Source organism: Saccostrea echinata, unplaced genomic scaffold, assembly GCF_033153115.1.
Source record: "Saccostrea echinata isolate AGI-Se365-2 ecotype Australia unplaced genomic scaffold, CSIRO_AGI_Sech_v1 ptg000056l, whole genome shotgun sequence".
Taxonomy (NCBI): Eukaryota; Metazoa; Mollusca; class Bivalvia; order Ostreida; family Ostreidae; genus Saccostrea; species Saccostrea echinata.
In genome coordinates this window covers 21617521-21761699 of record NW_026889805.1, presented here as the reverse complement: position 1 = coordinate 21761699, position 144179 = coordinate 21617521, and the positions used below count along the sequence as shown (strand labels likewise).

The following is a 144179-nucleotide window of genomic DNA, read 5'->3' as shown; positions in this document are numbered from 1 at the left end:
TTTGGGGCATATAGTTTTAGGTCTGTCCGTCCGTTGTCTATCAGTCTGTTTGTCCTTAAAAACTTGCCCATAACTTTTGAATGGTTGGTGCTAAGGCATTCATATTTCACATGACTATTTCTTGTGACGAGACCTTTCTTTGGGAGTCAACAAATTTTATCTCTTGACCTTGACTTTGGAGTTTGACCTACTTTTGCAAAATTTTACCAAACTTTAACCTTGGCCATGACTTTCTAGGACTTTTATATTTTACTTGTGTATTCCATTTTTGATCTTTTGACCTTATCTTGAAGTTTGGCCTACTTTTGAAAACAATGACCTAAGCAATAATTTTTGAACAATTGGTGCTAAAACTTTCTTGTTTCACATGTGTATTCCTTGTGACAAGACCCTTCTTTGGGTACCAACATTTTTGAACTGTTGACCTTGGAGTTTGACCTACATTCGAAAATCTTTAACCTTGGCCTTGAGCTGCCATACGGGGGCTTCAGTGTTTCACAAACACATCTTGTTATTACTAAAATTACATACAACAATGACCAGGATTCGTGAAAAAAATTTCAGTAAATAACATTCTATAGAAAACATAGCTACTGTATGCTTGTGCTCCCTCAGTAATACGTCTGATGACCTTTTTTAGCTCACCTGAGCTGAAAGCTCAAGTGAGCTTTTCTGATCACATTTTGCCTGTAGTCCGTCTGTCTAGCTGTCTGGTCGTCTATAATCTTTTCACATTTTTGACTTATTCTACAGAACCACTGGGCCATTTTCAACCAAACTTGCCACAAAGCATACTTGGGTGAAGGAGGTTCAAGTTGGTTCAAATGAAGGGCCACGCCCTCATTCAAGGGGAGATAATGCAGAAATAGTGAAAAATTGGTGACATGTTTTAAAAATCGTCCTTTCAATAACCACCGGGCCAAAAAACTTGAAACTCATAGGAAACTTTCTTTACATAGTTTAGATTCAAATTTGTTCAAATGATGATGCAAGGGGGTAGGGTGGGGCTACAATGGGGGATTAAAGTTTTACAAAGGAATATATAGGGAAAACAATCTTTAAAAATCTTCTTCTCAAGAACAGCAAAGTCATGTATAGTCATATTGATATGGAAGCATCCTCAGGTAGTGTAGATTCAAGTTTGTTCAAATGATGACCCCTGGGGGTAGGGTGGGGCCACTATGGGGGATCAAATTTTTATAAAGAAATATATAGGAAAAAATCTGTAAAAGTCTTCCTCTCAAGAGCAGCAAAGCCATTTGTTATATTGATATGGAAGTATCCTCAGGTAATTTAAAATTCAAACCCTTCCCACCTGTAAACTTTTCAATACTGAATACTGAACTGATTTGTGCTTTTTCCTTGCTGATGTGCTCAGGTGAGCGAAGTGACCCATGTACCTCTTGTTTTAATTTTACTGTTATTATTTTACTTGTCAAGGAATTTTTGCTTGGTCGTGCCCCCCCCTAAAAATGTTTGCTTGTGCCCCCCCCCCCCCAACAAATGAAATTGGTTCCTATGGGCCTGTCCATATATTCCATAAAGAGGATACTCTTTATTTTCACGCATCTCCTCTTATAAATCCCTGAATGAAATTCAAGGGAATTTCACAGAATCTAATTCAAATACTGCCAAGAATTGCAATTTTCCAATATACTCATATGGGAGCAAGGATACCATTTTGCGAGCTCATGGTTCACAGTACCTTTAGTTTTCTTTGTTTTTGCCTAGAAACTGTTTCGACAGAATTGTTAGACAATATACTGAGTAAGAATACGTCAATAGCCGAATGTACCAAATAGCTTGTGTTTGCTCAAATTTGATTCGTACACTTTTCCTTGAAGCCCCATTGATAATTATACTTAGTGTTTGAGTTTGAGTGTATGTAGTCGTACAGAGAATGTTATGGTACAAAGTGCAGCAATGTTCCTGTTTATCCATATTTGTCAAAGCGACCGCGGAGCCATATCTTGATGACGTCAAAGGTCATGGAGATACAGTGGCCGCTATTACATTGCAAACGAAAGAAATCTACGCCACATCAATCTCTCCACTACTAATATCAGCTCTAAGGCTGCATTCAGATTCATGTTTTGTATAAAGTCCGTCCTATAATCTTTTTCAATTTCTAAGAAACCTTATTCCTTATCTTTTTTTTTTTTTCGCAGAATGCACTGTATTTTAGTTTTAGGGTTTGATAGTACTAATTATTCTGATGTCTTTAAGATTTCATTATACGATATAAGAGATTACACAGCATGAATTATAGACTTGTTGTAGAGAAACATCGAGTTCAAAACACTAAAAGATTATTACCACCTGTCTTGAAAACAAAATTTCACGGTTGCATTTTTTGAAGTAAGTTTGCAAAAAGTTAAATCTGCATCTCTATTTTTAGACCCCGTGGATGAATTGGAAGCCGCCGCTAGGAGGCGCAGGATCTCAGGAGATGTAAGGTAAGGACTAACTATCTTTCTAACGAGTCTTGGCAATGATGGATCTCTCTTCCATGTAAATGTGTTTGCGATCGGGAGGCCCAGGTTTTGTGACTGTTTCTTCGCCAAGCAATCAGCATTGGAAGTGAAAGTCACGGATCTTTCGGATTTGACTTTCAAAAACAAAGGTCCCGTATCGCGGTAGGCTTTGGCACGATAAGTACCCCTTCACCGCTACGGCTGTAAGCGCCATGCATAGGTCAAAATTCGTGGCACTCCGCATAAAGTTTGTGACGTCTCTACATGAGTATAAAATTCTCAAGTTTTTAGGGTTTTTTATTGGGGGGGGGGGTGTCAATTGTTGCTACTAGACATGTTTTGGGCTTTAAAACTACCTTTAATATCTGATGAACCAGAAATTTAATTTCCAATGGATTGATTTTTTCCTTACTTTTCAATCTAATGATTTAGAACATTATTTCTTTTCATATTTTCAGACGACAAGATGATATTCACTGGAAGGAGATCAGTGCCGCCATGGCCCTTACGTCACTGGCACGCGGAAGCAGATACCCATACCACTAAATATATTTTGCACACTTCGTTCGGGATCCTTCGAGTATACGGCCAGTTACCAACCACAGTGATCTCCCCTTGTTCGAAGTAGAGGAGTGTTTTTAAATATTAACATTTTTTCCTTTAACAATATTATCTCAATCTTCAGGGACAGAGTTTAATCTTTATACGTGTTCAGTGAAAGTTTTTGTAGAATGATCGGTCGGATATGTGTTTTAACTCTGTGATTCGGTCTTACGTCAAATGGCAAACGTTTGTGTTTCTATGTACAGATATTCCACATATTTTTTAATCATTGTTCATAGATATTTTCATTGCCATGGTTACAGTAGTTAGTTGTAAATGTTTACAAGATGATATATTTTAATCTTTTAATTGTTATATATTATATACATTTCACTTGTAACTAGTGTAGTGAGCAACAGTTTGAATGTCAAGAATGAGCGCTGATACAAAGAAAAATTTGAAAAAAGCGCAGCCATGGATGGAAAGGGACGTCTAATAATTCTATAAATATATTTCAACACAATAAGTGTTCTGTTTTTATTTGCATGTGCATCTAAGTTACCACCCTGCTCCTTATGTGCGCGATTTTGTACAAATTCCTGACCGAAAGTAAATGAAGAGTATTACTAATTCTGTACGTAATAATATTCATGAAATAAAAAGAGCAAGTTTTTAGAAAGTCTTAAATGAACATTTTCTAGCATTGTCGTAGTAGAAAAATCATATATACTTTCTGAGCAGGGGGATATCCTTACATGGAAACGAATTGGTAAATGACCTTTCGAGCTAAAGGTCAACTTGAAATTATCCTTTTTGTTAATATCGACCGCTACAGTTTAGTGACCCTCCAATCCGTACTACACACTGAATTGTAGGACTGTCTTCTGAACTTGAGTCTACCTTTTGTTTGCTTTGTTCCTTCTGAAACCCATTCCGGTAATTTTACCTGAAGGAGGCTCATTAAATGTTTTCAAAATCGGATTGTCTGGATAAATGATTATTTTTGTACAGTTTTCTAGTAAACAGATTTTTTGCTCATTAAACATCTGCGTTGTCTGTAGAGTCTCATCTCTTCCACGTCAAATCGCAAATGCTAATTGCACCGAAATGTCGCAGAGTAGCCATTTTAACGTAAACTGTCTTCGGGGTTGTAAGTAGTATGTGATGTAAACGATTTTAATATACTCCCACGTTTTAAATAAACATATTTGTCAAATCTAAGATGTGATATGCTTCGAGGCAGTTAATATGCTTATTTGGGGAAAAAAAGGGAAACGTGCGCAGATTGTGTAATTTGCCTTGACCCTTGCATTAAAGTATTAAATACCAGAAATACTATATCATTGATTTCGATGTATACATATGCATTTAATACGATAACAATGTCACAAAAATCGATAGCATTATGCAGACGGTTTGTTGAAAACAAAGAGTGCATTAAGGTAATGATCATAAATTAAAAATTCTCCAACAATTCTGAGCGACATTAGAGTTACATTTTTCATTTAACCATTGTTTGATTGTTAAAGAGGATCCGCCCTATGGACCAGATGTACGGAAAATGTGTAATTAGAGGCTGGAGACTGCATACGTGATGCTGGGTGGGGGTTGAAGTGACCTTTATTGTGAAAAATGGGAAATTTCCTACAGGGAAAATTATCATGGCAAAACCGAGTTTGATTATTCGCTGCCTACTATTAATACTATCTAGCATAACATTCTAATTTGCTTCAGCAGCTGTTCAAAGCATGTGTGTAAGAGAAGTATTCATAATCATTTCATCCTGGGTCATCAGAATGATTTTAAAAGAAGTTTGCAACGGCTTGAACGTTGACGTTAACATTCAACAAAATTCACGTACTCGGTAGTTGAACATAACCCGGAGAGAACAAACCCACTTCACAAAAGTTAATTTTTTCTTATTCCTATCATTGTCAGTCAAAATCGCAAAAGGGGGGGTCTATATATTCTTTACGTATTCACCACAGGCACTTGTTTCGAAAATAAATTTTTTGACCTATGGCATAATAATAACAGAAGTGTTATTATTATACCGTGTGGCAAAATAAAAATTCCGAAACAAGTGCCTGTGGTACTCACCCCTATTAGGACATAATTCTCCGTATCCATCAAATATGAAATACTCTGGCATTTATTTAAAGCATTTTAAAGTAGGAAAGGATTTATCGAAAGAAATTTAAAAATATATATATTCACGTAAGCAGTGATTAATCAAAGATTGCATAGAGGTCTACGAAAATAAGCTAATTTTAAACATAAAAATATAAAATATTAGAGGATACAAACAAATGCCAGAGTGAAAACATACATTTTATCATTAGGAATTAAAGGATTTATTAATTGAATATATATATTTAGATAACTGACTTTTTTATTGATTAAAAACATAAGGAGATAACTCTTCAAGTACAGGTTCAAGGTCATAAATTAGGAGACATTCAATTCTTACATACTGGTGGTTATAAATGGAAATTGTGTAAATACAGAAAGTATTAAAACAGAACATATCTGTTACATGTGTAAATGCCTTCAAATGTATTGATTCTAGGGCTATTATGGACAGAATTTCTTTAATCACTCAAGCAGTTTCTAGTTTATAGCCCCTTTTCAGTACTTTGCTGGTCTTGAATATTATCATATACATATTAACATTCCATTATATGGAACATAACATAACATGGAATGTTATTTATTTTCAGCGAATAATAACATATGCAGTTTATCGCACTATAAATATTTTTGTGTGCCCTAAATTATTAGATGGCATTTATGTTTCCAATTTCTAATGCAGTTATATTGATCTATACTATTGATCACCAAGTCCTTTTAAATCTATAAAAGGAAGGGTCTATTTAAGCATAAATAAACGTGTTCGGCTTTAGAATTGTAAATTTGATTATTTAGATAAAGATACGAGCATTTGTTATTTTAAACTAAAAAGAGAAACACCTATCAACTTAGTTATATTATATCTATGCAGTATCAACTACTTTACATCATGTAACTTTATTTAGATACCGGTACTATAGTTGTTTTATTGAAGTGGAAAATACAAATAAAAATGAATAAGTATAAAGCTGAATGATGTAGAGACATAAAATGAAATGAAGAAAAAATATATATTATATTTTTGTGTCATTTAACATTATTTTGTTGCCAAACGTGAGTAGTAGATTCAAACTTCATCACTTATATCTTCACTAGCGTAGATTTTATCCGAGCACTCCATGCCATTAAAGATTTCTGACAATCTAACGTCGCAACATCTACTGTGGAAGGGGAGGGGGTCATTGAAGAAAAAAATAAACAAGAAATAGAGAAACTATTGACTTAGTCCTACAATAGTATCACGGCTCCATGGAAAAAAATGTGATTCAATTGAGTGACGTGGATTGAAAATACCGGGTAATCAGTTCCTTTGGGAGCTAGTATGAAATATTTTTAGTAGGAATAACAGCTATGGGATTGTGTACTAATTTATGTGAAGTGGCCAGTGTTCGTGACTGTTAGGTTTCTATGTAGACGTGACCAAACCCACAGAGCGTGTGTTTTCAAAGACGGACGAAAATCTCGTACTTCCGCACGAATTCGTTTTGAACAGTAGAAAAAGTCTGAATCATTTGTTGTTGTTTTTTGTACATTGGAACAAGGAGCAATTACAAGAATATTTTCTTTGAATTCTTGGCTCATCCAATGTTTTGTAAACCTTTCTAAATACACCTAAATGTTATATCCATTTCTCATTAAATGAATTATTTAATACAGACGAATTAATAGGCAGCTTGAGACACAAAATATATTCATATTCATTGAGCTAATTTGCATACACACGTCTTGCATATGTTTCCTGTATAAAAAGGAATAATCAAACTTTGTATGATTTAATTCCTTCTTGCGTAATGACTCAGAACTGGTATAAAGGAAGCTCCACTATAGGCCCTGTTTTTCTTTGAACCATATCTAATCTCGATAACAGCCTGTTGATCGTTATCACTTTGATCAGAGAGTCACACTTCACCCCCAAAACACTGCTTTTTTCAGGTGCAAAGGCAAAGTCTGTACATGTATACTTTTTTAGCCTATTAGATAATAAGTTGTTCACGTCCTGGCTTGCAAGTCTCAACTGTTTTGAGGGAAACAAGAACATCCTATAAACATAATTCAGTAAGAGGGCGTTCTCTAGGAAAGTTCTTTCACCCTTCTGTGTGTTTGAAGCTGGCGTCCGTGTGTTTGAAGTATATGTAGTATTCTTTGCACTCAACAAGGATCGGTAACTATTATGTCATAAACTGTGTTCCTTTTGCCAAGAATAGGTAGTATAAACACAGGACCGTGAAAGTATTTTGAGAGTACTTTTAGAAAGTATATCAGTTCAAGGTCTTTTGTGTTCGAAGATATTTCTGTGTGTTTGTAAGATCGATGCTTTCTGAAAGAAATACATGTGCAGTTCTACTGGTAAATATTAAATGTGCCCGCTGGGAAAATCGCACAGCAAACTCTAACTGAGTTACTGCATTCAATTAATTGTAAAATAACTTTAAATATAGTCGTCTATTCTCTGAAAAAAGGTTACATGACCAGTTAGAGTACTCATACAGAGGATGTATAGGACACGATGTGAAATAATTAACGATACAAACGGAACATTATCAAGTATTATTGAACAATATTTCCGTTTCAGTATTCAAATATTTCCAGAAAGTGTTACACATTTAGATACATGTATATGTAGGAACCCCTTTAGTTTGTGATTGGATAAGATTTATCCAGCGAGTATCCCTGAACCTTTAGATAAAAGGAGAGAAAAAAACGAATCTCTCCTGGTACAGATCATAGTCAATAAAAAAATGTATTTTTCAGGATTACAATATAGAATGAAAGTACCTCTCTGACGAAATTAACAATATTTAGGTTCTCCGAGATTATTTTTGTAGGAAAAATAGAAGAAAATAGGAAATGGGTGTAATCAACAGGAGTCAGAATATTGCTAACTCAAGAAATAGTGTGCTTTATAACTGATTGTTCCACAGATTTGGACCAAAGCCCCGCAAACTAGATGTTGACAAGCGATGTTACATGTAACAATTGTCCTCTGCTAAGGCTTGTATTCCGTCTATGTTAGTTCCACCCACAAATCTGTCCTCTGATTGGCTGATATCAGAAGTGGATCTTATAACATGAAAATAAAATCTACTTTTGGAGGGGTTTTTAATATAACAAGAAGCCCAAGGGCCTTAACGGTCACCTGAGTATGATACAACACTTTAAAGAATCCACAGAAGTATAAAACAAAATTAATTGATAGATGCTATGTTGCCCAAGAATTTCAAAATCTGGTAAAAATACCCTTGCTTATTGTAACGTGCGAGACCCGAGTGATCTCCTTGGGATCGAACTTGGTCTTCCCAAGTCGTACAGGGATGATAAGAATGCAAAATACACAAATACATGTACAATGAACAATTGCCTAGTGTGTGAGGTATTCAATTTATACAGATATGTTTTTGTCACTTGCCTAGTGCTACAATTAAGTACACAAAGAGATATTTCTAATGCCTGTATATTTAATCGAGGTGATGCCTCTAGTCTACACAAACAACTTAGCTTTTTGCCACTTGGTAACACTTGGTACTAACACTTGCCTCTTGGCTATACAAAAAACTTGGCAATACTTGTTACCAGCACTCTCCACTTGGCTTAATATACAACATGGCTATTTGCCATTTGTCAGTAACTACAACATGTCCCCTAGTCACCCTGGCTTTCTGTTCACTTTGATAAAGTATAAAACAACTTTTTATAAACTTCTGATCTCCATGAATTTACCTGACAATAAGTCGCCAATTGTCCAACAGAGCACTACAGTACACACATAGTAAGTACAATTGACCCTTTTTGCCACAAGAATAATCTTTCTTTCAATCTTTTATACTGCTTTCCAGACAAGAATCCGACTCTGAGCATGCTTTGCTCGTTTAAACCAAACATTCATTTTTATTTGTTTCTGTATACATGTATATAACATTCTTTCTTGTATTTTCATTCCGTTAATTAAATTATATACAAGGACTTTTTGATTTAACACAATTTAGCAAAGGGGAGTAACTTTCATTTGCTTCACTTATTACAATTTTGTACCATGTTTGCCTCCTAGATACCCAGGAGCAGAGAAAAGGCACATTTGTATTTATATTAAAACATTTACATTTACATTATTGCATTTTGTCTGTTTGCTCAATACTCAGGGGCAGAGGAGAACATTTTCAAAGTTCTCATGCATTTTTGCTATATCATCAATAGAGCCCCACACAAACACTAGAACCTCTGATCTAGGGGCCATGGAATTCACAAATTTGAAAGACTTACCCTTCCTCAGCATATATTTAACTATGCATTTAGTTTTTTTGCTTAATATTCAATAGCAGAGGAGAATATTTTTAAAGAAATAATGCATTTACACTATATATTCAACAGAGCCCCGCCCTAGCACCAAAGCAACTGACCTGTGTCAAAATGTTTTCGAAAGTGCTATGATATTTGACCCCGTGACCTTGACCTTCAAGTTTGACTTAATTTTCAAACATTTTGTCAGTGTCGCTAACTTTTGAAGGAGAGAAGACAGGGTATTCATATTTAAAATACATTACCTGTGACAAGCATTTCCAAATGAACATATGATTTTTAACCCCATGACCTTGACCTTGAAGTTTGTCCTAATTTTCAAAAATGTTAACGTTGCTGATAACTTTTGATATATCATTTTCGTTTGACATGTGCATTACCTGTTTCAAGACCTTCTCGAATGTATACTCTGGATTTTGATATTTTTTCACATGTGCATTACTTGTGACAAGATTATGATATTTGACCTCATTGACCTTAAGATTTTGATCTTGAATTTTAATGTGCGTGCTTGTAAAGATAAATACTATTCCAATATAATTTTTTTTATCGCTGACAAGCTCAATTAAAGTAGAACATTATAACGGACCAATGCAATGCTTTTCCATTGAGAACAGGCATTATTCACTATTCTACTCATGTTTTTTCACTGATAAATATGTGCAAATAGGATCATATATTCAGAATATGCATATACATGTATAGCGCTTATTTATTTATTTTAAAAAAGATTATAAACCTGTGAAAAAGATAACGATAGAAAAGAAAATCTGAGTTCGAACATGCATAACAATCTATCAAGATCAAATTCTTCTTCCTTCGCTATAAACAAAGCATCCCTGAGTGTTATCAATACCGAACTCTAAGTGTACCCTATTATTGTCCCCAAGCTAAAAGTACAAATATGAATCATCATTAAGTTGCTAGCATGACATGCCAGGAAAAAAAAACATTAAAAAGTATTAACCCAAGCGCTCGAAGTAGTGTTGTTTACTCCTTCGTATAACCTTGAACTTGATTTAAAGGCAACATATGGTTTTCATTTACTAAAAAATTATCATATATTACCATATTAATGATGTATATATACAATGAGCAAAATTCAGGATATTCATCTTGTTTTTTTCTGCGAATACTGGTATATACCTGCAAATTATATTGATAATATACAAAATATAAATAAACAAATGAAACAAGTCAATATGTTTGCTGAAAAAATAATGAAAAAAGAGGATTTTACTCATATCCTTGATATAAAACATGCTACCTTACCCTTACAATCGCTAGCTAACATCACAGTGTGATGAAAATTATATAGTGTGACGATCTTTAAAAACCCTTGATAATTGTATTTTCAAACCGTTCAGAATATATGTGTTTTCCCACATGTACCTTAATTCATTCAAAAGATGTCAATAAATATTCTTAATTTCCAATGTTTGCAAAGTTTAAAAAATAACACACATGTAATAACCCAATTAGGTCAATGTCATAGTGTGTATAACTGAAAAGTCAACAAACAGAATTTATTTCCCTTGTACTAAAACAAAGGTTCCCCATTGCAAATATTTTTTTATATAGCAAAGCTTCCCCGGATAATTTGAAATATGGCAAAACTTCCCTCTACAGAAGAAATGTTATAAGTAGATGTTCCCTTCGGTAATAATTGACTGCGGCTTATGATTATTCTGTATTTTTAAAATTGTTTTATACGATCGAATTCTACTTAGTTATTTACGATTATTTAATGCCTTCTATTTGTTAACAAAATAAAACACTAGATCTTGTTTAATGTTACACAACAAAGAATAGTCCGAAATATCTGACGTTTTCCTGGCTTTTTTTACGATTTTGATATTTTACGTGCCAGGAAAACCGAAATATCTGACGTTTTCCAGGCTTTTTTCACGATTTTGATATTTTACGTGCCAGGAAAACGTCAGAACCGGCGCCATTACGAAAACTGGAAATTTTGCCGGCTCCAACCAGAGTTGATTTTCGATACTTGCGAACCGAATTATATTTCAAACTCACAATTTATCAATAGCACAATGCTTTTAGTACTCACCGATATCGATGAAACGAAAACAATCCACATTTGATACAGGACTTGCAAGATTTTAAAATGAACGAAATGAAAACAAATCTCTACAGTCAGATAAAATATTTTCATCGGATCATATACAAACGAACCATAAAAACGATGTTGGTTAGTACTAAAAGCATTGTACTATTGATATGTTGTGATTGATTGATTGATTGAATATTGTTTTACGTCCCATTCGAGAATTTTTCACTCATATAGAGACGTCACCATATACCGGTGAAGGGCTTCAAATTTTGACCTTTACTCGGCACTCAGGGCCATTGAGCAGTGAGGGATCTTTATCGTGCCAACGCCTGCCGTGACACGGGGCCTCGGTTTTTAGGGTCTCATCCGAAGGACCCGATATGTTGTGAGTTTGACATTTAATTCGGTTCGCAAGTATCAACCCGAGAATGCCGCCTCCGGTTGGAGGCGGCGAATTCCCAGTTTTCGTAATGGCACCGGTTCTGACGTTTTCCTGGCACGTAAAATATCAAATCGTTAAAAAAGCCAGGAAAACGTCAGACAAAGACTTGTAAGATCTGTAAGACTTATGCTTATTGACAACTAATATTAAGATTTTAGACTGTTAGAAATAGCAAATATAATGTATTGTGAACAATGGAAAAGGAAATAAAGTTTATATTATCAATTCGTGGAGGAAAGCAATCGTGGCTTCTTCAAATGTACACGTGTAACAGATATGGCTGGACCGGGAATCAAAGCCGGGACCTTCTATCACTAGTCAGGTGCGCTACTGAGGCCAAAATCCACGGATCAAACCATAACATTCCTCTTTCCTTGAATTGTCTTCGCCCTCGAAGACACAACCCAACTTCTTTTTGCAACTGGCATGGCTTTCAACTGCAAGTCCAGGAGTGGTCAACGGCACCAAATTATGAAACCAGAAGTCTCTGATGAGACTATAGCTCTACTGGTCTGTTTGTATAACAAAAGAAAAGTAGCACTTGGATTTGAAGCATTGCAACATGCAACAATAAATAGAATTATGTATCTTAATGTAGTCTACTTTTGTGACAAGTTATATTGAAATCAAATGAAAACTAGGAGTAGTAGCGTTTTGAAAGTATTTCACGGAAATTTCTATTTTTAGTAACCATGACAACACCATTCACCCAAATAAAAAAAAACAGAAATACATATTATGTATCATAGTGTATTCTAACTGTGTGCCAAATTAGATTGAAATCAGACCAAAATTGTAGGAGGAGTAACGTTTAATGGGAATTTCACAAAAATTTCTATTTTAAGTAACCATGGCAACACTGTTCATCGAATTCAAAAACCAATGCAATAAATTATGTATCTTAGTATAGTCTTCTTGTATGCCTAATTATATTAGAAGCAGACTAAAACTGTAGGAGGAGTAGCGTTTTAAAGGAATTTCACAGAAATTTCTATTTTTAGTAACCATGGCAACACCGTCAATCGAAATCAAAAACCGATGCACTAAATTATGTATCTTAGTGTAGTCTACTTGTGTGCCAAGTTATACTGAAATCGGACCAAAACTGTAGGAGGAGTAGCGTTTTAAAGGAATTTCACAGAAATTTCTATTTTTAGTAACCATGGCAACACCGTCAATCGAAATCAAAAACCGATGCACTAAATTATGTATCTTAGTGTAGTCTACTTGTGTGCCAAGTTATATTGAAATCGTACCAAAACTGTAGGAGGAGTAGCGTTTTAAAGGAATTTCACAGAAATTTCTATTTTTAGTAACCATGGCAACACCGTCAATCGAAATCAAAAACCGATGCACTAAATTATGTATCTTAGTGTAGTCTACTTGTGTGCCAAGTTATATTGAAATCGGACCAAAACTGTAGGGGGGAGTAGCGTTTTAAAAGAATTTCACAGAAATTTCTATTTTTAGTAACCATGGCAACACCGTCAATCGAAATCAAATACCGATGCACTAAATTATGTATCTTAGTGTAGTCTACTTGTGTGCCAAGTTATACTGAAATCGGACCAAAACTGTAGGAGGAGTAGCGTTTTAAAGGAATTTCACAGAAATTTCTATTTTTAGTAACCATGGCAACACTGTCCATCGAAATCAAAAACCGATGCACTAAATTGTGTATCTTAGTGTAGTCTACTTGTGTGCCAAGTTATATTGAAATCGTACCAAAACTGTAGGAGGAGTAGCGTTTTAAAGGAATTTCACAGAAATTTCTATTTTTAGTAACCATGGCAACACCGTCCATCGAAATCAAAAACCGATGCACTAAATTATGTATCTTAGTGTAGTCTACTTGTGTGCCAAGTTATATTGAAATCGGACCAAAACTGTAGGAGGAGTAGCGTTTTAAAGAAATTTCACAGAAATTTCTATTTTTAGTAACCATGGCAACACCGTCCATCGAAATCAAAAACCGATGCACTAAATTATGTATCTTAGTGTAGTCTACTTGTGTGCCAAGTTATATTGAAATCGGACCAAAACTGTAGGAGGAGTAGCGTTTTGAAAAATTGTTTACAGACAGACGGACAGACAGACAGACAGACGGACGGACGACGGACACCTTACTATCGCATAAGCTCTTCTGGTCTCTGACCAGTGCCAAGTTATATTGAAATCGGACCAAAACTGTAGGAGGAGTAGCGTTTTAAAGAAATTTCACAGAAATTTCTATTTTTAGTAACCATGGCAACACCGTCCATCGAAATCAAAAACCGATGCACTAAATTATGTATCTTAGTGTAGTCTACTTGTGTGCCAAGTTATATTGAAATCGGACCAAAACTGTAGGAGGAGTAGCGTTTTGAAAAATTGTTTACAGACAGACGGACAGACAGACAGACAGACAGACAGACAGACGGACGGACGACGGACACCTTACTATCGCATAAGCTCTTCTGGTCTCTGACCAGTAGAGCTAAAAACCAAAGGAGACAAGAGGCCCAAGGGCCTTAACGGTCACTTTAGTGTATATGATACAACAATTTAGAGGATCATAGAGTATAAAATGAACTGATAGATGAAGCTTTGTTGCCCAAAAGCAAGAGAAATAGGATGATCAGGATCAACGAAATAATAAGTCTAGTATTCAGTAACAACGCATAGATTAAGTTCTAACCTGTCTCGCCCCCATTTAACATTATTACCATGCAGACTATCGACAAATTATTAGTGCTTCTGTACTATTTTTATACCAAATACTGTACAGTAACCATCACATTGGCCACTCTTAGCTTTGATGACAATTTAAAAAGATAAGTTATTTTTGTCTCATTTTTTAGTTACCTCTTATTTACAAGTCTACCTGATCATTAAAACTATAAAAATACCTTTTGTATTATACAATAAAAATTCTTGCATAATTCTCTTTTTCTATTAACCTTTCAAATACATTATTTACAGTGATTAATTATTAAAATTGAATGGTAAAGGGCAATAACTTCTCTCAGAAGAATACAAATTAATAGAGCCCTGGCCAGGACCAGAGCACTTGACCAAATGGTCCAGATGTTCAAAAATCTAGTAAAAATACCCTTGTTTATTAAAACTTTTACTCAGTTTGCCTCTGACATGTCCAAAAGCACAAAAGATTTTCAAAGAAATAATGATTTTCTCTACAGATTCAACACAGCCCTACCCTAACACGAGAACCCATAACCAAGGGTCATAAAATTCACAAATTTGGAAGAGGTACCCTTATCATTATAACTATGTAGTTTGTTGAAGATTTTCAAAGAATTAACACATTTTCACTATATTTTCAATAGAGCCTCATCCTCCTTCGAAAAACATCAGAACTCCTGAACCTGGGACCACAAGTTTTAAAATTCTGTAAGAAGCAACCTTACTTTATCTAAATAATACCCAGAAGCAGAAATACTTTTTTCATTAGCATTTTCACTATATAATCAAGAGCTCCGCCCTAACACCAGGTCCCCTGACCAGGGGCAATGAATTTAACAATTTTGGAAGAAGCACCCTTGCTCATCATAACTATGTACTTAGTCTGTCTAATTCCAAGAAGCAGAGAAGAAGATTTTCAAAGAATTGATGCATTTTCACTTAATTATCAATAGAGCCCCATCCTAACACCAGAACCCCGACCCAGGGGCCTTGAAATTCACAATTTTGGAAGACATACCCTTGTTCATCATAACCATACTTTGTACTTGGTTTGTTTGTTTAATACCGAGGAGCAGAGAAGAAAATTTTCAAAGAAACAATGTACTTTCACTATATAATCTATATAGCCCCACCCTAGCACTAGAATCTCAGCCCTTGGGGCCATGAATTTTACAAATATTGTACATTGATTGATTGATTGATTGATTGATTGTATGTTGTTTTACGTCCCATTCGAGAATTTTTCACTCATATAGGGACGTCACCATATACCGGTGAAGGGCTTCAATTTTTGACCTTTACTCGGCACTCAGGGCCATTGAGCAGTGAGGTTATCGTGCCAACGCCTGCCGTGACACGGGGCCTCGGTTTTTAAGGTCTCATCCGAAGGACCCGTAACTTTCACTTCAAAGTGCCAAGCGCATGGCGAAGGAACAGTTGCTACCCATTTTTTATCGACTTCGGTCAGTCGCGGCCGAGATTCGAAATCACGACCTACCGAACACGGAAAGAGCGCTTTACCGACTGAGTTACCGTGACGATACAATTATTGCAGAATATTCAATTCTTATTACAATCATTACAACAGTTTAACTGCTTGATGTCCAGGACTAAAGAAGATTTTTAAAGATATCACTAATTTTGGATGTTTTAGACCCACCCTTAAGCCCCCCCCCCGGGGGAGGTGTGCAGAAACCATGAAGTTCATAAATTTATTCCTCTTTACCCATAGATACTATATGCCAAAATTAGTTGAAATTGGTTCAGCGGTTTCAGAGGAGACGCTGAAAATGTTCAAATGTTTGCACACGAAGACAGACAAAAAGGGATAGCAATAGGTCACCTGAGTGACTCAGGTGACCTCAAAATGTATGGCTGGACCGGGAATCGAACCCGAGACTCCTGCATCACTAGTCAGGTGCTCTACTCACTGAGCTACCGAAACCGATATCCACGACTCAAACCAAACTTAAATTAAACAAGACACCCAATGGCCTTAACGGTCACTTGAGTATAACTCCGTAAAGGATCCGTGGATTGAATATAAAATTAATTAAAATAAGCTGATAAATGAAGCTATGCTGCCCAGAATAGAAATAGGATGATCAGGGATCAGTAAAATAATTAAATTTAGTGCTTAGTAAAAAAAAATCTTGCCCCCATTTGTCACGAACAAAACAATAGTTTTTGAGCACTATTTAAAAAACCATCTCATTCCATCCCTCTCACATTGGCCTCTCTTAGTCTTTGAAGAATATTTAATGTACAAAGATAAGGTATATTGTCCCATTTTTATTTTTCTATCTTTTAAAAATCTACCTGACCATTAAAAATAATAAAAGTTTTTTTTTATATATAACAAAAATTCTTGTATAATTCTGTTATTCCATTGACATTTCAAAAACATTATATACAGTGATTAAATATCATAGGTGAATAGCAAAGGGAAATAACTCCTTTTAGTAGAAAACAAAATGATTAATTGACAAAGTCGTGCAGAAATAAAAAATCTGGTAAAAATACCCTTGATCCAGGGGCCATGAAATTCACAATTTAGGAAGAGACTCCCTTGCTCATCATAACCATGCACTTAGTATGTTTGCTAAATACCTGGGCAGAGAAAAAGATTTTTAAAGAAATAATGCATTTCTAATATATATTCAACAGAGCCCCACCCTAATACCAAAGCCCCTGACCCAGGGATAACGGATTTCAAACTTTTTGAAAAGGCGTCCTTGCTTATCATAACCATGCAAGTAGTTTATCTTCTAAATGTCCAGGTCCAGAGAAGAAGATTTTCAAAGAAATAATGCATTTTCAAAATATATTTAACACCCATCCCCTGAACCCCTGACCCTGGGGCAATAAATTTCAGAAGTATCGAAGAGGCATTCTTGTTCATCATAACCATGCATTTAGTTTACAAGTATCTGCTAAGCGCCCAGGAGCAAATTTTCAAAGTCACTGTATTCTCAATAGAGCCCTGCCCTAACACCAGAACCCTTTACCCGGGGGCCATGAAATTCAAAATTTTGGAAGAGGCACCCTTCTGCATCATAACTTTGCAATCAATAGCAGACTCAATAGCAGAGAAGAAGATTTTCAAAGAAATAATGCACTTTCACGCTGGATTTTAGAAGATGCACACTTGATTGTCATAACTGTGCACTAAGTTTATATGCTAGATATTCAGGAGCAGAGAAGATTTTCAAAGAATTAATGCATTTTCACTATATACTAAGTAATCAATAGAATCCCGTCCTAACCCTGACCCAGAGGCCATGAAATTCACAATTTTGAAAGAGACGCTTGAAAGAGACGCCCTAGCTTATCATAACCTTAGTTTATCTGCTAAATACCCAGGAGCAGAGAAAAAGATTTTCAAAGAATTAATCCATTTTCACTATATAATCAATAGATCGAGCCCCGCCCTAGCACAACAAGAGTCCTAAGGACCTTAACGGTTAGATTTACATACATGTACAATAAAAATTCTTGCATAATTCTCTTATTCTATTAACCTTTCAAATACATTATTAACAGTAATTAATTATCAAAGGTGAATAACAGAGAGGAATAACTTCTCTAAGTAGAATACAAATTGATAGATCCCTGACCAACACCAGAACACAAGACCAAATGGTCCAAGATTTCAAAAATGTGGTAAAAATACCATTGCTTATTAAAACTTTTACTCTTTTTTGCCTCCGACATACCCAGGAGCAGAGAAGATTTTCAAAGAAATAATAAATTTGTGCCATAGATTATATATATATATATATATATATATATATATATATATATATATATATATATATATATATATATATATATATATATATATATATATATATATCAATTCATTCGGGGGATAATAGTTTTTTTGCTATAGGGAAAATTTGCTCAACACCAGGTCAGACTGCAACAAATATGACCTAGCAAGCAACACAATCTGGTTACTCTCTCTCTCTTTCTCTCTCTCTCTCTCTTTCTCTTAGGCGCCGTCTTCTTATTTATTGCCATTTAGATGATTTCATCTATTCGAATAGGTGATATCACTCATTCAAATTGAATATGTGATATCACCTATTCGAGTAGGTGATATCATCTATTCGAATAGTTGATTCCGCTTTTTGTCTTGGTGATATCATCTTTTCAAAATAAATAGATGATGTCACCTACTAGTATTCGAATAGGTGATATAATCTATTCGATTCGAATATTCGACCTATTTGAATGTGTAATATCATTTATTTGAATAGGTGATATCATCTATTTGAATGCTGGTGATATCACCTTTTCCTTTTAAATTGGTTATATTACTTATTCGAATGTGTGATATCACTTATTCGTATTTCTTACAACAAATGGTCCCTTCTTCAAGACAATCTAGCTTCAATGCAAAGGATGAAAATTTAAACGGCTTTCAAAGAACAGTTTTACTTTCTTAGCATTGCTTCAAAAATGATGGTACTGACTTCGTTTCTTCTAAACAAACTTTTCAGAAAGATTATAAAAGATTCTCTTGACTTGTTGAACTGAATTTGAGCCACATCTTCTAGTATTTCGGCATTGCATTGATCTAATGAACTTTTTGGCACAAATGTCGGGGAGGGGTCTGTTCTGACAGTACACAAAAAAGGTTCATAGAACGAGCCATTTTTACTTATATATATATGAAAAAGGATTTTGATTGACCTTAAGAAAATTCGGGCTGCTCTTTCCCCCTGTGTTTTAATCCGAGACAATATAAACCACCATATGTTATCGATCCCTGTGAAGTTATATTTATGTTTCATAGTTATGTTCTCATTATTATTATTTATATACAAAGAGACTGAAATGTTTGTAACTTCCTGTATAGAGTATGTTACTATTTAAAGATTCTAAAACGACTTGATGTTTCTAAAAATTAAAATAATCTTCTGTAAATCAACAATAGTGCTGACCTAACAATGGCTAACAATGACTAATGCAGTGCATGACTTGATGTTTCTGAAAAAAAGTAAAGTACTTCAACGCTTAAAATTAATAATTGTGGTGATCTGTAATAATTGGTAAGACGTAACGATGCTTGACTTAAGATCTACTTTATATTAAAGCATATTAGATATGTTTTTCATAAATCGATACAAAACATAATAAAACAAGTGTAGCCTTTTAAATTAGGCAATATCCATAAATTACTCTATTCGAATCACAGGTACTTGAGGTATGGACCCCCCTCTCTTTTTTTAATCTGAGTTCGAGTCCCCTTTTTCCTATTTTTGTATTTTAATATGCACTATATGTTATATAATGTAACCCTTTTGTCTCTATAAGCTGTTTTTAAATATATCGTTATCGACTGATACATAATCAGTCGACAATCAGAAACAAAAGGGTTACATTATCGATAACATACAGTGCATATTAGAATACAAAAATAGGAAAGAGGTGACTTGATCTCAGACTTTAAAAAATGGAAAAAAGGGGGTGGGTTCATATCCCAAGTGCCTGTGATCCGTATAAAGGAAACGCAATTGCATTAACCTTAATTTGATCTCTAGTCTCTATGTGCAAAACCATAAAAAAAAAGACAAGAGAGAAAACTTGTGGCATATTCCTATTATTTTCAAATGTTTTGTCAATCTCTGTAAAAAGAAATAATACAACAAATGTAGCCCTTTCATTTGGTCAATCTAAAGATATATCGACCTCACAGAAAAGCATATTGACCTCGCACTTCGTGCTCGGTCGATGTGCTTTTCTGTGAAGTCGATATATAAAGAAGTTACTTACAAAGGACATGGGTATTAACCCGACATGACTTTTATTTTCACGTCATCTATAACAAAAATCAAATGAAAGGCTCTTCAAGGCTTTTAGGGTAAAGTATTGTAACGTATGAAAACCTGCTGGTTCAGTCACATTAGAAATTTAACCTTTTTCTTTATATAATCATTTATCAATGATGACAACACAGTACTTGGAACAGTACCTCTGCCTATTAATAATGGTTAAATGTAAAAAAAAAATGGAATGTATATCAGTAAATATAGATACGCTTTATACTGAAAGATAATCTTTTTGTCTGCAAGAAATTATCATCAAGTAAAAATATGTGTATAAATTGGAAACCATGCAGCGAATATTGCTCAATATTGACGATCATAAACCTGTTTCCTTGATGATTAGCTTATTTCTTCTGTTCGAGTCAAATGGTGCACTCAATATGACGGGGTGTCTTCGAGTACGCTGTATACATTATGTTTCCCGCAGATGGCGCCAGTATTTTACTGGTTTTCAGGTGAACCTGATACACTGATACATATGTCATGTGATCATCAATAAATCATCAGTTGTTATAAATATTCTAACAATGAACACAAAATCTGACGCCATTTATGTCATTTTTCTAAAGTACATCATATTGTGGCCTTCGCCCGGCACAGCGTAGCTTTATCAAAGCGTAATAAATGCCTTTATATGTTCCCCTTTTATGTTGAAAGCTTTCTGCTTTAAGTGGCTCAAAGCAGCTGTTTTCTTCTTTTTTTGATATGATTCGCATTATACTCCCTACTCGGCGCATACGGAGGAACGAACGACAACTCTGCTGGCGAAGTACGAAGAGTAATCATTTTTACGTTTTTAGGACAACTGAATCACTCAGGTGACCTATTGCGATCCGTTTTTGTCCTTCGGCGTGCGACTTGCGTTAACATTTGAACATTTTCAACTTCTCCTCTTTAACATCTAAACCAAATTCAACCAATTTTGGCATATAGCATCAATGGGTAAAGGGGAACAAAAATTGTGAATTTCATGATCCCTGCTGCCTTCCTCCGGCCTGAGAGGTGGGGCTAAAACCACCAAAATTAATGCAATCTTTAAAAATCTTATTTGCTCCTGGACATAAAGCAGTCTGACTGTTGGCATGATCCTTATAAGCATTGAACACTCTACCAAAATTGTGAAATTCATGGCCCCAGGGTCATGGGTTCTGCTGCTAGGGCGGGGCTATATAGATCATATAGTGAAAATGCATTAATTCTTTGAAAAGCGTCTTCTCTGCTCCTGGATATTAAACAAACTAACTCAATACACACTTAAAATGAACAAGGGTGCCTCTTCCAAAATTGTAAATGCCATGCCCCTGGGTCAGGGACTCTGGTGTTAGGGCGGGGCTTTACTGATTATATAGGCCTAGTGAAAATGCATTAATTCTTTAAGAATATTCTTCTCTGCTCCTGGATATTATTTAAACAAACTAAGTGCATGGTTATGATAAGAAAAGATTATGAAATTCATGTCCCCAGGGTCAGGGGTTCTGGTGAAAAGGGGGGCTCTCTTGATTATATAGTGAAAAGGCACAATTTCTTTGAAATTATTCTTTTCTGCTCCTGGTTATAAAATAAAAGAAACTAAATATATAGTTATAATGAGCAAGAGTGCTTCTTCCAGAATTTTAAGTTTCATGTTTCATGACCCCTGAGTCAGATGTTCGGGTGTTTGTTTGGTTTTTTTTTTTCTTTTGGCCCTATGGTTAATCTTGATGATTTTGAGAGTTAATCCAGGAGGTTTTGAGGGATTTGTTCAATGATTTTAAAAAGAAAACGAGAGGCTCATGGGCCACAATGCTCACCTGAGTTACATGGCCTGCTGTTCTTTATCAGCAGATTCTTTTTCAATATATTCCTATGTAAAACTTTGGTCCCCAGTTCTGGTGGTAGCATTTGATTTCCCTAGTGTTTCATCATGGAACTTTGCTAGTTTTATCCAGATTGTGATATAAACAAATAAAGCCTTCTTCTGTATGATAAAACACCTATTTACTGACTATTCGGACAATAGCAAGTTTATTGTCCCCCTCGACAGCAACTTTTTCCCTCCGCTGCGCCTTGAAAAATAGGAGGGTGAGGCTCTATTGATAATATAGTGAAAATGCATTAATTTTATTAAATAATTCTGTCTGCTCCTTAGTGTTGAGCCGATAAACAAAGTGCCTACTTTTGATGAAAGGGTGCTTCTTACAAAATTCTTAAAACTTGTGGTATTAGGGTCAGGGGTTCTGATGTTTCTTTGGAAGGGGGGCTCCATTGATGATATAGTGAAAATGTGTTAATTCTTTGAAAATCTTCAACTAAGTGCATAGTTATGATGATGAGGGTACCTTTTCCACATCTGTGAATTCCATGACCCTGGGTCATGGGTTCTGGTGTTAGTTAGGGTTGTGTTGAATCTGTAGTGAAAATTCATTATTTCTTTGAAAATCTTATTTGCTCCTGGGCATATCGGAGGCAAACAGAATAAAAGTTTTAATAAGCAAGGGTATTTTTACCAGAGTTTTGAACATCTGGACCATTTGGTCAATTGTTCTGGTCCTGACCAGGGCTCTATTAATTTGTATTCTACTGAGAGGAGTTATTTCCCTTTGCCATTCACTTTGACAATTAATTACTGAAAATAATGTGTCTGAAAGGTTAATAGAATAAGAGAATTATGCAAGATTTTTTATTGCATAACACAAAAGGTACTTCCATTGTTTCAATGATCAGGTATACTTGTAAATATTATATATATAAAAATGAATTATTTATAAAAATAAAAATTAAAAAATAGTTTGTTAATAGACTGCATGGTGATAGTGATGAATGTTGGGCAGATTAGAACTGTTACTGAATGCTAGACTAATTATTTCGTTGATCCTGATCATCCTATTGCTCCTGCTTTTGGGCAACAAAGTTTCATCTATCAGTTTATTTTATACTCTAATGATCCTCTAAATTGTTATACTCATGTGAGCGTTAAGGCCCTTGGGCCTCTTGTTTATCATTAGTTGTAAAAACAGATCGTTCTAGAGTGAAATTCACATTTGTTTACCGAAAAGCTATTTTTTTCAGTATTAATACACTGTTATCAAACTCTTCAAATAATTCAAGATTTTTTTTTTTCGCAACCCAGGGCGTAACGTATTACCGCAACATATTTTGTTCTCAGACTAATATGACAGTATTCCCTTCCTACAAAACTACAGTTGTCCTAATGGGGCTGATACAATTAAAAACGGTACGTTTTCGAATTCGGCATAATACCGCATTAATGAATACATGTACATAAAAAAACGTCTGCCCATTTATCGTGTCAACCATACTTTGCAACTATACAACAAGAAATATGCCCATTGGACATGAATGCTCCGCCCAGGGTTGATAAGTAATGCAACATGACAATTTTTACAGTGTATGAAGTTCAATGAAAATATCTTGAATATTTTCTTTAAAATTAAATTTTATACACAATAAATAGTAAAGTCAAAGGTCATTGGGAAGGTCAAGGTAAAAAAAAATGGACACAATTTATAAATTCTCCCCAAATAACTATTGGTACATAACCTTACATAAAAATATCTTGAATAGCTTCTTTGAAATTGAGATAATCAATAATTGAGGTCAAAAGAAAAGTCAAGGTCAAAAATTGTTCGTGGAGTTGAATAGTTCTAACCATTATGTATCACCATGTAAAGTTTGATTAAAACGTCTTGAATATTTTATCTGAAATTTAACACAAATTTGAAATCAAAGTCAAAGGAAATGTCAAGGTCAAAAATGTTAATGAAGTTGAAAAACTATTCCTATTTAGGTTGTAACATCTTTTTACCGTTCTTTTCTTTTTTAAATGCTTGTCAAGGAATTCGCCCTTCTACTCACACCCCACAACAACAGATTTCAATTCCTACGGACCTGGATTACGTCTAATTGAGAGTCAATCAAATGTAAATGTTGGTCATATGCAGCATGCAAAGTATCCACAGGTGCAAATATATGATGATCCGGAAACAAGCCTAATGGATTATGCTCAATTTAACCGGAGTCATCCAAGCCCAAAATATAGTAGTATTCAGAAGCAGCAACATTTCTGGGATATGTATCTCACAAAGTTCCAATATATGCACGACCTGTGAAAGTTGGGTTTAAGTAATGTTGAACTTAGATTTGTGGTTGTCTTCTTGAAATACTTAAAGTCAAATGAAGCATGCGTTTCACTTAGTATCCTTGAAGCACTATAGCTGCAAGTTTTGCTATGACATTCTTGCATATTACCAGAGGCGCTAAAGTAGCATAGAACAACAAAAACATATATGATATAACCGGAGTTACTAATGAAGCATATAACTCCAAAAACATGATATAACCGGGGCACTATAAATGTAGCTCAGAACAACAACAAAAAAGTTATATAACCGGAGGCATTAAGGTAGCATACAACAACAAAAACATGATATAACCGAGGGCACTAACGTAGCATACAACAACAAAAACATGATATAACTGGAGGTATTAACGTAGCATATAACAACAAAAACATGATACAACCGGAGGTACTAATGTAGCATAAAACAACAAACACATGATATAACCGGAGAACAACAAAAACATGATATAACCCAAGGCACTAACGTAGCATAAAACAACAAAAACATGATATAACCCAAGGCACTAACGTAGCATAAAACAACAAAAACATGATATAACCCAAGGCACTAACGTAGCATAAAACAACAAAAACATGATATAACCCAAGGCACTAACGTAGCATAAAACAACAAAAACATGATATAACCCAAAGCACTAACGTAGCATAAAACAACAAAAACATGATATAACCCAAGGCACTAACGTAGCATAAAACAACAAAAACATGATATAACCCAAAGCACTAACGTAGCATAGAACAACAAAAACATGATATAACCCAAAGCACTGACGTAGCATAGAACAACAAAATCATCATATAACTGGAGGCAGTAGTTGCATAGAAAGATGCAGCATCTGGGGCATGTATCACATGCATGCACGAAGTTGCTATAGAAAAAATTCCTGTAACTAGAGAACAGAAAGACTTGCATGTAATTCAGTACAACCTTATTTTGAACAACTTCATTGTGGAGGATAATTAGATCTTATCTAAGATGTGATATTAAATCCGGACAATACTTACTCTTTTATCATAAAATTATTGCACCTTGAAGTTACTGAACCGAGGGAACACAACACTGATGTAATCAAATACATAAACTATCGGATAACGTTTAAAAATTCTGTAATGAGATATAAAATCATTTTGATGATATCAAATTTTATAGCTATTTTCCCTGATCAAAATGAAATCCTGTGCTGAAGCTGTATAATTTATTGTCAATGAAGTTGCCAACAGTGAACTTCTCGGTCAATTAGAAGCATAGCGTCGCAAGCCACGGGTTTTGTGTCCATTCTATTTCCACAAACTGGTTTGTGGAAATATAATGGACATAAATTCCGGGGCTTGCGACGACGGTAAAAGCTATATTGTCTGTTTTGTTACAACTGTTGTACACATATTTTAGTTTTGCCCCTTTGAGCAAGTTATTGTTGCAGTATTATTCTTCTTGGAAACAAAAATTACGTTTGTACCGTAAAACTCGATGATAGCGAAGTCCTGGGGACTTGTGAAATTGCTTTGCTATATCCTGGCCCCAGGATCATGAAACAGACTTAGACTTAAGTCAAATTTTCAGTCGCTTGTAAAATATTTCTTAATTATTGAATTAATCTCTAAATTTGCAGAAAACAACACTTTTGTGAAGCAATGTTGAAAAATATTTTAATTTTGGTCTGCTTGACTTCTACATTATTTTAGCATAAAATAAAGATTTTGACTTAAGCTTAAGATGTTTCATGATCCCGGAGCCAGGTCTTACTAAGCGAGTTTTATTGAGGCCCATGCAAGGGTTTTCAGAGTGACATGAGTTGCATGAGTATCCCTCTCTCTCTCTCTCTCTCTCTGATATATATGTATATGTAAAGTCATCTTTATCAATACACAAACCCTATTAATTGTTGGGTTTTTTTTTAAAATTGCTTCCTACGGGCCTGTATATAATCATGATCTGAAATATAATTACAATTTGTACATAAAAACATAATTACAGTAAACAATTAACTTTTCAGCACTACTGGTTGACATGTCAACAGTCTGTTGACTGTATGGGAACGAAGCTTAGTGGGAAACGTGAGAAAATTAGATAACTTTAATCCCCTTCCCCCTTTGTGTGTGTGTGCGTGTTTTGTTTTTTTTGGGGGGGATGCAAAGTTTTATTTGTCGTTGTTATCGTAGACAAGAAGGGATGATTCAATTTCCTCAAACACGCCCCTTTAAAGACAAGGATATCCAAACCATACATCGCTGTCTAATGTGGCCCCAAGTACCGCGTTGTCTAAAATAACCAAAGACTGTTCGTCAATTATTTTTACATGAAACCACTGAATGTTTCTACTAAAATGATTATCGGCATGTAAGTTGGATATGAAACGATATGCTTCCAATAATGATTTGAAGTTAATTTCATTACTTGCAAGCATCAAAGTTGTCTATTACATTATGACTTCTCCTCAGAGCCAGCTAGTTATCCGGAAGATAAATTACCATTGCCGAAGAACTTCAACAAAGGAGGAAATTTCCGAAACAGAAATGCATTTCTCTTGTAGTAAGCAATCGATGCGATCACTGTTAATTACAATATTGGTGTGAGGACATACATTTTCCACCAAAGGCAAACTGATTACACTTCGGAACATCGAAAATTGGCCAAATTCAGGGAGTAATAAACATGAGATAAATTGAGTTTATGCAATGTATTAGTCTTGGCATACTACGAGTCGTCAGCAAATTGTAGTTGTTTTTTAAGGAGGGCTTGAAACAGAGTGACAAAGCATCTTAGATTATTGGTTTTGTCGTCTTTTTGTGCTGACTCAAATATAAAGAAGGCTATTATATTACAAACATGTTTAGGAGAATTGCCTTTTAAACTCCCTTTCAAACAATGAGCCTCTTGAATAAATTCAATGATCATATTTCAAGGCTTTAAACCCCTATAAAATTTACAAGCTCTTTTACAATTTCACATAATATGCATTCAAACAAATTTGCAACCACTTAAAGCCATATTCACAATTGATAACTACTCTACTAAACAAACTAGTCTACACATGGACCATGGTCTCTGATGAGACTGTAGCTCTATTATTCTTATAAAAGTAGAAGAGAAACGTTGCACCCGAAAATGAAACATTTTACTTTAGTTTTACATTTTCTAATTTTTAGCTCTACTGGTCAGAGACCAGAAGAGCTTATGCGATAGTAAGGTGTCCGTCGTCCGTCCGTCTGTCTGTCTGTCTGTCTGTCTGTCTGTCCGTCTGTCTGTAAACAATTTTTCAAAACGCTACTCCTCCTACAGTTTTGGTCCGATTTCAATATAACTTGGCACACAAGTAGACTACACTAAGATACATAATTTAGTGCATCGGTTTTTGATTTCGATGGACGGTGTTGCCATGGTTACTAAAAATAGAAATTTCTGTGAAATTCCTTTAAAACGCTACTCCTCCTACAGTTTTGGTCCGATTTCAATATAACTTGGCACACAAGTAGACTACACTAAGATACATAATTTAGTGCATCGGTTTTTGATTTCGATGGACGGTGTTGCCATGGTTACTAAAAATAGAAATTTCTGTGAAATTCCTTTAAAACGCTACTCCTCCTACAGTTTTGGTCCGATTTCAATATAACTTGGCACACAAGTAGACTACACTAAGATACATAATTCAGTGCATCGGTTTTTGATTTCGATGAACGGTGTTGCCATGGTTACTAAAAATAGAAATTTCTGTGAAATTCCTTTAAAACGCTACTCCTCCTACAGTTTTGGTCCGATTTCAATATAACTTGGCACACAAGTAGACTATACTAAGATACATAATTTAGTGCATCGGTTTTTGATTTCGATGGACGGTGTTGCCATGGTTACTAAAAATAGAAATTTCTGTGAAATTTCTTTAAAACGCTACTCCTCCTACAGTTTTGGTCCGATTTAAATATATAACTTGGCACACAAGTAGACTACACTAAGATACATAATTTAGTGCATCGGTTTTTGATTTCGATGGATGGTGTTGCCATGGTTACTAAAAATAGAAATTTCTGTGAAATTCCTTTAAAACACTACTCCTGCTACAGTTTTAGTCTGCTTCTAATATAATTAGGCATACAAGAAGACTATACTAAGATACATAATTTATTGCATTGGTTTTTGAATGCGATGAACAGTGTTGCCATGGTTACTTAAAATAGAAATTTCTGTGAAATTCCTTTAAAATGTTACTCCTCCTACAATTTTGGTCTGATTTCAATCTAATTTGGCACACAGTTAGAATACACTATGATACATAATATGTATTTCTGTTTTTTTTTATTTGGGTGAGTGGTGTTGTCATGGTTACCGGTACTAAAAATAGAAATTTCCATGAAATACTTTCAAAACGCTACTACTCCTAGTTTTCATTTGATTTCAATATAACTTGTCACAAAAGTAGACTACATTAAGATACATAATTCTATTTATTGTTGCATGTTGCAATGTTTCAAATCCAAGTGCTACTTTTCTTTTGTTATACAAACAGACCAGTAGAGCTACAGTCTCATCAGAGACTTCTGGTTTTCAAATTGTAAAATATTGATGAATTCATAGGTGTAGCATTTTAAAAAGGATTTTAACATTTCTATTTAGTAATCATGGCATTTCATCGAAATCAAAATCTATCAAAAGAATTATAAACCGTGACGTACTCTTTTTTGTATTAATTTCTATTGGACCAAAACTATCGGAGGGGTAGCGCCTTGAAAAGTTTTTACAGAAATTCCTTTTTCTTGTTACCATGAAAACACCGAAATCAAAATTTGAAATCAAACACTGATGACAGAATCAAGCATCTTTATGCAGTCTTCTTGTCTATTTTGATAGAAAGAAAACCAGTCGACGGACACTTTACCATTGCATAAGCTCTTCTGGTCTCCAACCAAGCTAGAAAGCTAGCTTCGTATGAACATTGAAAATTATTTATGGTTTATGTAATAATTTCACTCCAATATACAATTTGGTAAAATCGAAATGAAATAATTTGCTGTTCCACCACCTTAAAGAATTGCTTTATTTACTTTATGTTATTAATATTTTATGAAAAAAACGAAAGAAAACTCTTCTGAGGACACGATTGCGAAAAATGAAATGGGGGGAAAAGTGATTACCCGGGGACAACAATTATTCATAAAATGTTTCACAAAGTTTCCTTTGTGTTCAATCACAGAGTCGTCAACGAAGCATGGCAAAAAAAATCACAACAAAGTCTGAAATGAAAAACGTGGCAAGATTTTCAGGACAACAACTTTATAGAAGTATAAAACAAACCAATAAGAAATTTTTGTAAACAAGTGATTATAACTATCGTTTATATCCCTCTTCGCTCCAAACTGAATTTGTGCCCGTTAAATTATTGACCTACATGTCAAAACCACAGAAGGGGGTAGCTGCAGAGCTGTAGCTCTCTGGTTGAGAAAATTCGACAGATAAACCAGAGAGCTACAGATCCAAGCGTTGTAAAAACCTTCGATTTACGCCGCCGTTTTTTTGGTCGCTCGCTTCGGGTTTTATTTCTTGTATTTTATGCTTTCCCCCGCTTTAAGAATAGTATCCGATAATTAACCATATATTTTACTCCTATTCCTGATACTTTATTTACCTTTCAACGGTTCCAAACGGCCGTATGCAGAGTATGGAGTTTCAGTTGAAAAAATGCATTCCGACATCCATGATTCATTGATGTCGTCCTGAAATAACACGCCCGAGTTTTATTTATCTTATTTCTTTTTTACGTACATATTGTCTTCTTTATAGACAATATTCCTGATATTTGAACCTCCTGTATTTTAAATATTTTCTATTTACATTTCTGGACAAGTGCATGTATGTTCTTCGAGAGGTCTTTTTTCGCACGACATGGACGTCGGAATATTTTAATCCGACATTCCACAACCATTAATGGCTGTTTGGGACCGTTGAAAGGTAAAAAAAAATATTAAGAATAGGAGTAAAAATATATGTTTAATTATCGGATACCATTCTCAAAGCGGGGGAAGGCATAAAATACCAGAAATACTCGTAATACCCGAAGCGAGCGACAAAAAAGCGGCGGCGTAAATCCAAGGTTTTTACAACGCTTGGATCTGTAGCTCTCTGGTTTATCTGTCCGAATTTTTTCAACCAGAGAGCTACAGTTCTGCAGCTAAGAAGGGGGACGCTTGTTCCCACTCCACTTGTAAAAGAGTATATTTGTGTCCCATTGGTCGGAATAGTAAATGTGAGACATTTCTATGAAATGACCTTTTCATCCTCGCAAGCCAGGGGTCCTGAGTCAACACGTTGCCGTTGGACCCCTGGCATATTTCACTCAATATTTGTGGGCTTGCTTCTCTCATTGAGAAGCACCAATCAAATTAAAGCTTTCATAAAAAGTTAGATAACGATTCAGTTGACACCTCAAATGCACGTGTTACAAGTTGTTTATCAGAGAATGGCTTAATGTGATTGGTTGAGAGATAAGAAAAACAATCAAGATTTGTAATTTTTCCGAAAGACATCGCTATAGTCAGCCCACAAATATTGAATGAAATATGCCAGGGGTCCAACGGCAACGTGTTGACTTAGGACCCCTGGCTTGCGAGGATGTGGCCTTTTCTGCTTGTCGAAGTTCTGGAAGATACAATTTCATGCCCCCCCCCCTCACACACACACACACACCCTCACACGCACACACTCACTCACATTGTGGTCAAATTAATGATGAAATAACTAGTAATTTGTACCGGGATTGTCGAGTGACTTGGGGGGGGGGAGGGGGGGGGGGTCGACAAAAACAAGGGAGATACATCAACTCCTCAACCTTCATGATAGTTTCAGTTTCGGTTTTATTTTTATTTCTTAAATCAACAGGTTTTAATTTTATCACATCGACTTCAAAATGTAGCAAAGTTGGTCATTTACATAAGTGCTGTAAGTGTGATGATCGGAAGGCAGTGATATCTGTCAAACACAGGATGACTGCTGTCCTTTTACCCTCTGACCAGAAAGCAGGGATACAAGTTATTTAAAATGCTATAGATATTCCCGGAAGTGCATCAAATATATTGCAACCCTTTGAGGAAAGAGCCTTACAATTCAACACAATTAAATTAAGACAAAAGCAGTAAGCATTGGAGTGTTCCTTTTTTCTAGTTTCTTTTATTATGTTGCATTATCTTCTCGAAGGCTCATTATAAGCATTGACAATCTTTAATTTGACTTATACTTAGTATATTGTACATATTTTTGGAGTTATGGCAAGTTTTTTTTTAATTGATGAGAGAATTTCACGTTTTTACTCAATTAGTTTGCAATAAGAACCTATAAAGCATTTTAATTACCTTTCCTATAAAGATTTTGACGACATTCATTAAATATATTACTTCCTCCCACGTGTCTGGGTATAAAACTTCTAATTCTGGCGTCACAACAGTATACGTAAAACAAAGTAATTACACTTCGCCATTTCAGCATCAACTTTCGGTTGCAGGATTCATCTTTGAAGTTTAAATAAATCCTTATTTAATTTCAGTGTTTTAATGCTGTTGATCTTTTATTCTTTAACCTGTTTAATGCGAGGGTTGATCAAATGAAATATTCAAACTAACCAAGAATAGACGCATTTGGGAGTTCATATGTACATTTAGAACTTTTAAAAGAAAGCAACGATGAAAGAAAAAAAATAGTTGGAGTAGGGTAAAAAAAAAATCAAAAACACATTTTGAGCAGAGACATAAAAGAAAACTTTGAAAACGATGAAATTCAAAATTCAATTACAACAAAGTATGAACGTTCTCACTTTTAAACTAGAAAAATCCCGTCCTTCTAGCTACCCCCTTAAAAATGAATTTATGTATACAAGCGCCCAATCAACCGACTGCATTTTTGTAGTTCCCAATTAAAGGCGTCTCTAAATAGGTTGAATCTTCATGCATGGAAAACTTTTTTGTTAACTTTTTGTCGCAATTTCCCTGGAATTTGACTTGTAAAAAAAGTATGCATTCCGGATCTTGCTTCAAAAAGTCGATGGACTACAAAGGGAAGACAATCGAACAAAAGTTCCTCAAACTTTCAGAAATAATGGAATATTGTTGGCTTATAAATGCGAGTAAAGACAAATACGTACTTAAAGACACGCCACGCCTTTGATACATGTTATACCGAAATTCGGTTAGCGGATGTTTATAACGATGCACGTTTTGATAGTTGCACATAAGTAGGTTGAGTAAATTTTATAGATTGAAAATATATTTTTGTGAACTTTATTTTAATCTTTTCATCTTTTAGTAAAGTATAATTACATTTTGCTGTAGCTTTCTTTTTAGCCCGAGGTTAACAGTTTATATCATCTCTTACCAGCATGAAATCAAAATGACAGCAGTGAAATTATTGAAAGCAGCAGATTCCCGATTAGACTAAACTTTATCAGAAGGAAGGTGGATATCGAAACTGTGATTGCGTAACTGAACGACTTTTATTCTGGTCCTTAATAATCTTTTTTTCTGGACATTCCACGGTTTCTACAGTCAGTGTGGTTGGAAATATGTCTCAAAAAAATGCTGTTCAAACATTGCATGCATGATTCATAAACCTAATGGCGTCTTTCTTTCTTATATTAATCAGTAACGTGACAATTAGCAGGGAATTCTGAAATAGATTAAGTATGAACAAATTCAGTATTGCACTGCATTACACAGTGGTTCAGAAAACAATGAATATTCATGATAAAACAGTTTCGGCTTTTCACCATGGAATACAATGATCAACCTTTTTTCTAATCTTAAATTGGTCAATTTGAAAAACAACCATTGAAAAGTTAAACAACTGATGACAGGCGGTTCAAAATGGTCCGTGATTCATCTCTGATATATATGCCTTATAGAATGACAAGAAAATCATACGGATTGTACAAAATTGATTTATTGTCCAAATACAAACACCCAGAATGTGCAGAGTGATCGTTTTAAAGAGACGTAGAGGAATGTGCTTGCATTTCTACTTAATATGACGTAAAAGGGGACTTATAATGGCTCCATTTAACAAAAAACAATTCCGTCGCAAATTTTGTGCCTTGTCGGATAAAAATCCAAAGACTCATTTGTTTAATTTCAATACATGTAACTATTACATTTTACTGTAGCTCAAAGGATATACATATGTCGGAAATTATCAAACTTCAACCTTAAACATTCTCTTCCACGAATATCTGCCTCTTAAACAAATCACATTCTTTGATTAATATCAAACTTATTTCTTACATAAAAGTATAAATACTGTCTAACTGAACTTAAGTCTTGCATCAAGAAATACAAGAAATTTTATTAATTCTTATCCGGTACAATTTGCGGGTTCTACTCCATATTTAGCCCAGATAAGAATTTTGACCTTGTTGCATACAGGTGTCTTTATGGTATAATAGAATGATGTGTGATGAATCGCTTTGTAATTATCAAAAATATTTATTTCGGGATAATCTTAAGTCTATAGTCATTACTATAATTATTTTCCTACAGAGTATTTTACCATTATTTTTTAACAGTACGAATTATATTTATTTTTAAAATGCACAAAACTATTTAAAATCATAACCTTTAATGTTTATTTTTCACCTTTTTGTAGTTCAAAAGGTTTTTTTCCCCTTTCAGACAGCTCGAAAGATAATCAGGTACAGAATACTTACACGTATTATCAAGTTCCTAAAATGTATTTCATTGTCCAGGTTGAACAGTTGATGATGCACTAACATTAATATAATTTCTGAGTTAATGACTGCATGTTCTATCATAAAAGTCGAATAACACGTGATTCTGAATTTGAGAGAAATAAAATGCTTACACGGAAAAGTCTCTGACTTTTTAACTAACATGGTATGCAAGTTTGATTATCTTTAATTTTTATCCTTGTGGCATGTTGTCACCTTAATATTTTATCACATGTCATTAGAAATGACGTTATTAAGAATGATACCTCACACATCATCTCATTATTCTCAAACTTAACTCCAAGAGTTAATGGTAAAAAGAGATTATCTGTATGTGACAAAGATCCGATTTTATCGTCATCAGTGACAAAATGGCGGATGCCCACCATCATTAACAAAAATACTGGTGACAAACGTGATCGAAAATGGCCGGTTATTGACCCTGTTGTATACCGGTTATTGAACCTGTTGTGTTATACAATATCACAACGATCGTTATTATTCCGGTAATGCTCGCAGGGGCAAACAGAAAAAAAAAAGCTGAAGATTTTTAATTTTTGTTATGGCCTCTGACAAGCTCACCATGAAATTTATTTCTGCCAATCAATTGTGCATAACGGGCAAGCGGAGTCTAATTATTATATGTAAATTCGCAGCTATTAATTTCGTCTAATGTAAAACAATGTTACATATTGTGATCAAAGCAGAATTCCATTTGTTAATCAATTTAAGCAAATGAATGTCGATTCCAAATTATTGAATTACAACCAGTCTGGAACTGCTGTAAAATTAAAAACAAATATTTGTGCACTGATGTATAAGCGTAGTGTGGACTTTGGTTTGGGTAGGAATGAGTTTTTAAAAATGATTATTGACTGTATAATCATTGAAAAACCACAACAAAAACTGTCAAAATAAGTGCAATGAACTTTGTGTCTGTCATACTGACGTAAATAAGCAACATCAAAAGGTTTATTATCAAGCACATCATAATGTATGAACATTGGTACTGAGTAAGGAGGATTTCACGTTTTTCTTTCAGCATACATTAAAGGTTTTAGCTTCAAAGCTTTTTGAACTATCCGTTTCACGAAAAATACATGCATGACCATGACTAAAAACTTGACTGTGCATCATGTTTACAAATGAACTCGTGAATGTCTGAAACATATAAATGGCGCCTATTACTTTTTCATGTGCATGGCTATGGTTGAAAGTAGATCGAGTTTTGCTTTTTGTTAATAGGTGTAATGATTAGTTGTCATATGGTCAAGGTCATTAAGGGTTCGAGGTTGTGCACCAGGTGCTTGAGGACAGGGACCCCCGACCCTGCTCTCTACCCCCATCATAAGCCCCCGGACCTTTTCGACTTTTTTCTCATAAACTATCTTTGAGTGAAATATTTGTGATATAATCTATACCATCAATTCGAAAAATTGCCTGAAACAAACATTTTATAACCGGTGGTTGTGCATGGTTATAAATACATATACTAGAAGATGTGAATGATTTAGTGGTGTTCCTGTGTGGTTAATTTGGAGATTCGGTGGTCGATATGCGGCTCCAAAAACATATTTCAGTTCAAGCAAAGTTTTCTTTTTTATGAGTGTTAAACAGTGTTATCTAGTCTAAATATCACTACAGATATTTTTATCCCAAAGATAAACGGAATCCAACAAATTTGAAACTTTTTGAAAGTTTTTGAAGGAAAATTGTCTTCTAAGAATGCCATATTTAACCGCCTCCAAGAATGAATGTCTCAGCAATTATTTCAGTCCTGTTGCGCTTGGTTTCGTGGGAGGCCCGAATTGTTTGAAGAGTCAGCGACCTTGGGGAAAATGAAATGGTTGTTTATCAGGCTTACAATACATTACGAATCACTTAACTTTATTTTTATAAAAGTGCACTTCAACACACAGATAAACACTGTTGATGGATACACAACATGCTTTGATAACATATTTTTATACGCCCGTGGTGGTGATGCAATGTCGGAAAACCAAAAGGGTAAAGGGGTTTATACATTGGTATGAATAAAGACTTACTGACGCGCTTATTTTGTTGTGGTTTTGAGTGAAAAACAATAAGCCCAGTGCTTTTGATTTGCTGAAGGATGATCAACCTGTATATTAAGTACATTCCCCTGACGTTTTTTTTTATTAATAATTATTATTTTTGACACTGTCACGTAACAGATGATAAACAACTTTTAAAATGTTACATCAAAGCAAGAACAGCTACATGTACATCGTATATGGTTATTTCTTTTTTTTTTAAAGTTCTACGTGAATTAATATGACTACAATGTAAACAAACAAAACTTGACTTGACAAGGCAACTCGTTAGGTTTAGCCATCTCTAATACATGTGTTTTACTTATAAATGATCTTACACCCCCACCCCATCCCCCAAGTAAAAATTATTAGGGGCGGCATTCCTTATACAATGACCGTGAAGTAATACTAGCTGCTGGGTGCAAATGCCCTGTAATAATTCAGGCAGAGCAATGTCGAAAGGAACCAAACTGGGATATACTGGTAAAGTGGCATAAAAAACATCAAAGATGCCTTTGAAGTAATTAGGGTCCTTCTCCCATGATCTACAAAGGATGAGGAAGAATGTATAATAGTAATGGCTCTACTTAATATGAGGGGAAATAAACCCTTGACAGTTTCATTCGAGATATTCAAATGTGCTTCTCAGGTTTACAACAAGCCTCATGGAAATTATGCATTCGTGATAAGTATCTGATAAAAATAAATCATGAACTTAGGTTTAAGTCGGTGTAGCTATAGAAATGTTTTGGAATCGACATTAAACAATACATTGATTCAGAAGACCCTTTGCATATTTCAAAGGGAAAAAAGATTGTGTTAAAGATATGGCATAATTATATGAATCCTTCGATATCATAGATGTGTTGCAGATCCAGTAATCATCACAAGTCATGGCACAAAGTATTTTATTGCTTTTATTTATAACTGCATAAACTGCATGAAATGCTGAAAACAGAGAGATAATTAACCTTTTTATGACAATGGCTCTCAAAAACAATTCTTCGTTAAACGGTAAAATACGCACAGGTAATCAAACTTTGATGTTTACTGCTTTTACCTTCTTATCAACTATTGCACCTTATCTCCATGGCCACACAGAAATGCACTTATTGTGGAAGTGCAAAGCATTTTGTGTCAAAATGAAATATATGGTGATATAACGAGGTGAACTACCATAAATAAATTGTGATAAAGTGCATTTTTGTAGTCTCTCTGTTTCCAGGGTCCTTTTCCCTACCATAAATGCAAATGTTGGTTATATATTGCGCAGTACATGCATTATGTTCTCTAGCATCTGTCACTAATTAGACCTGAAGTGTATCCGTAGAAGGCCAGTCGTTACAACGCTCACCTGAGTCTCCTTTCTTTTTTGACAAATTAATATGAGCCCCTGGCTTTAACTTTTAAGTTAATGATTTTAACAGTTCTAATCTACAGCATTGTATTGAATATCAGGTTTCTCTGTAGCCTTGCTAGAGATCACTCATTACTGAGAGTTGAAACTCTAGCATCCGTGGTGAACAGAGTACAGATAAAATTGATGAAATACTTAAGTGGATGACTTAATATTATAGGAACTTCGACCCACTGGTGGATCGCGATATGTGGTGCTATATCGCGCGCATGAAGATGTCCATTGAATTTCTTTGACTGGGATATTATTCCATACCACTATAGTCACTGGAACGAAAGAATATTTTTGTATATATCAATTATAATTTATAAGAATGCAAGAAAACGTATACTAATGATGGGGCAAAATTAGAACACCTGGTAATAATAACTAATAACGTATAAAACAGGAAATTGTATAACAATGGAAACAAACCTATGAGGGGCCTTTTTGGTATTTACTACCATTAAGTGATTTCACTAATTCAAATAGGTGTAATTACCTATTCAAATTTTGATATCACCTATTCGAATTGCTAATATCACCTACTAGTCTTCAGCTTTTGAAAAGGTGATATCACCTCTTCAAATAGGTGATATTACTTATTTGATTAGAATTGGTGATATCACTTATTCGAATAAGTGTTATCACCCATTCGAATAGGTGATATCACCTATTTGATTTGAAATGGTGATATCACTTATTCGAATAGGTGATATCACCCATTCAACTTATGCATGAAATAACAACTGCTCTTAAGACTAAACATTTAATGCATACTTTTAATCTATATAGGAAGTAAAATTTCGTCTTCTTTGAACATAAATAATAATAACAGAGAGAAAGTATAACAGAGAGAAAGAAATATAGCAGAAATGACTGCAAGTAAATCTAGTTTTTCATATGTTAAATCGGGTTGCTCTATGGACCTTTTTGTGTACATATAACATACAAACAGTGCCCCCCCCCCCCTTTTGTACCAAAAAAAAAAAAAACAAACAAGAGATCTTACAGCGAACCCTTTATTTAATCAATCAATATCGATATAGAAGAGGGTGTGGCTCAAATGAAGTTCAACGAGTCCAAAAAATATTTTATAATCTTTTTAGAAAGTTTTTATGCCCCATATCGAAGATTTGGGGTATATAGTTTGTGATCTGTCCGTCCGTCTGTCTGCCTGTTTGTCCGCAAAAACTTAAAACATTGCTCATAACATTTGTTTGGTTGGAGCTATAACTTTCATATTTCACATGTGTAATCCTGGTGACAAGATCTTCCTTTGAATATCAACAACTTTGACCCTTTGAGCTTGACGTTTGACCTACTTTTGAAAAACTTTAACCTTTGCCATATCTTTTGAACGGTTGGAGCTAGGGCTTTCATATTTCACGTGTATATTGTTTTTGTGAGAAGGCCTTTCCTCGGGCATCATTAATTTTGATCATTTGACCCTGACCTTGATGTTTGTTTGTTTGTTGTTTAACGTCGCTCTCGAGAATTTTTCATATGGAGACGCCATCACTTGCCGCGGTGGAGAGCTGCAATTTTTTTTTTACCTATACTCGGCACTTAGGGCCATTGAGCAGTGAGTAATCTTTTTCGTGCAACTGCAACACGAGACTTCGGTTTATACGGTCTCGTCGAGGACCGGTCTCCACGTCCCACATTGGGATTCGAACCCGCGACGTAAGGATCAACTCCTTACTCCGCGACTTTAGAGCATACGCTCTAACAACTGCGCCAGGCGGGTGATAGGCCTTGATATTTGACTTACTTTTGAAAAACTTTAACCTTTCCTATATCTTTTCAATGGTTGCTGCTAGGACTTTCATATTTTACAGGTATATTCCTCGAGACAAGTCCTTACTTTGAGTACCAAATATTTGATTTGCATTTGAGAAAGTTTAACCTTCGCTATAAGTTGCCATACGGGGGCATCAGTGTTTCACAAACACATCTTGTTTTTTTTAAACCATCTGAATGCTCAGGCCTACAGGGGTAGGGCAAGCTACACTACTGAAGTTGCCATACAGGGGCATCAGTGTTTCACAAACACATCTTGTTTTGAAGAGTAAAGAAATCAATATCATGATCAATGTTAAGGAAATAAAATTTTTCTTTGAAAGCCTTTTAAATTCCCATCCTTTATTTTGCATTGAAGCTAAATTGTCTTGAAAAGGGAACCATTCATTATTTTATGTTTGTAACAAATGCAAAATGAATAGATGGTACCACTCATTCGAATAAGTTATATCGCCAATTGTAAATGAATAGATGATATCCCTAATTTGAATAGGTCATATCATATATTCAAACAGGTGATGTCATCTATTCACTTTGATTAGGTGATATCGCCGATTCGAATAGGTGATATAAGACTTTCACTTTAAACAGGTGATATCACCTATTCGAATATGTGATGTCATCTATTTATTTCGAATAGGTAATATCACCTACCTGTATTTATTTCGAATAAGTGATATCACCAATTCGAAAAGGTAATACCACTTATTCGAATAAGTTAAATCACCTATTCGAATAGGTGATATCACCTATTCGAAATAAGAAAGTGATATCATCTATTCGAAAGGGTGATATCACTAAATGGCAATAAATATTAAAACGGTGCCGCGAAGAAACCTTTTATCAATCATTCAATACTGTCCGAATAATTGTTTACGGTAAAGTCTATAGCCTTGTAGCCCTTGGACACCTATAAGTAAACTTGCCGCAAGTGCCCTGATCTTTGTCTACGTTTTCTTCTGGATTAAAAACTACTTTTGCCTCATTCCGGGCCCAGTGGCTGTTATTTGAATTTTTAAACATGTTTGAATCTAAATTACATGAAGTTTCTTGCGTATTTAATGTAACTATTTATAGTCTTAGCCCAGATAATACATTTCAAAAAACTTGAATTTGCGCTACACGAGAATGCTTGCATATTCATTCAATTGAGGTCCTCTTGTTCTTATGACGATATTTTAGTATTAAAAGTCTGTATACAGACTGTAGTTTGTCATCGTCGGATACCCACGGGTGTTCTCGTCTTTTAAGATGGTATAGTTTGTATACAGACTGTACACCAAAGGGGGAGGGGCACAATATGGGTAAACAAGAATATAGTACATGGAAATGTTTGCAATTTTTCATTGATTGTGGTCCTGTTATCCTTGAAGAGAAGATTTATAAAAGATTTACCTATGTGACACTTTTAACGCCTACTGTTGACCAACCCTATAGCCATGGAGCCGATATTTTACAACTTTAATCTTTATTATATATAGAGATGGGTGCATTTTAATTTATAACTAATTATGGACAGATGTTTCCCAAAAGAATACTTTGGAGAATTAAGAGATTTTAAACTTTGAACCCTATACATGTATATTGCAACCCCCTCCTAGCCCAAAAGGGGGATGTCTTGTGAATACATTTATTCACTACAATGGGATGTTTGCATATTAATTTGACTAATTGTCATTCTGTGTTTTTTTAATTGGTTCTTTACCTCTAATGAGTAGGTACGGGGCCATGATTTGAATAATTTACTATAATTTTTTTTAATAACATGTTTTACATGTTGTTATTCTTTTTCGTACGTAATGTTCTATGATTGGTGATCAATCCTACATGAAATAAATCATCAATTATGCTTTCGAATAATTTAGGAAAATCCTTAATAGAATCATTAATATAAAACTGGGTTATATGAGGACGAGAACAAAGCAATTCTTCATCTGTACAAACCCTATAGGGATAGGAAAACCCTATTACTTCAGTGGCTGAAGCACTTTGTAGGGGTGATGCAGTGCATGTTGACGTACTATACAAATAATGGTGTCTACAATCCAACAGGAAGCAGTTGCTAATGGTGCATCTGTCGTAACGAAGCTTTATAGGATAGGGAATTTGACCGCTAATAATTAATACTAAATCGATAGAGGAAAATGACGTTTAAATCAATTCAAGGTCGTGTAGGTCAAAGTATCAGAAAATAAGAAAATGCAACAGCTATTGTACGAAATGATACTAAGATTTATTCAGACTTTTTCCTGGTACATAACTTGTAAAGACTGTTAATGTGTGTCACGTGGATCCTCAAGTTCGCCTGTACAACATCTGCATTAAATAGGGTTGATGTCATTGTGAAATGATTTACGTATATACTGAGTACAGATATATATATATATATATATATATATATATATATATATATATATATATATATATATATATATATATATATATATATATATATATATATCTAATCTATCTATCTATCTATCTATATATATATATATATATATATATATATATATATATATATATATATATATATATATATATATATATATATATATATATATATATATATATATATATATATATATATATATATATATACTTAGTATATATCAACTTTATCAGGCATATGTTTTTCCTTTTCTTTCTTAATTAGCAGTTCTGCATTAGGCTTCAGGTTGTAAGAGAACAAAAAGAGGACCTGACCCATTAAGCTCACATGAGTAAAAATGCACAAGAGCAGTAGTATACGTTTAAAATGATATGAAAGTCATTCAAAAACTACGAAGACAATATCGCTTTTGTCATATTATTGTTAAAAAAAATTCAAGAATAACACATTTTTTGTATGTAAAAACATTTACATGTATTTTGTCGATGAGTGAAGTTCATTACATTTGATCATATGGAACTCATGTTACTTTTAAATCACCTCAGAGGATTCCTAACACATTGTAACCTCAAAAATAAAATAATGTCATGCGCCATGACTGTAAATTAACTTTCTTTCCTATAGCAATGTACAAGTATATACTGGAAAATTATTGCCCGCTTCTTCCCGGTTCCTATGCTAATGCAAAACTGTATTAGACTAAGATAAAATAATTATCAAATATGTCAAAGTTTTTGACATATGATAAAAATATGACATTCCAATGATTATTTCAAAATAATTAAATTTTGGTTGTAACGTGTCATTTGAATGGATAAAAAAATTAGTTTATATCGTATAACCTGTGTTACCTACGTCACAATAACTTACGTCAAAAACGTATCTATTCGCTCGACGTTACACTTAAAATATGTACAATTTCAAAAGTCATTTTTTTAAAGGAGAAATTGTCTTATTCTTTACGCTTAGTTACGGAAAATTAAATTATAAGGAATTAATTTAATAGCACCCAAGTTATACTGGTATAACCTGGGTTGGAACAGTTTACGCTTTTTTTATAAACCGCTTCGCAAACAAATCTATTCAAAGACAAACATTAGTGCAGGAATTTAATTATAATGAGTAAAACCGAACGGGCCATTTCTTGTGCTTAACACTGTGATATACGTGAGCCAATGACAGAGATGAGCCGATGGTAGAAAGTGACATTTTGCTTGTATTTTCCCAATAAAATAACAGTTATCATGCACGGATCTAGAAGAGGGGTCAGAACACCCCCTCCCCGGTGATTTTCATTTAAAGTTTTTAAATTTCTATGCAAAGTAACGAAAAAATGTACTTGGACCCCACACCCCCTGGAAACATTGACCCCTCGCAAATTGGTAAAGAACTACGCACGCTAACTCTCGATTCCCGCCTACATTTAAAACCCATTTAATTCAATACTAATGGCAATTTGGCCGTAAAATATTTGTTGAATGCAAAGAAGAGTTCAATGGTAATTGACTGATAATTTTAATACCAGTGTTAAATAGTTAATTACCCCTAATTTCAGCTCTTTAAATAAGGGGGTAGACGATATTTCCCATTAAATCGGGCTTTAAAGCATCACCACATTTTAAAATATTCTTGGATATGAATAAATGTTCCTTAAATCTTTTCTTATGTTTTACGCATATAAAATTAAGCATATATTATCAATAAAATACAATGTTTTAATTGTAAACCCCTTTGAAATTGGTGAAAAAATAAGCATTTTTGTAGTTGTTAGTCTGTAGACATATCCCCCCCCCCCCGTGAAACACAAAAAGCTTTGGTATGAATTTGTGAAATGACAGTCCATATTACCTGTAAAAAGGAATTTTTGTTTCACGGGGGGGGGGGGGGGGGAAATGTTTTAAAAATATTTTTCCGTTGATTTCTATAGTGAAAAACACAAGTTTTACCAAAATTATAGAGTTATCTCTTTTTGTTTTCCCCAAGAAGTAATGTTTTATGAAAATTCATATAAATATCTATATAATTATGAAAAATCATTCAAATGTGTTAACTTTTGAAAATTGACTTGGAGGTAGGCGAGAGAACAATACTATCGTTCGCAGTTCTTATCTGAAGAAAATTGACTTCGGAAAGAGACTGTCCTATACCCATTCCCCTCCCCACTCCGACATTTTTTTTTAGTTGGTGTGGACCTACCCTGGAAAAAAAATTCCTGGATTCGCGCCTACCTACATGTAGCTAGTTTTGCTTAACGAAGCAAAGGTCAATATAATGCGTTTCAATTTTACTTACGAATTATATTAACAATGCTCAATTTGAACGTTTAAATGTTATTATATGACTTTAGACATTGTAGAGTGTAATGTTCATCTTTAGTATGAATAACTAAAATTAGACGTGCTCCTTGACCCCATTTTCACATTTTACATTTTAAATGATTTAAAGCTTTAAAACTGCTACAACTATTACATACATGTATAATAATATATGATTATTTTCAGATTTTAAAATTCATATCATTTATTGTTTAAATTGTTGATTATATATGTTTACCAACTGGTAATTTGACGTTAAGTTAAAAAGTGATGACAGAAGTTATATGTATTTCTTGCATGCAGGCGTGGGAGTTTTTTTTTGAGTATAGTATATTTTGCTAAAGTAAGTTTTCATTTAGATGCTGTATAACCCCCCCCCCCCCTTGTTTTTGTTGCAGTGAGGTCGAGAACTACATGGCAAATTGCAGGATTGAGGCAGTAAAGGTCAGACGATACGTTTCTCAAATATCTGTTTTTGCATACCTTTGTAATATACTAAAAATATTTTTAATTATCATTATAATTTGATATCTAACCTATTTTCAAAATGTCTGAAAAATATATAGACAAAAAATAGTGATATCAGGAGTTCAAGTGATTTCTAATATAGGATTATGTAGGAAATACCATCTTCAGGATGCACAAATGCCTGGTAAGATACCCCATTTTTTGTGAGGGAACTTCTTTAAGTAGCAATATTTCAATCACAAAATATTGGAAAATGTTACATATTTTTGAGGAACGTGTTGTCTGACTTTAAGGGTTTATTTATTTTTTTCCATTTATTTATTATTATTATAATAATTATTATTATTATTATCATTATTATTGTCAGATTATTTTGGGAAGTTGGTCTCCAGGGGCCCGTTTCTCAAAAAAGGCTTACGACCAGGCGTAAGCTTAGTCCGGACTAAATCAGAGACTAAACTCGAAAATCGGACTAAGTTCCGTTTCACAAAAAGGCGAGATTTAGGTCGAGACTAAACCTTAGCCTAAATCAACGCCTGCTCATGAGTAGGCGTAAGTTCTTGTTATGTTCATAACTTTAAAAAGTGGTAAGTGTTTTGCTGAAAAAGAATTTTAAATTTTAGCTTAAATCTACGCCTACTCATGAGTAGGCGTAAGTTCTCAGTCTGTACACAAATTGAAAAAGTGGCAAGTGTTTTGTTCATAAAGAATTAGAAGCATAATTATTTCATATGTATACGATAATACCTATTCATATACAAAATATGATCTGCGAAAAATCGTGAAATATACAATTAAGTAGTTAAATAGCTTCCATTGTGGCAATGAGCCAACTACCTCACTAGAATTTTCAGCACCACCGCTTCCCAGAACTAATAATACATTGCAGAAAATATTTAATTTATTTTTAAAACTAATTGTACACAAAAAAAAACCCCACACAGACAACAGACAGCTTCTGTTAACAATATACTTCCCAGAATTGACGGATCCAAAAGACGCCGAATTCAATTAAAGTTTTAAATTAAAAAAAAAATGAATATGAATTTATCTTCGAATCTGTTAGAAGTTTGAAAAAAACATTTTTATTTACACTATTAAATACTTTTGAAATATGTAGTACCATATACCTGCTGAAGTCTTCAATAATGAAACCAGTAAAATTACGAAATTTCTGTTCAGAACAAGTATGATTTTTACATTCTAAAACCCCCAAATTCGTTTTCCGTCTGTGTGTGTGTGGGGGGGGGGGGGATTCGGCCCCCCTTTCACCCCCCACCAGGGCTCTGCCTAGGACATAAGGCAGCCCCCGTCCGCAATCGTTTTGCCTCACTAGAATTTCAAGTCAAGCTACGCCCCTGAATAGAAAGGTAGTGAGAAAAAAAAACAGTGATGATGCAAATTTTTTTTTCGTAAAAGATGGAATGATTGAACTAGTACGAAAGCCTTTAAGGATCAATCTACATGTATGAAGAAAAATTTTTAAGAGGCGTTATAACGTCTTTTCAAAAGGCGTTATTACGTCTGTCTAAAAGGCGTTATTACGCCTTTCTAAAAGACGTTATTATGCCTTTTGAAGAGCCATTATTATGCCTTTGACAGGCCGGTGCTTTTGAAAGGGAGGAGGGCAACCTCCCAAAAAAATTGACTTGCAAACAAAAAACAAGAAACACCCACCCACCCACCCCCGAAAAAAAAACTACTAAACTCGAGGGGGGTCTTTTTATAACTTTTCGGTAATTTTTTTTTTTTTTTAAATGCAATGATTTGCCAGAGTTTGACATACTGCAACAAAATGTTCAGGGACCAAGCAGCCAATAAATGAACTTTTATATTTAAACTAAAGCAATACTATTCTCCCAAAAAGTGGGGTTGGAAACCCCCCCCCCCCACACACACACACACACACTTGCACACGTACTACCTGCCTGTCTGAAAAGGCCTTATATCCAAAAATGGAAATGCGTTATTTTATATTAATAAATACTTGAAAGATTGAATCAAAACCATCTTTATTTATGCAATATTTAAAAGTAAATGCCTTTTGAAAAGGTATAATAACGCCTTTTTTGTGGTATTACGCCTTTTTTCGCGTTATTACGCCTTTTCAAAAGGCGTTATAACGCCTTTTAATTGTTTTTCTCTCCATAGATTGGTCCCAGTAGGCTTTCGTAAACTAGAGATATGTAACTAAGAAATTTAAATTGTAAAACTGGTTGAAAAATTAAGAAGTGCCAGATTTAAATTAAAAAAAAAAGAAAAAAAATAGGCACGCGTAGTATGGGGGAGGGGGCTTCAACCCTCCCGCTTTTTCCGGTAATATTGTTAATTGTAATAAATGAAGTTGTAATTTAGGTTGACCTGCACTTTAAGTACATTTTTTTCTTGCACTGTCGAAGTTTGCTGAATATTTCAGATACTTCTTTTTGGTTACTCAATTACCTCCCCCCCCCCTTCCCCAATCCTCGCACACCCACCCTTTAAAAACTATGCTGGGTCCCTGATAATTTTGTTTTGTTTTGAAATGGATAAATTTTTTTTTAATAAAACTCCTTAAACAATAAACGTTTTATATTTTCGATAATGAGAAATATTCGGTAATTATCCTATCAACTAAGTTAATGCAGTTTTTACGTTAATTTCCCCTTTAATTATATATAAATATTAAAGAACAGAAAATTGTGAATTTGTAAAATGTTTTAGTAATTGTCCATAATACTGTTTTTCTATTTCAAAGGAGTAACTGTCCTGTCGTAAGATGTGCGTGTGGGTTTTTAATAGTAGTGAATTATTTATAAAGTATATTGTTTTTTTGTCAGAAAACATGCCTTCTTGCTTTAAAAAATGAAACCGTTTAATACGCTTGCCGACCTGTTTTCGAGAAATTATTTTTTTTAAAGAACCTTTTATACAATTAACGCTAAAGAGTTCTAATTCTATGGTATTTTTATGGAAGTGATCTGCCCTTACATCTAAATTGAAATAAATCAAAATGTAAAGTATATTACTCCAATTGGCACCAATTCAAGCCTTCTTAACATTTATTAGGCCTGGATAAACTAATTAAACATTATTTGCCTGTTATTTTTCATTTTCAGTAAGCAGCATTGATTTTGTTCACCAATACTCCATTGTCTTTTAACATTTTCCCGGAGGGGGGGGGGGTGTTAAATGGCTGGACCTTACGTTGAAAATGAAATAGATAAATTTAGCATCTTCACCTTTGTAGAATATAACTACCTCAATGTCCAAAAAGTATTTGTCATTAGTGCATAGAGTGTCCTTAAAAGGTTGTGTTCATAAGTATAAGTGATTCATAGTAGAACCGAGGAAAGTTCTATGAATTCATAAGAAAATGTTTATGCATTCATAAAACGTATACTCCTACATGCAAGATAACATTGAAGAAAAGACAAGAATAGACATTTAAACTTGCTTTGTTATAGAGAAAGTGATGATCCAAAGATTAATTGAACATCATAATAAGAGTATATCTCAAATTAATTGTCATCAAAATAGTTGTCTGAATAAAACGCCCCTTGATTATATTACATTGCTTTAGTGAGGCGAACTCTATCTCTCATTTATCATACATGTACACGATGTATTTATTTTTAACATAATTTTGACAATTATTTACATTTCACATTTCAAATCGTTTTCAATTTTTGTTAACTTTGGGTCTGACTTATTGACCAATTTACCTATTCAGAAATCAACAGGTACTAGTATATTAAACCACAGTGTGATTAACCTGAAGTTTATCGATGATTACATTGTGTTAGTCACAGACTTATGCCCTGTTCACACGGAGAGTTTAATTCGCAGTAAATTAATGCGAAGTAAAATGATGCGAATTAAACTAATGCGAATTAAATTGCGTTCACACGACAGCTAATGCGAAGTAAACTAATGCGAATTAAATTTTATTTCTACTATAAGGCTATTATGACGTCATTTGCAAATCACGTCACATTATGCAGAGCATATATACATTTGACATAATTCTATATAGTGTCTGTACAGTTTTTAGTGATTAACATAGTTTTCCTTTGTTTTCCACTCAAAAATAGCACAAATACCTATATTTGACCACCGACATGTGGCATTTGACTAAATTCTACCCTTACGCATGCGTCAAAATTTAATTCGAATTAGCTTCGCTTAGCGTTCACACGGAGCTAATGCGAAGTAATTTAATTCGCAGTAAACTAATTCGAATTAAATTAATTCGCATTAAATTCTCCGTGTGAACGCGGATCAAATTTAATTCGCAGTAACTTACGTTTAATTCGAATTAAACTCTCCGTGTGAACAGGGCATTAGAGGGGGAAAAGATGTTTGGAAATTGTTCCCAGTATTTAAAAGTATATTAATTTTATTATGCATGATGTAATTGGCTCCAACGTTTTCCATTTGGGGATGAGGAAGAACTTCATTTTCATTTTTTTATAGCTATGACGTTCCTCATGTTTCAGTGGTGAACTAAGAGGGGGCAACAGGGGTTGCAGTCCACATTTCATCCCCTTTAGATTTTGGCAAAGAAGATACATGTATATAATAGACAAATATCGAGTTGTATATACCTGTTGATGGAATTCTGAAATGTATCCGAACTTGTTCAGCATTAATTAAGTTACTCAAACATTTCCAATGTAACCCAAGTACACGTGTACATGCATGGAAAGAGAAAAAACAATTATTTCACTCTCAACACTTTCTTCAAAGTGGTATATGTTGGGTCTCTTCAACAAAGGAATATAAAAATTTGCTAAAATCGATCTGAAATATACATGAGTATGTTGAAGGGCTAATTTTGATAAAGGTAATTCTTTTGATTAAACGTTGTACAACAATTATCGTACTTAATACCCCTCCCCATTTTTAAGCGGATATTAAATTTATTGAGATACATAATTATGAGGCGCCGTTTTGGTATTTACTGCCAAAAAGTGATATCACCTATTCGAATAGGTGATATCACTTATTCAGTCGGTGATATCACATATTTGAATAAGTGATATCACCTATTCAGCTTCTTAATAGGTGATATCCCCTATTCAAATAGGTGATATCACGTATTCAAATTAAATAGGTGATATCTCCAATTCAAATAGGTGATATCACTCATTCGAATAGGTGATATCACCGAATCATTTTGAATAGGTTATATCACTTATTCGAATAGGTGATATCACCTATTCAAATTATTTATGAAATAGCAACTGCTCCCAAGACTATAGTCTTGAATCTCATTAATTTTCACTTTCGTTTTTATAACTTAGCGTTCTTGGAGACAATGGATTACAGCTTTACTTTTGATTTTAAGCACCCTCGTAGAACATGTAGTTTGTTTGCTCACAAATTATATTTATTACACTTATGTATCATGTATACTATAGGAAAAATCGTGAAAAACGCATAACTGTTCCATACAGAAATTGTCCCACTTTACATTATAAATAGAGAGAGCCGTATGCCACTCTGTTGTACTCCCGCTGGGTATAATTTATAAAATTTATATAACTTTACAGGGATCGATAACATAAGATATTTAAAATGTCTCGGACTAAAATACAGGGGAAAAGGCAGCCCGAATTTGCTTGGTTCCAATGGAAATCTAGATAGTCTTGAGGAAGGGAGCATTCATTATTTATTGTTGTAAGAAATGCAAATAGGTGATATCACCTATTCGAATTACTGATATCACTAATTCAAATTGAATAGGTGATATTACTATTCGATTAGATGTTATCACCTATTCAATTCCAAAATGTGATATCACCAATTGGAATAGGTGATATCACCTATTCGAATAATTGATATCACCTTATCGAATAGGTGATATCATCTATTCAATTCGAATGAGTGACATCACTTATTCGAATAGGTGATATCACTTATTCGAATAGGTGATATCACTTATTCGAATAGGTGATATCACCTATTCGAATAGGTGATATCACTAAATGGCAATAAATACCAAAACGGCGCCTTAATACATGTAAGATATTGAATATTTTACATAATAGAGCCATTATGTTAATTATTGAACATGAACTCGTATAGAATTAATAGTGTTAATATATTTCCTTCGATATTCCAAATTATGTTAAATGTACATGCACTTTTCATTGCAATGATCTAATTGCAAAATCTATATTTTAAAAGTTGAGTGCGAGTGCGTTTTGGGGGGAAAAAATCTGTCTTGCAAATTTAGAAAGCCCTGGCCCCAGGATCACGAAACAAACTTAGACTTAAGTCAAATTTCCAATCGCCTGTAAAATGCTTCACAATTGTCAACTTAATCTCTAAATTTGCAGATAACAACACTTTTGCAAAGCAAAATTGAAAAATATTTTAATTTTGGTCTGTTTTACTTCTTTAACATTTTAGAACAACATGAAGATTTTGACTTAAGCCTAAGATGTTTTATGATCCCGGGGCCTGGACTAACATGTACGCCACTGTCTGAATGTAATATTGCTTTATTTTTATGAATTAGAGTTGTAAAATCTGTATGCCAGTCAACTTTTTTTTCATGATTGTAAACTTCCTTTCACATCCTTGTTGTGATTTGTTAATTTCTGGATGTAAATGTAAACATACGTTATGTTATAAAAAAATCCCCCTCACTCCCCGTTTCAACAAATTCTGGATAAGCGACTGTTACTAGTATAGTATTGTAATAAGATGTTAATTTAAGACTAACAGTAGCAGGAGGGAGGTAAGCGATACAATGTTTTAGCGTAGCAAATGTTTAACGGTAGTGTCTTTCCACAAATTTAATTTTAAAATTTTTGTTATTATGACTGCTTTAATCATAACAACAAAATTTATTTCTAAATAAAAATTTGTGGAAGCATCCCCCCCCCCATTTTTGCCAGCTGAATGTTACTTTAGTTTTTTTAAAATTTATTTTTATTTATTTATTTATTTATTTTTTTTTTAGGATTTGTAATAACCCCACCCTATCCGTATATAAATTTGATATTTAGTTGATCAGTACTAACATTTAGATCCCTATCCCCTCGCGAAATTCCGGAGGAAGACGTGATTAGGTAAATACTATTTATGATTTTACGTCTTAATGTATCTTTTAAATTTTTTTCTTCATATTATTTCATGTGGTGTTTCATTATTCTTTTTCTTTGTAAATCAAAGAAATAAACGAAGCTCTGTGCTGTTTTCTGTTTGCCTTATTCGTACTGCATAGCAAAATCTGGTGTACATGTATCTCTCTCTCTCTCTCTCTCTCTCTCTCTCTGTGTGTTTGTGGGTGTGGGTGGGTGGGTGTGTACTTCTCTAACCCCCTTCTCTCTCTCTCTCTCTCTCTCTCTCTCTCTCTCTCTCTCTCTCTCTGTTTTCGCTTAGATCAAGACGCTCTGCTGTCTCCGTAAACTCCGGCGAGCAGAGAATTCTGCCGAGACAGCCGAGTGTCAATCAATGTGTTTAATTATTTATAGCTACATGTATCTATTTTTCATAGATATTCACCATGCAGGTATTTAAAATTTGTAAATAAAAAATATATCTACTATTATACTACATGTATAAACATTACAAGGCAAGTGCTATATTGTGCATGATTTTTTTGCGGTTATTTATTTATTTATTTATTTATTTATTTATTTATTTATTTATTTATTTATTTATTTATTTATTTATTTATTTATTTATTTATTTATTTATTTATCTATCTATTTTGATTGCTATTGTGGTTTTGTTATTGTCATATACCATAGTAATAACGTATTGAACAATGCACACTAAAACCACTGTAAAATGTTCGAGTAAGTAAGAAGTGTAAGTAGCAAAATAATTTTCCCGGATATATGAATTCTGCTCTATTTCACTTTTGTATTATGTCTTCCTTTGAAAACGAGGTTGACCCCGGGGTTACAAATATGGTTTCTTCAGTACGTGGAAAAGTCTGAAGATTTGACTATTAGTGAATATCTTTATATATATCTTCAAAAATTACCATAGTTATTATACCATATTGGCTATTTTTCAACGCTCTTGCTTAGATAAAGACATAGGTTTCTTAGCACCACTACTTGTGAAATAATTCACCGTTTTCTATATTGTACAGATTTTATGAAGAAGTTGACGAGGAGGGAATCACTTTGCATGGTTTGTTTATGAACAGCATATATCAATATTGTATTCTCACTTGTAAAAGTAAGACATGCGAGTAATATTAGCTATAAGGAAAGAAATAAGACTATAGTGAAATAAATGTCAGACGGTGAAACCATTTAGCTAAAGGGCCTTGCTCCTGGTCATAGGTACTTGTGATTTGGTTTATATATATGTATACCTGTTGAATATGCAAATAAAAGTAAAGGAATGCAGACTTCGTAATGGTGTCTGCTCTACTTGCTTGTTTACGTGGCTCATTCTTTGAAAATAAATCTACACCTACCCCATTTCATGCACTGGGCGTCTTGGAACATTTATTACTTATTGTAAAAACCCTCACATCTAGCAAATAATTCCTATTCTACTACGGTTATTTCAAAGAGCAAAGAAATGCTGCGGCCATTATTCTGCAAGAAATCAGAAACGTCTTCAACTAATTTTCTCTTATTTTGTCTGCTTATGTTAGGAAAAGGACTGAGGCCTCTGTTGATTGTGACGCAAATTAGTGGGAAAAAAGTTTACTTGAGATTTTGATACTTTTTCTAATTGGTGAAATGCAAATGAATTAGAAGTCCAATTGTGACGTAATAAGCACTTATGTTGCTATCAACATCGACTTCTCCGCTTCGCTATATAGGAGTTTAAAGATTTGTCGTAACAGAATGGAAATAATTTCCTTGTCGTCGGAATTGTTGGAGCATATACCCCTCAGTCTCAAGATTTTGTTGGCAAAAAAAAAACGAGCCTGAAGGGCAAGGTTTTTATTTGCAACAAAATCTCTTGACTATCAGGGTATATTCTCCAACAATTCCTCCGATGCAGGAATTATTTCTTAAATATATATTTTTAATCACTTTTTCAAACTTGGCTTTAACAGCCTGGAACCCAATTCAAAGTGACAAATTCTGGCTATTCACAGACTTGTCGAAATCCGTCGGTCCTGTCGGCAAGGCCGGTAAAAATTTGTCTAGACCGACAACTTTTAAGAAAACGTCGGTCCAGATGACTGAAAAAATCGAGCGTGATGCAAATTTAATAAAGGTCGGGATCAGGATGCGCAGCTGAAGGTCACAAACACTGAAGAAATGGCTGCGTACGCGGGGTGTAGACGATAGCCAATTAAATTTGTTATAGCAAAGTCATAAAACATGTCATTTATGTCTTTTATTAAAGACTTTCTATCATAAGGAAGGAAACTTGTAAGATTGAAGGCTGTTGAAAATAATCTAGGGCATTTTGGAGCTGTTATTCATATGACTTTCACAGCTTCCAAATAAGGTACAGGTATCTGGTCTGAGAAAACTTTGACTGGTCCGACAGAACATTTGACTTTGTCAGACCAAATGTCTGACAATGATTTAAAAATTTCGACAAGTCTGTATTCAGACAGCTCTAAATTCTAGAGGCATTTCAGGAAATTAAAAAATACAGTTGAACTTCAGTATCTCGAACATCTCGAATTCCACGGATATGTTGAAGTGATTTTGAAGTCCCAAGTGCTTATTTCTTAAGTATTTAACCCTGGATATTTTGAATCCTCTGATATCTTGAAGCATTTTTTCGGTCCCAACAAGTTTGAGATAACGAGGTTTGACTGTGGTTCAGAGATAATTCAAGTGATATTTGTTTGCATTCAGAACTGTGATTTCATAGATCTGCATAAATAAGAACTATCAGGTTTATTTTTGCTACATTGTCAACACACAGAATGAATTCCATTATTTATCGGGTCTGTTGGACAAAGTAATTTTACTAATACAGCCTTTATTTAGCTTTGATAATGTACACCTTAAAAGACCTCTATTGACTTTAAGGCCAAAAGCTGAAAGGTCAAGGTCGATCTTTTTTTCTTCTCTGCAATTTTTCTAATATATTAGAATATATTTTACATAGGAATACATAGGAAAAATCTTTTTCTCAAGAACAGAAAAGCCATGATAGCCATATTGATATGGAGGCATCCTCAGGTAGTGTAGAATCAAATTCATTTAAATGAGGGTCCCTGGGGGTAGAGTGGGGCCACGATGGGGGATCAAATTTTTACAAATGAATATATAGGAGAAAATCTTCTGCTCAAGAACAGCAAAGTCATTTGTTATATTGATATGGAAGCATCATCAGGTAGTTTAAAATTCAAGTGCCCCCCCCCCCTAAACTTTTCAATACTGAACTGATTTTTGCTTTTTTTCCTAGCCAGTGTGCTCAAGTGAGCGATGTGGCCCACTTGCCTCATGTTTTGTTAAGCAGGGGACACAAAATCCCTGAATTAATAGCTTGCTTCTCAAACAATGGTTACTCAAGAGATTTCAAACTTTTATGATGGTTTTTGGAGAATTTCAACAGAAGTGAAAGAACCTGAGGCTTTGTTTTTAATAAACTGACAAGAGAATGGTGTACATGTTTTAAATATTGTTATGAATCATACCTGTCCATTTCATTGATGTCAAATATTTTGGAAATAATAAAAGATATATATTTTTAATCTTGCCATTTAATGTTAGCAGTCTTATCTCTCAAATATATTGGGTGCGTTCACAATTTTTCCATTGGTACAAATATTGATTTTGCCATTGGCTGTCTTTGGCACCAATGTTAAACAATGGTACAATTGGTTGCCTTAAAACTGTGAACGGCATATTGGTAAACCAATGACAATACAGCCAAAGGCTATACCAACGGTTGCCTAAGGTGACAAATGGTACCACTTTGTTACTAATGGTAACCAATGGTAATCAATGGTTACCGGCGGCAAATGTTTAGTTTTCACCATTTTTTTTTAGAAATAACAAATTCAATAAGAAGTCTGTTTGTTGCACTGCCTAAACAAAGTGAAATTATTCTTATGGACATAACTTTATATGAACACGTCTTCATGTGATATTTTTTTGCCAAAAAGAGCGTTCCTTTGTACCAAATGTGCAATACTTTGTAAAGTTAAGAGTATTCTCCTTTAAATAGCTGTTAAATTCATCTGAAGTGGTATTATTTATGAGGAAACTTCACTTGCGCTACCAGGAACGGTCCCGGTAGCCATCTTGGTGGTGACTCTAATAAACGAAAAATTTGCGTTGGTAATTCTGCTGCGAATGTGGTTGGCCTGCAGAATAGGTAACCAATAAAAGTTACTAATGGTAAACATTGGTACCAATGTTTTGCCAATGGTAAATTGCACCACCAATATCAACCAAAGGAAGAATTGTGAATGCACCTGTTGCTAGCAATAGAATGTGCCTCTTCAGAAATTGTGAAATTCATGGCCCCTAGATCAGGAGTATGGTGTTAGGGTTGGGCTCTATTGATGTTATAGTGAAAATAAATTAATTCTTTAAAAATCTTCTTTGTATTCAGCAGAAAAACTAAGAGAATGGTTTTGATGGCATGTTGACAAGGATGAACCCATTAATGCATTAGCATGCAAGTTTACTTTGGAATCATCATTGTTTGTGGGGGATCAATGTTTGTAGATTTCATGGGTCACTCTTACCCACAAATTTAGATCCCCATGAACAATAACTTTATCATTGTATAAGTTAATTTAATTTTATATATAAACAAATTATCCATGAAATTGTGTCCCTATGAACAAGTAAAATTTTTGGTACCCATGAATGTTGATTCCCATGGATTAAAGTGATTCTGCGACAGTTTTTAATTTTTTTTATACAAGACATTTATTGAGAATATTCTCTGGCCCTAAACTTAATGTATGAATTTACTGACAATAAAACCAGTGTCACACTGACAGTGTCTGAATTTACTGACAATAAAACAAGTGTCACACTGACAATGTTTGAATTACTGATAATAAAACAAGTGTCACACTGACAATGTCTGAATTTACTGATAATAAAACAAGTGTAACACTGACAATGTCTGAATTTACTGATAATAAAACAAGTGTCGCACTGACAATGTCTGAATTTACTGATAATAAAACAAGTGTCGCACTGACAATGTCTGAATTTACTGACAATAAAAAACAAGTGTTTGTCACACTGACAATGTCTGAATTTACTGACAATAAAAAAACAAGTGTTTGTCACACTGACAATGTCTGAATTTACTGACAATAAAACAAGTGTCACACTGACAATGTCTGAATTTACTGATAATAAAACAAGTGTCGCACTGACAATGTCTGAATTTACTGACAATAAAAAACAAGTGTTTGTCACACTGACAATATCTGAATTTACTAACAATAAAACAAGTGTCACACTGACAATGTCTGAATTTACTGATAATAAAACAAGTGTCGCACTGACAATGTCTGAATTTACTGACAATAAAAAAACAAGTGTTTGTCACACTGACAATGTCTGAATTTACTGACAATAAAACAAGTGTCACACTGACAATGTCTGAATTTACTGATAATAAAACAAGTGTCGCACTGACAATGTCTGAATTTACTGACAATAAAAAACAAGTGTTTGTCACACTGACAATATCTGAATTAACTGACAATAAAACAAGTGTCACACTGACAATGTCTGAATTTACTGATAATAAAACAAGTATCACACTGACAATATCTGAATTTACTGATAATAAGTGTCACACTGACAATGTCTGAGTTTACTGACAAAAAAACTTGTGTTTGTCACACTGACAGTGTCTGAATTTACTGACAATAAAACTAGTGTTTGTCACAGGCAATCTCTGACTATGTAAATATGCTTTTGAAAAGAAGATTTGAATAATTTAGATCTATCTAAATAATAAGAAAGTAAATTATTGCAAAAACTGTACCAATTGTAATTTTTTTTAATGTTAATTAAAATCTTCTAAACATTACCTTATCAACTATAACTACAGTTTTCTGGATCCATTTGTTAGATAGGGATTGTATCATGCCTAGTGTTCTTATGTAAATTACATGTGCATTTGTCATGACTTTCATATACAAAGTAATTACATGAAAAATAATATGTTTGGTACTGAAGCTGATATAAGAACCTATGTTTTTCATATATTTGCATGCTTAAAAGTTTCATTTGAAACAAAGTACATTATATGTCAATGCTTCTTGAATATACATTATGCTTTTCACAATATGCATATAAATTTCTAAATGTTTTTGTTCATAAAGAAGCCACCAAAGACCTGTTTAAATAAACTTCAAATAAATCATTTATTCATTTTCAGAGCACTATTTCTATTTCAATCCAAGTACTGTCTGCAAAATTGTTATGCCTCCTCTTAATTAATTTCAGTTCACATCAAATGATAAATTTACCAGTTTAAATTTATGTTAATCTGTAAATTAACATGAATAATGGATTTATTCTTTAAAAAATCAATTTCTTTCTGTTCTTTCAAAATGAAACACATGTCTTATAAATATTTAGATGTTTTTGTGGAATGTACAATTGTTATGGTGAAAATGCAAACAAATTCTATATCTTTGATAAACTTCTAAGAGTTGTACTGTGTTTGCTTGCTTAAATTGATATAATGATTGGGTAAATAGACTGTAGTTAAACAATGCATTGAGGGTGAATTGATCCAACACCTTTATGGAGTATTGGATCTCTTCATCCATACCTTTGGTTGTCTTGAAGGAGTCGCACAAGAAAGATGGCCTACAGGTGAACATTAATTTGTTGCTCCTATCTTGTTCAATCATTGTTGATTAAACAACACTTGTTAGGGTAGTTAGATATGTAACCAGTCAAGAGTGACAGTAGTAAAATGTATACATGTATACCTGGATGAAACTTGCTGGTATTTAAGTTTTAAAACAGTGATTATGAAATGGACAGATGTGAAAAGAGTATCCAACTAGACAGAAAGTATGCTATGATTTAATTGTTAAGTTTCTTTATATCAAAACAACAAATTTCTTAACTTTAATAACAGTATTCAATGTACTTTTTGTTACAGTGAGGTAAACATCAGATGAGATGAGGAGAAACACAGTGACACTGCTGAAATATCTAATTGTGGGATGTGTCATAGTTTTAGGGGGACCTCTTATTTTGAGGAAGCTATTTGGTTCTGATTCACCTCCAGATCTCTATGTAGATGCTCGTAATGTAATGCCAAAAGCTCCGGAAAATGGAAAGGTAAGGAAAGAAAGAGTTGTATATTTGTGAATATTATGAATATGTATTTTTCCTTTTGCTTGATTTTTAATTTCTTAAAGTGAAATTATGAATATACCTATAAAATTCATAAATTTTGAATTTTAGAAACCTCATGCAGATGAACCACTACAAAAAATTGATTGGCATGACTATAAGAAAATTGCAGAAGAAGAGCAGAGACAAGGTATACATACAGAAAATTGATTTCCTGAAAATGTTGGTGTTATTTGTATGCATACATTGGAGCAATATGTGTTCTAAATTTGTACATTTTGTATACTTGCTATTTGGAATGATTGTAACTTGATTTTGAAAATTCCTTCCGATTCTAATTTAATTTTGTGACATATTAAGTTTTTTGTAATGTTTTTTAATGAAATGACATGTACATATAAGAAGTGTGCTGTTTGAATCATGAAATTTTCTGAAGTGAACATTAAAAAGCAGAGAGAAAAAAATGACATAAAGTATCATATGTTAAAGGGGCTTAGACAGAGATTAAAGTTAATATTTTCTTAAAATTTTAATATATTATGACTTATATGTTGCTAAAGAATTTCACACCGAAATCTTATAAAAGCTTGTTCAGAAACTTCTTTTATCTGGAAATTATTAAAACTACGAATTATGGGACGCATTTGATTGACACACGCATACTTAGCACTTCCACCAAGTAGCTGCAGAACTGAAGCTGTCTGGTTGAGAAAACCAGAGAGCTACAGATCCAATTGTAAATTGTCCATTGTAAAAACTTTCGATTTACGTTGACGCTAGTTCAAGATTTTTCTTTCCTACCTGTAGTGATTTATATTTTGTTTTACAAGGACCTGGTGAACAGGGACAGGCAGTGATTCTCTCCCCTGAAGATGAGAAAAAGAAAGGAGATCTGTACAAAGTGAATGGTTTTAATGCTTATGCTAGTGATAAAATTTCCCTCCACAGGTCTCTGAAGGACATTCGTCATCCAGAGTAAGTGAAATCAACAGAAGTTTGAGAGCCGTTTAGATATTTTTATTTTACTGTATAGTCATTAAACTGCATCTGATGACGAAGCATTTCCTTATGTCTATTGTTGTGCATATTAAAGTCAATAGGATAATTAGTAAATTCTAAAGGTTTGGGAATGATTAAATCTATCAGATGAAAAGTAATCCAGATAATATTTTGTGTCTTTTAAAAGCTGACCAAATGTTCCTCTGTTAGGTCTGATTCTTGTCTTTTGACCTCAAGTCTCTGCTTTCCGAATCACAAAACAAATCTGATATTACTGATATACACAATAGATCTGATATTACTGATATACACAATAGATCTGATATTACTGAGTTACACAATAGATCTGATATTACTGATATACACAATAGATCTGATATTACTGATATACACAATAGATCTGATATTACTGATATACACAATAGATCTGATATTACTGATATACACAATAGATCTGATATTACTGATATACACAATAGATCTGATATTACTGATATACACAATAGATCTGATATTACTGATATACACAATAGATCTGATATTACTGAGATACACAATAGATCTGATATTACTGATATACACAATAGATCTGATATTACTGATATACACAATAGATCTGATATTACTGAGTTACACAATAGATCTGATATTACTGATATACACAATAGATCTGATATTACTGATATACACAATAGATCTGATATTACTGAGATACACAATAGATCTGATATTACTGATATACACAATAAATCTGATATTACTGATATACACAATAGATCTGATATTACTGAGTTACACAATAGATCTGATATTACTGATATACACAATAGATCTGATATTACTGATATACACAATAGATCTGATATTACTGAGTTACACAATAGATCTGATATTATTGAGATATACAATAGATCTGATATTACTGATATACACAATAAATCTGATATTACTGATATACACAATAGATCTGATATTACTGATATACACAATAAATCTGATATTTAGTTCTTGGTGGGGATGTCATACCTAGTAGAGCAGCTGCGATCTATTGAGACTAAGCCTCTCTGTTATTACTGATATACACAATAAATTTGATTCTACTGAGATATGCTTTGTATTTGATTGGCTGACTTGTTTTTTTTTTATAGTTGTAAAAAGAAAAAGTACTTGAACCATTTGATGAACGCTAGTGTCATTGTTCCATTTCACAACGAGCACTGGAGCACACTTCTGAGAACAGCGTGGAGTGTACTTAATCGCTCACCCAAGCACCTCATCCACGAAGTCATTCTGGTGGATGATTACAGCACAAAAGGTCAGTAAACAAAGACCCTTGAGAATCCTCTAAAAGATTGCAAAAAGAAATATATCATTACATGTATTTCAAGAAACAGTTATCTATTTTGCAATAGTTTATTTGCATCATGCAAACAGGCGCAGTTATGGTGGAAATAGGTTGATGATGAGGTAATTAAGATATGTCATATGAAAAGACTATTAATTTCTCCATTTTAACGCATTGGTCCATTGGTTACACAAACATTGGTCCATTGGTTTTCAAAGTCTTTTCCAATTAACTATACACTCTTTCTCTGTCTCTGACCAGTATGTCGTAGTTTATGCACATTTCCATGTGTTCATTTGGAAAGAGGTCCTTTTACTCCTCACAAGTTATACCTTTTGTATTAAGTAAGTTATTCTACACTGTATTAATACACATACATTTGTATTAAGTAAGTAATTCTATACTTTGTATTAATACACATACATATATTATTCTTTCTGTAATTTCAAGTATTTAAATGTATTCTAAAGAACACATTTATTTTGTAAGAGTTTTTTTTATTTTTCTTGATGCACAACAAATTTGGGGAGATTTTTTTTCTTTAAGCATAGATGATACAAACAATTTTTTTCTTTGGAGGAGACTTAATATCATGTCACAGTTTTAGAAAAGTGGATAATTCTTTGATTTTTTTCTCCTTAGACTTGGAAAATGAAATGTCTACCATATTCCCCACAAAAGTACACAATTAGAGTAATCATGATAAAATTGTTTAATCTTCATTCATTTACCCTCTTTTTTTCTTCAGAAATGTTTCTAAAGTAGCAGGGAGTGAGCTGATATTACATTTACTCAATAACCTGTTGTATTTTCTTGCATAAAAGAAATGACACTTGGAAAATATTAGTTGATACTTCAATAAAATTACAAATATGGACAAATCACACTCAGTAAAGGTTTACAGATGAAAATAAATTTCAGAATATATATGTTAGCATGGTGCTAAAAGTGTACCCGGTAATATAAACTTTAAAAAAATATACCAAGCTGAGTGAATTTTATGAGGAAAAGCAAAATGGTAAAAATCAATCTACATCACATAGGCTGATTTTTACCATTTTGCTTTTCCTCATAAAATTCAGTTGGCTTGGTATATTTTTTAAAGTTTATATTACACTTTTAAAAAAAAATTTGAAAAACAGAAACTTTGTTAAAGCTTTTTTTGTTTATCTGCAGAGCACTGTAAGCAGCCTCTTGATGACTATGTGAAAGAACACTTTACCAATGTCAAGGTGGTGAGGGCCAAGAAGAGGGAGGGGTTAATCAGGACTAGACTTCTGGGGGCCAAGGCAGCCACAGGACAAGTTCTCATATTCCTCGACTCCCATTGTGAGGCCAACATCAACTGGTTACCTCCCTTACTGGGTAATATATATATATATATATATATATATATATATATATATATATATATATATATATATATATATATATATATGGGATGTCAAAATAATTATTTTCCTTAGTTGATTATTCTATTGCATTATTCAAACGATAGTCGAATAATCGGAATATTTTATGAAGATAAAATTTTATTTCTCAAACTTCACTGGTACATGACATATTTATACCTTAAAAACCCTTTTAGTTTTGATGTTTTAATAATTATCAAAGTATTAAATCTTAATATAACAAAAGTATTTGGTACATGGTATAAGATCAAGTCCAATTAATAATTTTACAATCAAAGCCCAGTTTATTGGTGGGTAATTTATTACAAAAACAATACAGGCAGTTACTGACAATTAATTCTTGCAGTAGTGAAGTACTTATAAAATTTGTTTTTATACAAGATAAATGAAAGACCAGTTGTATGTTTATATTCACTTACTTTGTGTACATGTTTGGAACAGAGCCAATAGCAGAAGACTACAAAACAGTTGTCTGCCCTTTTATTGATGTCATTGATTTTGAGAACTTTGCATATCGAGCCCAGGATGAAGGGGCTAGAGGAGCGTTCGATTGGGAATTTTTCTACAAGCGTTTACCATTACTGGAGGAAGACTTAAAACATCCTGCTGAACCATTCAAGTAAATGTAATCTGTTGAACTGTAATACAACGTAAACTACAAAGACTCAAAAAAATTTGTGTTGATTTATTTAGGAAGACACATTTACATCAATTTTGGATTTTCTGAATTGAAATATTCATGTTTTTGTTAGCTCACCTGAGCTGAAAGCTCAAGTGAGCTTTTCTGATCACCCGTTGTCCGTCGTCCGTCCGTCTGTCCGTCCGTCTGTAAACTTTTCACATTTTCAACTTCTTCTCAAGAACCACTGGGCCAATTTTAACCAAACTTGGTACAAAGTATTCTTGGGTGAAGGGGAGTGTAAATTGTTAAAATAAAGGGCCAAGTCCCCTTCAAAGGGGAGATAATCAAGAAAAGACAAAAATAGGGTGAGGTCATTAAAAAATCTTCTTCTCAAGAACCACTGGGCCAGAAAAGCTGAAACTTATGTGGAAGCATCCTGGGATAGTGTAGATTCTAAATTGTAAAAATCATGACCCCCGGGGGTAGGGCGGGGCCACAATAGGGAATCCAAGTTTTACATTGAAATATATAAGAAAAATCTTTAAAAATCTTCTTCTCAAGAACCACTGGGCCAGAAAAGCTGAAACTTATATGGAAGCATCCTGGGGTAGTGTAGATTCTAAATTGTAAAAATTATGACCCCCGGGGGTAGGGCGGGGCCACAATAGGGAATCCAGGTTTTACATTGAAATATATAGGAAAAATTTTTAAAAATCTTCTTCTCAAGAACCACTGGGCCAGAAAAGCTGAAACTTTTATGGAAGCATCCTGGGGTAGTGTAGATTCTAAATTGTTCAAATCATGACCCCCGGTGGTAGGGCGGGGCCACAATAGGGAATCCAAGTTTTACATTGAAATACATAAGAAAAATCTTTAAAAATCTTCTTCTCAAGAACCACTGGGCCAGAAAAGCTGAAACTTTTATGAAAGCATCCTGGGGTAGTGTAGATTCTAAATTGTTCAAATCATGACCCCCGGGGGTAGGGCGGAGCCACAATAGGGAATTGGAGTTTTACATTGAAATATATAGGAAATTTTTTTAAAAAATCTTGTTCTCAAGAACCACTGAGCCAGAAAAGCTGAAACTTATATGGAAGCATCCTGGGGTAGTGTAGATTCTATATTGTTTAAATCATGACCCCCGGGGGCAGGGCAGGGCCACAATAGGGAATCCAAGTTTTACATTGAAATACATAAGAAAAATCTTTAAAAATCTTCTTCTCAAGAACCACTGGGCCAGAAAAGCTGAAACTTTTATGAAAGCATCCTGGGGTAGTGTAGATTCTAAATTGTTCAAATCATGACCCCCGGGGGTAGGGCGGAGCCACAATAGGTATATTAAAATGGGGAGAATCTGGTAAAGAACAGCATGGCCAAAGTTACTCAGGTGAGCGATGTGGCCCATGGGCCTCTTGTTTAATCTCTGTCTTGTTTCAATTTACACATATATTTAAGTTTGATAAAAGGTGATAATGTGACATGGTATAAATTGATTGATTTCTTGAAGAAAAAGTAATTACACAAGATATGTGATCTTTTGATTTCAGGAGCCCAGTGATGGCTGGGGGTCTGTTTGCAATCAGTGCCAAGTGGTTCTGGGAGATGGGAGGATATGACCCAGGGCTAGACATATGGGGAGGTGAACAATATGAACTCTCTTTTAAGGTATCACAGATGACTCAAAGACTTGAGATTACTATATTGATTCATTTATAAAGCTTGAACTTCAGCATCTCTAAAAGAAATATTTCGAATCGCTGAGATATGTTGAAGTGAGTTCAGTGGTCAAACTACAGTTTGAGGTCAAGCTATATTTTGAACACTTTGATATCTTAAAGTTTTTGTCAGTCTTGCTGAGTAAGAGATATCAAGATTTAATTGTATATGGTGGTGTTATTTTCTAGATGTTGAGGTTTACATTCATTCATTTTAAAATATGTTTCCTACTTAATAATAATCAACAATGAATTTATAGATATGGCAGTGTGGGGGTATGATGGTGGATGCCCCTTGTTCGAGAATTGGACATATTTATAGGAAGTTTGCCCCATTTCCTAACCCAGGGGTAGGAGACTTTGTTGGCAGGGTAAGCTTCTTTTTTTTTTATAAATCAAATTAAAGTCTTTACTGTTTTAACAGATATAATATTGAGCGTGTTAAATCATTTAGTATATCATCCAGTGAATACTTGTACTTAAATCTGCCAAAAATATTCAAATTAAAATAACAGAAAAATAAATCCAGTTTTTTTGTTTAAGAATATTTCTTCTGCTAAACCAGACATGTTTATGATTTTTACATAGAACTATAAAAGGGTAGCTGAAGTGTGGATGGATGAATATGCTGAGTATCTATACAAGAGGAGACCACATTATAGGAATATTGACGCTGGAGACATGACCCCCCAGAAGGAAATCAGGGAGAAACTTCACTGTAAACCATTCAAGTGGTTCATGGAGGAGGTGGCTTTTGATCTGCCCAAGTTTTATCCCCCTGTGGAACCCCCTCCATTTGCTAGTGGGGAGGTAAGTAGAAATATTCTTTGAAATACCTATATTGTAACTTAGCAACATTATGCCATACAAGTCCTGTGTGAAGACTTCTCTGTAGTCTAGTTGTTTTAAAAAAGTTGCTTTGAAAGTCTTATTGCATTCGTAAATGTCTCTCAGATGGATGAAATTAGAGAATGATTTGTATGAACATTATTATTTAAATAATGCACTGTCAGTGTGTGTAGATACATATGTCATTTTGATTTAACAGATTCGCAGTAAAGCAGCAGATCTGTGTTTGGACACGAGATACAAGGGAGCCAATGAGAGATTTGATCTTCAGCCGTGTGTTAAAGATGGCAAAGGTGGTGGGGAACAGGTTAGTGTCTATGAAACAAAATGTTTTATTGTTAAATATTAACCTTTTAAATGAATATAGCTGTTAAGCATCTAAAAACCTTTTTTTTTAATTTTCCCTGTTTTAATTAACTAACAATATTACAACAATATTGTCTACTCTACATGGTTAACATTTCAGTTACTGTAAATCACATATTACTGTGTATGCAAGTCTTATTAGTATTTTATAGGCACGTGCTTTTTTGAGACGCATTGCTATCAGCGATGTAGCTTCATCGCTGACGACCCCCACTTTTTCTTTCAATTACTGCGGCAAAGAAGGACTCCACAATATTGATTCTAAATACGCTATTGAAAATAGTGCAAATGTATACTGACAAGTTGGTGATATTCATTGTGTATTTTTAAATATTAACGTAAAATCTCACATTTATATGTTGTTTATACTTTGAAAGCAACAAAGATAAAAAAGAAAAGAACAAACAAAAACCGAGAAAGAGAGAAAACAACAACAAACAAACATGCGCTACGCGGAGTAAGATCTATTTGCATCACAACAGCTCGTACTATAAATCATTATGCCTTGTAAAGCGACATTGCTTGTAAGAATATCTGAGAAAAATGTACAATAATTTTATTTGATAAAGCATCACTAACAATAGGAATGAGATGGTTGTTTTTTATAGAAATAGAATGAATATTATTTTTTCACTCGATGAAACAAATAGTAAGATGTCCAACTGAATAAATTTTTGCAACAAGCGCCACCTTTTGGGAAAATAATTCCGCGGGTGACACGAAACGGTGAAATGATTGGATTTTGGTGAAATGTCGATTGAATATCAAGAAATGACTGATAAAGAACTGCAGTGACTGTGGATTTCAATTTATAGGATTACTAATACCTTATAAACTTAGACCTTTTGTGTTCAATCCTTACCTCTAAAGTTTTATAGCTAATTTTATTGAAAATATCGGAAATCGGCCAAAATTTAAGGGGTTTCTTAGTATACTGTATACCACGCCCGATTTTTTTTCTTTTTTCAGTCCCGTATTATTTATATGAACATTTCATGAATCACTATGGTTTACGTATTCATGGTATTATGCCATTTGATTGAGAAAACTAGTCTAAGACAAGTATTGATATTAAAAAAGTGCACATAAGGAGAGAAACTGAAAAAACTCAGATATAAATTGTATAGAATTACTCAATAATCAATCATTTCTAAATTCTCATTCATTATTTCATCTTCCTACTGTGATAATAATTAAAGAATAAAAATTTTAAAAAATAAGAATTTAATTGATATCTGCAGTGTGATCTGCAGGAATAAGGCGTATGAAACATTTATAGTTTAAATGTCCACGATTTGGTTGGCTGACCACAGCTGGACACACTTTACAAAGTTACGCACATGGGAAAATGTTACATTTAGTTTAATACTTTGTCGAATTTAATATATCAGTCCGCTTATCTTAATAATTGCTACATGTAAAACTTAGTAATGTTTCACATAAGTAATAAACACCTATAGGGTATCGTTAAATGCAATTACATGTACATATTAAAGTATCAGTAGGTTGGAAAAATTGATTTCGCTTTCGGTGTAACAGAACCAGAATTTATCTATTTGAAAATAAATCAGTACATAAAATTAAACTGACAAAAGAATTGATTATTTGTACTAAAAAATATTAACGCTCCATGTGAGGATCGAACCAAAAATATTTCTTTTTCATTGCACTGGACGGGTTACGCATACTACTGAGCTATCACCGCTCCACACACTTTATGGTTTTTAAAGCGACAATGAAGCACCGCATTTACACATTGAAATTTTTTTGGAAAAAGTTCATTTTTTATTGTCTCTGGGTCTTCTCTCCATTTTCTCTCAAATGTTTGTTTGTTTCTTTGAATTAAAATGCACAGAAATAATGTTTCAAAATCATGGAGAGATGACCCAGAGATAGCAAATTTTTAGAAAAATGTGTTTGAAAATGTAACATTTTGTACCAAATGACTCATCTAGCCAATTTTCAAGTTCTTCTTTAGCAAATCAAAATACAATATCAGGAAAATATTTCCATTTCCTATTTCAAAGGAACCCGATACAGCAAAAGAATGCTAAAATTTCATGTGACAGATCAACGAAATTTTCACTTTTCAAGTGCGCCCAGATTCCTGCCGAATGCCAATCAAAAGCGCCCTCGTTCTTAATTTAGATATCAAAGAATTTTATTTGATATATCAGACTATCTTTAAACAGAGACATAGCTTTAAAGAAATGTTTGTTTGCCCTCTTCCGACCGACTGGTTAAAAATGCCATGACTCAAAACTTTTTTTAACCTCAAAGAAACAATATTTTTATTTTCATTCCTGATTTTTTTCATTCCCTGGTATGTATAATGAATTTTTCTGAGAAAAAAAAATTGATTTTTCTACCTTCAATGCAATGTGCCTCTCAGGCCTTCAGGCCTTTGATTATCCCCTTGCAATGAAGTTGGAGGGGATATAGAATTGAGTGCTTGTGAGTGTGGGGATGAATGAGTGTGGGTGTATCAGAAGTCGATTTACATCAGGATTTATGTTATCTTATCTGAGGGAATGCTCCACTTTGAAGTGCCCTTGTTTATGTTTTTTTGTTTTTGTTTTTGGAGTATCACTGCAAAACATTAGTAATGAAGAATAATTCCCAAATACTTCACCCATTCCCTCAGATTTGGCATTTCTGCAATTATTTGTTTAAGGTCAACTGAGACACTCAGGTGACCTATTGCTATCTGTTTTCGTCTGTCGTTGTGTGTAGTTTGTTGTTCATCAGTAGTAAACTTTTAAACATTTTCAGCTTCTCTTGAACCACTGGGGTGTGAGGGGTTGGGCTAAAGCCATCAAAATTAGTGCTGTCTTTGAAAATCTTATTATTTAATCCTGGACATCAAGCAGTCAAATTGGTGGCATGATTGCAATGAGCATTTAACCCTCTACCAAAATCGTGAAATTCTTGGCCCCAGGGTCAAATGTTCTGGAGTAAGGGCAGGCTCTAATGATCATATAGTGAAAATGTATAAATTCTTTAAAAATCTTCTCTTCCCCTGTATATTTAGAAGATAAACTAGGTGCATGGTCATGATGAGAAGGGTTCCTCTCCCAAATTTGTGACCTTTGGGTCGGGGGTTGGGGGGGACTCTATTGATTATATAGTGAAAATGCATAATTTTTTTGAGAATCTTTTTCTCTTCTCCTTGGTATTAAGCAAACAAAATAAGTGCATAGTTTTGATGAACAAGGGTGCTTCTTCCAAAACTGTGAATTTCATGGCCCCTGGATTGGGGTTCTGGTGTTAGGATGTGGCACTTTTGATTACAGTATATAGTGAAAATGCATTGTTTATTTGAAAATCTACTACCCTGCTCCTGGATATTTAGCACATAAACTAAGTACATAGTTATGAAGAACAAAGGTGCCTTTTCAAAAATTCTGAAATTTGTTGCCCCAGGGTCAGGGGTTCTTTGGGGAGGGCTCTATTGATTATATAGTGAAAATGCATTATTTCTTTGAAAATCTTCTTCTCTGCTCCAGAATATTTAGCAGATAAACTAGGTGCTTGGTTATGACGAGAAATTGTGCCTTTTCAGATATTGTGAAATTTGTCAACTAGTCAAGCCAGTACTAATGAATTAATTTTTTTTTCAGCAATTTGAGTTTACGTGGCACAAAGACATTCGTCCTGGCAAAAGAACAGTGTGTTTTGATGTGTCTCAATCTATAAGAAAAGCACCTGTTATCTTATTTAGTTGCCATGGCATGGGTGGCAACCAAAGGTTTAAATATAATATTGTAAGTACATGTACATGTGGTCTTTTTAGGTGGCATTTATAAATGTCAGAACTTTCTTGATCAGAATTAGCCAGACATTCCCCTTCTTTGTTTTCTATTACCATATGTATACTTCTTGCAGTTTTCTTTTTCTCTTAAAACTTTAATAGGCTATTAAATTCTGACATAATACACAGATAAAGGGAATTTGATTTTATTGCAATAAATAGACAGTCCATAAAGTCACTAATAAAAAAAATAAGTGTGAAAATGGAGTGAGGTCATTCGGGAAAAAAAAATCTTGCAAACACTTCTCGATTTAGTATAGAATTACGGTAAGTGTCCATAAAATCATGAATTCAAGATCTAAGATGCTGCAATAAGAAATCAACAAAACTCATGCAATCTTTGAATATCTTTTTTACTCCTGATTATCTAGAGTAAAAGCAGTTTCATAAGAGTTAAATTATTTAGAAAATTTCAAAAAAGTAGCCTGATGCAGATAAGCATAGTAGTCCATGGGTCTTTTCTATCTCTGATTTTTTTTTAAATGATCCAGAAGGTTGTAGGTTTTGAAGCCAAAAGAAGAACAAATCTAATGTACAGTGTATAAAGTATTTCATTTAGATATTCTTGACTTTTCCTGTTTATGATGCAATTTTTAAAAATATATTATTATCATATAGGAACTTTCTGTTTTAAATATTTTATATACATGTATATAGAAATTTATGGGGTTTTTTTTCCTTTCTTTTTTTCAGGATACACAACAAATTTTCCATGTGATAAGTAATCAGTGTTTAGATTGTGATACAGGCAGCCATGAAATATTTATGAATCCATGTGATAAAAATTCAGACACTCAGAAATGGAAGGTAGAACATATACATGAAGATGAAGTCAGAAAAGAATGGAAGGCCAAGTAGTCATAGTGTTCTAATTAAGTTCTGTTAATTATTTGTTGTCTTACGGTTGGGTCTGGAGACCAATTTATACGCAAGATCTGCCAGCAAAATACATGTACTTAAATATGAGAGGATTTATGTCTTAGAATTATGGATGTTATATATATTTTATGACGTGCTTATATGTTTTAAGCTTCAGTGATATCCATGACATCAAATCATACCTATGCAAGCTATACAATTTTCTTCATTTATTCCTATGTTTGTACAAATGATGTTGTACATGTAATTGTTATGTTTTCTTATTATTTATTTCCTTGTTCATTATAAATGGCATATGATATAGGAGGGTAAAGGTCAGAAGACTTATTTATTGACTGATATAAAGAGCATGCAGATCTCTCATAGACTTCTGCTTGCAGTATTTATAGACTTACCTCCAACTTAGATATTTGTAAACTAGTTTATTTGAATTTTTTTTTTCAATGTGAAAATGATTTTCAGATACGTATACCATAAAACCTACTTTAAAATTTAAAGGAAAAAAAAACTTTTCTCCTATATTTAATTTAGTACATGTATTCTTTAAATTATGCAGGTACATTAAGTTATCCATATGAATCAGTATTATATTTGTGAACACAATTTTTTAAAACATTCAATTTGCACCTTTCATTATGTTATGTTGGTACATGTACTATATCTATTTTGTGTGTACCTTTTGTTACAGTGTAATGCAATCCTGTCTGTTTAATGCACTTAAATGTGCATAGTGTGTGAGCATTCCATTTTGTTAAGGAAGAAGTTAATTGTTATTTTTTTCTCTTTAAATATGATTTATAACATTCTTTAATTTGTTTTATGCTTTAAGATATAATGGGTGCTAACTTTATGCCATGCTGGGATTTTCCTCTGTCTGTTTTAGGAGGAAACCTTTTCAAATTAAAAAAAAAATGTTGGTAAGAAGAAAAGGATTGAGTTAACAAAATCTGGATTTTCTTCCCCCACTTAGATAAAAGTAAAATGCTGGATAGAGAAAATTCAGTTATATTTACATGTATTTTACTTACCAGGTGCTTAGAAGTGTGTTTTCACCCGTCTTGTGTAGTTTTGCTGCTTTTTAAATTTAGAATACTGATCACATTATTGATCAACCATCAGATAATTTTAAACAAAATTCTCTTTTTGTTACACTTTGGATTTTTCAAATCATGGGAAGAAAAAGATTGTTGTCTTTTAGACTTATTTCAGAACCATAGAACATACAAGAAATGTATACATTTAGAGGGGGTGTATTTTGAGGCCTTTTTCATCGTTCAGTGTTCTAAAAAAAATTTGATACAAACAAAAAAATTCATACTACATTTTTTATATATTAAAAACAAATTGGATTCTCTCAATAGTCAGTCTGACTTATTTTTTTTCAAGAGATGCAATGCAAGCAACTGAAGTTGAAAGTACACTGTGTTTCATAAAAAAGTATTTCTTTTTGTTACAGCTCACCTGAACTGCAGTCAAGAACTGCTACTTTTGTTTGTATAACATTTTTCACACAGTTACTTTTGGTAGCAAAAGATTTTTTTAATCATAATGAAATAAGAAATCAGTACTATAAATGGATATGTTGGAGGCAGGTCCTTGTTTGCTTTTACACCTTTCATCCCTCTTTCAACAGTTCTTGCCTTCAAATGTCAATCAATATGCTATAATAGATTAAATGTTTTATTAATTAATTTTTTTGTTTTGTATTTCTATTTATGTACATTTTGTGACTCTAGTATAGTGATTTTTTTTTTATGTCAAAAGCATCCTGGCACTAAACATTTAAATTAGCATGTAAAGTTTTTCCCATTCTCACTTCATATTGGTTTAGTGTTATAATTAATTTTGTGAAAGAACCTTCAGATTACCATTATCCTCCGGAGAATAATAATCTACAACTTCAAACTTGTGATATTGGTTTTTTATGCATCCTTGCATCCTGTCAGCTTTTTGTTCATCCTGTTTTGTTTCAAGGCTTTAACATTTAATTGAGAATTTATAGGAGATTTGTTTGTTTTCGATGTCCTGGCCCTGAACCAGGGTCCTTGGAACAAGGTCAAGGTCACTGGCTCCTAGAGCATATATTCTTTTACAAGTTGATTTTTAATTTGTTATGGAAACACAGTAGATGAATGGTGTTGTTAACCAGAAAGTATGTCAGGGTCTTGAGCCAAAGCCATTTGGACAAGGTCACAGGATTAACAAGGTCAAGTTTTGTTCAAACCATAGATGCAAAATCTTGACTTAAAGGTTACTTATAAATGCAGTATATTTCATTGTATTACATGGTTCCAATGTCTTGATATGTCCAGCAAGGAGTATTAGTAGTACAGTTCTAATGTTTATTATACCCCACGCAACAAGTTGCGGGGGTATAATTTTTTTTACCTGTCCATCAGTCAGTCAGTCAGTCCTGTTTTTTTGTCAGCGCAACTCCTCATAAGCCGCTGCACAGAATTTGTTCAAACTTTGCAGATATTTAGGACATAATGTAAAGATGTGCATATTACAAGGAAATTCTGATTCCTTTATTATTTCTGGGAATTTAGGCACTTTTCAACTTAGATTTTTGGCCATATCTTGAATATAGAGACGAACAGTTTGTCAGCACAACTCCTCTTAAACCGCTGCACAGAATTTGGTCAAACTTTGCAGATATTTAGTACACAGTGTGTAGATGTGCATATTACAAGGAAATTCCAATTCCTTTATTTTTTCTGGGAATTTAGGCACTTTTCAACTTAGATTTTTGGCCATACCTTGAATATAGAGATGTACTGTTTGTCAGCGCAACTCCTCTTAAACCGCTGCACAGAATTTGGTCAAACTTTGCAGATATTTAGTACACAGTGTGTAGATGTGCATATTACCAGGAAATTCCGATTCCCTTATTTTTGCCCTAAGAGTTTTGCCTATTATTGAAGAAACTTTCCAGCTAGGTAATAAGGAAATCCACTGGAATCAGCTTTTGAAATGAAATTTTATGTGAAATATTTTATGACGTTAAAAGACCCCTATTGATTTTGAGATCAAAATATTAATGATTTAGCAAACACACACACAAAATCTTGGATAGTTCTCACCCCCCCCCCCCCAAATTGGTGCTTTGCCTTAAATAATTTCATAAGTACAGTATATAAACAAATTCATATGACTACATCATAATTTTGTTTCCATCATTTATATAAATGTGTAAATTGTTCATGTGTTGGACATGGACGTACACTCATTAACAACTCGAAATCACTGAGGAATTTAATTAACAGTTTGTCAGCATAACTCCTGCACTGAATTTCCTGAAGCTTTGTAGTTATTTCAGACATAATTAATGTATAGATTTGTATATTACCAAGAAATTTTGATACCATTATTTATAGTTATCTAGAAACTTCAGCCCAATTAAATGTGTAACATACAAAGGTTTGAATGTCCTTATATGCAAGAAGTTTAGATGTGATGATTTTTAGCAAGTAATGCCCCTTTTTGAATTATTCTGTGTATTTAAAATGCACTGTGCCATTCATTACGTGTTGCATTGTCCAGTTTTGGGGGTAAGCGTGGGGTATGTGAGCTTGCTCACTTTTCTTTCATTTGTTCAGATGTAGTTCTTCCTAAATGTCACATTGTTGGTTTTGTAATCTGTGTTAAATACTGGTACATTCCATGCCTAATTTTCTTAGTCATTGTCTAGTATGAAGGAAATCTTACACAGTGGGATATAGAAATTTTCTATGTCTAGAGGATTTTAAAGTCATTTCATACTATTGGTACATTAAGGGGCATGCAAATGGATATTCTTCATGTTTTTGTTCACTGGATGCAATTTTTTTTTATTATTATTTTTCTGTTTCAATGATTAATTTTTGAAGATGTGTGCCATGAAACCTTAATTTTATAGCGTTCACCCTTGCTAAAGGTTTACATGCACTTTTCTGATTTAAGAGTGACCAGTACTCACTTGACCGTATGTCTGTTTGTTTTGAGTGTCCCGTGTCATCTTTAAACTTTTTACACTTGCATTATAATCTCCAGAACTACTGAATCAAATAAAATAGGCACAAGCATTAATTATGTTAAAGTGAGGACCATTTGTTCTCTTTAAAAAAATAGGGTGAGGGTTGTTAAAGTTCTTTTCTAAGGGAAGATGAATAAGAAAATAGGGGAGGGCCATTAAAGATCTTGTCTCTAAAAGAGTATGTAAATAAGAAAAAAAAGACAAATGAAGGTAAAATTTTTATCAAAAAGTGTTCAATTGAAGTTTAAAGTTCACAGGAATGTGGATGTCCTGCTATATCCCCAAGTAGTGCAGATTTGATTGTTTGGGTCTGGATTCCTTGTGTTATAGTGTGTCCACAAAAAGGGTCTCAGTTTTACATTGGATTCATAAACATTGGATTCTGAATAATTTTTTCTATAGATTTAGCAAATCTATAATTTCTCAAATGTGTGCAAGTATCTCAATGTAGTGCAGTTTCAGTGTTTGTCAAGTCATGACCCCCAAGGTATGAGTTGACTGCTGAAGATTGTTCAAAGTTTTTAATATAAAAATTTAAATAAATTTCTTCATTTCCTGTCCAGTCAAATAATATCTCCATGTTGTGGAGATATGAGTTGTTGAAGTCTTTAACCTTGTGGACAGGGTACGTTTTACATGAATAAAGAAAATTGTAGGAATATTCTCTTAAAAAAAAATATCTTCCTGAACAGCAAGGTTGGAATAAGTGTAGAAATATTCCTAAATAGAATAATAAGTCGTGCACCCCCCTTCCCCTCCCTGGACCACAATAGGGTTCAGATACCCCTACAAGTAAGAGCCTCGGTTAACGTCCCTATGCTCCTTATATACCTTGGTTACGTGGCGCCAAGTCAAAAGTATCTCGCCGTGAACCTCTAGCATGCTGGAGTAGGGTTCAGAGTGCTAAATAAAAATATAGAGGGACAATTTTTTAAAATATTGTTCTAACATTATCAATGTAAAAATGTCCATATGCAAGCAGACTCATACACCAGGTTTCATCTTGTATATGACCCTTGGGGTCAGAGGAGGTGGGGAAATAACATTCCAGGTTTTATTTGGGGATATAACTTTAAAGTTTTCAATAAATTAGTTACAATCTAGTTACTAGTTCTAGTTACAATCAATAAATATATGTTCTTTAACTTGGTTTGAGGTCACAGGAGGGTCTCTCCACATATTCATTTGTCACATAGAGAGAGGAAGAGTAATATGACAGAGGTGAGCCTTCCGTCTCTTCTCATTTAACTATAGTCATCTATAGTTATTTAACTATTATTTAACTATAGTCATTGTGTTGAAGTATTATATCTTGTTATACGTCACAACATGCCCAAGTAGTTGTTATTATTGTAGATACTTTTTTGAGTAGCATGATTTGTTGGAGATGGTTACATGTAGTTCTTATGTGTACTGATAGCTTAGTATATATGAGAAAAAAGCAGCTGTAATGTATGTGCATGCTTGTAGATATATTGTTTTAAATATTTTTGAGCTATTTGCTACATTTTAAAAATATATATATATTTTCCAAACAGAGAATGCATATCATTAATGGTAATGTTTATTTATGATGAGAGATATATGTATAAATGTATATAACTATGAAAAAATAAGATTATTATCATATTTTATATGACTTGATGATGCTTTGTTATTATATGCACAGTGTGAATACTATAGTGGGGTGTCTATTTTTGCAAGGGTTATTGTAGAATTAAATAATGTGTACTCATTTTATGGGAAAATATTTCACATTGTCATTGGTAATTCATGATCAATGCTAAAATATATATTCCCATATATATGATATTCAGGTCTTTTCCTGAAATATGCTAATTAGTCAGTTGAAATATGCTAATTAGTCTGTGACCTACAGAAGTGCTGAATTTGAGATACACTACATGTTCAGTCATAGATAATAATATCGGTATAATTTTGTAATTCAGTTTGGAAGGAGAATTTTTTTTTTTAAATTGCACAAGCAAAATAGTACAATTGTATATGCTCTCTATGGTTATTATGAAAACGCATTTATAATGCTATAGAACACACAGGTATGATTAAGATAGGGGAAATACAGGTTAGGAAGGCAAATTTTACATGTTATAATTATGGGTTACTACTGAGTGAATTTTTACTTATTGGAGGAGAATTGACATCAATAAAAATATTACATCAATTATGCCTTGTGTATTTATAGTTTTAGTGAAGTCTTGGAAACATTTACTATAAACTGGGATATTTTCTCATTATTAACATTTCTTGATATATCAAGACTGGTTAAAGATTTTTGTCATCAATGGCAAATGAATCTATCTTGTAAATATTTTAATTTTCTTCCAAATGAAATGACATTTCATGATAAAAAGCTAGGTTCACTTAATGTTCATTGTGGCCTGGTCAGTGAACCTATCTAATATAAATTGTCAAACATTAAACTAGAGAGTTCATGCTTTTTTTCATATTGAAGAAGTTTCTGATGAGAGTTCATATATCAGAAAATGGGTTGTAAATTGTGATGTTTTTGAATTCTTAGAAAAGTGGAGCTTTTCAGTCCATAAAAGTACAAATGATGTAAAGATGAACAAAGCTTTGTAGTTTATTAAGTGTTTATGTCCCAAACCATAATTATAGTGTAGAAAATAAGCAAAATAGGATATAAAATCAATTTATTCCTTAAATTATGTGTGTATGATGAAGATCAATAACAGCTTTTATCAGATAAATTATCATGAATATAATTAACATCTTGAGAATTATAAATGATTTTTCTATATAGGGCAACATAATAGCCTAAGTTAACCCAGTTCTTTATTATTGTCTGGAAATGAGACAAGTCTGTTTAATTGCTGTATTCTGGATTAAATCAATAACATGGGTGAGTAAAGCTTGGAGTTGTTTCCCTTTTTTAACATATATAAACTTCTCACTCTGATCTTGTAGATAACACTTGCTCTGAGTACGAGTCTGAAGTTTTCGTTGTTGTTGGGGGGGGGGGGGGGGACGGAAAAACATATTCTACCCTCTACTAAAATTAATGTTGCCAAGCAGTTATAGGTATATGTCTTCAGTAGAGAGTGCCCTGGTGGAACCACTGATCAAAGCCTGGAGTGTATCACCTCCATATTCTCTCACATTTTACTTCAGTAGTGTAGCTTGCCCTACCCCTGTAGGCCTGAGTATTCAGATGTTTTTTTTTTTAAAAACAAGATGTATTTGTGAAACACTGATGCCCCTGTATGGCTACTTATAGGGAAGGTTTAACTTTATCAAATGCAAATCAAATATGTTGGTACCCAAAGTAAGGTCTCGTTCCGAGGATTATACCTCTGAAACATGAAAGCCTTGCAGCAACCATTGAAAAGATATGGAAAAGGTTAAAATTTTCCAAAAGTAAGGCAAACATCAAGGTCAAATGGTCAAAATTAATGGTGCCTAAGGAAAGGCTTTCTCACAAGAAATACACATGTGAAATATGAAAGCCTTAGCACCAACCATTCAAAAGATATGGCCAAGGTTTAAGTTTTTCAAAAGTAGGTCAAACTCCAAGGTCAAAGGGTTGGAATCCAAAGTAAGGTTTTGTCACAAGGATTAAAATGTGAGGTATAAAAGCCCTAGCACCACCTGTTCAAAAGTTATGGCCAAGGTTAAAGTTTTTCAAGTAGATCAAACTCCTAGGTCAAGGGTCAAAAGGTCAAAGTTGGTATCCAAAGGAAGTTCTTGTCACAAGGATTACACATGTGAAGTATAAAAGCCCTCACACCAACTGTTCAAAAGTTATGGCCAAGGTTAAAGTTTTTCAAAAGTAGGTCAAACTCTGAGGTCAAGGTCAAAGGGTCAAATTTGTTGGTATCAAAAAGAAAGGTCTTGTCACAAGGATTACACCTTAAATATGAAAGCCCTAGCACCAACTGTTCAAAAGTTATGGCCAAGGTTAAAGTTGGGTAAAATTTTGTAAAACTGAGTCAAACATGTAGTGTATCTCAAACTCCAAGGTCAAGGTCAAATATGATGGTACCCAAAGAAAGTTCTTGTCACAAGGAATACACATGTGAAGTATGAAAGCCATAGCTCCAACCAATCAAGAGTTATGACGGACAGGGCAAAAACTATATACCCCCGAATCTTCGATACGGGGAAATAAAAAAAAAAACCGGTTTGTTAACTTTTTTCCAGAAATAAACTGTCTCTGGTCTTCTCGGAAATAACTGCAAGGGCATACACCCCCCTCCCTGTCGTTCCCGAAGATTTGAACAGTCTATAAAATTGCATAATTTACGAAGAAAAATAACTTTTTTCCGTACCGGGATTTTTAAATCTTACCATGAAATCTTTGGTATTACGTAGCGTATAAAAATATCCGGTACCTAAGTCAAGAAGAAGCACATGTTGGAAATATGGATAGAGTAAGATTATCTTATAAGAAAAATGAAAAAGTTGTGTTGGGTAAGTTTTTCTTCTTGATAACTTTTACATAAGACTCTTCAATGTACCTAACATTTATCAGAGACGTAAATAACGCTATTATTTATGTCTCTACATAGTTGACCAAAAAAAAACAAAAAAAAAAAACGAAAAAAACACATTTTCTATACTCTCGTGTATCTTGTTTAAGGATGGAGGACTAATCTCAGCGAGATCCGTAGAGAATAAAAATTTTGGTCTGGTATTTCTACGTAGAAATACCAGACCAAAATTTTTATTCTCTACGGATCTCGCTGAGATTAATGGAGGACATGTTCTGTATGAATTGATAAACAAATCCTGTAAGAATTTTCATAACTTGATAACTTTGACAGTGAAAATAAGTTAAGTTAACCTGGTGTATGATCAATGAAAATGTGCATAGTGCAAGTCAGTAAAATGATTCTGAAAACTGGAATATAAGATATGTATTAGTAACACATTTCATAAAGTCTGTTTTGTGTTAAGTACATAATTCCTTGTGATGTACTTTTTTTTTCTTTTTTCCATATCTCTTTTAAATGTATACTGAATGAGTGTCTTGAGTGTCTTGAATTCTTAGAGTACAAGTTTTTCAGTCAGATTTGCTGTGCATAGGCATTATCCCTTGTTATCCTATGTATTCAAGCCACCTTTTTTCACTATACAGTAGCTGTATTTTATTTTGATTTGGTAGTTATGTGGTTCTGTAACTTTTCAATGTTTTCTGACCCAGTTTTAGACAATTTTGGAAATGTTATATAAGTGATGATTGGTGCCGACAATGGATTGTCGGTTGTTTGGAGCTCTTTCATGCTACTAACTCATTACTTAACAAATGTCACTGGTATCCATGCTTTGTTGATATTTTTACTGCCATGATTGAATGTAGGCCAGTCCGGCTGATAGCAGACAATTAATGGACAATTTTATGGGGTTTTACTAGAATCAGAAAAATACAAACAATACAAAAGATCTGTAAACTTAATAATAAACAGGAAGATGAGTCCACTTTTTGGATAATTACTTTTTTTAATCTTGTAATTCCAAGAAAATAATTCAAATACAAGGTAGGACTAATATCAGTAATATTCCCATTCATTATACACTGTATTTAATGAGGAAAGAAAAAACTCAAGAAAAATCTTATTTTCCAATTTATTTAGAGAAAGAAACTAAATTATAAATGTGATAATTAATTAAATGAAGGCTGTGTAAAAATCTGAACTTGGATTAAATATGTTTTTGGATATTTATTTCATTAAAGAAAAAAATCTTATTATAATCACTTGTTAATTGATAATGTGCAGCCAATTAGTACTGATAATTGATTATGATTTTTGTCTGATTGCCCATTACTTTGTTAAATATTTTACATTTACATGAATATCATAAATAATGTGGTATTGTACATCTTCCCTGTATAACTGTTGTGGAAATTACTCATATTTTATAATGTACTTTTAATTTGATCATACTGATATAATTGTAAATGCCCCCTGATCAAGGACCCTTGATTGGTGAATAAACAACATCAAGTTTGAGATAAAAAGGTTTGATTGTACCTCGTATGCACTTTATAGTGTTCCAGAATGATTAAAACGTATGATAAATGTACTAATTTATCGAAATGGCCATTGTTTTTCAGCACATTTCACAAATGGCAAAATAGCTGATACATGTGCAAAGAAGATACACTTTGGATACTTTCAAGGAGATCAAGATGACAGAAAATATAAGGACAAGAAGATGTTGGTAAGTGTATGTTTCCAATAAGTTTTGTTTATGTATCTTAAAAAACTGATTAAATATAAATAAGTATGTATTATAAACTGATGGTATATTTTATTCCGTCACATATTAAGTATGTATAAAAAATAGTATTTTGTGACTTATCCTCGAAAGGCTATAGAATAGTAACACAAGAACTTTCTGTCTATCATGATATAGGACTCATCATCATATATAGATTTTGTAATTATTCAGTGGTCTTATTATGTCACTCAGAAATGATTAAGCTTCTGGCTCGAGTAAACAAGTATACTGAATGTGATTCTAAATATTCTCCTGTCTGATAATAACATATGTACACACCAAATGTAATCATGATTATGCCACATGTACACACTAAATGTATTCATGATTATGCCACATGTATACACTAAATGTAATCATAATTATTCCACATGTACACACTAAATGTAATCATGATTATGACATGTACACACTAAATGTAATCATGATTATGACACATGTACACACTAAATGTAATCATGATTATGACACATGTACACACTAAATGTAATCATGATTATGACATGTACACACTAAATATAATCATGATTGTGACACATGTACACACTAAATGTAATCATGATTATGCCACATGTATACACTAAATGTTATCATGATTGTGACACATGTACACACTAAAAGTAATCATGATTATGCCACATGTACACACTAAATGTAATCATGATTATGACACATACACTATAAATGTAATCATGATTATGCCACATGTACACACTAAATGTAATCTTAATTATTCCACATGTACACACTAAATGTAATCATGATTATGCCACATGTATACACTAAATGTAATCTTAATTATTCCACATGTACACACTAAATGTAATCATGATTATGACATGTACACACTAAATGTAATCATGATTATGACACATGTACACACTAAATGTAATCATGATTATGACACATGTACACACTAAATGTAATCATGATTATGACATGTACACACTAAATGTTATCATGATTGTGACACATGTACACACTAAATGTAATCATGATTGTGACACATGTACACACTAAATGTAATCATGATTATGCCACATGTATACACTAAATGTAACCATGATTATGACATGTACACACTAAAAGTAATCATGATTATGCCACATGTACACACTAAATGTAATCATGATTATGACACATACACTATAAATGTAATCATGATTATGCCACATGTACACACTAAATGTAATCTTAATTATTCCACATGTACACACTAAATGTAATCATGATTATGCCACATGTATACACTAAATGTAATCTTAATTATTCCACATGTACACACTAAATGTAATCATGATTATGACATGTACACACTAAATGTAATCATGATTATGACACATGTACACACTAAATGTAATTATGATTATGACACATGTACACACTAAATGTAATCATGATTATGACATGTACACACTAAATGTTATCATGATTGTGACACATGTACACACTAAATGTAATCATGATTGTGACACATGTACACACTAAATGTAATCATGATTATGCCACATGTACACACTAAATGTAACCATGATTATGACATGTACACACTAAATGTAATCATGATTATGCCACATGTACACACTAAATGTAATCATGATTATGACACATACACTATAAATGTAATCATGATTATGCCACATGTACACACTAAATGTAATCATGATTATGCCACATGTACACACTAAATGTAATCATGATTATGACACATGTTTACACTAAATGTTATCATGATTATGACATGTACACGCTTAATATAACTAGGAACACCTTGTGAATGGTACATATATGTACCTCCTGTTTTGCAAAGGACAGGTTTCTAGGCTAAGCTCTATATCCCATTGCTCTTTTTTTTAATTTAATGTAAACTGGTCACAGAATTTCATGGTAATATATTGGCTTATCTTACAGAGACTCTAACCAAGTCTTCTTAACCTTTTTTTAGCTCACCTGAGCCGAAGGCTCATGTGAGCTTTTCTGATCAAAATTTGTCCGTTGTCCGTCGTCGTCGTTGTCGGCGTTGTCGTTGTTGTCGTTGTAAACTTTTCACAATTTCATCTTCTTCTCCAGAACTCCTGGGCCAATTTCAACCAAACTTGGCACAGAGTATCCTTGGGTGAAGGGGGTTCAAGTTTTTTCAAATGAAGGGCCATGCCTTCTTCCAAGGGGAGATAATCATGAATTCATGAAAAATTAATGGCATCATTTAAAAATCTTCTTCTCAAGAACCACTGTGCTTGAAAATATGAAACTTACATGGAAGCATCCTCAGGTAGTGTAGATTCAAGTTTGTTCAAATCATGACTCCCGGGGGTAGGGTGGGGCCACAATGGGCGATCAAAGTTTTACATAGGAATATATAGGAAAATTCTTTAAAAATCTTCTTCTCAAGAACAGCAAAGCCATGATTGGTCATATTTATATGGAATCATCCTCAGGTAGTGTAGATTCAAGTTTGTTCAAATCATGACCCCCGGGGGTAGGGTGGAGCCACAATGGGCAATCAAAGTTTTACATAGGAATATATAGGAAAATTCTTTAAAAATCTTCTTCTCAAGAACAGCAAAGCCATGATTGGTCATATTTATATGGAATCATCCTCAGGTAGTGTAGATTCAAGTTTGTTCAAATCATGACCCCCGGGGGTAGGGTGGGGCCACAATGGGCGATCAAAGTTTTACATAGGAATATATAGGAAAATTCTTTAAAAATCTTCTTCTCAAGAACAGCAAAGCCATGAATGGTTATATTTATATGGAAGCATCCTCAGGTAGTGTAGATTCAAGTTTGTTCCAATCATGACCCCCGGGGGTAGGGTGGAGCCACAATGGGCGATCCAAATTTTAAATAAGAATACATAGGAAAACTCTGTAAAAATCTTTTTCACAAGAACAACAAAGCCATGATTGGTCATATTTACATGGAAGCATCCTCAAGTAGTGCAGGTTCAAGTTTGTTCCAATCATGACCTCCGGGGGTAAGGTGGAGCCACAATGGGTGATCAAAGTTTTACATAAAATACATAGGAAAAATTTGTAAAAATCTTTTTCTTAAGAACAGCAAAGCCATGATCGGTTTTTTTTAATGAGTGCATCCTCAGGAAGTGTAGATTCAAGTTTGTTTAAATCATGACCCCCCAGGGGTAGGGTGGGGCCACAATGGGCGATCAAAGTTTTACATAGGAATACATAGGAAAAAGCAAGCCTTTTAAAATCTTCTTCTGAAGAACAGCAAAGCAATAATTAGTCATATTTAAATGCAAACATCCTCAGGTAATGTAGATTCAAATTTTGTTCAAATCATGACCCCCCCCCCCCCCCCCCCCAGGAGAATAGAGGGGCCATAACAGGGGATCATAGTTATACAAAGGAATACAAATGATATATCAATAAAAATTGTCTTCCTAAGAACAGCATAGCCATTATTTGTCATATTAATTCAAAAGCATCCCTTTGAGGTATAGATTCAAGTTCAAATTAAACCCCCCCCCCCCTCGAACCACTTTTATATCAAAACTTTTCAAGACTCAACTGATTTCTGCTTTTTCCTAGCCAGAGTGCTCAGGTGAGCGATGTGGCCCCTGGGCCTCTTGTTTAACAAATGGATTACTTCAATGCACAGGTTGCAGAGACCAGTGAAATGTCATATGTAGGACAGAATTATGGTCCTCTAGCCAGTACAGTACAGAGAAACTGCAAGTGGGTGTCAATGAAGCTTTATTTTTGTAAATGTTAAGAATTTATCATATAATCATTATAACAGGATGTCTAATATTAATCTAATGTAAGAATAAATTGTGCTAAATGCTAGGGGGAAAGTCTTTGTCATTCCATTGAAAGTGATTTTACTTGGTATTTATACCCCCCGCTTGAAAAGCAAGGGGTGTATAGGGATGGTGATGTCAGTCCATCTGTCTGTTCGTCTGTGCTCACAGTACCTCTTGTTTTTGTTGCTGTTCATTTTTGTTTCAAAAATAAAATATCAATACTTTGAACTGTTAGGTATAATGTTGGTGTGTTATTAGATATTATGTTGGTGTGTTATTAAGTATAATGTTGGTGTGTTATTAGATATTATGTTGGTGTGTTATTAAATATTATTTTGAGGTGTTATTAGGTATTATGTTGGTGTGTTATTAGGTATTATGTTGATGTGTTATTAGGTATTATGTTGATGTGTTATTAGGTATTATATTGGTGTGTTATTAAGTATTATGTTGTTGTGTTATTAGGTATTATTTTGGTGTGTTATTAGGTATTATGTTGATGTGTTATTAGATATTATGTTGATGTGTTATTAGGTATTATGTTGATGTCTTATTAGGTATTATGTTGATGTGTTATTAAGTATAATGTTGGTGTGTTATTAGATTTTATGTTGGTATGTTATTAGATATTATGTTGATGTGTTATTAGGTATTATGTTGGTGTGTTATTAGGTATTATGTTGGTGTGTTATTAGATATTATGTTGGTGTGTTATTAGGTATTATGTTGATGTGTTATTAGATATTATGTTGATGTGTTATTAGGTATTATGTTGATGTGTTATTAGGTATTATGTTGGTGTGTTATTAAGTATTATGTTGGTGTGTTATTAGATATTATGTTGGTGTGTTATTAGATATTATGTTGATGTGTTATTAAATATTATGTTGTTGTGTTATTAAGTATTATGTTGATGTGTTATTAGGTATTATGTTGATGTGTTATTAGATATTATGTTGATGTGTTATTAGGTATTATGTTGTTGTGTTATTAAGTATTATGTTGTTGTGTTATTAAGTATTATGTTGGTGTGTTATTAAGTATTATGTTGGTGTGTTATTAAGTATTATATTGGTGTGTTATTAGGTATTATGTTGGTATGTTATTAGGTATTATTTTGGTGTGTTATTAGGTATTATGTTGGTGTGTTATTAGGTATTATATTGATGTGTTATTAGGTATTATGTTGATGTGTTATTTATATAATAGTATTGTACTTTGCATGCACTATGCCTAAATAGTAGTCAGGGTTTGACACATGGTGCACGAGCCGGAGGCGAGTGCACTATGTGTCAAACCCTGACTACTATTTAGGCATAGTGCATGCAAAGTACAACACTATTGTTATTAGTATGCTGACTGTTGTATAAAAACGACAATATTTTCTCCCTTTCCAATGTTTCATCACCTCTTACATTCATGTTAGTACACCCCTATTATGCCGTCACGTTGTGCTACATGTACGTCATAATCTTTTGTCTTTAATATTTTGAATGTTCCATGTACAGATAGTTGAGAAATTTAGTTGTGTGAAGGGTAAAAAATTGCAAGATACTATTTTATAAAAATTATTTTGTTTATTTTTTTTTCTTTTAGTGTAAAATCTTTGAAACTAAGTTTATATATATTATAATTCAGTGTTATAGATAACGGCGTCTGTAGCGTAATCGGTAGCGAGTCGGACTGATAATCTTGGGGTCGTGAGTTCGATCCCTGGTGTGGGCGCTGTCGGATTTTCTTCAGAAAAAGAAGCCGTGCTCTATTTCGGCATAGTATGCTTACTCTATATAAATCCTTAGACCACTATGCGAAAATAGTTGGGTATTGACTATGTAGAGACAAACTGACAGGAAGCATAATAATAGGTATTATATTGATGTGTTATTAGGTATTATGTTGGTGTGTTATTAGGTATTATATTGAAGTGTTATTAGGTATTATGTTGGTGTGTTTTTAGGTATTATATTGATGTGTTATTAGGTATTATGTTGGTGTCTTAGACAAAACAACAGGGAAGATGAGGATATGTGATGCAGAAATCTTTCAAATGCACCCCAAACCTTCAGGTAGGCCAAAAATGATTGTGTCTTTTGTGTAGTTTTACAGTAAAGAGGTGAATAGAAAATGTAAGTATTTGGAAATTCTGTATTTCTTGATTTGAAAATGCATGGGGGCATAATTGTTAGCTTGTCTTTTTCAGATATTGATGATGATGAAGAGAAACTTGTATTACCCTCGTCAGTTTCAGAAAAGAGTTTTAAAGAACAGGTACATGTAGATAACCTGAAAATACATCATGTTTTCTGGTCTTTTTAAATTGGGCATTACTTGTTGAGAGGATGTCATGAACAATGGCTATTAGAAAAACAGAAACAAAACTTCCAGTTTCCTTATACTTCTATATAAAACTATAATGCTTCCTAGATCTTTTGAGATGAACAAACAAAATTAAATCAATGTAATGTACCAAATTTGATGCAAAATTATAGAACTGAAAATTTATTTTGTTGTAGTTAACTCTCTTATGATGACAGATTTTTATATGAATTCATGCCATTGTAGAATGACATGCTTACAAGTGCCTTTGGAAGCAAAAAGAAGCAGAGAGCATTGGAATCAAGGCTGAAAAACCAGATCAAGGGGAAAGCGCTAGATAAAGCCCTAAGCTCCGTCATTAGTCAGGCCTCTACGTTAAAACCAGTACAAGTGGAAGGTATCAGATATAACTACTTCTATTAATCAGTAATACTTCTGCTTAAACATCTGAAAGGGTTTATACAGGCTATATGTATATTTTTTCATCTTGCATGTGATAGCCATTAGAGGTAAATTCTGCAACTTAACATATTATGCAACATAACATACTTTGCGATTTCTCAGCATTAGTACTCTTAAATTAGCTGATGATTCTGTAAGTATGCTAATTTGAGGAAAGAAAAATCCCAGAACTGATCCAAAACTTTGTACAGTAAAACTTGTCTAATGTTGTGCATTTCAAAATCTTGCCTATTATGATGTAAACTTTAAGATTCCCTTTTAGTAAATTCAGTTGATTTAAATGTTGTCTAATCTGTGATGTTGTCTTGTCTGGCCAATTTCTACGGAACCAGAGATGGACTGATTAGAGAAATTTTACTGTAGTTGTTTACCAACATAGGAGTCTTAGTTGTACATACCAAGATCCATTATTGGTGAGAGTGAACTTTCATACAGTAGAACTTTTCATAAAGAAATTCATATCTCTCCACAGACAATGACACAAATCCAGACTACGCCATTATCCCTCCGATGAACAAGGAGGCAGCCACACCTAGAGAGGTCTATAACATGGACGACAGTAAGTCCTAGTCTGACAACATTCTTTAAAGGACATTGTGTTTATTTTTTACTTGATTCATTTCCATGTAAATACATTTAAAAGTTTTTTAAAGTTTAAAAATATACATTTGGATCATTTAATTTTTAGATGAGGTGATGAAAATTAATGGGTAAGGCAACTGTAAATCTTTCTTATAGGCTTGTAAACAAGTTGTACTTGGAAACATTATGTTTTACTTGTAGTTGTCCATCCTAATGATAAACAGTCAACAGAAGAGGCATCCAGGGTTTTCTTTGATGCCACAATAGATGATATCCAGCAGTGGAGAAAAGAAAATAAGTAAGGCTGGGTTTGATTGATCAGTCAGTGAGAACAAGCAAGGCTGGGTTTGATTGATCAGTCAATGAGAACAAGTAAGCTGGGTTTGATTGATCAGTCAGTGAGAACAAGTAAGGCTGGGTTTGATTGATCAGTCAGTGAGAACAAGTAAAGCTGGGTTTGATTGATCAGTCAGTGAGAATAAGTAAGACTGACTTTTATTGATCAATCAGTGAGAATAAATAAGGCAGGGTTTGATTGATCAGTCAGTGAGAATAAGTAAGACTGGATTTGATTGATCAGTCAGTGAGAACAAGTAATACTGGATTTAATTGATCAGTCAGTGGGAATAAGTAAGACCGACTTTTATTGATCAATCAGTGAGAACAAGTAAGGCTGGGTTTGATTGATCAGTCAGTGAGAATAAGTAAGGCTGGGTTTGATTGATCAGTCAGTGAGAACAAGCAAGGCTGGGTTTAATTGATCAGTCAGTGAGAACAAGTAAGCCAGGGTTTGATTGATCAGTCAGTGGGAATAAGTAAGACCGACTTTTATTGATCAATCAGTGAGAATAAGTAAGGCAGGGTTTGATTGATCAGTCAGTGAGAACAAGTAAGGTTAGGTTTGATTGATCAGTCAGTGAGAACAAGTAAGGCTGGGTTTAATTGATCAGTCAGTGAGAACAAGTAAGCCAGGGTTTGATTGATCAGTCAGTGAGAACAAGTAAGGCTGGGTTTGATTGATCAGTCAGTGAGAATAAGTAAGACTGGGTTTGATTGATAAGTCAGTGAGAACAAGTAAGGCAGGGTTTGATTGATCAGTCAGTGAGAACAAGTAAGGCTGGGTTTGATTGATCAGTCAGTAAGAACAAATAAGGCTGGGTTTGATTGATAAGTCAGTGAGAACAAGTAAGGCTGGGTTTGATTGATCAGTCAGTGAGAACAAGTAAGGCTGGGTTTGATTGATCAGTCGGTGAGGTTCTTCACATTCAGTAGAAATATTCTACTTCTGAATCGGTAAATAAGTAGTCTACAGCCATTTATTTGATTGTATTATTGAGTGAGGTATTTGTCAGCAATTTTGTGTTAATAGTTTATAATAACAATGTTTTAAGGTTAACTTAATGAAATCAGTTGGAGACTTGGAGAGGGCTTGTATAGGCGATGCCTGCTGCACAATCCATTTTGTTTTATTACATAATAAAATATGTTCAAATCAAATCGAAATTTCCAAAAGGAGTTTTGAATACTTATTGAAATCTAACAATTCTTGACATGTTGTAGGTATCCACAACAAATACTATCCCTGTTAAGTAGAATGTCAAAGTCCGAGGAGCGCCGAACAGAGCAGGCAATATATATCACATACTTGTACTACCTTATACACCTTCACAACCTTAAACACAAGCAGCTTAGAGAGAAAGGTGAGAAAAATTTATATTATAATGTCTGAAATTAGTTTGCTCTTAGGTTTCATTAATAAAGTACAGTGAAACTGTCAACAAAAATCTTTTACAACCACATATCATCAAAATATTGGCTATCAAAGAGGCCTTTTCCAAAAAAAAGGAAAGTACTAATGAAATTATCCTTTTGATCCTTTTACTTCAGAATCAGTAGAAGTCATGTTTTATTAATAGCCAGTATTGGAGTAACTCTGAAAATCATTTCATGCCACATAATTTATGATTTTTTTTCACCTTGACCTTTCATCTTTTAGCCTCAAAATCAATAAGTGTCTCTCTGAAGTAAGACAGAGTCATCACCTAAAAGCTTGAAGAAAACAAAGTTATCATATGGAAACTATTTTATGCAGTATATGAATTTCTTATCTTGCCATTTGACCTTTTGACATCAAAATGAATAGGGATCTTCTTCATGTCATTTGTATTCATGACATAAAATTTCCTTGCAAAAACTAAAGAAGTTGTAGAGATTATCATCTGGAAAGCAACATGTTACAGACAGAGAGAATGATAGTTAGACGGATGGATGGACAGACCCAAATTAATATCCCCCACTTATAGAAAAATGGGGGACAAAAATATGTTTGCTTTGAATTTCAACTGAAAATGCCTTGTTCTGATGCTGTATTGTAGACCCCCTTCCTAAAGAGTGGCCAGAACCCGTCAGGTTTCACATACTGAAGAAATTTACACAGGGGGTCGGTGCCAGACAAAGGTATCATAATTTGACAGTTGAGCTGGTGTTCTACCTAATTAAATGAATAACCAATGTCAAATATATCTGCAGTCTTGCTCATTTCAATTCTTCTGATTTAAACATTCAGGTATCTGATAATAAGAAACATTTTTTTCTTGGCACATGATTTTTTAAAAAAATTCAAAATTAATACAGAAAAAAACATTGAAATACATTTTAAGTGTATTTGTTTGCTTTATATTCTTTATAAAAATGTTTTGTCTCCTTTTAGAGTCTTCACTGCCAGACTGAAGGATAAACTGGTATCCTCTATATTGGTTCTCTGCCTGTACCTGGAAGAATTTTCCATGGATCTAACAAGCCTTCAGAAAGACCTAAACAAAACACATGAAAAGTAGGAGCTATTATTTTGATCGTATTGCTTCATTCGCATTACTTCCTCATTTACATCAGTATGTGAACTTAATTGGTAGTTTTAAAACAAGAATAACAAAGCATATTTTTGGTAAAGAATGGAAAATCCTGACATACATTTTTGCAGCGAAGCGATTTATAAAAAAGTGTAAACTGTTCCAACTCACTTTATACCGTATAAATTGGGTATATATTAATTTCATTACTTATGATTTAATTTTCATTCATTTAGTGTAAGAAAAAAGATGATTGCCCTTAGAAAATGACTTCAAATTGTACAAAATTTAAATGTAACGTCAGACGCATTGATACATTTTTGACGCAAGTCATTGTGATGTAGGGAACCCAATTTATACGATATAAAGTAAATTTTTTATCCAATCAAATACTGCATCAAAACCAGAATTAAATTATTATAAAATCAAAGCAAATCAACTCTTAAAAATACATGTATATATACATGTATTTATATCAAGAAATTGCATTCAAAAAATTAATCAATTTTAGTTTTTATATTTAGAAAAGGGAAGTCATTAATACTGACATACATAACTTTTACAGACTGACGAGGCACTGCCAGGTTCTTGGATGCACCACAAAATCTAAGAAACTTGACACAGATGACGGGGGCCTTATTGAACGCTGGGCAACCCTCTCCCTCCCCCTCAATCTGCCTCCACAAAAAGGGGGAAAACGAAAATCTTCTAGATAAGCAACAAAATACAGAATTATAGCCGATTGTATTTATGATACTGTGAAAAAGAACTGGTGAAAAAGGGATTGTATTTAAATATTCCAATGTTTGATCCTTGATCATCATTCCGACATCATTTGTGAAAATGGACTGTTCCTCCTTCTTGTCAACCAGACTGACTTTGTCGTGTAAGGAGGTTGATACACGTTAATTAATTTTATTAATGAACATCATAGTATATCCAAGTTCTGAGGATCATGAAATAAAATGAAACCAAATACTGATGATTCAAATCGTAAATATGCTCAAGGCAGACCTGCTTAACTCATAAGATTGCAATCCGTAGTTTTCTACCAATTTGTCCATAAGATTCAACTTTTATGCAGAAAGGTTTCTACTTTCAATCTGGAAAGTAGAAGTGAATTCACATAAAATGATTTTACAGTGTGACAAACTGGCCAACTACACAAGTACTGGTGCAAAATTATTTCCATAACTACCATGTCAATTTCGGACTTGACATTTATGCCTGTCTATTGTACAGCTACCTGTGATAAAGATGCTTGAGAATTCTGCTATGATTTTCTATCACTCAAACATTTGTACTGCTTCATTTTTCTTATCCAAAATTTTAAAACGAAAAAATGGTTGAAATTCCAAAATCAGGGGCCCGTTTTACAAAAGAACCTACAACTAAGACCAAAATTAAATCATGCTGACTACTTTCTCTTTTACATTGATTTAAAAAGGAATTTAATCTTTTTAAACAGAATTTAACAAGATATTTAAATGCTGAAAGGGGCCCCTGGAGAATTAGTGTAATATTAGAGGGTAATTAGAGGTTCAAAAATTGTAAACATTACAGGTAAATAGGGGGAGTAGGCAGATCTGCTGAGGCTAACAATCAATGAGATACCTACATTCAATTTAATGACATAAAATATCTTCATCTTGTCCATACAAATGTTGTTATTTTGTAACAATTTACAGTGGAATCCTCATTGTTTGTAGCGGACCACAATATTCTTGGATTTTTCAGGGTCATACATAACCACAAATTTACATCCCCATGGACTTTCTGTGCCAGTCACCTCTCGTGTTGTTTACTGATTCACTGAAAGGGGTACTAAATTTAATTGCAGTATTGCCAAATCGGTAACATCATTGGATACCCACGGATGATCTCAACTTTTATTCAACATGATGCCTAAGAGAAGAGATCACCCGTGGGTATTCGATGATGAATCAGTAAGGATGTAAATTTATTGGTTTCTTTTAAATGTGTGAATAACACTGGAAGGATTTTTTTCTGGAAGCATCGATTTATCTGCCAGGTTGCTGTCCAAATTATGCTACTTGGTCTTGCCAACCACAAAAATACTGACGGTGGGCACATGACGTCCGTTATTAAATGACAGAACATCATTCTAGTCCAAGGCAAAACAACAGTTAATCCAAATGTTAAAACAAGGAGAAATTTAATAGATTTTTTTTTAATTTAAAAGTCAACCATTAAAATGACAGACTTGTAAACTTTAAAACTAATAAAATATATGTTTACTATATAACAACAGGTACAGTCTTGTTTTAAGTTCAAACTGTAAGCTGGTAACTAAGTAATAAATGTTGATTACAAAATAAAACAACTTTGCATGATTTAAAACAATGAACACTGCAAGATATAAGTTTCCTGAAAAACACAAAATAAACAATCCAAACACACATAAACAATACAAATTCTATGTATAAATGTGCCTTATATATAACATATGTACACAATAAAACCCCAAGAACTCAACTCCAACAGAATTTTCTTTAATGAAAGACAATGGATGTCATGTTGTGACTAGTTCAGTAACAAAATAAAGGGGGACTGACTAAATAGAGGCAAACACCCAAAAATCTCAATACTTCACAATCACATCATGGCACAAATTGTTTATATTTTTGTACTTGTTAACCTAAATTATGACTAAATGTAAATAAAAGTGCATTTATAAATTTGTGTGGAAATATTAAAATATATTAGAGACAAGAATAATTATTACCAGGTCAACAAAATAACAATAAAAACAAGATTTTACTAAGGAGAACACTGCAAAGTGCAGCGCTTGTCAGACGAGATCTATCATACTAGTGAAAGACTTGTACTCAACGACTGCACATGGTCATATCTAAAATATGGGAGGTAGACCAAATGTGACTCACCAAAACTTAAAAATACAGAGAAAAGGAGAATTGTGCTCATTCATTGTTAAATTAAAGCATAGTAAAATACATGTATACAGCAGCTAGATATAGAGGGTCTTGAAACCTTCTGTATCTAATTTTTAAAAAAAAAAACCTAGGCTAATTGTGTCTATTAAAAAAAACCTAGGCTAATTGTGTCTAATAAAAAAAACCTAGGCTAATTGTGTCTAATTAAAAAAAAATAGGCTAAACAATATACATAGTCAGTATGACTAGTCTACTAGCTGGCTTAAATTCAACCCTCCATCAGGTTAATGTAAATGCACAAAACTAACTGTTTGCTGAGCTTAGAAGAAAAAACAATTTAAAAGTGGGCAAGATGGTGGACCATGAACACTAAAAAACCAAACTCTATAATTTAACAAAAATTTTTACATTATACTTGTTTGTAAGAAATATTGATACAGATATGCATTCTTAGGTACTTAACATTGTGATAAACAATTTATAGCAATAACAGTTTCCTCCTAGTCACAGTTACATGTAAAAGAGAAGTAAAAGGGGGAGACAACTCCTGCTCTCAAACCACTTTATACCAGTCCAGATGATTCGACTCGCATTGATGGGAATGGACTATATTTGTTAGAGTGCAGTAACAAACAGACTTGATGAAATGGCATGAAGGAGATGGATACACCTGAACACTTTTCCTTAATGCCCGTCGATAGCTTTGAGAAATTTCTGATGTATTAGACGAGGAATTACTTTATGTCTGAAACAAAATCATTTTGAAGTTAAAAATGTGAACTTGTTCCGATATACATATTATTTCATTTCCTCAAACAGTTCTTTCAAAGGAAAATATATCAATTATAAACTTAAAAGCAATAAAAAAACTTAAAAAAACAATTAATTTTAGGTAAAAATGATCTAGATCGGATACTGCTTTTCCACGCAAACTGCCCAAGTTAGCAATAAATTCATATTTGCAATTTTAAGTCACCATTTAAAAAGCAGTTGTAATTAAAGTAATTTGTTCATGACAGCAAAAACAAAGACCTGTATTTTTGTAGCCATACCTGAGTGGGATGATGTAGTGACCTGTATTTCTGTAGCCTTACCCGAGTGGGATGATATTTTGACCTGTATTTCTGTAGCCTCACATGAGTGGGATGATATTTTGATCTGTTTATCTGTAGCCTTACCTGAGTGGGATGATATATTGACCTGTATTTCTGTAGCCTTACATGAGTGGGATGATGTATTGACCTGTATTTCTGTAGTCTTACCTGAGTGGGGTGATGTATTGACCTACATTTCTGTAGCCTTACATGAGTGAGGTGATGTATTGACCTGCATTTCTGTAGCCTTACATGAGGGGGGTGATGTATTGACCTGTATTTCTGTAGCCTTACCTGAGTGGGATTATATTTGACCTATATTTCTGTAGCCTTACCTGAGTGGGGTGATATATTGACCTGTATTTCTGTAGTCTTACCTGAGTGGGATGATATTTTGACCCGTTTTTCTGTAGCCTTACCTGAGTGGGGTGATGTATTGATCTGTATTTCTGTAGCTCAATCTGAGTGGGATGATATTTTAACCTGTTTTTCTGTTTTTTTCTGTTTTATTGACCTGTATTTCTGTAGCCTTACATGAGTTGGGTGATGTATTGACCTGTATTTCTGTAGTCTTACCTGAGTGAGATGATATTCTGACCCATATTTCTGTAGTTTTACCTGAGTGGAATGATGTATTGACCTGTATTTCTGAAGTCTTACCTGAGTGGGATGATGTATTGACCTGTATTTCTGAAGTCTTACCTGAGTGGGATGATGTATTGACCTGTATTTCTGAAGTCTTACCTGAGTGGGATGAGAGTAAAAATGAGAACTGGGAAGAACATTTTGAGATAAGGATAGGGAGTGAACCCAAATGCACACAGCACCACCAGCTGTAGAAGTTGTAGAACGGTGAAGAGATGAATCTTCCTCTGGGGGACACGTCTTATGTAGTGATTTGGGGGATAAGCACTCTGTAATAACACATATAGTGAGAATACAACGTAATGTAATAACAAATGTAGTGGCTGGGGTGGACACTTTATAATCAGAGATAGATAAGTGGTTATTCTTGATTATCTCACATATTTTTTCCTTCTCTTTTGATTATCTCCCCTTTGAAGAAGACATGACCCTTTATTTTACCAAAATTGTATCCCTTTCACCCAAGGATGTTTTATAGTAAATTTGGTTGAAATTGGTCCAGTGGTTAGCTAAAAGTGCTCATATCAATTTCCTAAATATAACCTTGAACTTGCCAAAATGACCTTGGTTAAAAAAGAGAGATATGCTCTGCTATTAAGTAATCTTTGAGTGAAATATGAACATACAGCCTACTTTTGATACACTGAATTTCTGGAGACAGTAGAAAAATGTTCAATACATCAGAAGAAAAAAGCTGTGATGAATAAAGGACACACACTGCACTACACAAACCTGTTCAAGTGTGTTATAAAATAAACATTTGTTTTTTATAAGCACATGTATTTATTATTTTTTTTCTCTCTACTTTATATAAAATAGGATTTTTTTTTGTTTACAACCATTATTAAAACAATACATTATCAGTTCAACTGACCAAAAAATTGCTTCAATACAAGAGATAATTCATTACAAGCAACCAAGATTTTAAATAAAAAAAATAGTAAGAATCTGGTTGGGGATTTCCCTTACTTTGAGTTCAATACTAGCAATGAATCAAAAGTAAGTTCAATACAAGTGGTGTAAGCTGTATGATGTTTCTCAATTAGAAAGTTATGAAATTGACATGAGCCAGTGACCTTGAACTTGTCAGAATGACCTTGGTCAAGATTATCCTCAGCTGCAAGTAATCTTTGTTTGAAACATCAACTTCCAACACTCATCCACAAGAGAGTTATGAATTGGACACAAATTTTATACTTTTTCTGCCAGTGACCTTGAACTTCCCAGAATGACCTTGGTTCAAGGTGTTGACACACCTTTGGGTCATGAAAATTCTTTGTACCAAGAATGAGCTTCCAGTGTTTTTCTATTATAAAGTGAAGTGTTCTAAATAGATAGACAGATGAAGTGATTCCTATATACCCTATAATACAGGAAGTGTAGGGGGGGGGGGGGTGATAAACCAATTGAACTAATTGAAATACCTGTTCAGTTATAAGCAGCATGATTCGTTCAAACAACTGGTTACCATACAATGCTGTGACACCAACATACAGAAATAGACCATACAGCACAGGGGTAGGAATATAAGCTAGGAAGTTCAGGATAAATAGGGATAGCCCAATTAGGATATGGGAAAAGATTGCTGTAAGTCGAGTCTCGCGTACTCTCACAATTCTGAAAATAATGAAAATTAATTGATAAAACACAGAAAAACAAATCTTTCTTATTGTGATTGTAAAAACACATGAATCATAAACTTTTTATTTGTTAAGCACTGCTGAAATATTGTTTGAAATCTTACATTTGGTATATGTGACCTTGGTCCACTCTCTCCTCCACATCAGCTAGAGCCCTGACATGGAGAGGGGAGTGAGGCAGTGCTGCATGGACCAGTGGAAAGGCCAGCATGCTCAGAAAGGCATTGATTACACCACAAACAAGGAGATCCCAATGGTAAGATGTACCCTTTTTTAACCTAAAAAACCAAAATCAGAGTGTCGTTAACTGTATTGATATCTTCTTCACATTTTTTTAATACAAATGACTGTATGTTACTGTTCACCTTATCCAATTTCAATATGGCAGGTTGTTGCCTGATATAACCCAAATTTTACACTTACTTGTATTGTGGAGCATTGACAAGTGCTGCAGGCACATACTTACTTGATTTGTGGAGCATTGACAAGTGCTGTAGACGCACACTTACCGTACTTGATTTGAGGAGCATTGACAAGTGCTGTAGACACATACTTACTTGTTTTGTGGAGCATTGACAAGTGCTGTAGACACATACTTACTTGTTTTGTGGAGCATTGACAAGCGCTGCGGAGATGTTTTGATCCATGAAGAACAGGAGTGACAAGCAGAAGCCCAGTCCCATGGCACCAAACACTGCCCCAACTGACAGCTTATAAATGGGAACCAGTTTAAAAACATCCAGTGATAATTCACCCGGAATAAAACTACTGTCCACTGAAAAATAAGTAGTTAAAAGTACTCAGCTAGAGCTTTGGAAAGGAATGAAAAATGTGAACATTCCTCATTATATGTGAAAGTAATAAGTTATATCCCCTGTACATATATGAGATGAACAAAGAAGAATTTACTGTATACAGGGTTATTTTCACCCCGTGTTATTTTTGCCATTTTACACTTGCAAACAATTTTGCCCCATTTTAAATTCGCCCAGTCACGCTTCTGTTTAAGAATTTATATTGTTTTCTCTGAATTAGGCCCGTTTTAAATTCGCCCACCTGTGACTAGGTGAAAGGGGTGAAAATAAAATGGGGGCAAAAATTTCCCCTTATACAGTAATGAAATGTGACCAGACCAAACTAGGGCATGAAAAACTCTTAGACAGGTGCTTTACTGTCATAGCAACAGTATCTGCCAAAGCAAACAAATCTGCCTGACTATAAAATCCCTTCCCTTTTAAAACATGCCTTTGCCTCCTGAAAAACCAACTGCAAACCAGGCTCAAGCCTGTCATTGATAGGAAGGTAGTAAATGCTACAGACCATATCAGGATTCAAACCCTGGCACCCTGAACTCTAAGTCAGGTGCCCTACCAACTAGGTTATCTGTCAAAGGTGTGTAAATCTGTATAACTGCCTGAAAATGTTACTCACATGTTACATCCCTGAACACATAGGATCCAAAGAAGCTCATAATGATAACTGCCACTGGGAGGGAATAGTCAGCTAACAATTCCCTCTTCCCAGCATTCAAATAAGGACTGAAATCAAACAATGTTCTTAATGGAAATAAAGATCTTCAAATTGTTATCATACATGACACTCAACAGTGTACCCTTAAAAATTCATCTGCTCCTGAAATTGCCACATGCAAATTTTCTATATGTCTGTTATGTTATTTGAAACTTTTTCACAGACCATTTCAATAAACATACATCAAGCATAGTAGAAATAGTTAAAAAAAAATTCCTTGTAGCTCTGCATTTCAGCAAAAAGACAGATATGAATGCATAAAGTTTTAAATGACTTTACTCTTGAAATAATTTGGCAATTTTTTTTTATCCTTCATACACATTTATGATATGATGGAAGTTATATAAATGCCAAAATGTGGTAAAAATTTAAGATGCTACAAGAACATTTGTATATCAATTATTCTCATTCCTTCCAATGTTGATTACACTGTGAGCTATTAACCTGGTATTTTCGCTCAAAGATGTAAAATCACTTACGTCATAGTAAAGTTATATAAGGTGACACCGAGCCAGAGTGTCCCCAGCAATAACAGTAAGTATAGCAAGCTGACGTCTCGTTCACAGACATCTCGAGAAGCTGTACTGTTCACCACAGATGTGATCATGTTCGTTACATTCGATGCTACTGAATAATTCACTGTGGAACTCTCTGAGGAGGTGACCAAGGAGCAAGCTGGAATGTTGTAATGGGCTCCAAAGTCTACAGGAAAAGGAGGGTTGTGAATATATATGTGATGTGTATGTACAGTTGATCTTCATTATCTTTAACTTCCATATCTTTAATACCATAGATATGTCTAAGTGAATGTAAACTCGAAACTGCTTTTTGGTTATGTTTTTTAACCTCTATATCTCAAATCATCTGATATCTGAAGTAATGAGTTATCAGATATATAAGTTTTCTGGGTTCCATCGAGTTCGAGATGATGAGGTTTGACTGTATATGAACATATGAACATAAGGTCCAAAAATAAAGTAACACCCCCCCCCCCCCCCACCCTTGCTCCTTCCTAAAAATATCAATTAAAAAAAATTGGCTAAAGCCTGTTTTCATGTGAAAAGCCAAATGGTGAATTAACAAATATTTATACACATATCATAAAGTAAACTTCACTACATCCAAGCACTTAAGACAGTATATAACATTTCCTTTCAAATCCTAAATAATTGCATTTTTTCATTTTGAGTTTTACCATATAACATGTATCTGAGTGCATGTTTGTACAAGTTTGTTTAATTTGGTTTTACTGTTGAATCAAACCTGATGACAGCTGACAGCAACTGAGATTATCAAATATGTAAAAAACAGTCAAACCTCATTATCTCTAACTCAATGGGACCAAGAAAATCCCAGGATTCAAGAAAATGAGGTTAAAATACATGGAGGAATTAGTTGAGTTATCCAATTCACTTCTACATATCCATGGTATTTGAGATATCGGTGATCAAGATACAGAAGTTCAACTGCATATATATTGCCAGCAGAAAATATCTTTTCATGATAAAGATAAACCGCAATAACAAGATTCTCTCTATCATTATCAGGCAGATGTGTTCTAAAATCTCTCAACACTGCATCACTTTCAAATTTAAACCCTAATTCAAGGATAAGGTGAAAGAAATATTTCAATCAAAAATAAAAAATATTTTAAATGTGCTTACTGCTCACAGCATCCTTGAAAGCATCAACACAGAATGCAATAGATATAAAAACAGCAAAGATCTCTTCTGATGATCTGGAACACAAAAATCAACAAATCAAGATATCCTTTCAATAATTCTTCTCCATGCCTTTTGAAAAGAAACATGATCAAGATAAGTTCTATTTATTTTCTTTTTATCAGTTTGTGAGCAGATGAAAGATGTCCTCTGTTCATCATTAATGTACAAATATTTACAGTAAAACTATCAAAGAATCAATTATGTTTTATTTCAATCACTCTAATAAGGCTATCATTAAAAATTTTGTTGTTTGATGTACTCTAACCCACAAAGTAGGTAAGTAGGTAGGTTTTTTTTTTTTTTAAATCATCTAACACATTGATAAACATTATAAATATTACAGACTAAGCAATTTATTGTTGTTTTCATAATACATCGGACACTACTGGTAGACAGATTTAATATTTATTGCCTTAAAAAACTTTCAATTTAAAAAGCGTCTGAGAGAAAAGATAAACCTTAACTTTGAAAATTATATGTTTTCCTAGAAACAAAAAATAAAAAGAATTTTAAATACTGAAAAAAAGGATCAGTAGGAGCATTTTGATGGGTCAGTCGTCGACATCAAACAAATCACTTTTTATTGTTGGCCCATATGCATTCAGATAGAAGAGAAACCTTTCATTATTAAGTTATGCACTAGATCTTAATTTGATTTACAACAGAGCCTGTTTTCATGAATTGAACTAGTTAAGGGGATCCTTCAAGATGTTGGAGTATTAAAATGTTTATTTACACATACATTTTGCTTGATGTACTTCCCCAATTTTTGTCTCAAATTTTTTTTTAATTACTGTTGGAGATGTCTGCACTCAATATCAGATACCTGGCAACTAATTAGATGGTACATCCATTCAAAAAAGTAAGGTACAGCTGCAACAAACTTATATGCAGCACAGTTTAATAAGCAAATCATTGTCATGTCCACACTGTAGTCATTTTGAAGGTTAACTTAACTTTACCAGATGATGTCATAGTGGTAGAATAATAAATTTATATACTAAACAAAGTCTTACAGTGGCATATAATCAATATACATTCATGGTTGTTTTGAGTGAATTAATTGTTATTTGTCATCTTTAGTGAGATTTCCTCCTTTTATCATCAGACTGTTTTGTCATGTAATATACCGTGTCTTATTTCAGGCATTATCATTGATATCAGCCAGATCACTATTTAAAAGGCAGAATGTTTGTCTTTCCCTATAATTTAAGCAAGCAAGCTAGTAATTGTTATCCTTCGATTCAAAATCAGGGTCTAAAATTTTCAAGAAAAAATCTACAAGATAACAATGATTATTGCTAATTAATTATATCTGGTGAACTGACCTGGTCGACCATTTCATCAGTACGCTGAGATCAAACGCTGAATATAGGAAGAGGAACAGACTATTCCACAGGCCCACACAAGCATACATAGCGGGGAAGTCGATATCAAAGTCCTCACAAATGCTGAATATAACTGAAAACAAACTCAAGACTGTTTAAACCCAAACATTGTATTCTTAAAAAAAAATAGGCGGGTTGGGGGGGGGGGGTTAACTATGATAAAGAACAAGTGAAAAAGTCACCTGAGTATCACAAGTTTCTCAGGCTAATATGACAACTTTGGCTCCACCTGTAACTGGTGAAAACAAGAGGACCATGGACCATAAAGCTCACTCGATTAACTATGGCTCTTCTGTTCTTTATCGGCAGATTTTTTCCATATATATTCCCATGTAAAGATAATATATTGTGGCCCCGCCCTAAACCCAGCCTCACCCTACCTGTAGGTGTCATGATTGAACAAACTAGAATCTTAAGATGCTTCTATACATATATGAATAATCATGACTTTGCTGTTCTGAAATAGAAGACTTTAAAAGATTTTTCCTATGTATTCCACTGAAAAACTCTGATTGCCCATAATGGCCCCACCCTACCCCAGGAGGTCATGATTTGGAAAAAACTTGAATCTACATTCAATGAGGATGCTTTCATATAAATATAGCTAATCATGACCTTTCTGATCTTAAAAGAAGAATTTTAAAGATTTTTCCTAAATATTCCTTTGTAAAACTTTGATTACCCTAAGTGGCCCCATCTTACCCCCAGGGATCATGATTTGAAGAATCTTGAGTCTACACTACCCCACAAAGCTTTCACAAAAGTTTTATCTTTTCTCGCACAGTAGTTCTTAAGAAGATTTTAAAAATTAAAACACCCAATTTTCCCTATTTCTTAATTATCTCCCCTTGGAAGAGGGTACGACCTTTCATTTGAACAAACTTAAATCCTCTTTACCTATAGATACTTTGTGCCAAGTTTGATTGAAATTGGCCCATTGGTTCTGGAGAAGATGAAGATGTGAAAAGTTTACAATGACAACAGCGATTTACAGAAAGTGTTACCCAGACTGGGACTCAAACTCAGAACCTATTTTCTTTAAATGAGACTGTTGATCTTCTTGTTTCATCAACTTGTTTGTCTCCCACTAACCATGTGAGTGCTCTACCAATGAACTACCAGATAGATGTACCCGATTACCCATGTAATTCCTGTTGCACTTTTCTTCCCTTTTCTTGAGATTTTCCACCTACAACCTTACTTCTGTTCTTTTTCAATGCAAACCTAGACAGTCTTTTGACATTTGGTTCTAATATTGATATTGGGGTCTTCAGTTCAATGTGGACTTGTGTATAATATTCTCACTTTAATTCAACACTTCATGTCTTGCATGACCATTTTCAATCTTGTATTTTGTTGAGGAGAGGGGGTTACAGATCTAGACTTACTTTTAGTGTACAAGGCTAGTGGTGCCGTTGTCAATAATACAATATGGGGAGTTCCACCAAAGAACGCAAACACCAAGCCTCCAAACATCTGTGAATACAGAACTTTCTCAACACCTGTCAAAAAAGAAGAATTATTGCTTTTTTCAAATTCAGCTTGAGTTTTGACTTTCTTTGACAAGAACTATAATAATAAAATATGAACATTTGTGTGGACTCTTTGAACTCCTTCTCGAGGACTGCATCTGTTCCTTACTTATAAACAAGATGTATTTATTAATTAATACAATCATCAGGTGCTTTCTTAATCCTTCAGGGAGCTTATAATGTGTAACACAGTGTCAGTCACAGCTGCAGCAAAGAAGTGTTCATATTTAATAAACAAACTTGAAGTATTAATCCACAGATGAATACTGTAACTAAAGACAATATTCGATGAATCCACTCAGATATTTATATATAGCTGTTTTGACAAACAGTGTAGAGATGATTGACAAAGAGGTGACATCTCTACATTTGCTGAGCTGACCGCTTTATATACTGAAACGCAAAAGATACGCAACATCACATTTTAGGGGGAAATATTACATATAGGATATAATTTTGTATCTAAAAAGTAAGGAATTCTTCAATTTTGTAAATATCGGTAATTTAACGGTTGAATGATTTTCATACCATTACCGGAAGTTAAGTTTAAGTCTGCTTAACAAATATCAGAAATTGCATGTTTAACAAAATATTTGGCAATAATATGGGCTTTTAAGGTATTGTATCTGCTTATCATAAGTAAATCAGCAAAGTTCCGAAAAATAAATTCCCCTATCTTTTCTGTAAGCGATGCCAAGGCTTCCTGAAAATGACTTAAGTAGGCATTTCCATTGCTCTAGCTGGAAAATCTCAAAATAAAGGTGATGGAGAGTTGCAGATGCAAATATGACTTACATCAGGCCTCAACAGTCTCTTGCGTTATCATTAGCATGAATGACAGTCTTTGGACCGGAAGTCCAAGGGTTACTACACTGCGCTTGGCTAGAGAAAATTCGACCTCATCATCTGAAAAACAGGCTTTTAAAAATGGTAAAGAATATTTCTTTCGCTTAGATCTCGAGATTGATGAACCTACTACATCGTTGAAATCAAGCTGCAATTGTTGTGCATGACAGACTTGCACGCTGTAATTGAATGGCTGGGATGGGGGGTGTTTTAACAGTCATATGTTACTTTCTAAAAGTTAAAAGATAATCATTTAACATTTTTATCAAATCTTTGATTTTTCAAATCAAGTTTTACCTAAGTGTATTCATTTTTGAAAATCATTAGATAAAAAATTCAAATATTTGTAGATTACTGCTTGTTGCTTTTCTTTTGCGTTTCAGTATATTTATACAGGGCTGCATTCTCAAAGTGACTCAAACATTATAGAGAGGTGACTGACATAGGGTTGACATCCCTACACTAACTGAGCTATATATAAATGGCTGCTTTCACAAACATTAATTAGAAAGGTGACTGACAAAGAGGTGAAACCTCTATGATAACTGAGTCATCTATACTATTGTGAAATCTTTTTAATTCGTGGAAGTCACTGTTCACAAGCAAAAACAAAATTTTTATATCTATGAAATTTTGTGGATCTTGTGTATACACAGTGATACAGAAGAGCCTCGTTCATCCAGTTGCCAATAATCTGGACACTTCAACTTCTGGGCGAAAATTGGGGGGAACAATTTATATTTTTAGATACCGAGTATGCTTCAGTAATCTGGATCCTTCATTAATCTGGACAATAAGCTAGGGAACAATGGTGTCCAGATTAATTCAATTCAATTCAATTCACTTTATTTACCGGTACAATTACCATGTCGGCATACAGTCATGAATATGAGGCTCAACTGTATACAGAAGATTCAATGAACCAATAGGTGGGCAAAGTTGTCATTTGTGGGGATGTAAATTTGTGGGTAAGGGTGAGCCACAAATATTGGTCCCCCAATAACAACAATGATTCAACATTTTTTATTTATATAGGGCTGTATTTAGAAATAGTACAGTGATCACTGACAAAGAGGTGAAGACTGTATACTGAGCTGATCTTTATTATAATTTATACAGGGCTGCATTCTGTAAAGTTATGGCTGACAGAGTGGTTAACTTATAGAGCTGACCCTAAAATTACATACTTATATATAGGGCTGCATTCTCAAATAGAAAGAGGTGACTGACAAAGAGGCGAGGTTCCTATACTTATAAAGCTGATCCTTATCACCATATACTTGTATACAACTTTTTTCAGAATATTTTAAAGGAATCTGCCTTTGACCTGCTAATAAATTGGTAAGATTTTTAGCTATAAACAGTCACTAATTTCAGGTCAATAATTTATTGTATATACCTATGTATCAATGTATGTTCTTGGGGATAAAATTGATAGTTATATAAATATATACACAACAAACAATATACATTTTAAGCAAATAGAAATCATTTAAATCTAAAAGTTCTTATATTTATGGAAACCTTAGATGTTGTTTTCCAGCATTCAAGAATCTTAAGAATATTTCTAACTTTTGTTAACAATTATCATCAGAGTTGCTATGAAAATTCTGTCATCCTCAAGAAAGATATCAGTTTCTAGGATTCACATATAAGTCGGACTTAGAGACCAAAACTGAACAAGGATAAGAGGCCCATAGGCTCACCTGAGCACATTGGCTAGGAAGAAGCAGAAATCAGTTCAGTATTGAACGGGGCGGGGGGGGGGGGGGGGGGGGAATGATGACTTAAATTTACACTACCTCAGCATGCTACCATATCAATATTACTAATCATGGCTTTGCTGTTCTTAAACAGAAGAATTTTAAAGACTTTTTTCCTATGTAAAACTCTGAGCGCTCATTGTGGCCCCACCCTACCCACCCTAAATTTTAACAAATTTGAATCTACTCTACCTGAGGATGCTTCTTTAATAATATGACTAATCATGGCTTTGCTGTTCTTGAGCAGAAGATTTTTTCCTATTATTCTTATGCAAAACTTTGACACTCTTTTGTGCCCCCCAACCCCTAGGGGGTCATAATTTGAACAAACTTGCTTCTACAATACCTATTAGGTTGCTTCTGTATAAATATGACCAATAATGGCTTAGTTGTTCTTGAGAAGAAGATTTTAAAGATATTTCCTATGTACATGTAACATGTATGATCAGGTTCTTACATGGGATATATAGGTTTTCCTTTTACTTTGTCTGAGTTAATGATTGGAATGATTATTTAAAGACAGCTCTTTCTGAGGGTAAATCACACAGTACTTAAATTTTCTCTTATCTAGAGACAGGGACTGGGTAAGGTACTTCTTGCACCGAGTTTCTCCCCTGAGTTCCCAATGATGGATAAGAACTGGGTGTCTCAATCTTCTTCAGATTTACTACACCCAGAATTTAACATCAATTCCCTAAGATACTTGCCACTGGTGTTTATATTAGACTTTTAAACTTTTATTTTGCTCTTTCCCATAACCTTTATTGCTGATTCAACATCCAACTTCTGCTAGCTTTTAAAAGCCTGACTTTCCCAAAGCTTTGCCTTTAATATATACCCTTTGGTTTGGCTAGTCCATTCCAAGAGTTTTCAGGTCATTCCCATATTTGGGGTCTTCAATGTGTTTAACTCAAATACATGTACCTCTTAACCATAACACTTATGTATTCCTATGTAAAACTTTGACCCATTGTTTTGGCCCTGCCCTACCCCCAGGGATCAAAATTTTAACAAACTTGAATCTACACTACCTGAGGATACTTTTATTATGATATGACTAATCATGGCTTTGCTGTTCTCGAGAAGATTTTTAAAGACATTTCCTATATATTCCAATGTAAAACTTTGACCCCCTCTTGTGGCCCCTCCCTAACCCCAGGGGTTTTGATATGATCAAACTTGAATCTATGTATGTAATGAAGCTTTCACATAAGTTTCACCTTTTCAGTGGTTCCTCAGAGAAGATTTTTAAAAAATGCCACCAAATTTTCATGAATTCTTAATTATCTCCCCCTTGAAATAGGGCACGGCACTTCCAGTGAACAAACTTTAATCCCCTTCACCCAAGGATACACTGTGGTTTTGTTGAAACTGGCCCAGTGGTTCTTGAGAGGAAGTCGAAAATGTGAACAGTTTATAGATGACAGACACTGGACGACAGTCGGACACCAGACAGTCTTTTGATCAGAAAAGTTCACTTGAGCCTTTGGCTCAAGTGAGCTAAAAGTCTGACATAAATGTAAGCATATATTTATGTGAGGATATACACTATATCTATACAAGACTGCATTCTCAAATTTTCAAACAGTAAAGAGGTGAAGCCCCTATACTTACTGAGCTGACCCTAATTATTATATATTAATATAAGGTTGCATTCACAGAGATGACTGACAGAGGTGAAGCCCCTATACTTAATGAGCTAACCTTTATTATATATCTATATTTAGGACAACATTCTCAAAAATTTAAGAGGTCTAAAACATTAAAAAGATGAAGTCCCTCTACTTACTGAGTTGACCTTTTGTGTTGTTGGCATTTAGGACACCAAATGCAATGGAGGGCATTAGACAGGCAAAATACAGGAACAGTGTGGTTGAGATGGTCTTTTGTATGGACTTCTTACCAACCACTCCTGAAAATAGAAGTTAACTTTCTGGCTGTAAGATTCTGTAGTCTCCTTGTCCCTCCAGGCAAAATTTACCCTCATGCACTGGTTTTACTCCATTACTAAGTCAGACTCTCCAGCTATAACAAGACTAAATACATCTAAATAAAGAGTTTGCAATGAATTTAAAAATTTTGACAAGAGGCCCATGGGCCACATCGCTCACCTGAGCACATTGGCTAGGCAAAAGCACAAATCAGTTCAGTATTGAAATGATTACGGGGGGGGGGGGGGGGGGGGGGGGGGGGGGGGGGGCAAAGCCATATGTTCCTTTGTAAATCTTTGATCCCCCATTGTGGCTCCTCCCTATCCCAGGGGTCATCGTTTGAACAAACTTGAATCTACACTACCTGAGGATGCTTCCATATCAATATGACTAAACATAGCTTTTCTGTTCTTGAGAAGAAATATTTTTTCTATATGTTCTTATGTAAAACTTTTGATCCCCCATTGTGGCCCTACCCCCTGGGGTCATGATTTGAACAAACTTGAATCTACACTACCTGAGGATGCTTCCATATCAATATGACTCATCATGGCTTTGCTTTTCTTGAGAAGAAGATTTTTAAAGGTTTTTTCCTATATATTTCTATGTAAAACTTTGATCCTCCATTGTGGCCCCTCCCTACCCCCTGGGGTCATGATTTGAACAAATTTGAATCTACACTACCTGAGGATGCTTCCATATAAATATGACTTATCATAGCTTTGCTGTTCTTGAGAAGAAGATTTTTAAAGATTTTTCCTATATATTTCTATGTAAAACTTTGATCCTCCATTGTGGCCCCGCCCTACCCCTGGGGGTCATGATTTGAACAAACTTGAATCTACACTACCTGAGGATGCTTCCATATAAATATGACTTATCATGGCTTTGCTCTTCTTGAGAAGAAGATTTTTCCTATATATTTCTATGTAAAACTTTGATCCTCCATTGTGGCCCCGCCCTACCCCCCAGGGGCATGATTTGAAAAAACTTGAATCTACACTACCTGAGGATGCTTCCACATGTGTTTCATCTTTCCTGGCCCTGTGGTTCTTGAGAAGAAGATTTTTAAAAGATGCTATTAATTTTTCACTAATTCTTTATTATCTCCCCTTGAAAGAGGGCGTGGCCCTTCATTTGAACAAACTTGAATTCCCTTCACCCAAGGATACTTTGTGGCAAGTTTGGTTAAAATTGGCCCAGTGGTTCTTGAGAAGAAGTCAAAAATGTTAAAAGTTTACAGACAGACAGACGGACAGACAGACAGACGGGCGCCGGACAAAAAGTGATCAGAAAAGCTCACGAGCCTTCGGCTCAGGTGAGCTAAAAACTGATAGCAATATTGTTTTTGTCAACTTCTATTAAAAAATACCTAGCTTTCTTTGGAAAAATATAGCACATTTTTTACCATTTGAAAATTCAAAGTACAGTAAACTTGCAGACAGTTTATATTTTAATTCTACTGATATTTCCCTTAATTTATCATTAACACAGTTTTTCGCTTATCAATATTTTCATCAAAATTGAAAAAAATTTTGCTGACATTGATACATATCGTTCAATCTTATGTGTATATTGTTTCAATTTTCTTCAATTTAAAGTTGATTCCACTTTAAGAGATTATCATCAAAAGCAACCACTAAAAACTTTCCACATTGAGTTTTTTTTATGCATTATTTCTTTTCAAAGATTAAATTCCATGCTCTGTTCACTTTCAAGATGCACGTGCTGATATGAAATCTGTACTTTAAATACACGGTAAGAGATGCATCAGAAGCAATATTAGATCTAATATTCAGTTTCTTCTTTCAACATATAAAAGTTTTAAGTTTTGTGTTCTACACTAATAAAACCAAAACTGCTACATAATAAAAATAAAACAGAAAATCTATTTTTATGTACACCAAAGATTTTTTTTTGATTTATTTTATGTAAAGTCAGTCTGGCTTCATGAACATCAAAACCATTAAGATTAATTAAGAAATCCATTTCCACCATGTTAAACAACATAGCTGAAATTTTTTATAAGTTGGAAATGGGAATGTATAATCCTGAATTAATTGCCTGTATAAACAGAGGATTAGCTGGTTGTCTGCCTGTATAAGAATTGTGGGTGTCGATACCTACCATCCTTGTAATCGGAAATATACACAGGGATCCGACGTCTCAGGTCTTCTCTGATCCCACGGAACAAACTACAGCGAAATGAAGTCTGGCGGGAAAAAAATAAACATCAATAACTAACAGTAATTCAACCTGTCTCTAAACCTTGAAATTAAATGTCTGATTTGCAAGAACCCATACTCATGTAAGTCAAGGAATGTAATTAATTGACGTTTGTAGTTAGACAAGAGTACTGAGGCCTGTGAACCAGCCTCAAAGAGATACAATTTACCCCCCAACTCCCTAATGCATCCTAATGAAAGCTAAATCTCTCCAAAATCTCATTCTCTCTTAATGCTAGTCATAAGGCACAGCCCTACGGTAAAAAATCCATTAAAGCTAAAAGTGGCTAAAAACCTAACAATAACATATCCTGTCTATATAATGAAAGGAAGGTTACATATCACTATCCTGTCAGCAATATACCTTTAATACAACCGGGTTCCTTTTATTTGTGTACTTTATATTGATTTCAGATTACTTAGTTCACATCTTGAAATTTCCCTCAGACAAAACATTCAATGATCTCATACCGTATAAGTGGAAATTTTAGCGAGATGGAAATTTAGCGATTTATCCTAAAAAATTGATATTATTATTGGGTAGCGAGAAGTAATTTTAGCAATTTCAAAATGCTTACTATAGAAGCTATTACAAATAAATTGCGATTAATTTTTAGTGATATTTAATTTTAGCAATCTCAGCACCCTCGCTAATAATGCTAAAATTAAATCCTCACTAAAAATTCTACTTATATGGTATATATATTTATTACTTATAATGTCCATATTTGACCACCAATTTGACAAAACTTGAACATTAAAAACAAATACAAAAGGAAAAGCATTTTAAGTATCATTTTACTGCTATAAGACTGAACACTTTAAAGTTTTTAAAATGAAAAGAACCTGATAATCTTTTCACCTGTTCTTGGTGTTCAGAAGAAAACATTGCCTTCTCTGGGGCCCAGTTTTTCTGTTTTTCTGCCAGTGCATTAGTGTGTGACTCTAAAATTTGTTTGAATTCAGTCTCGTTTCTGGCTTCCAGCAACTTCATTCGTAATTCAGGATCAGACATTATGGTGGAAAAGGTCCTGCCTGTCTCCAATTCATTCTTTGTTCCTTTCTTTAAAAAAATGAAAAAGGAATTTGATCAGGCTGTTATTTTAAGACACTCATTTAAAGTTTTGAGAATTAAGAGGAAGCAAGGGCAGCTTTACTTTTTCAAAGCTTTGTAGGCTTGTATCATTTATTCTGAAACAGACACTGTTCACAAATTCATTTTAGCTGTTATTCAATTTACTTAGCTACTTTTTGTTTTGCTGGATGTACCTGAGTTTTACGAAACATTCACTAGGCAGTGACTTTTATCCATGTATCATAAAATGTTTAACCTGGCTTTTACCTCTTTGGTAGGTGTCAGAACCACAATTACGAAGTAGACTTCTTGACTGGAGGTTCCCAGATTTGCTGGGTGGTGCAGGCGAGCTATCCCCACATGTCTGGACTGGATGGAGGGGATGCTAGCCCTAAAAAAAAAAATAAACCATCATTTTAGTTTTCAATGGATGGAACATAGCCCATTTACATAAGCATAACATTAATTCACACATTTTTTTCTGCATAAAATTATTTAAATTATTTGAATGTTTTATAGTCTCTTAGTTTATAATTGGCACTATTTTTTTTAAATATTAATTGCTCTATAGTATGTTCTTTACTCGAGATAATTTCCAGACAGAATGTTTCAAAAGTGTCCATGCAGTTTAGACAATTTTCATTTTAATTACAGGTATACATTGTAATATGATATGCTTGTATTAGATAAAGAAGTCAATTATCTCTCTCCTTGTGAATTTTGCATTATCTACTGGTACTAAAAGAATAGGATAAACTTCCAAACAAATCACATGTAAACACTGGTTGATAAGTATATAGATCATCTTTGTAGACACAAGCATTTTATCTCTTCTAGAAAGACTTTAAAGCAATTTTAATTAAGACAGATCCTAAAAATAACTGACCTTGAAAAAAATTATAAATGATGAAAAAAATAGGTTAAAAATAATAGTAGATCTTCAAATAAAATTAATAGATAAACATATGAAAACATCTATCTATACTCAATCCATTTACCACTTTAATAATAATCCTAACAGAACCTATTTACAAAAGCAGCTCTAACTGTCATGTCCATCTAACTTTATAGGTTTTCAACATCACCCTGAAGTCTGTTCAGTATATCTATATTACAAGACTGTAATTTACTGCTAGGCTTGATTTATAGGGTTAGAATTTATAGGAGATCTTTGAAATCTTACAAAGCACAGATCCAATTCTGGTCATAATCAAACCCCCCTCCTTCTGATACACTGGTACACTGTAGAGTTCTACTCAGCTGGTGAACTAAAAGGAAAACGGTGTTATTAAAAGTACAGTTCAGATGCAAAACATTATGATTTTACACTTTTTAGCATATCTGATTGAGTTAATATTTTATAAATATGTATGCTCATATGCACTTAATATACTATATATATATAGTATACTATATATGATACTATAAATAAACTCCCTAGTAAATCAACAACAATTTAAGATTTTACTAATTAACTTCTACATACATGTATTACCCATCATCATGACAATCCAAGAGTCTGATATGTAATGTCTTTTGATGAGAAAGTAGAACCAGGACACTTAGCTCTTGTAGATGATAACCCGCAATCTATATTCATTTCTAACTTAATTATTTTCGTTTAAAAAATCAAATTCATTATCAAACAGAGTTAGGAAGAATTAATCTATAATTAAGAGTGACAGTATAGTTTTATGACCTTGATAGTTACAAACTGGTGAAAAGAAAAAAAAAATGAAATTATAGACTAATCTCCTTCAAAAATGTGACTATGAGCAAGGAATTATTATAAAATCATGATCTTGGTTTTCAGTTACTGTGTTCATTATTTGTACACCATTTATTGTTCAGGTGCCAAGTTTACAGGTATCGAAGTAAATACAAGAAAAATAAACAAACACACTGCATATACGATAGATACTTTTAGAAAAAAGAAGAAACCCTTATTTATAAAATAACACTGGTCTTTCATGATCCACATTATGTGACCTAGACATAACCCTGACCTTACTTACCAGTCATGAGTAAAGAGAGCAGATGCGACTTATTTACCACAGTCATGAGTAAAGAGAGCAGATGTGACTTATTTACCACAGTCATGAGTAAAGAGAGCAGATCTGGCCTTACTTACCACAGTCATGAGTAAAGAGAGCAGATCTGGCCTTACTTACCACAGTCATGAGTAAAGAGAGCAGATCTGGCCTTACTTACCACAGTCATGAGTAAAGAGAGCAGATGCGACTTATTTACCACAGTCATGAGTAAAGAGAGCAGATGCGACTTATTTACCACAGTCATGAGTAAAGAGAGCAGATGTGACTTATTTACCACAGTCATGAGTAAAGAGAGCAGATCTGGCCTTACTTACCACAGTCATGAGTAAAGAGAGCAGATCTGGCCTTACTTACCACAGTCATGAGTAAAGAGAGCAGATGCGACTTATTTACCACAGTCATGAGTAAAGAGAGCAGATGTGACTTATTTACCACAGTCATGAGTAAAGAGAGCAGATCTGGCCTTACTTACCACAGTCATGAGTAAAGAGAGCAGATCTGACCTGACTTACCACAGTCATGAGTAAAGAGAGTAGATCTGGTTTTGTGTACCACAGTCATGAATAAAGAGAGCAGATCTGACCTGACTTACCACAGTCATGAGTAAAGAGAGCAGATCTGACCTGACTTACCACAGTCATGAGTAAAGAGAGCAGATCTGACCTGACTTACCACAGTCATGAGTAAAGAGAGCAGATCTAGCCTGGTCAAAACTGTGTTTACTGCCAGAGCTGTCCAACAACTTGTGAAGAATTTCATCAATGATTTCATCCAAACTGACCTTATTCAGGTCAAGGATTAAAACTGTCTTTTTTAAAAAGTTCTGTACATCCATTGAAGCTCTGACTTCCATTGAAAAGTCTTTCATTGGTAATTTCTGATTCAAAAAAAATCATTTATTAAAATAAACTATTTCATTCTCTCTTTCTCTCTCTCTCTTGTTTATAAATCTTATCCCAGATGTATTTATGTAAATACTACTGGTGTTGAATAGAACATTAAATTCAAAAATAGACCAGATTTTTGGAAGTTCACCTACAAAATGAGATAAGCCAGATATTTGTGAATTTTACTATTACCTCCAAAATTGAATGTGACCTTCAGAATACAATTTTAATCAATAAAACAATGTATATTTGTTTTCTGTGGTTGCATTCATCCAAGATTGACAGAGCATCTTGTAACTCAGTAGGAAGTTTCTAATTAATTTACTAATTTTCCCCTCAATCTGTTTGTTTTTGGTCTTTTTATATCTTGCCACTAAATTCTCAATCTAAAAGGGGAGAACTCCACACATTCCAAGATAAACTCTAGAGTATTTCAAATTCTTTTTTCAATGTTATTTCATCTGAGGCAATCTTTTCTTTTTGGCAGCATCTTTTGTAATTAATGTACTCAACTTTTAATCCACATATTTATAGCTTGGCTTTTAAATTGCAATTGGTTTTAATTCTTCACTGAGAGAAATGTTAATCTGTCAGGCAGATGCAGTGGTGAAATACAGGAATGGCTCTCATCAAATACATGTGGAATAATGGTTTTTGAACATACCTCGTGCTTTGAGTACATAAGGGTTAGACCCGACTCATCTAGAAAAAAAATTAAAACATTAACAGTTAGTTAAGTCATTCAAAAAATACTGCAGAGATGTAAGCTGTAAACTTCAAAGGTTTTCTGGTTATAAAATGGTAACAATCTGATATTTATTATACATGTATTATGACTTTCTTGAGTGTTACCACAACAGAGAGAGCATGCTGTGTTATAGTATATACACCAATCAGTTCAATATATCACTCTCTTCGCCTGTAGCTCTTTTATAGATCTTTAAGTAGCAGCTTATTTTTAAAAAGGTATTAATTTGTTTTTGATGCAAATGCAAATGCTTTCTCAGATGCAACACAGCTGCATAATAATTGCACGTCATGCCTTTTAATTTTTTAAGCCATAGAAATGACTGCATGTGCTGTGAGTATAGATCCCAAATCTATAAAATGGTACCTAAATTTGGCTGTAATCTAGGACATCACTTAGAGGTCAAGGTCATGATCACTTTTACCTTACATGAACTGAATTGGTCATGTCTCTCTGTTGGGAGATCCAGGAGGCCTTAATAGGAAGGCCTAACAGGTTGGGGGTCTGGGAGTCACCTAGAGGCCTCCAGTGGGTCCAGTGCAAAGCCCTGGTAGGGACAAAGCTCCTAGAAGCTCAAAGGTTATAGGAGATTTTTAGAACAGTTTTTTTTACTATTTAAGTTATACTTTAGTTATAATAAAAGAAATATCTAACAACAAAAAATTGATTTATAAACCTATTAATGTATATTTTGGGTCACAAAAAGGGGGAGGGGGAGGGGGGTTGCTATCCCACCCTTTCTAAATCTGCCACTGCTCTGCTCCATGTCAGTAAATTGGTATTGCATTTTATTCTTCTTCCCAATTTCTAAGTCAACTAGCATTTCAAAAACATGCTAATATAATCTTCTCTCTGTCCATAAACTATCCTCAAAGTTATTTGTGTTTTGTGGAAGTTTTTGCTGTTCCTATTGATTTAATCATTTTCCTGTTTGTCCTTACCATCGTCAGAGTCTGTGGTCTTCCAGCTTGTTCTATCGCTACACTTCCCATCTTCTGAATCAACAAACAAGTCATAAACATGCATAACAGAATCCACAAGAAAACAAGCAACACTGCAACTTGTCTAATCATTTGGTTGTCACAATCACAAGGTTTTCTAAATTCAAAATCATGTGAAGTCAAAGTGTATTATCAAAGTGTTGTCAAATCAAACAGTTCTCAGATCAAATGCTAAATCTACAAATCAAAGTTGTCACATGATAACCCAATGTTGTCTCATAATAATTTCATCAAAGTATTGTCTTAGCAAATCAAATACAGTCAAACTTTGTTATCTCGAACTCAAAGGGACACCAAAACTACTTCGAGATAACTAAGGATTCGAGACAAACAGGGTAAAATACTTAAGGAATAAGCAGTTGGGACTCCAAAATGAATTCGACATATCCATGGTATTCAAGATATCAGTGTTTGAGATACCAAAGTTCAACTGTAAATACTTTTTGATCAAGTGTTTCTTATCAAAGTGTTTTCTATTCAAAGTTTATAAATTCAGTATGTTGTCTATTCAAAATTTTTCACAAATAAAATTGTTTATTGAAAACATTGTCTAATCAAAGTGTTGGAAATTAAAATTTTGTTCAATCAAAATGTTGTCTTATCAAAATATTGTATGATTAGGATGTTGCCGAAGGTTTATCAAAGTCTTGAACAATACATAATATTGGTAGCAAACTTCAGCTGAAATCATTTAAAGCAATACTTTTTTTTAAATTCAGTGACCTTTGATAAGTAGCATATTATGAATCTTTAATCTCTGAGTTTAAGCCTGATATTATCTGATATGAAGCCATAATTTTGACAGAAGCTGGCATACTGTCTGTAATTTGAGAAGTTATGGCCAGTTTAAATTACTGGACAGACAGACACAGACAGACCAAAAGTAAAATACCCTGATCTTCAAGCTTTGGGACATAATCATTTCTTATATTTGGGATAATGTTAAAATCAATGGGTACCTGATTAGGCAAGTTCCAGTGCATTCATAGGTGTCTAATGTTATAAACCAAAATGTAAAATAATTACTATTCTAGTAAGACATTACGTAAGAATTAACAAAAGGTAAATGTGCATCAAATAACTCATAATCATACATTGTACTTAAAGTAAATTAGAAAAAACACCAATATATATATCTACTGTGCAATTAATATACATATCTAACAAGCCAACTAGAAGTAATCTACATCTATCTACTCTATAGATTTATGACAACAGTTTTTAACTGTATGTTAAGGTCGTAGGATACTCAAACTCTAGAGAAAGTGAAGGTTGATAATATCTTCTTGTTTTTAGTCATTTTTAAGTTCAAATGAATTTGTTACATAGTAAAAATTAGAGTGAAATTATATTTTATTTGGGGGATTTCATTTTTTCATGTTTTCGCATTAAATTTCAATATAGATATATAAGAATAGATTTGGAGAAAAAGAAAAAAAAAGGCTGCAGTTAGATAGGAAAATTTTGTGATATATTTGAAGTTTAGCCATAAATAAGCCTACATACACTGTTTTACAGATTTCTGTGACATAATATTTTGAGTATCCTATGTCCTTAACTAAAAGTCATTGCCATGTTTCTGGAAAGGGGGTGTGGGGAAGGTTTTTGGAGGGGTACCTCTCCTCCGAGTCGGAAAACAAAATTTATAGCAGCATTACTTTTAACTATGCATAATGAATTTACCTTGTTTCATTATGATATATTGCCAAGCATATTTAAAAAAGGGGGGATTTCACCCCCTGTTCTGACCGCATTGTAACTAAAGATACTTATAGGAATTAACTGTCATCTCAACAACATATCATTTACACTCAGGAATCTGAAGAACACTCAATACCTACAACTACAAGCATATTGTTACATTCTCTACAGAAATCATCTCCATACCTGTTGAATTGTAAACCTACCCACATAAGGATCATCAAACTTAATTCCACTAATCGTACTGCGACTTCCAAACACAGAATTTTTCCTCTGGTTTGGAGACAGATGATTGTTACCACCAGCCTGGCCATTTAGAGAAGCCACAGGAATTGCTCCCTCACTTTTATGTCTCCTCCTTGACGATTCTGGACTGGTAAGATGACCATTTGGGGGGACCAGAGTATTACCGGACATATCTATACAGAATGATTCTTGATCAGGGGGGTTTGGTGGGGTGCTTTTCCTTTTGTATGGAGGAGGTGGGCTGTCCCCTGTACTGAGGGCCACAGTTAATTCCACATCCTTAGTAAGAGGTGTGTCCTCCATTATTGAATTCTTTTAATACCTAAAAGTAGAATAAACAGGATTTGTTTCAAGTGCTAAATTATTTGTACTTTAAAGTGGTTAGAAATTTACAGTTCATGTCATGTTACATGTAAAACATTTCAATTTATTACCATACTACAAATTTCTGGTACACATTTAGACTTATATAACTTTCTGTACTGTATGTTATTTATAATGTATTATATATACATGTTTTTTTAACACTGTCTATGTAATATGTATAAATAAGGCCATTCCAAGTTTTTTCTTTGTTTAGTGTTCACTCTAAATTCGAAAACCTATTTTTCTATCCAGAAAAAAAACACAAACCAAAAGGAAACAAGCATTCTGAGAGTATTGCATTAGCAATACTAGTCCCCTACCGGCTAGTGTAATCTGGTTCCCGCTAAAAATTGAAAATGCCATAATTCCGTCAAAAATCAATGAAGCGAAACGAAATGCAAACTTGTTCTGTAACTCATCAAGATACACTCCCATACCAAAAATCAGCTTAATATCTGCAAGCGTTTAGAAAAAAAGTGCGACAGACGGGACAGACGGACAGACAGACAGACAGACGGACGGACAGACTCAGAGGAAACCTATAGTCCCCTCCGGTTTCACCGGTAGGAGACTAAAAAAACCCAAACACTTGAAGCAGAATTCTAGAGTTTCTCATCATCATTTGAGAATTCTCCTCGCATCGTTAAACTACTCGTTTATTGAAATAAAAAAATTTGGTACACCACTTAAAAGGCCCATGGGCAACAAGACTCACCTGGTAACTCTGGCCTTGCTGTTCTTCACCAGATTCCCCCCTTGTAACACCTATTGTTGCCCCGCCCTACCCCCGGGGGTCATCATTTGAACAATTTAGATTTGACACCACCCCAGAATGCTTCCACATAAATTTCAGCTTTTCTGGCCCAGTGGTTCTTGAGAAAAAGATTAAACAAGAGGCCCATGGGCCACAACGCCCACCTGAGTAACTTTGGCCCTGCTGTTCTTCACCAGACTTTCCCCCATGTAATACACCTATTGTGGTCCCATCCTATCCCAGGGGTCATGATTTTAACAATTTAGAATCTACACTACCCCAGGATACTTCTACATTAGTTTCAGCTTTTCTGGCCCAGTGGTTCTTGAGAAGAAGATTTTTTAAGATTTTTTCTATATATTTCAATGTAAAACTTGGACTCCCTATTGTGGCCCCGCCCTACCCCCGGGGGTCATGCTTTTAACAATTTATATCTACACTACCCCAGGATACTTCTACATTAGTTTCAGCTTTTCTGGCCCAGTGGTTCTTGAGAAGAAGATTTTTAAAGATTGTTTCTATATATTTCAATGTAAAACTTGGATTCCCTATTGTGGCCCCGCCCTACCCCCGCGGGTCATGATTTTAACAATTTAGAATCTACACTACCCCAAGATGCTTCCACATTAGTTTCAGCTTTTCTGGCCCAGTGGTTCTTGAGAAGAAGATTTTTAAAGATTGTTTCCTATATATTTTTATGTAAAACTTGGATTCCCCATTGTGGCCCCGCCCTACCCCCGCGGGTCATGATTTTAACAATTTAGAATCTACACTACCCCAAGATGCTTCCACATTAGTTTCAGCTTTTCTGGCCCAATGGTTCTTGAGAAGATTTTTAAAGATTTTTTTCTATATATTTCAATGTAAAATTTGGATTCCCTATTGTGGCCCCACCCTACCCCCGGGGGTCATGATTTTAAAAATTTAGAATCTACACTACCCCAGGATGCTTCCACATTAGTTTCAGCTTTTCTGGCCCAGTGGTTCTTGAGAAGAAGATTTTTAAAGATTTTTCCTATATATTTCTATGTAAAACATTGATTCCACATTGTGGCCCCGCCCTACCCCCGGGGGTCATGATTTGAACAATTTAGAATCTACACTACCCCAGGATGCTTCCATATAAGTTTCAGCTTTACTGGCCCTGTGGTTCTTGAGAAGAAGATTTTTTAATGACCCCACCCTATTTTTGTCTTCTCTTGATTATCTCCCCTTGTGAGGGGACTTGGCCCTTCATTTTAATAATTTAAATTCCCCTTCACCCAAGGATTCTTTGTACCAAGTTTGGTCAAAATTGGCCCAGTGGTTCTTGAGAAGAAGTCAAAAATGTGAAAAGTTTACAGATGGACGGACAGACAGACAGACAGACAGACAGACGGACAGACAGATGGACAGACGGACGACGGACAAAATGTGATCAGAAAAGCTCACTTGAGCCTTCGGCTCAGGTGAGCTAAAAAAAAAAATTTCCTATATATTTCAATGTAAAAGTAGGATTCCCTATTGTGGCCCCGCTCTAGCCTCGGGGGTCAGGATTTGAACAGTTTAGATTCTATACTACCCCAGAATGCTTCCACATAAGTTTCAGTTTTTCTGGCCCTTTGGTTCTGGAGGAGAAGATTTTTAAAGAATTTTCCTATATATTTCAATGTAAAAATTGGATTCTCTATCATGACCCCACCCTACCCCCAGGGGTCATAATTTGAACAATTTAGATTTGACACTACCACAGAATGCTTCCACATAAGTTTCAGCTTTTCTGGCCCTTTTTTTTTTGAGGAGAAGATTTTTAAAGAATTTTCCTATATATTTCAATGTAAAAATTGGGATTCCCTACTGTGGCCCAGCCTTACCCCCCGGGGTCATGATTTGAACAATTTAGATTTTACACTACCCCAGGATGCTTCACATAAGTTTCAGCTTTTCTGGCCCAGTGGTTTTTGAGGAGAAGATTTTAAAAGATTTTTCTTATATATTTCAATGTAAAAATTGGATTCCCCATTGTAGCCACGCCCTATGCCCGGGGGTCATGATTTGAACAATTTAAAATCTACACTATCCCAGGATGCTTCCATATAAGTTTCAGCTTTTCTGGCCCAGTGGTTCTTGAGAAGAAGATTTTTTTAATGACCTCACCCTATTTTTGTCTTTTCTTGATTATCTCCCCTTGTAAGGGGTTGGCCCTTCATTTTAACAATTTAAACTCCCCTTAACCCAAGGATGTTTTGTATTAACTTTGGTTAAAATTGGCTCAGAGTTCTTGAGAAGAAGTTGAAAATGTGAAACGTTTACAGACGGACAGACAGATGGAGGGAAGATGGACAACAGGTGATCAGAAAAGCTCACTTTAGCTTTCAGCTCAGGTGAGCTAAAAAAGAAAGATGCCGATCCCAGAAGCATAAATTGCATTAACTGTATTTGTCCATTTTAATTTGTGTTTGTTTTTAATTTCATAAGCTCAAAACCAATCAGCCCGTGGACCCTAAACATAGAAAAACTTGGAATGGCCTAAATGTCAGGTACTCCACTTGAGTATATTTATTATATAATGTCAATTTCATGTCAGCTGTATTACAGTATTAATCAAAACATTTTCATGTTTAACATATTTTTAAATTAAAACATTTTGACATGGTCTGTCCAATTAACCTTGATAAGAAACACAAAACATTTTTTTAATAACATTGTTTATCCCACTAAAAGTTTTGCATGCCACACCAACAGATTTCACTCAAAATGAACTGATCTTGTTTTTATCAGCCAATGCAAGATGCCCTTACAAATCTATTGAACTGGAAATTATACCAGGTTTCCAGGCAATCAGTCAATCAACTACTACAAAGCAAATGAACTGAAATATTTACTTTGTGAATATTTTTAGAAAGAAAATAGTGAATTCGTCCATTTTTTCATGTTTCCCAAATGAGTATATTATCAGGCCAGATGACATCTGCAATAAAATTTAATTTACAAAAGTTTTAAAAAAAAGTGATTGTGAAAAACTGTTGCCCCCATATTGCAGCTCAAGTTCAAAGTGAAAAAATTTCAAAAGAAGGACATACTCCAAGGTCAAGGTCATGAGGTAAAAAAAAATAATGCTACCCAAAGAAAAGTTATAACACAGAGAGTATACGTGTAAAATATGAAAGCCCTAGCTCTAACCATTCAACAGTTATGGCCAATGTTACAACTTTTCAAAAGTAGGTCAAACTCCAAGTTCAAGGTCATGAGGTCAAAATATTGCAAACAAAAAAAGTCTTGTCACAAGAATTACACACGTGAAACATGAAACCCTAGCTCCATCCATTCAACAGTTATGGTCAAGGTTACAGCTTATCAAAAGTAGGTCAAACTCCAAGGTTAAGGTCAAGAGGTCAAAAATGTTGCTACCCAAAGAAAGGTCTTTCCACAAGAAATACACATGTAAAATATGGAAGCCCTAGCACCAACCATTCAGAAGTTATAGCCAAGGTTAAATTTTTCCAAAAATAGGTAATACTCAAAGGTACAGGTCATGAGGTCAAAAATGATGGTCTTGTCGCAAAAATATACAAATGAAATATGAAAGTCCTAACTCTAACCATTTAAAAGCTAGGCAAGATCAAAGTTTTTGTGGACATCAAAATAACATAGACTGACCAAAACTTGTCTTTTTTTGTTTGTTTTTTTTTTTGGGGGGGGGGGGGGGGGTGATAAAAAAACAAAGCTAAAAATAATCAGGTTTGGATAGCTTTTTCTCATAAAATGTGTTCCATGAGACAGGAGTTTGATTCTACACTTAGTTATATGTGGTTTGATTCTTTCTTTTTTGGACACAAAATTAAACAAAATAAATAGAAATTGCAAAAACACTTCTAAGTTTCTATTGAATATTACACAATCAAAATATAAGACAATGTAGATAATTTGTGAATGGAAAAAAAGTGCTGTTTCTCTGACCATGATCGTATTTGGCTTTTTTTCCATGCTACATACTGGTATACATCTGTATATACATGTAATTTCAAAGTGCATGCAAAGAAAATGTTTTTAAATTGTAACACTTCTGCAAATACATACACATACCACTTAAATTTTAAGCCTGTGAAATATATACAAATGTGCATCTCCTTTAATTCACATGCATTGAACCAAAGTAGATAAGTATGATATACCGAGATTTGTTATTGTGATAATTTTTTGTCAACTCAATCATTTTGTTATCCATGATTAAGTTCTATTATATCTCCTACCCTTTAGTTTATAACAGAACTTTATCTGTGAAGGCACCATTCTGTGAAGAATTTTTCCCATGTTTTGTTTCAGGGTTAATATAACTAACTGGCAGAAATTAAGATATGCACCTGTGATCAGTTTAAGGGTATTTTCTTCCTTGGGAGGGGGTGTTTATATAACAGAAAAAATCAACAACAAAGAAGATAGCACAATCTCTGACACCTTGATCAAATGGGGCAACAAACATTTTATAAAATATTAATATAATAAAAATAACAAACAAAAATTCACATCAAAGGGCTTTTTGGAGTTTTCTTTGTTGATTAGCCACAGGTGATTAAATATGAGTTAATGTCCTTCATGCAACTGCCCAATTTTCTCTATCATGCCTAAAGCATTTTTTTTTCTTTTGCACAAATGTTTTCCACTTTCACAAAAATATCCTTTAATTAACAAAGAGGCAATGGGGGAAGGGGTCTTTTTTTTAATAAAAAAAATTAACTTACATTGAGGAGCAAAACTAGGCTGAATTGGTAAATGACAGCTACTGAAACATTTACAGTCAAACATTTTTTTTTTTAAATGGACTGAATTGAATCATTTTTATTTTTACTTTTTAAACTGTTAAAAAACCTTTGAAGTATCTGAGTGGTTTAACCCCACAAGTACCGCCCACAGCCTCTGCCAGCAGTGTTCTTAAAGTACATGCTATAGGAGAAAATTTAAAATTTAACAGCTGATCCCAGATGAAGAGCTCTTATGTTTTTAATCTACTTTTAATTTAGTGCATATTCGTGATAAAATAGCTCCATCGACCTATGCTGCACCAAACGGTAAAAGAGAGAGACAATTTGTGGATTTTTCAAAGCTTCATTCAAAGCAGAATCTAAAATTACAGGAGTGCTATAGGCCTGTTATTGAATTCAGTTCAATTGTGATAATCGGAATATCAATTATCGAACATACGATATCTTACGGAATTTCTCAAAATCACCTTTAATAAATAATTAAATATTTTGTCACTAATATTAGGGTATCTCCAGTTGGTTGAAGAAAAAGTAGCTCACCTTTGTTAAAGAGTCCAAAACCAAGATCAAAACGTGCACATTACATCAGCAAGTTATATTCAATACTGTTCAAGGTTACAATCCGCGCAAATTTAAAGCACCAAATTAACGAATTGGAATCGCCTGATTCCAGAAGGGATTAGCACAAAACAATGGACAAGTAAAGCCAAAAAAAATTCAAGTTTTCGATGTAGGCATTCTTGTCCATTGTATAATAATGATATAATCGATCGACTGGGGTGATAAAATACTGGTGAACCGAAACAACCCGAGGGGTGTTCTCAGCTGTTCTGAAGATGATCTAACTCACTAAGAGATCACAAAGAAAGGACAAACAAACAACGGACTACGTAACACATCACAAAAACAGTCAGCCTGAGGATTAACACATGTATGTAACACCTTAGAAACTTTATAACAAATTTCTCTATCTAACCTGTGATGACGATTCCGTATTAATGAGATTATGTCCAGTGATAAAATGTATATAATGCAACACTCCCGGATGTTTGTATAGCCCCTCATTCATTAAGAGAGTCATACTTAATTTCTTTTTCTTTTTAAGAAATTCAAAGAGAATTTCCACATCGTTTAAAATGATAAATGATAGTAAAAGAATATCCTAATGAATACCTTGCCAGATTCAGCCCTATAGATCTCCAGGGTTCACATCTTACAAAATGTTGTAATCAAATTGTAAACAGTTCTAAGAACCTACGAGTATCATTTCAAGCAAGGACTGTATTACTGCTAATTGATATAGCATGCTTCTTTCGCATCTGCTTCTACAGAATTACCCAAAAGTTAAGTCTGTATGCTACGTTTTTACGATAAATCAATGAAATATCAAGCTTAAACGGTATATATATATATATATATATATATATATATATATATATATATATATATATATATATATATATATATATATATATATATATATATATACTTCATTTTCATACCAGGAATAGATACAGATTAGAGATATTTATAAATATTTGATTTTGGGTTCCAATAAGTTTCAAATTGAGCACCTACGGTAAATCATGTCTTCATTCATGTAGTGTTTACTTTTGGTCGACACTATAGTAATCACTTAATGTATATGACATCAATTGGTTACCACCTACGCCACTATGTCCACTGATGATAGGACACCACCAATGCTATATGTACAATGTCCGCTAATTAAGCGACAATAGCCGATGTCATATCCTCGTATAATATAAAATTTTATTAAATAAGCACAAATTTGCCCATTTAGGATAAATGATACAAACTTATCATTAATGCTGTGCAAATTCAATATTAGTGGAAGTATTTTGGCGGTGAATAGATTGAATCTTGAGCAACCAAGGTTTGGTGTCTCTATGGTTTACGGTTTCGGAGGAGTAGCGATAAAGTTTATGGTTAAAGGGAGGATTACTTTTAAAGGGGGTAAGTTTAGGGTTTAAGAAAGAAATTTTAAAAGGATATTATTTGTAAACGTCAAAAACTTTATGGGGCAATATCTCATAAAAGGGGTCAATGAAGCCTTTTGCAATGAATATATTAAAGCGTCTTCTTCATTAGTTGAAGAAATCGGTCTATACGGTTTATTGTTTTGGAGGAGAATAAAGAATTGAATTGAGGAGCAGTGATAACAAGGTTCTTCGTACAAGGGACAAGAACTCCAAAATGAGGTCACTGATCATAGTCTTTGCGTCAAATGTCATAATAATTTCTAATGACCTTTTCGATGAACAAATTATCTTTTCGATTAACCTCGAAACAAAAATCAGCGGAAGAAAAATAATAATAATCAAAACAATTTCAATGGGTCTGTCCACAGAAAGGTGGAAAGACCCCAAAAGGTTATCTCTTAAAGCACTTATGTGAACATGTACATTAAACATCAATTTACCGACTAAACGAGTAATTCCAACATTATTGTTATAACGACCTTCGATTCATTCATAACAAGAGTGTTCTCATTCTTAGCCAATAATATCAAACATTAGCTAACGTTTTGCTGAAAATGACCAAGTTATTATTATCTTCAAGACTCTTCTAATAACGATTTAGCTAAGAGGCAAATTTTGTTCCTTTATTCAAGACCATTGTCTTAATAGTAAAACAAGAAAAGACCCGTACACACGCTGTATTTGATTTACAATCTCTGTACACACGTTTGTAATAAATTTTGTGCAATATTCCCTGTACACACGCTGTAACTGATCTCGTGCAATGTTATCTGTATACATGCTGTAATTAATCTCGTGCAATTCTCTGTACACACGCTGTAATAAATTTTGTGCAATATTCCCTGTACACACGCTGTAATTGATCTCGTGCAATATTATCTGTACACACGCTGTAATTGATCTCGTGCAATGTTATCTGTACACATGCTGTAATTAATCTCGTGCAGTATTATCTGTACACACGCTGTAATAAATCTTATGCAATTCTCTGTATATACACGCTTTAACTAATCTCATGCAGTATTTATTGCATGCAATTTCTGTACACACGCTGCAACTTATTGCTTACATTACAACTGCATGGGATTAACTGTGCACGGGTCTTTTTGAAATCGAATGTTTATGACCGCATGTCTTTTTGTAAGAGCAACAAAAATATTCCTGGAAGCAAACTTAATTTTTCTTGTATAAATAATTTGAAATTTAGTTGCTTGTATTCAAACTTTACGCGATTATGTGCAAGGACAATCCTAAAAAGTAACACGGTCGTTTAGTGATTGTTTTTTAAGGATATCAGCTCCTCAGCCAGGGGCAATAACTCTTAAAATTATTAATTACTTTAAAAAGTCTCAAAATGAACTTGAAATTAAAATTTTTTCATGCAACAACTTTCATTCCATGCATTTTAATATGATTCAAGGTTCTTTGGTGTCTTAGAAATGGTCGTGTAAAAGGTAGAAAGTTGCACCCCACAGAAGTACCCCAAAAAAATGCGCGTTTTTAGAGAAACCGACTTTTATTTAATTTGTATTACATACCAATGTTTATTACCATGAAATGAAATAATAATGTTTATTACCATGAAATGAAATAATATGTTTTATATAACGATTGAAGTTAATAGAATATTAAGAAGAACTAAAATACTATATAAGTATTTTTAAAAAAACATGCATTTTTTTCTAAATGCTTGGATAACTATAATTTTTTCATCTTAAAATATACTTCTAAATCAATTTTCAATTAGAAAATGCATAATTGGTGCTCTTATCAATGTCTCCTGAAATTATACTTGAGATTTGATAATTTTCTGGTAATTGTGATTAATTATAATGATGAACCATTTAGAAATAACATGGATATATGCACATTACTTTGTGACTTCAGTGACAATTTTGTGAGCATTTTCAATTACTTTACTGCTAATGATCAGACTACCTTAAAATGACACAAGGTGACAGGTGTTAGCTACAGATCTGTAGCTCGCTGGTCTGAAAAAAAATGGGATGACGACCCGTCCGTCGATATATTTTTTTTTTCTCGGAGAGCTACAGTTCTGCAGCTGCACAGGTGTATGACGTAAACATGCTTCTTACATGTCAAAAACAAAAACAAAAAAAAAAAAAAAAAAAAACAACAACAACAAAAAACAAAAACAGAAATGACCACGTAAAATATATCCCAATAAAAGGGTAAAAATAGTAAACAGAGGTGATTTGTAATCGTCAGTCCAGGCTCCAAGTGACATTAGGAAATTAACCAAGACTAAGGACCCATCCTCACGTATTCAGTTTGGAAAACACGTGGAATTAATGTCTTGAGACTTCAATAATCTTAATGCTAGAAAAAAATAACAGGGATTGTACTTTCCACAGCTCAAGGACAAACTTTGTTGTTTAAAACATACACCGATGATCCAATGATTGGTATTGATTATAAAAATTATTGTTTATTTATCATATTTATACCTCTATGATACTTCATATCAAAACTAGTGTTGACAATTTTAAAATTAAAGTAGATGATTTCGCCGAATTCTCAAAAAAAAAAAAAAAAAGAATCAGTTTAAATATGCAAACCATTCAGACTATTGCCAGTTCTTTAATAATATTCATTAGTTTTCTCCCATAAATTCAGATACCTTTACGGCTATGGTACTTAAATGGACCAGTAATTACTCATTTATACAGATACAATGTACATATAGTTGTCTGTAATATCCGGCACTTAATTCCTAATCTCTCCATTAAGCAGCTTCCGATGTTACGGTGTATCTTGTACTACACCAGCTTCATATTTCATTTGAAATTTGTAAAACCAATTAGAGAATGTTACTTTAAATACTGCATGTCGCTAAAACACAATAAAACAAGTGGCAGCACTGCTGAAAATTACTATTTGACCTTGAGCGTGAAGTGGCGATACCTCAACAAATCCAATGTCCTTTATTCAAAGTGTTTGACCGTTATGACCAATATTAAGTTGTAGACAGACCAAATCATATGTGCACCAGAGGCTGTTTAAAAATCCGTGATAATTCTAATGCATACGAAAACCCAAAAATGCAGGACATATTGAATTGAACCATTTTGCATCTACATCAAACATTTGTCATGTAAAATTAAAATCACGAAGTCGATGCCATTTCAAAATTAGCACGAGTTTAGTGCTTTGTTTTGTTTTTAAATATAAAACAACTCGTTAATTCAACATTTAGAATATGAAAATCGTTTTACCTGACGAAAAGGTAATCCATTATCAGCGATGTTTTCTGACTGCACACGTGGTGACAGTATACACAGACAAAGGGGGTGTTCGATACGAAATTGAATAGCACCAGTCTGTCTCTCTTTCCTAATCAATATTTTAAAGTAAAATCAGTGGTTGTCTATTACCCAAATATACATCGTCTTTATAGATTGCTGCGCTAGAAATATGACTTGTGGTTTCTTGACAGCAGCTAAATGCGCGCAATGTTTGTATCCTCGCTCTCTGTCTATTTCTTCTGTTCGGTTCGGTGGAAATTTGTCCGCACCAATCATAAATATTCCCTGGATATGACTGACAAAACGTGCGGAATTAAGCGCTTGGTTTGATCCCCACCCCAATAATTCAATAAACAGTTTGTACGGAAATCAATTAATACATCGCATAAGTTTAATTACGCAAAGCGATCACGGCCTTATTTTCTTTCAGGTCTTTGCTAATCTGGATTACCAACAGAGACTCTCTTGATATATGATCGCCATTTGATTAATTTACGCCTACGGTACATCCAGTTTATGCCGCTGAAAGAAATCAGACGAGGAAAAGACAAAATAATTAGCATAAAGAACTATCTTTAATTAATTACATGTAGCAGGAAATATGTTGAGTTCTAAAATCAATATATAACTGTTGGTTTGTGCGTCAGTGGGAAAATATTTGTAAAAATACCGCTGTATAATGAAAACCCTGGACCAAAACATGCAGTTGAAAGGTTTATATATTTGTACGATGTTTTCCCCTTATTTTATGAGATGTGAAATTTAACAGTATCATCGAGAAAAATCAACGAACTGTACACTCAAAAAAAACCCAGCTCTTTAAAAGTAAAGTTTAAACTTCAGAGAAATCACCTCCTACTATTTATTTATTTATTTATTTAGATTAGAGTCTGACACAAAGGCCCTGCTTACAGTCTAATTTAGAGGACGAAAATATAAGGAAATGAAAACAAAGAACCAATTAACGGCACTCAATTGACGAAACCAACATCTGCTGTACAAACAACAACGTTAAAGAGGTGGAAAGGTTATAAAGATATAAAATGTTACTCGCTAGTATGACAAGCTGTCGAATGTACTTTATAAATTTATAGGTACACTATGTGTGATCTACTAGTATTTGTTTATTTTAATGTTTTTTTCCTGGGTTGCAGATATTCAGCATACAAGGGCACGGAATGTGTAGTAGTTTGTGAAATCGAACAATTTAACCAATAACGCAAAACACTGGACAGTTTTCGTCTTCAGGAACCAAATTACCGACCATTTTTATTTGCAAGACAATGAGGAAACTCATGCATTTAAAAATGAGGACATTTCTCAAACATGCAACCAATCTATGAAATTGATGTCGTTCCAGAAAAGGGGTTGGAACATAGAAAAACATCCTTGTTGGAATTGTTAGATCTTCTGCTATGAAAATCGAATTTCTAATTTGCTAGTCAGAATCTCGTTTCACATTAGTGAAAATTAGACCATGATAACTTCTCATTTGTGAAAACTTGATTATAGGAAAGTTTACGAGCTTCTAAGCATTTAGCTTGGAATGTCGATTATTTTCGACAAATATATTGGTAAACGAGTGATTGATAAGGCCATAACGCAACAGAAAGTGTAACATCAAATTCTTATCGAGACCGATTTGTTTTTTCTCGTGCCGAGCACTAGATGAAAGTCGAAAGGAACTATCAACTCTTTTCCAGATCAAATCACCACAGCTGTTTAAATCATTTTAAACTGAATTGCCATAATCTAAAATGTTTAGATTCTTTGCTGTAGACCTGACTTCCTTTATATCATCCAAGATGGTCAAACAGATGTGAATAGCTTTGACATTGTAGCAGTTATAGATTGGATTATATCATCAATGTGATTAAAACACTAGACATAAAACAATATTATTTATTCGTACCCAGCCTTTGTTGATTTAGGGTACAGAATAGTGATCGTTTGACCTTGACCCCTGCAAGGTTAACGTGCAATTTAAAAGAGCTTCTTTTGCCAGAATGTGTGAATGACTGAGTTATTATTCTCAGGTTTTTGATAAGACACAAACACGGAGTTTCGGGGGGGGGGGGGGTCAGACCGACCTTTAGGAATTCGAAATCCAGTTTGACCCAGAGCTACAGATTTGACCCGCGCCCCCCTTATTTTTCTTTCTTTTTTTTTTTAAAATTCACCTCATCAGATTCAACACGTACACATAGGAAGCAATTGTCAATACTTAAAATCCAATTCAGGCTTTAAAGTAATAACGATTATGTTAAATTTTTATGATAAAACTTAGATCCGAACATATGTAAAAGTCAAAGTTTAGATCAATTAATACTTGACAGTTTGTGATGTTATCAATTAACACTTTAAGAAGAGCTTTTTTTTAAACCTAATTTCATAAATGTGATTTTATACGTCACAGAAATATTCGTCTGACAAATGAAGTTTCACTTAGATTTGTTTAAAGTGCATGTTAACAGCTATTTCAATCTATTCGCTAAACCTTTATAATTTATTATTCTGTACATGAGAGAACGTCTATAAATCAGAATATACTTGCAGCTAAGACGTAAAGTAAATACATGTACGTTTAATCCCAAATGTATTGGAACTGAATACCAATTGTCTGTACTGTGACATGCTTTGGTATGCACAAGTTTCAACAAAAAAGAAAGTCACACATACATAAGGATTAAGATATACTTGTACACATACACAAATAATCAAAGATATAAAACAGCGCCAAAAGATACACCTTCACACAAACACACACCCTCACACACACACCCTCTCACACATACACACAGAGGCACAAATATTTACACCAGCAACCAAAGATACAGCATGACAAAAACCTGCACCAATGGACTCACAAAGACCATGCACACACACATAAAGCACTTAAAGACTGACTTATATATACACCAGCACCCAGATACACCAACCTATACACCATCACCCAAAGATACACCCACAGTCGCACAGGAGTCGAATCCCACTGTGGGACGTGGAGATCGGTCCTTCGGATGAGTCTGTATAGACCGAGGTCCCGTGTCGCAGTAGGTGCTGGCACGAAAAAAGATCCCTATAATACTGTTCTATGGCTCTGAGTGCCGAGTATACGTTAAAAATTTGCAGCTCTCCACCGGCAAGTGGTGGCGTCTCCATATGAGTGAAAAATTCTCGAGATGGACGTTAAACAACAAACAAACACCAGTATGTTTGGATCTCATACACCAGCAGTTGCCCGTGTGGCGCAGTAGTTAGAGCGTTTGCTCTAAAATCACGGAGTAAGGAGTTGATCTTTACGTCGCGGGTTCGAATCCTTCGGATGAGACCGTATAAATCGAGGTCCTGCGTTTCAGTAGATGCTGGCACGAAAAAGATCCCTCACTGCTCTAAGACCGCAAGTGCCGAGTACATGTCTAAATTTGAAGCCCTTAACTTGCAAGTGATGGTATCTCAATATGAGAGAACAATTCTCGAAGGCACCATGCAACTGTTCAAAAGTGATGGCTAAGGTTAAAGTTGTTCAAAAGTAGGTAAAAACCCCAAGGCCAATGTCAAGAGGTAACAAGTTAATTCAGAGAGTTTGTGTCCCCCGCTTAGGGAAAAAAGAAGAGCATGCGCAGTTCGGGGGGGGGGGGGAGGGTCACACTGCCCCCCTCTGTATTTGTAGAATTATTAAATGTATACATGTATATTGAAGCAAATTAAAAAAAGCCAATATGGATATAAAGATTTGATTGCTTATTCTTTAATATGTGCATAGAAGATTCTTTTTAATATACTATATACAGAGTATTTATGACACTGTAATAATGATTTTATGATTTTGTACACGCCAGAAATTATAACTTTTTCATTTCACATGCTGAATAGTATCATTTAGTAAATCAAAAAAAAAAAAAAAAAAAAAAAAAAAAAAAAAAACATTAAAAAAAAAGAGAATCATCCTGAGATTGAACCCGGGCTGGCTTCTCGCTTGTTGAGCGAGCAACATACCACTAGACCACGGAGGTACTTGATTATAGAGCAAATTAAATGCGTTTACATTAAGTCACATATAATGTTTATATTCACGTTTGATATTGTCCAAATTTTACACAACAAATGTTGTCCAATTTAGCCTTTACTAAACAGTTCTAATAGATGTAATTAGAATATAAATTCCGCCGACAACCTGTTTTATACGTAAAAACTCTCGACATGTCCCTGTGCTAAAAATAGTGCCAAGCAACTTTTAATACAATAAATAAATAAAAAAAACGGGGCGGGACACTTTGAGAGGGACAAGAGGGGCCATAGGGAGTTATGGTATAAAATTTCATTGCAAAAGCTTCTTGAGATATCGCCCGGAAACGAAAGTGTTACACACAGACGGAATCTATGAATTTACGACCTTGAACTTTGACCTTTTGACCTCAAAATCAAAAGGGGTCTTCCTTAGGCCACAGGGAGTTGCTGTGTAAAATTTCATTGCAAAAGCTCAAAGGATTCTCGAGATATCGCCCGGAAACGAAAGTGTTAAAAACAGACAGAATTTATGACCTTGACCTTTTGACCTCAAAATCAATAGGGTTCTTCTTTAGTCCATAGGGAGTTGCTGTGCAAAATTTCATTGCGAAAGCTCAAAGGGTTCTTGAGATATCGCGCGGAAACGAAAGCGTTACAGACACACAGAAATACGGACGGACAGACAGACCCAAATTAATATCCCCCACTTTCAGTGAAAGCGGGGGACAAAAGGATATAGCCGTAGCGCCAACAACTCAAACGTTATGGCATGCAAAATGCCTAGATAGCTTCAAATGTATAAAAATCAAATTCAGTTTGAGAACTAAGTATACAGAGCAAAGTTGTACTTAATGAAAGGCACGAAATTATGACAAAAAAAACTATTCTGCGGAAAAATTCTCCCGGCAAAATTTATTGTATGGTTAAAAAGGAATTTATATGATTTCAACCCAAGCGAAAAAATCCCGAATATCAGTTTTTTCATAGATACTGACACGCTAACCACAACACCACACAGCTCCTAACAGGTAAATGCATTTAAATCTGTGGTATGACCCCTGAATGACAACTGGACTTTAAATATTTCTAGGAAAGATACGAATTTTGTGTCACAAACGTGTGTTTTAAAGATAGTGGGCCCCTGCTCCATGTTTCTGTTAATTAAAAAATGTTCTTAAATAGAAAAATTGTGTTGTACTTTAAAATGATTTTTTGGCTTTCTTTGGTACAGTATGTGTACATGCTATTTCATAGACGAATAATTTTAATAGCAAATTTTGGAGATTTTACAAAAAGTATAGATTAATGTTAAAACTGAAATACAAAAAGGTGTGTTTGTGAAACACTGATGCTCCCTTATAGCAACTTAAAGCGAAGATAATAAACTTTCTCAAATGCAAATCAAATATGTTGATACCGAAAGTAAGTTCTTGTTTCGAGGAATATACCTGTGAAATATGAAAGCCCTAGCAGGAACCACTGAATAAACATGGAGAAGGTTTAAGTTTTTTTTCCAATTATTCAAAAGTATTGGCTAAGGTTAAAGTTGGATAAAATTTTGCAAAACTGGGTCAAACTCCAAAGTCAAATATGATGGTACCAAACGAAAGGAATACAGATGTGAAATATGAAAGCCATAGCTTCAACCAATCAAAAGTTATGGGCAATATTAAAATTTTGCGGACAAACAGATAGACGGACGGACAGGGCAAAAACTATATGCCCCCGAATCTTCGATTAGGGGGAATAAAAATGTGTTATTATTCAGATTTAATTTTTCACTTTCTTATTTGCCGAACCATAGGCATTTTTCTCGGCTTGTTCGCCCATCTTCTCTGTTAAGCATATTCAAAAGTAAGTTAAACGTCAAGATCAAGGTCAAATGGTAAAAAATGTTGGTATCCAACGAAAGTCTTGTTACAAATATTAAAGGATATGAAATATGAAAACCCTAGCACTGTGGTGTTTCTATATATCGCAAAACACCGACAGATATTGCATATCTAAGAATACCATTGTGAATTCATTTGATAACATATTCATATAAATAAAGATACATGTATATACAACCCTCATAACTAAAGTAAATACTGACAACAATCAAATTTAATATTCCAACTCCCCAGCCACGAACAAACGAAGGCATCGATCTCACAATGTCCACGTTTAGTAATTTTCCACGTGATGATATTGAACCATTGTTAGTTTGTTAAATCACAACTCAAACTAACAAGTTGTTACCTCAAAATTATATTAATTGTATCATTGCTACACTTTAATAATCCTTATGTGTATAAATTAATATACAATTACTGTAGGATTAAATTCAATATTTAACACCATATTCCAGCTTACCTCTCTCTCTCTGTCGGACTTTCGACCAAGTCACTGAACCGGCTCTTTGCGTCATTTTTGATTGATCACATCACATTAATTTACTTTGTTCTCTTTTTAAAATGTTTAAACATTTAGACAAGAGGTATTAAGAAAGCAAATTAAATCATAGTAATATTTATATTTTTCTATTATTCATTTCAAGATCGACGGCATGACTAAATCCTCATGACATTTTGTGTTTTAATATTCAGAGGCCTCATTTCTTTTCAATTTTATTTTTTTGGATAAATAATACGTACTTAAAGAAATTGAGGAATAAAGGGGTATTCTTTTGATAGTTTTTTTAATAGTAGTAATATACTTTAAATAGTTCTATTATTAATTCAATTAATCATCATTTGCTGAGGCATTGCACAATTTACCCCAGTACGCCTGAATATGGACAAAGTAAAAAACAATGTATTGAATCGAGAACTAGTATTCATTACTTTGGTATTCTGTAGGTAGTATTTATCACTTTTGTAATAATTGAGATGAAGTTAATTCGAATATCTCTAAAATATGGGTCTTGGATAATAAATCCGAGAAATTGTTATATCTATAAATAAATATATAAATAAATAAATATTGCAAAATTGCTAACGCACCATCCTAGAAAATTCACTTTTTCCTTTTCAAAAGTTAAGACATAAGCCTATCTAATATATAAATATGTAACCCTGATTAAAAGTAAGACGTTTACATGCCACAAGAGGTAAATGAATCCTAACCATTTCACAGAAATGTAGGACTGGGGAATAATACCGATATTCTGATGTTTTGCGGTACGATGACAAAAAATATTCGTATTGCTATACGTTTTTGTAGTACCGATACAGCGGCAAAATGCTTGGATTCAAGATTTCTATATTAATATAAAGTATAAGTTGTCAGGAACGTTTGCAATCGTGCCAAACATTAAGAAAAAGGCTGTTGTATGGGTGTATTTAGATGCATAGCTGTAAATAAATCAACTAGATATTTGTTTCTTGGTCATTTATCATATAGTTATATTACATTCTGCTTGTAAATTGAAGTAATTATAATGAGAAAATACCATTTTAATTTTCGTTCAAAATTTTGCAATACAGTAAAAAAAAAAAAAAAAATCGCAGCATATCATAATACGAAACCTCTAGCCAATATCCAACCCTACAGAAATTTATGAAAATCATGCTCAAACTTATTTTCTTTTCTTCTTTGAAATCGTGTTCTTTATGTTTGCATTCATTAAAAACTCAGAATAAAAATACTGGGTAGGAAGCGTTATAAGTGCATGGGAGGGCAGTTTGATATGGTGTCTGCAAGGTGTTCTTTTTGAGATGTTTGTTGAAGGGAGCCGACTGGGGTTTTATTGTGTGAAAACTACTATAGAGAAACTCTTTAATTTTATACCATATGTACCTTACATTAACTTCGGTATACATGCCAAGTTTAGTGAAAATCTACCGTCTGGATATTTTTTAGAGACCATCTCAAAATACAGGTACATTTACTATAGGATTATATAGGAAAATACCATTTTTTCGCACTTCGAAGCAAATTATACAAATGCTACTATAGACTTTTTGCTCAAATTATACTATTTGATGGGTAATACTATATTGTACATTTTGTGCATGACACACAAAATTCTACCGCCTGGTTTCCAGAGGGAGCATCTCAAAATGTCAAAAATAATGATATTTTCCTGTTTTTATGGAGTACAACAAAACATGACAGATACCACAGATTTACAGAAAAAATAATAAAAATGATTGTTAGATTCTCAATTTCCTATGTTTAAAATTTCAAGAGCATGTATTTTATACTTTTTATTTTATGGCATAATTAATGACCCCGCTTAAAGAACGGTCCATCTTGCGCGAGGTTCCTGCACTGCTAGGAGACAGATGCCGAAGGTCGAGACTTCAACCAAGGGTTTGGGGCGGGACTATCCTTTTGAAAATATGAATTTCCTTTTTGATTTTTATATAGATGATCGTCTTGGTGTATTTTACATTAAATCATTCAGCAAGCCAGCTTCATATTTCCCTTATCAATTCTATTGGTTTCATTAACTATACCATCTCTTGAGGCACAGCGACACCACTCACACCAGCACAATTTATGGAAGCTACATGTTACACGACAAAGAAAAGATAAATGACGAAAACCTAACGATAGTAAACAATGCGTGACGAAGATAAGGAAAAAACAAAGCTATTCTTCACACTTTAACATACCTGTCATGTTTTAGAGTTTAAGGGCAGTCATTATCATTTAATTTTAAAAAAAGATGCCATGAATTATTGTGTTGTTTTTAATTACTTCCTACTCAAAAGTAGACGAGATGTATAGACATGTACGGATGGGTCAAAAAGTTAATGTAAACCTCTCCACCAATCATAAGCAAGGATTGCCGTATTGGCATTGTTTGGAAAGAAATCCCTTTGTACAGACATGCATTGTTCTAGATAAAAGTCGAGTAACCAAGTTTTGAATGAAATAGCATGCTTCATAAAAGGGATGACAGAATTTTAATCAATAGTTCAGGTTTATTTGTATACCTTTAACACCTGCTTGTCAGTGACTTTGCCTTTGAGATATTATTTTGAATTAAGGTTCTGTCAGATCTTAACAGGACATCAGGAACAACACACTTGAATTCATTCCAGATATGTATGACCCCGACCTCATGGTTCAGTGACATTGACTGTCAAGAAATGATTTGAATTTAAGATTTCTGATAGCTACATGTACGAACAAATGAACCTACAATCATGTTATACCAATGTCTTCCCCTGCTAGGAACTAACATATCAAGGGCACTATACAAACCGTCATTTTTAAGACAGAAAATATAATATCCTGACAACCTATTCATACGTCACCACAAAGCAAGCACGGAAAAAAATGAAGATAACAAACGGTGATTATGCTGTAAAAATTGTGGGCAGGGCCAACACGGACCTTTGAAAAGAGGTAGGACTAGATGCCATAGAGGTGTTAACATCCCCTATCTAACACCTGCCGTGTGCTCCTTGCCATGATCGGGTAAGCGGAAAAATCCGTAGACATTTCAGTGTGGAAATAATGCCTAACAATTTGAATAAAAGGCCTCAGTCAATATTTGTCCTTAGGACATATTGTATTTGGCAAACACGGTCATTGTATTGACCACAGAATTTGCAAAATCCTGAGTTTATATTCTTGTATCATCAACTTATTTGTCAATAGCCTGCCTTGTTTTAGAAATTATTCGTACGTAGAACATGCTCTTGTGAATCGAATCAACTGGGAGATAAACTCCATATGCAGGTGATTATGATATACTGTTACACATAAATAAGGGAAGTTGAATATAGCATAGTTGAAGTCATCACGTTTATCATAAAGTTATTTTTCCATCAATATCCTTCTCTAGAAAAATATCTAGAGATGAAATAGACGTGTCAGAATCTGTAGTGTCTATTATTTCGACTTCAATGGGATATATCGAATCAGTGTAAAAATGAAAATGATTATTGTAAATTGATAAAACGTCGTTGATATATATAAAGGTTGAACTGGAGGCCACAGCAAGATACTTCTTCCTTTCAAGTAAATTTTTTTAAATTCTGCTTCATAAGAACACAAACAGGTCTACTAATAACGGCGCACAAATAGTACCTATAGGAATTTCAAAATATTGATGAACGATCTGGTCTCCAGAACTAAAAACAACATAAATTTTGTGGACGAGAAACTCGAGCATTTTTAAAATATCATCCTTGGAGTACTTGTGTGTAGAATCAAAATGTGTTTTAACAAAATAAGTTTGGAGATAATCAGTGACAAGGCATGCAAATTTACTCTTTTTTATTTTAAATGAAGAAGCAGTTGTCTATATGATGTCAAAAGCCTGGTCTTTAATTTAACATGGGAAATGGTCGTATAAAGTGTTGAAAACCGTACGTTTTGATGCTATTCTGTATTGATTTTGGTTAACGTTTGTGATTTCAAACTTTCTAAAAGTTCCTTGGAGTTCAGTCCTTGAATGTGTTCTATCTCAGGTCTTTGTGAATTATGGTCAACACATCAGATAATTACAAGGCGAAGAGAAAAGTTAATACAAATAGGAGGAAAGCTTTATATGGCCAGAGATTTGATACTATACATGAAGAAGCATTATTATCTTTCGAAAAAGTCGAGTGAATAATTAATGCAATATCTCTAAAAGATATGTTTAACAGAGAGTGAAGGTTTGATAACCCGAGAAGGAAGGAGTTTTCACCAGTTTATAAACAGTGTGACATGATAAACGTGTCTTCTATTTCAGACGGAGATGATCAGCTAATTTTAATGGTTCATTAAATAACAGAAATAAAACACAGTATTATATGAATTTTAAGTCATACCCGATGTATTAATCGATTAGTCAACATGATCGATCTTCATAGCAGCATTTAAAGTAGCAAAGAAGGCACAATAAAGAAAATATGGGGTTAATTTTGCAAACAAATATGTAAGAAAAAAAGATATAGCGTTAGGGTAGTTTGTGTGGTACTTTTTCATCCAGTTCACTCTCATTGAAGAGGTCCCAAAATACAGTCTGGTTAAAGGTTGTTTCTGGGTTCTGTCAGACATAGCAGTGTACCTGGGCTCTCAAGGAGCCCCAGGTCAGAATTCAGGGGCCCGTTTTACAAAAGAACTTACGACTAGGACCAGAAATAGTTGATTGTAATACTAGTATTTTGCAAAATTAATGATTCTGTTTAAAATTGCTAGCCTAAAAAATATATTTCTACATTGCTTTCAAAAAGATTAAAACCATTTTCAATTAAATGTAAACTAGAAAGTTACAAGCAGAATTAAATTTTGGTCGTAGTCGTAAGTTCTTTTGTAACATGGCCCAGCACTTTGGATTTAATCATTGGTATAGAGTGTTCGCTGCTGCACGGATTCTTATGTTCATCGAGTGAAGGAACCTTTAAAGGTCAGACGAAACGTTCCTCAAAGATACTGTACGTGTACATAAATTGGCGTATTCAAAATTTAGCGCTATCACTGGGTATGACGTTGTTGGAGTAATCATGACTAGCGCTACACATGTCCGTGCCGTGTATTGTATATATAAATGATTTCTTAGCGGTATTCATAAAAGCGCATCAATGTCTGCGCCATAGCCGCTAAAATATGAAGCCCGCTTTTTTTAAGTACTACACATACAGTATATTTTGTGATCGTCGGAAACCCACGGTCAGTCTCGCTTCTCTTACCTCGAGGTAAGAGAAGCGAGACCGAACGTGGGTTTCCGACGATGTATTTCGTATACCTTGGTATTATATAACAAATTATTCATAATCGTCATTCTCTTGTGATTTCTAAATTGTTTTCAATATGCTTTAAAAAATAAGTACACCAAAAATTGTGATTTTGGCAATTCAAAAGATTACCCATAAAGGGTTATATAAGAAATATCACCCTCTGGTATCTTGCTCAAATGCCTGATAAGGTACCTCAATTTTTGGTGAGGAAACTTGTTTAAATAGCAATACTTCAACGACAAAGTCTTGGGAAAATTATATATTTTCGAGGAACCTGTCGTCTGACCTTAACTTATTCTTCTGTTACTCTTTGGTGTTGGTCAGTAGCTTTTGGCGATGCCAAACTCATCAATTCCATCCCACAAGGTTCAACAGGAGAGAAGCCGGGACTTATGGAGGCCACTCAAGAGCAGATCTAGAAGGGGGGCTGGACCCCCCTCCCCCCTGGAATTTTCAGAGTTATTAAATTTACAAGGTAAAGAAAATAAAAAAATGATTCCCCTGAGTTGGTAAGAAGAGTCATTCATATGAAGTTTATGAAGTGAAGGAACGTGGCTTGCTTCCTCCTCCCCCGAAAAAGTTTTTTTTTCAGTATGGAGAAGTTATTCACTTTTTTTCTTTTGCTAATCAAAAATTTCTGGGTCTGACTTTTTTCTTTTGGTTTATTTTTGTTTTTAAGTAGGGTGGGCTATGTTCCACCTCGCATCTTTATGGAATCTCCGTTAAATCGATTGCACTCCATGAGGCACTCACCCCTCCCCCCCCCCCCCAAAAAAAAAAACATTCACCCTAATATTCATATTAAAAATATTACCCCACCTCCCCCACGATACATAGGCCCCTCTAAATTTGGCAAGAGTAAAAAGTATATTTAGGAAATTGGCACACGTCCCCTAAAATTTCCAAAAAAAGAGGGGGGGGGGTGTTACATGTGTATACATCATTGGCGGATTTAGAGCCACCCCCACCCTTTAATAAAAAAAAATCCTAAAAATATGTTTAAAATTCAATAGATAAATGTATAAAACACAACATTTGGCACTCATGCAAGAGCAGCATTACTTGGATTTTACTTTTCAAGCAATCAGTATCATCGGAGAAATAATTTCCTTAATCATCTGTATTTCCACAATACAGATTTGCCATCAGCTTTTGATACAAACTTGTATCAGAAATTCTTTTAATCTCGGAAAGTTAAGAATAATCAACTTATTTGCAAGTGAAAATGGCGATCGTGGATCGGCAAGAATGAAATGCATTTTCTCTTCCGTTGCTGGTGAAGGCAATTTGAAGAATTGGGGGCGGGGAGGGGGGGAGGGGGAATAAAGTGAAAACAATGTTTCAAGAATTCAATTTTTTGCCTAAAATATTCTGAGATGGGCAATTTTAGGAAAACAAGCCCGAAAGTGGCGCACATGCGCATGTTGCATGTGTAGCTGTATGATCTACCGTATAATTTTAACCTTTTTTAAATACGATAGTTTCACAGTTTTATGAAATTTAAAGATACTGAAAACAATTTATGTGCATGACTCTATTATTTTCCTTGTCTTTTTCATTTGAAGAGAAAAGTCATTCTGACTTAGAAACCATGCATTTTTGGATAATATATACTAAAATTATTTGAAAGTTTATTGATTACTACGAAATTGAGAAGACATGCATTGAGTCAATAGATGTCATGACACACAATGAAAGGAGAGGGGACATGATGATAGAGGGTGTGTGTGACATGATGAAAGACGAGGGGTTTACTTTTAAAATACAAGAAATATAAGTAGATGGGCTCAAATCACAGTTAAATGTAAATAAGCTTGACTAGAAGGAAATTCTCTGATGAGAAATTTTACATAATTTGATTATTGATTCTAAAGTGTGTTTATGTTTGTAGGAAGGGGTGTAACTTCACCTATGAAGGCTAATTATAATTTTAAATTTTACTTTTAAAATCACTAAAATTCAAGAGCTTCCGGGAGATTCGTCGTCTTGGGCCCCCGTCAGGGCTTCGCACTGGATCCACTGGGGAGCTTAAGGCAACCCCTAGACCCCCTGCTTCTAAAAAAAAAAAATCAAGCCCCCTAACCACAATGCCTGGATCGGCACCTGAAGGTAACCCAGACTATTTTTATGTGTAAACGAAAGCATATGCACCGGATTACCATCCACAGATGAGATGAATGGCGTTTGGAATGAGTATTAATGACACTTGACCTAGTACCTGGGGTTTGTCTTGACATGGTATCACGTCAGAGCACTTAAGGTTGTATGTAAACGTCTACACATGTAACATGCTTGCAATATATTGCAATTAATTACTGCAAATGAGTATCATTAACCGTCAATGTTATGTACGGTACATTTTGCTTTGAAAAAAATGGGGAAGGGGGGTATAATCATTGAAATGGATTAATGTAAGAAATATACCTTGTAATATTACACTAAATAAAATATCTTACTTTTTAAAGTACTTTTTATTCAAAAATTCGCCATCTTAAAACGAAGATTTTCCTTATCAATGCGGCGTCAATTTACTAGACTGAATTATTTTACAACATATAAAATACATGTATATGTAGTGATCACTCATGCAGTTTAAAACGATATACAGTAAGTTATTGTTCACGTGTTCTACATGTTTAAGGAAATAATTTATTAGAATATTACTCAAACTCAGCCATCAGGTTATACATTCAAATGAGATAATGCTTTCGTACTCAAAATACTTAAAGAATCTCTCTTAATGTCGCCCACCTTCTCAGAAAATAAGTGTAAATACCTACCCTCAAATTACACGTGGACTCCACATGTGGAAAACAGGAAGCTACATAGTCAGCACGTATAAAGGGATTTCCTTTTCATTTGGTGAGGTTATTTTTAACACAAGGCCTAAGGGCCTTGATGGTCACCTGAATATAATTCAACCCTTTAAAGGATTAATAGTATATGTAATAAAGCAAATTAAACAGATATATGAAGACCCCCCCCCCCCCCAAAAAAAAAAAGAGAAATAGGGCGATCAGCGATCAACAAAATAGTTATATAGTTAGTCTGGGTACTCTACATGCTGCAACAACTCAAAAAAATCCATTTACTTGCATGTACTTACCAGTGCTAATACACTCCTGACCCATTTGTCACTATCACCAGATTAAACAACAGCAATATTAGCGCATGAGCACTTAAAAAGAATTTCAATGATTCATTCTTCTAAT

The 144179-nt window shown here is 33.9% G+C and overlaps 4 protein-coding genes across 8 annotated transcripts in view; 3 read left to right on the top strand and 1 right to left on the bottom strand.

Annotated features, from left to right (window-relative positions):
* LOC133173711 (homeobox protein Mohawk-like) overlaps window positions 1-3543 on the top strand; it is a 12647-nt gene extending 9104 nt beyond the window's left edge. The window contains exons 4-5 of the mRNA XM_061308729.1: window positions 2399-2456; window positions 2933-3543. Of these exons, the coding sequence (XP_061164713.1) occupies window positions 2399-2456; window positions 2933-3020 (146 nt within the window). The 3' untranslated portion in view covers window positions 3021-3543. The remainder of the gene's footprint in view (window positions 1-2398; window positions 2457-2932) is intronic.
* A 49275-nt stretch (window positions 3544-52818) lies between these two features.
* On the top strand, window positions 52819-71294 carry LOC133173790 (putative polypeptide N-acetylgalactosaminyltransferase 10). Its single transcript, XM_061308835.1, has 13 exons — window positions 52819-52875; window positions 58771-58952; window positions 59079-59157; window positions 59798-59942; window positions 61115-61281; window positions 62488-62676; window positions 63165-63342; window positions 64893-65010; window positions 65321-65431; window positions 65649-65870; window positions 66109-66216; window positions 69896-70039; window positions 70780-71294. Exons 2-13 carry the CDS (start codon window positions 58791-58793, stop codon window positions 70942-70944), a joined length of 1788 nt encoding a protein of 595 aa, XP_061164819.1. The 5' UTR covers window positions 52819-52875; window positions 58771-58790; the 3' UTR covers window positions 70945-71294.
* Window positions 71295-79375: 8081 nt separating this feature from the next.
* Window positions 79376-92194, top strand: LOC133172930 (DNA-directed RNA polymerase I subunit RPA49-like). The gene is made up of 12 exons (XM_061307782.1): window positions 79376-79429; window positions 81075-81181; window positions 84863-84939; window positions 86988-87073; window positions 87208-87275; window positions 87570-87720; window positions 88258-88344; window positions 88569-88665; window positions 89928-90067; window positions 90743-90824; window positions 91078-91200; window positions 91782-92194. The coding sequence occupies exons 1-12, from the start codon at window positions 79381-79383 to the stop codon at window positions 91930-91932; spliced, it is 1218 nt and encodes a 405-aa protein (XP_061163766.1). The 5' UTR covers window positions 79376-79380; the 3' UTR covers window positions 91933-92194.
* A 1302-nt stretch (window positions 92195-93496) lies between these two features.
* LOC133172916 (solute carrier family 4 member 11-like) lies at window positions 93497-143780 on the bottom strand. 5 transcript variants are annotated; one of them, XM_061307753.1, is made up of 20 exons: window positions 143748-143780; window positions 118122-118483; window positions 116155-116208; window positions 115130-115167; window positions 114251-114455; window positions 112708-112792; window positions 111792-111915; window positions 111312-111512; window positions 110352-110436; window positions 108083-108205; window positions 103541-103654; window positions 102093-102225; window positions 100705-100778; window positions 99520-99742; window positions 98942-99048; window positions 98111-98285; window positions 97615-97788; window positions 97295-97487; window positions 95970-96139; window positions 93497-94876 (listed from the first exon to the last, which is right to left on the bottom strand). In XM_061307753.1, exons 2-20 carry the CDS (start codon window positions 118462-118464, stop codon window positions 94816-94818), a joined length of 2682 nt encoding a protein of 893 aa, XP_061163737.1. In that variant the 5' UTR covers window positions 118465-118483; window positions 143748-143780; the 3' UTR covers window positions 93497-94815. The 5 variants fall into 5 exon arrangements, with proteins under 5 accessions (XP_061163737.1, XP_061163738.1, XP_061163739.1 ...); XM_061307754.1 differs by lacking the exon at window positions 143748-143780 and adding an exon at window positions 129263-129633; XM_061307755.1 differs by lacking the exon at window positions 143748-143780 and adding an exon at window positions 125197-125294.
* Window positions 143781-144179: the final 399 nt, after the last annotated feature.

Coding starts and splice junctions, on each gene's coding strand:
- LOC133172916 (XM_061307753.1), bottom strand. CDS start 118,464: ATGGAGGACACACCTCTTACTAAGGATGTGGAATTAACTGTGGCCCTC. Junction 112,793..114,250: donor TCTCTTTACTCATGACTGTG/GTAAGTCAGGTC, acceptor TTTTCCTTTTAG/TTCACCAGCTGAGTAGAACT. Junction 94,877..95,969: donor TTTACTCTCATCCCACTCAG/GTAAGACTTCAG, acceptor ATTTTGTTTCAG/ACATAAAGTAATTCCTCGTC.
- LOC133172930 (XM_061307782.1), top strand. CDS start 79,381: ATGGATAGAGTAAGATTATCTTATAAGAAAAATGAAAAAGTTGTGTTG. Junction 87,074..87,207: donor AATGCACCCCAAACCTTCAG/GTAGGCCAAAAA, acceptor TGTCTTTTTCAG/ATATTGATGATGATGAAGAG. Junction 87,276..87,569: donor AAAAGAGTTTTAAAGAACAG/GTACATGTAGAT, acceptor ATGCCATTGTAG/AATGACATGCTTACAAGTGC.
- LOC133173790 (XM_061308835.1), top strand. CDS start 58,791: ATGAGGAGAAACACAGTGACACTGCTGAAATATCTAATTGTGGGATGT. Junction 61,282..62,487: donor GGATGATTACAGCACAAAAG/GTCAGTAAACAA, acceptor GTTTATCTGCAG/AGCACTGTAAGCAGCCTCTT. Junction 62,677..63,164: donor CTGGTTACCTCCCTTACTGG/GTAATATATATA, acceptor TGTTTGGAACAG/AGCCAATAGCAGAAGACTAC.